The following is a 144,179-nucleotide window of genomic DNA, read 5'->3' as shown; positions in this document are numbered from 1 at the left end:
TCCTCTCTTTCATCCTTTGTAAGTGTTGTTGATAGCATACCTTCCAGCATCCCTTCATCTTGAACACCTTCGTTCTCTTGAGGACCTACCTCCTCAAAGCCTTGACAAGAGGTCTCTTGGTTGCTTGGCTTAAACCTTACCCCCATGACTTCGATGGAAGACTCCTCTTCAATAATCCTGCCGCTACTTTCTTCTTCTGAAGTGCTATCGGTCCAACCTTCTTCCGTCTCGCTTTGAGATGATTCTTCATGGAGCTCCTCTTGGCGTTGCTCCTTCATGTCAAAGACAACCTTCTTATGATTGTCGTTCCTGCAAATTAATTTCCCACTCTCCCAATCCTGCAAAGCTCGCATTTTCATTAGCCATGGTCTTCCTAGGATAAATGGATAACCACTTCCCTTGGTCGACATAACATAAAAATCCACCGCTTTCTTAATGCCAAAGGCCTCTACAAAGACATTTTTACAAATGCCTACACACATAGCCTTGCTATTGTTTGCCATCTTGACTTTGATTTCAGGTGTCTCATGGATGTGCATGCCTAGTCTTTGCATGAGTCCCTCTGTCATGATGCAAATTTGTGCACCCCCATCCACTAGACCTTTCCTAACCAATCTTCCTTTGATGTAACAGTCTAACACCGGTGTAATGTCCTCATTCATTTCAGTTTGTGCAATTTTTACAACAGGCACACTCTCTTTTACCTTTCTCCTAGTGCTAACTGCCCTTGTTAAATCCCTCCTTACTTTTGGACATAATGCAAGAAATTGAGGCCATGAAATATCAGGACCCTTACCTCTCATGTCTTCCAACAAGTTGTACAGAGCCATACCATGTCCAAGAGGGAAGTCTTGGAGGTTGATACGACGTCGAGTCCTCTTGGTTTCCTTGGTCTCCTTTGCCTTTTTGCCTTGTCCATGGTCACTCTGTGATGTGACTGCTTTTTCTCTTTACCTTTCCCTCGGCCACGCTTAATGCCATTGGCTTCCATGTCAACCTCATTTGAATTTGTCACCTCTACCACATGCACATTTGGATCTGGCAAAGGTGGAACTCCTTCTACCCCTTGTGGAGGTGGTCTTGGTCCATTTGGCCTTTGTAGAAGCCTTGGTTGTTGACCAGCTCCTTCTCCTGAATTCATCACTGGGTAATTCAAGTTAGGTCTCCTTGGCTCTCCACGGGGCCAAGGACAATTATACATCCCATGTCCAGACTCTCAGCAATTCCAACATTGCAAGACTCTCCTAGTTCGTGGCTCTCTCTCTTCTGACTTCTTTGCTTGTCCCTTTGGACCTACAGCTTGTGCAAGGTGAATTGACAGGCTGCTTAAAGATTCATTTAACTTCTCAATCACTTCAGCCGTTACCTCAGGAAGCTCCCTAGATGTTGATGCTTGTGACTTACCTTTGGGTCTAAGACCTTCTATTGGAACCTCTCCCCTTAAGCACTTGAGATTCCTATACTTCTCAGCAGCCCTAGTTTCCGCTGCATCAAAAGTAGCAGGTGCACCCGCCTCAACTTTTACCTTAAGGTCAGGAAAGAGTCCGGCTATGAACCTCTCCTTCTTTAGAAATTCTGCACCATCACCAGGGTTAGCAACATTTCGTATCCATAGAGCCCAAAGACGTAGAAACTCTTGCTTGTACAAGTAGTAGTCATCTAAGTCTTTTTGCTTATGAGAAACAATGTCTTGCCATAATTTTTGAGTGTTTTGGGTATCAAAGAAGTATTTCTTGAAACGATTCAAAACTTCCGTGTAACCCTTTAACTTCCTCAGGCAAAGAGTCAAACCAAGTGCTAGCATTTTTACTAAGGACCACCTCAAACATTTCTACACGTTCTTGATCAGTTGTTATCCTCTTGATACGGCAAGACATCTTGAAATTCGCTAAAAATAATTCTGCATCCTCTCCAGGCTCTCCAAAGAAAAGGGGATACCCAGACATTTGGCGTTGGCTTTCCATTGAATTGATTTCAAAGTGACACCCGTTTTTGTTTTTTTTCTTAAAAAGATTTACACAATAATGTTTTCTAGCTTGCAATCTATTCTACAACAAAATAAAGATATTCACATCAAACAACCTATGATAATCAATAAGAGGTAGGATGACAGGGTTTGGTGATGCGAGAATTTCTCCTACTCTTTGGGCACCAAACATGAACACCATACGTTGTTGAAAATGGATTTTCCTACTAATTGCAATGTTTATTCTAATGTGTGGAGTGAAATGGACGGGGAAAACCTCTATTCCTGGGCCATTATCCATGGTCTATGCATGACCTAATGCTTAAAACAAAACAAAAATATAGACGTCCAAACTAAGGTCATACCTAATGAGAGGCAAAATAAAAGGATTTACTGAAGCGTTTATCTCGGCCAACCTAAGAGGACCTAAAATTCTACGAATGACACGTTGAAATTGCAACTTAGTACTAACAATTATGTGTACCTTTTGCCTTGCAATGGGAATGAAGGGATCATACAAATTTTCGTGATTCATGCAAACTACTTGACTATGCTAAAGGTTGATTATACACAAAAATATACAAGCCTTCCTCAGTGGGGGCACCAATTTGAGGCGGTCTGGGGCAGGCAACAAGAAGAGTGGTCTCCAAGCACTCTTCTAGGCTCCCATGCTGCTCAATTGGGTTGGGGTTGGGAAAAAACAACAAACACACACACAAACCCGCAACCTAACCCTACACAAATTTGGGGCACCACCTAGTTTTGGATGCGAACTAGGACGCGTAGAGAGAGAGAGAGAGAGAGAGAGAGAGAGAGAGAGAGAGAGAGAGATAGTGCTCGGGCTGCTTTGAAACGTATCGGCAATGATCAAGCAAACACAACTATATATTTAAGAAAGAGAGAGAAAGGGGGAGGGGGTGCTTGTTGCATTAATACCTTCTTACAAATCTGTCATGACAAATCAAAGTGAGATTAGTATTTGTTCAACATAGCTTGCGTAAATTTCACCACAACACATCACAAGAAAAGCCACCCCAATCACTGTCTTAAGGCCAGGGGAGTCCTCTCCACCCTGTCGCCCTCTTACAGTATGTGGGATTTATGGCTAGATTGATGACAACACCAGAGACAAGCTATCAAGAACTTAACAAAAAACACCAAGACACTTACGCATCATTGTTGTCCATTACTTCACGTTGGAAGGGAGACAAAGTATCCAAGCTTAGTCCAAATCCACCCTCCTTGATTCAGCGAATGTTAGGCTTACACTAGTAGGAGAAATGATAGATTTCCTACTCTCAATTGAATGATCACTCTCTCTCTCTTACAATGGCATAGAGTTCCCTTGCTAATCCCCTATTACAACACATGCACATGCATAAGACAATGAGCTTCCACTCAAGAGCTCCTTCTAGAGAGGTTGAGCTTGGCTTCTCAAGCTATAGCATAGTGCTCTTGCTTATGGCTCCCCCTTGTGCTAGCTACACCCTCCTTTTATAGCAATTTTGAAGGCTAGGTTTACTCCACTAACCATGGTTGGGTTAGATTTTCAGCCATTTATCTAATTTCTTTTGCTTGGAATTATCAAGAAGTTGGTGGGGAAAGAGAGGAGAGAAATGGAGGTGATAGGACTTTTCATAGTGGGTTAGTGTTAGTAGAGTTAGTATTAATTTACAAATGAAATTGGATATTTACAATGGGAGTATCCATGTAGGATACAAATAAGGAAGAAAAACTCTTAAGAGGTAAGAAAAGGTGGATTTCTTACAAGGTTGATGCTCCAAGTGTCTTGAGTAGGGCCAATTTTGACGCTTGTTGATGGTCCACTAGCTTTGACGGTACATTTTTTCTCCACTCTTGACCTTCCTTGAGAGACAAGGTAATTGAAGCTGAGTAATCAACCACCATGATGCTGTCTTTTAAGAGAAGAGGCTGAATTTTGTGGTTTTTTTGATAGATATGGGTAAATTGGAGGAGGAAAAATGAGACTAGGTGGTCAATTTTGGAATGGAATTGTGTGTGGGAGGTATGAGTTCACCATGGTTTCTCTTACTCTTCAAGGTTGAGGAGAAGGTGAGTAGGGTGCAAAGAGGAGTGGTGAGAGAGGTGGGGATGATGAGTGGAGAAGTGTGTGTGAAAGAGAAAAATGATAAAGTGGAAGAGAGAGTGTGGCTGCATAGCATGGGAAAATTGGGGTCCACTAATAAAATCATAGCTCACAGCTCGTAGCTCAAAAAAGTATGAAAAAATTTGAGGCAAAAGTTCAGCCCACAAGCTACAACTTTTGTTTGTATCACCTTTTCAAATTCGGAGAGCAAGTGAACTTTAAAAATTCAGCAAAACCGACCGTTTTTTTCCACTGCACAAGGTCCTTGTGGGGTCCTTCTTTGGATGATTCTTTTGAATACCTCCAAGAGTGAGCCCTCCATAGTGCATGTATGCATGCCACCTACCCTTGACCTTATTTGGTAGGTCTATAATTGAAGATATTGTTGAGATTATGATATAAGTGAATAGTACAACTAAGAAAATCAAATATTGAGGGGTCTAAAAAATATGTACATGTCAAATATAAATAATATAAGTGGAAAAAAATATAAAGGGGTCAAAAGAAATCTCTCTCATTATGAGGCTACCATAAAAAGATAAATATTTTTGGTGTTCTAATTTTTTAGAAAAAAAAACAAAATAGATGCAGGAAGGGAAAAAATCACAATAGTGAAAAAATATACACATAAATAAAACTAGTTTTTTTGGATTTTTGTTGGGGTGGAGTTACACCAAATATAAGAGAAGCTTACATGAAAATATTTCTATATGGAATAAAGAGAATGAAAAATGGTAAGAAAAATTGTGGTAATGGTGAGGCAATGTACAGAGCATAAATAACACACACCTAGGTACAAATATTTAAATAAATACCAAAATAATTATGAAAATATCTTTTATTTAGGCCCTATATACAAAGAAATATTTACATACGCATGGGCCATAATATACTTATATTTTTTATATTTTTTATTTTTTTGGCTCAACTAGCCCAATGACTAGCTAATTGAGGGTTTTTTAAGAAGATATGGGAAAAGTCCTGTGACTCACGCACGCCTATGTACAGTGAAATGGTAGGGATAGCCACAGTGTTTGGGTGATTTTGGTAGGGTGAGGTAACTCACTGTGGCAATTACAAAGAGCCGAAAAACGGCTATCATTAGCCCTCCCCCTGGATGATGGTATATTCATGTACCATCATAGAGCATCTTTTCCAAAGAGAGTGCTTCAGAGTCCTTGAGGAGATCTTTATTGTTTGGCCCCTCAGAATTTTGGCTAGAGTTACACTCATGCTTCATGTAACAATACTTACATGAGACAGTGGCCTTTTGACAGATCTTTAGTAGATCCTTTGGTAGAAGGCGACTCAAATAGGGCTTCAAGCGATACCCGTTTACTTTCCTGGAGTGCTCTTTACCATTCAAGTCCATAAGCTGATAGTAACTTGAATTGAAAGCCTTCTTGACTATGTATGGCCCTTGCCATCTTGTTTCAAATTTGGCATCAAAACGATTATCGAGTCGATTGTCATACCTTAGCACAAGATCTCCTTCATTGATGCCTTTGTCCTTCAGTTTCTTGTCAAGCTTCTCCTTTGTCTGTGTGGCTTTCCTCTTATAGCACTCGTATGCTGCTTCTCTTTTCCACTCAAGCTCAGCTAAGGTAAGAAGTCGATCCATCCATGCTTCTTGATCATCTTGTGTTGATTTGCCATGAAGTCGCATTGTTGGAATGTTTAGCTCAATTGGCTATAAAGCCTCTTGACCATAGACCAAGTGAAATGGTGTGAACTCCGTGGCTTCCCTATATGTGGTTCGATACGCCCACAAGGCACCATCCAAGAAGTCATCCCACAACTTTGTCTTGTTTTTCACCATCTTTCTAATGATGCCTGCAATGACACCATTAGCTTTTTCTACCGAACCATTTGATTGGGGATAGTAGGGTGTACTGTGACGATGTAGAATGTGAAGTTCTTCACAGACTTTTGTGAGCAATCCCTTTCTAAACCCTGGACCATTATCAGAAACAATCTCCAAAGGTGTGCCAAATCTACAACAAATGTGAGTGTAGACGAATTTGCTCACTGTCTTCTCATTTACCTTTGCCACACTTTGTGCTTCCACCCACCTAGTCATATAGTCTACAGCCACTAGAATGTAGAGTTTACCATTTTTTGTCCTAGGCAGAGGACCCATAGCATCAATGCCCCACTTTTCAAAGGGTCCATTTGCAAGCACGATTTGCCTTGGACCATAAACCAATCTTCTATTCCCATTTACCTGACAATTGTGACAACTTTTACACCAATATTGGACATCCACATGCAGACTTGGCCAAACATACCCCGCAAGCAAAATCTTCTTCACAGTTAATTCTTGGGCAAAATGACCACCACATGCTTCTTCATGAAAACCTTTTAGAATGGCTGGAATTTCCTCAATAGTTGGTACTCTTCTGCATACTTGATCCCTCCCTCTTTGATAGAGGGAGCCTTCTAGGAAGAGATATGCGCTTGCCTTCTTCATGAGTCTCCTCTTTTGAGCCTTCGTGAAGTCTTGTGGAAACTCGCCCTCCAAAATGTAGCTAATAATGGGAGTCAATGACTCCAATCCCTAGTATCTCGGTTGCTTGACAGTTGCTGCCACCATGATGACTTGCACTTCTTTCTCAACACATGTAACTACTTGCTGTGCAAGTAAATCGGCATCTTCATTCTGTTTCCTAGGAATATGATATAGTTGCACTTCTTCAAACTGATTAAACATCCTATGAATGGCATGAACTTTTGTCCTTAAGCTTTCATTCTTGCATGCCCAAATGCCAAAAATCTGTTTAACAATGAGAAGTGCATCTCCCTTTACCATGAGACATTTTATCCCTTGGCCAATGCACATCTTCAAACCATGAAGTAGTGTGTCGTATTCTGCTTCATTGTTGCTAGTTGAACATGGTAGATTGACCTTCTCTTTCATGACCACCTCTCCACTTGGGTTGAGCAACACTAGCCCTCCTCCTGCTTTTCCTATGGCTCGACGAAAAGCTCCATCAAAGAACAAGGTAAAAGCATTAGGAATACTTTTTGGTGGTGGCAATGGTAGGGTCTTTACTTCAGGCACCTTAATCTCCTTTTCATGCACCCTATAAGTGAGAATCCCTGCCAATTGTGCACGCACACTATCTTCTACCTTGAAAGAGCATTGAAACTCTTGCAACTCCATAATCCACTTTGAGATCCTAGTACTAAGATTCATTTGAGATGACACCCAAGGGAACAAATTCTCTGCGGTGAGGATTAATTACAAAAGGTTTTGGGAGCAAGTAGGATCTAAACTTCCTTATCGCAAACATGAGAGAAAGCATCATGAGTTCTGCCTCCGTGTAGCCTCTCTCTAAAGCATTCATGACCCTACTAGCAAAGTAGATGGGCCGCATCCTGGTACTATAGGGATCTTGTTGTAACAAAACTGCACCAATTGTTTCCCTTCCAACACTAGAGCTAACAAAGAATGTGTACTCCCAACAAGGAGGCATGAGTGTTGGTAGCTCTGACAAAATGACTTTAATGTTACAAAAATACTCTTCAAGCTCATCAGACCATGCAAATTCTACTTGTTGTGTCAACTTTTGCAAAGGATGAAGAAACTCCGAGGCTAAGTGAATGAAGCGTGACATATACTTCACCTTTTGAATGAAAGAGATGACCTCCTTAAGACTCTTCGGTGATGGGAGCTCAATAAGAGCCTTTGCCTTTGAAGGATCCACCTCAATGCCTTTATAGGAAACCTTGTGACCGAGCAAGATCACTTCATCCTCAGCTATGTGACACTTGTCGGGGTTGAGTTGACCTCCCATGTCATAGAGCTTCTTTAAACCTTCTTCTACCCTTTGTAGATGCAATGATTTTGAGCTATAAATGCAAAAATCATCAATAAAAACCCTAATGGACTTTCCAAAGAATGCTTGAAACACCATGTTCATGAAACGTTGGAATGTTGCAGGAGCATTTGTCAGACCAAATGGCATGACTCTAAAAGCATAACAACCCTAAGGAGTGATAAAGGTTGTTTTCAATTGATCTTCCAATGCGATACCTATTTGAAAGTAGCCTGAGTAGCCATCACACATAGTGTACTTCTCATGACCAGCTACCTCATTTAGTATCTCATCCTGAAATGGGAGGGGAAAGTGATCTCTTTTTGTTGCCTCATTGAGTGGACGGTAATCCACACACACCCTCCACTTTCCATTTTTCTTAGGAGTGACAACAACAGGAGAGACCCACTCTGAATTCTCCACTGGATAAATGAAACCTACTGCTAAAAGCTTCCTTACCTCCTTGAGTAGAGCCTGTTCCTTTATAACTCCTAGCCTTCGTAGCTTCTGAGCTTTAGGTGTGGCCTCAGGCTTTAACTCAATCTTGTGTTGAACAACATCTACCCCACGCACGTCGGTGTAGTCTTTAGCAAAAAGCCTAGGAAACTTCCTTAGCACACATTTGAACTCCTCTCTTTCATCCTTTGTAAGTGTTGTTGATAGCATACCTTCCAGCATCCCTTCATCTTGAACACCTTCGTTCTCTTGAGGACCTACCTCCTCAAAGCCTTGACAAGAGGTCTCTTGGTTGCTTGGCTTAAACCTTACCCCATGACTTCGATGGAAGACTCCTCTTCAATAATCCTGCCGCTACTTTCTTCTTCTGAAGTGCTATCGGTCCAACCTTCTTCCGTCTCGCTTTGAGATGATTCTTCATGGAGCTCCTCTTGGCGTTGCTCCTTCATGTCAAAGACAACCTTCTTATGATTGTCGTTCCTGCAAATTAATTTCCCACTCTCCCAATCCTGCAAAGCTCGCATTTTCATTAGCCATGGTCTTCCTAGGATAAATGGATAACCACTTCCCTTGGTCGACATAACATAAAAATCCACCGCTTTCTTAATGCCAAAGGCCTCTACAAAGACATTTTTACAAATGCCTACACACATAGCCTTGCTATTGTTTGCCATCTTGACTTTGATTTCAGGTGTCTCATGGATGTGCATGCCTAGTCTTTGCATGAGTCCCTCTGTCATGATGCAAATTTGTGCACCCCCATCCACTAGACCTTTCCTAACCAATCTTCCTTTGATGTAACAGTCTAACACCGGTGTAATGTCCTCATTCATTTCAGTTTGTGCAATTTTTACAACAGGCACACTCTCTTTTACCTTTCTCCTAGTGCTAACTGCCCTTGTTAAATCCCTCCTTACTTTTGGACATAATGCAAGAAATTGAGGCCATGAAATATCAGGACCCTTACCTCTCATGTCTTCCAACAAGTTGTACAGAGCCATACCATGTCCAAGAGGGAAGTCTTGGAGGTTGATACGACGTCGAGTCCTCTTGGTTTCCTTGGTCTCCTTTGCCTTTTTGCCTTGTCCATGGTCACTCTGTGATGTGACTGCTTTTTTCTCTTTACCTTTCCCTCGGCCACGCTTAATGCCATTGGCTTCCATGTCAACCTCATTTGAATTTGTCACCTCTACCACATGCACATTTGGATCTGGCAAAGGTGGAACTCCTTCTACCCCTTGTGGAGGTGGTCTTGGTCCATTTGGCCTTTGTAGAAGCCTTGGTTGTTGACCAGCTCCTTCTCCTGAATTCATCACTGGGTAATTCAAGTTAGGTCTCCTTGGCTCTCCACGGGGCCAAGGACAATTATACATCCCATGTCCAGACTCTCAGCAATTCCAACATTGCAAGACTCTCCTAGTTCGTGGCTCTCTCTCTTCTGACTTCTTTGCTTGTCCCTTTGGACCTACAGCTTGTGCAAGGTGAATTGACAGGCTGCTTAAAGATTCATTTAACTTCTCAATCACTTCAGCCGTTACCTCAGGAAGCTCCCTAGATGTTGATGCTTGTGACTTACCTTTGGGTCTAAGACCTTCTATTGGAACCTCTCCCCTTAAGCACTTGAGATTCCTATACTTCTCAGCAGCCCTAGTTTCCGCTGCATCAAAAGTAGCAGGTGCACCCGCCTCAACTTTTACCTTAAGGTCAGGAAAGAGTCCGGCTATGAACCTCTCCTTCTTTAGAAATTCTGCACCATCACCAGGGTTAGCAACATTTCGTATCCATAGAGCCCAAAGACGTAGAAACTCTTGCTTGTACAAGTAGTAGTCATCTAAGTCTTTTTGCTTATGAGAAACAATGTCTTGCCATAATTTTTGAGTGTTTTGGGTATCAAAGAAGTATTTCTTGAAACGATTCAAAACTTCCGTGTAACCCTTTAACTTCCTCAGGCAAAGAGTCAAACCAAGTGCTAGCATTTTTACTAAGGACCACCTCAAACATTTCTACACGTTCTTGATCAGTTGTTATCCTCTTGATACGGCAAGACATCTTGAAATTCGCTAAAAATAATTCTGCATCCTCTCCAGGCTCTCCAAAGAAAAGGGGATACCCAGACATTTGGCGTTGGCTTTCCATTGAATTGATTTCAAAGTGACACCCGTTTTTGTTTTTTTTCTTAAAAAGATTTACACAATAATGTTTTCTAGCTTGCAATCTATTCTACAACAAAATAAAGATATTCACATCAAACAACCTATGATAATCAATAAGAGGTAGGATGACAGGGTTTGGTGATGCGAGAATTTCTCCTACTCTTTGGGCACCAAACATGAACACCATACGTTGTTGAAAATGGATTTTCCTACTAATTGCAATGTTTATTCTAATGTGTGGAGTGAAATGGACGGGGAAAACCTCTATTCCTGGGCCATTATCCATGGTCTATGCATGACCTAATGCTTAAAACAAAACAAAAATATAGACGTCCAAACTAAGGTCATACCTAATGAGAGGCAAAATAAAAGGATTTACTGAAGCGTTTATCTCGGCCAACCTAAGAGGACCTAAAATTCTACGAATGACACGTTGAAATTGCAACTTAGTACTAACAATTATGTGTACCTTTTGCCTTGCAATGGGAATGAAGGGATCATACAAATTTTCGTGATTCATGCAAACTACTTGACTATGCTAAAGGTTGATTATACACAAAAATATACAAGCCTTCCTCAGTGGGGGCACCAATTTGAGGCGGTCTGGGGCAGGCAACAAGAAGAGTGGTCTCCAAGCACTCTTCTAGGCTCCCATGCTGCTCAATTGGGTTGGGGTTGGGAAAAAACAACAAACACACACACAAACCCGCAACCTAACCCTACACAAATTTGGGGCACCACCTAGTTTTGGATGCGAACTAGGACGCGTAGAGAGAGAGAGAGAGAGAGAGAGAGAGAGAGAGAGAGAGAGAGAGAGAGAGATAGTGCTCGGGCTGCTTTGAAACGTATCGGCAATGATCAAGCAAACACAACTATATATTTAAGAAAGAGAGAGAAAGGGGGAGGGGGTGCTTGTTGCATTAATACCTTCTTACAAATCTGTCATGACAAATCAAAGTGAGATTAGTATTTGTTCAACATAGCTTGCGTAAATTTCACCACAACACATCACAAGAAAAGCCACCCCAATCACTGTCTTAAGGCCAGGGGAGTCCTCTCCACCCTGTCGCCCTCTTACAGTATGTGGGATTTATGGCTAGATTGATGACAACACCAGAGACAAGCTATCAAGAACTTAACAAAAAACACCAAGACACTTACGCATCATTGTTGTCCATTACTTCACGTTGGAAGGGAGACAAAGTATCCAAGCTTAGTCCAAATCCACCCTCCTTGATTCAGCGAATGTTAGGCTTACACTAGTAGGAGAAATGATAGATTTCCTACTCTCAATTGAATGATCACTCTCTCTCTCTTACAATGGCATAGAGTTCCCTTGCTAATCCCCTATTACAACACATGCACATGCATAAGACAATGAGCTTCCACTCAAGAGCTCCTTCTAGAGAGGTTGAGCTTGGCTTCTCAAGCTATAGCATAGTGCTCTTGCTTATGGCTCCCCCTTGTGCTAGCTACACCCTCCTTTTATAGCAATTTTGAAGGCTAGGGTTACTCCACTAACCATGGTTGGGTTAGATTTTCAGCCATTTATCTAATTTCTTTTGCTTGGAATTATCAAGAAGTTGGTGGGGAAAGAGAGGAGAGAAATGGAGGTGATAGGACTTTTCATAGTGGGTTAGTGTTAGTAGAGTTAGTATTAATTTACAAATGGAATTGGATATTTACAATGGGAGTATCCATGTAGGATACAAATAAGGAAGAAAAACTCTTAAGAGGTAAGAAAAGGTGGATTTCTTACAAGGTTGATGCTCCAAGTGTCTTGAGTAGGGCCAATTTTGACGCTTGTTGACGGTCCACTAGCTTTGACGGTACATTTTTTCTCCACTCTTGACCTTCCTTGAGAGACAAGGTAATTGAAGCTGAGTAATCAACCACCATGATGCTGTCTTTTAAGAGAAGAGGCTGAATTTTGTGGTTTTTTTGATAGATATGGGTAAATTGGAGGAGGAAAAATGAGACTAGGTGGTCAATTTTGGAATGGAATTGTGTGTGGGAGGTATGAGTTCACCATGGTTTCTCTTATTCTTCAAGGTTGAGGAGAAGGTGAGTAGGGTGCAGAGAGGAGTGGTGAGAGAGGTGGGGATGATGAGTGGAGAAGTGTGTGTGAAAGAGGAAAATGATAAAGTGGAAGAGAGAGTGTGGCTGCATAGCATGGGAAAACTGGGGTCCACTAATAAAATCATAGCTCACAGCTCGTAGCTCAAAAAAATATGAAAAAATTTGAGGCAAAAGTTCAGCCCACAAGCTACAACTTTTGTTTGTATCACCTTTTCAAATTCGGAGAGCAAGTGAACTTTAAAAATTCAGCAAAACCGACCGTTTTTTTCCACTGCACAAGGTCCTTGTGGGGTCCTTCTTTGGATGATTCTTTTGAATACCTCCAAGAGTGAGCCCTCCATAGTGTATGTATGCATGCCACCTACCCTTGACCTTATTTGGTAGGTCTATAATTGAAGATATTGTTGAGATTATGATATAAGTGAATAGTACAACTAAGAAAATCAAATATTGAGGGGTCTAAAAAATATGTACATGTCAAATATAAATAATATAAGTGGAAAAAAATATAAAGGGGTCAAAAGAAATCTCTCTCATTATGAGGCTACCATAAAAAGATAAATATTTTTGGTGTTCTAATTTTTTAGAAAAAAAAACAAAATAGATGTAGGAAGGGAAAAAATCACAATAGTGAAAAAATATACACATAAATAAAACTAGTTTTTTTGGATTTTTGTTGCGGTGGAGTTACACCAAATATAAGAGAAGCTTACATGAAAATATTTTTATATGGAATAAAGAGTATGAAAAATGGTAAGAAAAATTGTGGTAATGGTGAGGCAATGTACAGAGCATAAATAACACACACCTAGGTACAAATATTTAAATAAATATCAAAATAATTATGAAAAAATCTTTTATTTGGGCCCTATATACAAAGAAATATTTACATACGCATGGGCCATAATATACTTTTTTTTTTTTTTTTTAATCTTTTTGGCTCAACTAGCCCAATGACTAGCTAATTGAGGGTTTTTTAAGAAGATATGGGAAAAGTCCCGTGACTCACGCACGCCTATGTACAGTGAAATGGTAGGGATAGCCACAGTGTTTGGGTGATTTTGGTAGGGTGAGGTAACTCACTGTGGCAATTACAAAGAGCCGAAAAACGGCTATCAATAGCAATGTCTCTATGTAACTTTTCTGACACAAGGCAATACCACCATCACACTGCTTAAACTGTATACCCAAGTAATGATGCAACAGCCCCAAATATTTCATCTTGAAAGTAGCATTCAAATCAGCCTTAAATTCAGCAATATGTCTCTCATTTCGTCCAGTGATCAGCAAATCATCGACATAAAAAATCACAATGATAAGTACATCACCCTCACGCTTTACATACAATGTGCTTTCTGTTGGACTATTTACGAAAGCCTCATTTGACCAAATGATTGTCAGCTTTCTCATACCAAGCACAAGGAGATTGCTTCAACCCATAAAAATCCTTCTTACATCTGCACACTTTGTCCTCTTCCCCTTTTACGACAACATTGCAAGGCTGTGTTACATAAACTTCCTCAAATATGTCACCATTCAAGAAAGCAGTAACAATGTCTAATTGATGTACATCCCAACCAAAATGAGCTGCCAATGCACATAGAAAATGCACAGTAGTCATACCACAAGTGGGAGCAAAATTCTCTTCATAATCTATGCCTTTTTGTTGTGCATAACCCTTTGCAACAAGTCGAGCCTCATGGCGATCAATCTCACCATCCGGCTTGCGTATCAACTTGTAAACCCACTTCGTACCAATGGCCTTTTTGCCAGGAGGCAATTCACATAAAGTCCATGTGTCATTTTCTATAAGTGCATCATATTTTGATTGCATGGCAGCCATCCAATTTTTTGAATTCTGTGCTTCATCAAAAGATAGAGGCTCCTCAACATCATGTAAGCTAGACACAGCCAAAGCATAACAATCTGATGCATAAGATGCATGGCGAGAGCCTGAACGAGTACGACTAGACAAAGGTGCATCCAATTTACTATCATGCAAAGTGTGCACCAGCCATTTTGGCATACCTCTAGCCTACTCATTTTCAGACCTTTCCTCATCAAGTACATCATGTACATCTGCATCAGTAATAGGCTGATCCATAACATTTTCAGAAACCCCCATAGGCTGTGCATTTGCCTCATTGGAACTTACATTCGTATTTCCACCACTGAAAAGAGGCAACAAAGTGTCATAAATGTCCTATGAGCTTACATTATGGTCTATAGTACATGACAGCAAGGGCTGAACAGAATCTTCCACAAACACTACATCCCATGAAACTCGAATGCGCTTTGTTTGCGGATGATACAACCTGTAACCTTTGCTTTCAGCACTATAACCAACAAAAATACATTTGACAGCCTTATCATCCAATTTTTTGTGTTGTGTTTGTGGCACCGAAGCATATGCCAAACAATGAAAAACACGCATGTGCTCAATAGAAGGCTTTCTATCATGCCATGCTTCATATGGCGTAATAGACTGCAAAGCCTTTGTAGGACACCTGTTTAGTACATAAGTGGCACACATGATGGCCTCAAGCCAAAACAATGTGGCACAGCTTGACTTTTGACCATACATCGTGCCATTTTTGTAAGTGACCTGTTTTTCCTCTCAGCAACACCATTTTGCTGAGGTGTATAAGGCACTGTACATTGATGTTTTATACCACGACTAGCCAGAAATGCATTGAATACATGAGACATATACTCCCCCCTCGATCGGAACGGAGGGTGCCCATAGTACATTTCGAGACATTTTTAGCCATAGCCAGAAATTGTTTGAAGCACATAAAAACTTCGGACTTCGCTTTAAGCGGAAATACCCATGCATGCCTAGAGTAATCATCATTGAAAGTCACGAAGTACAGGTAATTGCCCAAGGATGGAGTTTGCATGTGGCCCTAACTGAACCATCCTTTGGAAACTTAGAATGTTGCATCTTACCCAAAATACAGCCTTCACAAACATGTTTGGAAGGTGCTTCAAGAGGCGGCAAAGAAGCAACCATATCAGATTTCTGTCAACACAGCAAACTGGTACAATTCAGATGACCACAACGTGCATGCCAGAGTTTTGCATCTGAAATAGCCCTTGAATCTGCAACAGCATTTGCAAAATTTTCTCCACACTTGTCATACAAAGTGAGGTTATACAGCCCACGGCACAAAAGGCTAGATGCAACAACTTCATCACCAAAACTGACATCATGAACTGTACATTTGTCATCCACAAACTTGACTATAAGTCCAAGTCTAGCAAGGGCGGATACAGACAAGAGATTCTTCTTGATCCCAAGTACATAAAGTGCATCAACAAGTGTGAAGGAATTGTCATTTGCACCAGTAAGCACGATCTTTCCAACTCTCTGAACCGGATAAGAGGCATTGTTGGCACAAGTGACCGAATTCCCATGAGGGACAGACTCAAGAGAGGTGAATAATTCATGATGTGAGGTAATGTGCTTTGTAGCACCACCGTTAAAATACCACACATGTTAATCTGCAGCAACTAACAAGCATGCATCATGGACAGCAGGATTGTAAGTGCACTCTGTGCTAAAAGCCCATACTACATCAACATCAGCAACACAATCTCCTTTCACAGAAGACTCAACAATGGCTGCATTTGTAGTGGAACCAGCATTTGAAGTGGAACCACCCTCTTTCTTCTTAGCCTCTTTGGCCTTCAACTTAGGACACGACTTGATCAAATGATCATTAGCTTTACAATAATGGCAACGCATCTTCTTTTTGCCCTTATCACCAAAATTTCCACACGAAGTGCTGCCAGTAGAAGCAGGAACAGAAGTTTTGCCACTCGCACCAGAACCATAAGAAGTGGTTGCATTGCTATTACCACCTTTTCTTTGAGATGCAATAAAAGCCTATTCAACTGCACGCTGTCTAGTCTTGTTTTTTTCTGGAAAGTGACTCTTGCAACAACAATGTGCATAATGCATCAAACTTGACAGCTTCTAGATTTCCTTGGGTCATAAGTCTCCAAGTACTAGCAAAAGTCTGGTAAGAATCTGGTAAGGCATCAAGAACAGTCTACACAAGGGAACTGTCTGAAATGACTTCACCTGTTGAAATAAGTTGCTCATTGATATCCTTGACACTAGCAAGGAAAGTGTCCATATCATCTCCCTCATGCATAATCTTCGACTCCAGCTCTTTACGCAGCAAAGAAATTTTAGCCTCATTGCAACTTGCATAAAGACCAGCCAAAATATCCCAAGCCTGTTTTGCATATTTTTCTGAACGGATGTGAGGAACAATGGTGTGCTTCACAGACAATGCAATCAATGCATGAGCCTGCACATCCTTTACATCCCAACGAGCTTGTTCTACCGTAGGCAAAACAACTCTAATAGCAGCAATCCTTGCAGCAAGACGTGCAACATCCTCAACATCGCCTACATCCTCAGAACAAGGACGTACATCAATGCCCTGCACAATATTCTAGATGCCCTTTGACACAAGAACGTGTTGCATCATATAAGCCCACATAGGGTAATTGTCCCCATCCAACCTATCCTCAACAGCAAACATCTTGAACACATTTGTGTTGTTGTCAGCCATGGTAAATGTTGCACATGATGTGAAAACTACCCGAAAAGAGGGGAAACGAAGCGAGAACAACACATGCTATATAGCACAAATCATAGAGGACTGTAAGGCCCCTATTATGCAGAAAATGACACTGACAGAAACTTTGCAAAAAATGACGAAATTTCCTGTGCGGACCTGCTTGTAGTGGAAACGGTGGCCGAGATGAGCCCGAATCATAAATCTGAGCAGACAAAGCTCTACGAGATCTCCCAAAATATTTGTGGACGTGCAAAAGCTTGCCAAACCTCACTATAATTGGAGAAAGTGAGCAGGCATGTGTTGGAGCAGCTAGCGACTAAGGCCGGGAGGATGTAACCTGCTCTGATACCAATTGTTGGAATTAGGGTTGCAGAGAAATGCACACAGATTGGAGAAGACGAAGGAAGCTCAAGGCACATAGTAGAGAGTGTGTTACTTAGTGTGCAATGGAAAGATAGATAGCCCTAGAGTGATGGGCGTATATACAATGCACAGGGGAAAAAACCTCCTAAAGAGGGAAAAAATGCCTCGACGGTCCTAATGTGTTCACACACATCACTAACACATGTATATGGTAACACATGGTAGCCATCCAATTTTTTGAATTTTGTGCTTCATCAAAAGAGAGAGGTTCCTCAACATCATGTAAGCTAGACACATCCAAAGCATAACAATCCGATGCATAAGATGCATGGAAAGAGCCTGAATGAGTACGACTAGACAAAGGTGCATCCAATTTACTGGCACACAATGTATGCACTAGTCAATTTGGCATACCTCTAGCTTGATCATTTTCAACCCTTTCCTCATTAAGTACATCATGTACATCTGCATCAGTAATATGTTGATCTGTAGAATTTTTGGAAACCCCCATAGGTTGTACATTTACCTCATTGGAATTTACATTCAAACTTCCACCACTGAAAAGAGGCAACAAAGTGTTATAAATGTCCTGTGAGCTTACATTATTGTCTCTAGTACATGACAGCAAGGGCTGAATAGAATCTTGCACAAACACTACATCCCCTGAAACCAAAATACGCTTTGTTTGCGGATGATACAACCTGTAACCTTTGCTTTCAACACTATAATCAATAAAAATACATTTGACAGCCTTATCATCCAATTTTTTGCACTATGTTTGTGGCACCAAAGCATATGCCAAACAGCCAAAAACATGCATGTGCTCAATAGAAGGCTCTCTATCATGCCATGCTTCATATGGATTAATAGACTACAAAGCTTTCGTAGGACACCTGTTTAGTACATAAGTGGCACACATGATGGTCTCAAGCCAAAAAGAATGTGGCAAAGCTTGCCTTTTGACCATACACTCTGCCATTTTTTTAAGTGGCCTCTTTCTTCTCTCAACAACACCATTTTGTGGAGGCGTATAAGGCACTATACATTGGTGTTTTATCCCATGACTAGCCAAAAATGCATTGAATTCATGAGACATATACTCCCTCCCCCCCCCCCGATCAGAAGGGAGGGTATAGTACATTTTGAGACATTTTCAGCCATAGCCAAAAATTGTTTGAAGAACATAAAAACTTCGGACTTTGCTTTAAGTAGAAATATCCATGCATGCCTCGAGTAATCATCAATGAAAGTCATGAAGTAAAGGTAATTGCCCAAGGACGTAGTTTGATGCGCCCACAAACATGATTATGCACAACCTACAACCTGCATGTGGCCCTAACTGAACCATCCTTTGGAAACTTCGAATGCTGCATCTTACCCAAAATACAGCCTTCACAAACATGTTTGACAGGTGCTTCAAGAGGCGGCAAAGAAGCAACCATATCAAATTTTTGCAAACGCAGCAAACTGGCAAAATTCAGATGACAAAAACGTGCATGCCAAAATTTTGCATCTGAAATAGCCTTTGAATCCGGAACTACATTTGCAAAATTCTACCCACACTTGTCATACAAAGTGAGCTTATACAACCCACGGCACAAAAGGCCAGATGCAACAATTTCATCTCCAAAACTGAGATCATGAAATGTACATCTGTCATCCACAAACTTGACTACAAGTCCAAGTTTAGCAAGTGCAAATACAAACAATAGATTTTTCTTGATCCCAGGTACATAAAGTGCATCAACAAGTGTGAAAGAACTGCCATTTGTAGCAGTAATCACAATCTTTCCAACTCCCTGAACCGGATAAGAGGCATTGTTGGCACAAGTGATTGAATTCCCATGAGGGATAGACTCAAGAGAGGTGAATAATTCATGATGTGAGGTAATGTGCTTTGTAGCACCACTGTTGAAATACCACACATGTGAATCTGCAGTAACTAACAAGCATGCACCATGGACAGTAGGATTGTAAGTGCAAAAGCCCATTCTGCATCAACATCAGCAACACAGTCTCCTTTCACAGAAGACTCAACAATGGCTGCATTTGTAGTGGAACCACCATTTGCAGTGGAACCACCCTCTTTCTTCTTAGACTCTTTGGCCTTCAACTTAGGACACGACTTGATCAAATGATCATTAGCTTTACAATAATGGCAACGCATCTTCTTTTTGCCTTTATCACCAGAATTGCCACACGAAGTGCTGCCAGCAGAAGCATTAGGAACAGAAGTTTTGCCACTCGCAACAGAACCATAAGAAGTGGCTACATTGCTGTTACCACCCTTTCTTTGAGAAGCAATAAAAGCCTATTCAATTGCACGCTACCTAGTCCTGTTTTTTCTGGAAAGTGACTCTTGCAATAGCAATGTGCATAATGCATCAAACTTGACCACTTCAAGATTTCCTTCGGTCATAAGTCTCAAAGTACTAGCAAAAGTCTCGTAAGAATCTAGTAAGGCATCAAGAACAGCCTGCACAAGGGAACTGTCTGAAATGACTTCACCTGCAAAAATAAGTTGCTCATTGATATCCTTGATACCAGCAAGGAAAGTGTCCATATCATCTTCCTCATGCATAATCTTTGATTCCAGGTCTTTACGCAGCAAAGCAATTTTTTCCTCATTACGGCTTGCATAAAGACCATCCATAATATCCCAAGCCTGTTTAGCAAATTTTGTTGAACGAATGTGAGGAGTAATGGTGCGCTTCATAGACAACGCAATCAACACATGAGCATGTGCATCCTTTACATCGACAAGCTTTTTCTGCCGTAGGCAAAACAATTCTAATAGCAGTAATCCTTGCAGCAAGACCTGCAACATCCTCAACATTCCTTACATCCTCAGAACCAGGACATACATCAATGCCCTGCACAATATTGTAGACGCCCTTTGACACAAGAACATGTTGCATCATATAAGCCCACATAGGATAATTGTCCCCATCCAACCTGTCCTCAGAAGCAAACGTCTTGAACACATCTGTGTTGTTGTCAGCCATGGCAAATGTTGCACTTGATGTGAAAACTACTCGAAAAGAGAAGAAATTGATCGGGAACAACACGTGCTATATAGCACAAACCGTAGAGGACTGTAACAATGCAAAAAACAACAGTGACAAAAATTCTCCACAAGATGATAAAATTGCATGTGCAAACCTGCCCTGTAGTGGAAACGGAGACCGAAATGAGCCCGAATCAGAAATCTGAGCAGACTCGGCTCTACGAGCGCACCCAAAATATTTCTCAACCTGCAAACGCTCACCAAAGCTCACTGAAATTGGAGAAAGTAAACATGCATGTGCTGGAGCTGCTGGCGACTAAGCCCGAGAGGACACAACTTGCTCTGATACCAATTGGTTGAATTAGGGTTGCAGAGAAATGCATACAGCTTGGAGAAGATAAAGGAAGATCAAGCCACACAATAGAGAGTGTCTTACTTAGTGTGCAATGAAAAGATAGATAGTCCTAGAATGAATGGACGTATATACAGTGCACGGGGGGAAAAACCTCCTAAATAGGGAAAAAATGTCCCGACAGTCCTAGTGTGTTCACACACATCACCACCACATGTATATGGTAATGGCTCTTGCTCTTTTACTTTTTTTGTTTTCTTGAGTATAGGGCTATGTATATACATTCCATAAGATCGGAAGATTGAAAGGCCAGGGAGGAAGGTTAATACGGGAGCAAGTGAATGATGGATGTCAGCAAACACTCCCCTTTTCCTTGGGTTGATCAAAACTTTTGGAATGATGTCGTCACCTTTTAAAACCAATTGTTTCAAGTCGTCATGGGTAAAGACTTTGACCAATAGTTGTTGACCACCCAGGCATTTCATCTAGTTGCAAGGGTGGTAAGTTACTCTCCCTTGATTTTATTTGCAACATTGTTGTAGGTGGTGAACTTACAATGGGAGGTGCAAATTCGTTCTTGTTTGTATTGATATGTACAATGGTAGGTGGAGGTTTTGTTGAAGCTTTTAATTTGTATATGAACTACATGAAGAACAAGAAGCTTCATTTGTTCTTTTTATTTTTGAGCTGAGTGAAACAAGCCTTTCTCACTTGGGTACCCATACTAGATCTGGATCTGGTGTATAGTGTTTTGTGACCTTTCCCTTCTCACGATTTTCAATTGGCTTTATCATTACAGGATTTGACTCACATGGGTCAGGTGACAGGTAAGAACACAATTTACGTTTTAGCACCCGAATTTGATCATTTCCTTGTTTGATAGTAGCCTTGGGCTTCCAATAGTTGTTTAGGAATCCAATGCAATGTTTTCTTACATTTCTGGGAGCGAGTGGGGCATTTCTTACAAGGCTTCTATTTTTTAACATCAAAAAATGTCGCTAAAGAAGCTTTAGGGACCCATTTGTATATTTTCTTTGTTATATTAGGATAGGTCTTGTGTGCCTGGGGCTTTCTTTCAACTATAGAAGTTGAAGCTCTAGAGAGTTGGGATATAGGGACATATGGTTCAACCTCCTGGACATGCACTGTTTTGGGTTTTATATCCTCAGGAGGTAATATCTCAGGGACCATGGCTTGAGTAGCAAGGCTAAGAGTTGGTTTCTATGTTGTGACACTCCTAGTCCCCCAATCAATAGTACATTTGGTCGCTATCATCCACGCGAATCCTAGGTTTATATTACCTTCCATAATTTCAGCAGGCATAACCAAAAAAAACTTGAGCTACAACCACATTGTCATAACTGGCAAAAGTGTGCTAGATTTCAAAAACTGTAGTTTTTTTCTTGTTGACACCCATGACTTGGACAGCACTCTCAGATAGAGATGGCTTTCCTAGCTAATACCACACCCCATATGACAACATATTATATTTAGCACCCGTGTCCAATAAGAATTTATATAGCACTTTCCCATAGGGCCATTTAGCTCAATAGGGTATTGTAGAGGTGTGTCAGAGTCCAGCCAATCATCCTCTGTTTCAACGTGAAATGCGTGTGTAACTCCAAGGTTGGTCTCTCGTTGGCGTCTTATGAGTTGTGGTCGCTCCTTAGCCTTAGCTTGACCTTGTATCTTCTTCAATTCTACTTGTGCCTTGGCTGCCTTTTTTTTATGGATGGCACGTAGCTCCTCTTGGCTTAAAGGATCATAGTATCTTTTAAATTTGCTCCCATTGAGAAATCCAATGGTTTCAACTTTATCAAGAGTTTCCACACGAATGGTACCTTGTGGGGTGATTTCACATACTATATATGGTCCTTTTCCCGCATATTTCAACATTTTCTTTTTGTTACAGACTCCTTACATGAGGACTTTATCACCAACATTGATATTTTTATTCTTTAGATGACGGTCAAACCATTTCCTTCTCTTATCTTTCTCCACAAGTATATTTTGCACAGCCAATTGCCTTTATTTGTCTAACCTCTTAAGGATGTATAAACGCTCAACTAAAGGGTTACCATCCCAACCTTCTTGTGAAGCTACCCATAGACTAGGAATTACAAACTCCCATGGCATAACTGCTTCTTGGCCATATACCATTTTGAATGGTGTACAATTAATAGCCACTTTGTAAGAAGTACGATAATCCCATAGAGCTGATGTCAGCTTCAAATCCCAATCAGTGCAATGAGCTTCCACTATTTTGGTCAAGATAGAAATTAAGGTCTTGTTAGTGCTCTTAGCTTCGCCATTTTCTTGTGAGTAATACAGTGTAGACTTATGGTGAGCTATCATGAAGTATGTTGTGAGTTCCTTTATCACTCCATTTATAATGTGAGTACCATTGTCACTCACAATTTCAAAGGGACAACCAAATCGCGTAATAATGTTCTCAAAGAGATACTTGGCCGTTGACCTTGCATCAGCCTTGCGTGTCACCCTGGCATCCGTCCACTTTGTCACATAGTCAGTGGCAGCAATAATATATCGAGATTGAGTGTTACGATCTGCCGAACTAATTGGGCCTACAAAGTCTAAACGTCATTTTTGAAATGGTTGAGTCACTTTAACACGATGTAAGGGCATCTTATTCTTTCATTGTGTGATCTTGTAAGTTGGCATTCATCACACCCTTTTGGAAAAAGTGATGCATCCTTGAATAAGGTAGGCCACCAATAGCCTGATTGCAACACTTTTCTAGCAGTTATCTCCCCTGGAGAAATTTCCTCCGGCTATACCAATGTGGGCTTCTTGAAATATGTATAAATACTTATCCTCACGATGAGCACAACGTCTAAGAATATCGTCCTTCCCTAGCTTGTAGAGAGTTCGTGCAATTAGAGAATAAGGTTCACATTATTTTAATAGTTATTGAGTTATATCCTTACGAAGCTCTTTGGTTGGAAACCCATTAACTAGAAAGCTCACAATCTTCTCACTCCATTCAGGCATGGTCTCGACTAGGAAAGGGGAAGTATCAAGCAATTCATCATCAATTCCAATAAGGCCTTTACCATTGGGTATGTGAGATAAATGATCCACCATGACATGTCTTTTATTGTGTCTCACCACAACAATAAAATCAAGCTCAAGAATAATTAACAACCATTGTGTAATTCCTCCCGTGGAACAAGGTTTATTTACTAGATACAATAATGTTTAATGATCAACATAGAAAACAAACTTGCTGGCAAGAAGGTAGTAGTGAAACAAACTTGCTGGCAAGAAGGTAGTAGTGAAATTTCTTCACTGTGTAAATCATAGCTAAACCTTCCCGCTTTGTAGTGGTGTAGTTCCTCTTAGCAACATTTAATTGACAACTTGCAAAGCTAATGGGGTAGTCCAATTTATGCTCTATTGGTTGAGCTAGAACACATCCAATAGCAAAGTTAGATGCATCAATATGCACATGAAAAATTACATTTCAATCAGGCACTAGTAGAATGGGAGCACATGTCAAGGTCTTTTTTAATGACTCATAAGCATGGTCACACTTTGCGATCCAGTGGAGCTCAATAAGAAGCTTGTACAAAGGACGAGCTATCTTGGCAAAGTTTAAAATAAACTGTATGTAATAACCAACATGGCCCATGAACCTTTGAGCTCCTTTATAGTTTGTGGGTGGTGGAAAATTGGAAATGGCTTTAATTTTTCTCTCATCTATGGAAATCCCATTTTTGGACACTGTATGCCCTAGAATGACTCCATGTTTAAACCAAAATTGGCATTTGAAAGGGTTTAAGGAGACGTGATACAATTTGCACTTCTCAAACACTTTTTGTAAACATGATAGATGTTCCTTCCAAGAGCAATAAACACAAAGGTCATCTAAGCAGGCTTCACAAAACTCTCTCAAATATTCTCTAAAAGCGATGTTTATCAATCTTTGGAAGGTAGCAGAGGCATTGGTTAAGCCAAAAGCCATAACACAAAATGCGAACACTCCAAATTTGGTTATTAAAGCCATTTTAGCTTGGTCCTCTAGTGCAACTATGATTTGATTGTATCCAGAGTACCCATCTAAAAAGCTATAAGCTTCCTTTCTTGCAACTCTTTCAAGCACATGTTACGAATATGGCAAGGGGTAATGGTCCCTCCTAGTGGCGGCATTGAAATTCTTGAGATTCATGCACACTTTGAGTTTCCCATTATTTTTTGGCACAATAACTATTGGAGACACCCATTCTGAGTGCTCAATAGGGTATATGAATCCACATTTGACAAGATTTTCAATATCTTCTTGGACAATCTTTGCATACTTAGGATTCATTGGGTAGGGTCGTTGCTGGACTGGTTTAGCCATGCTATTCATGGAAATTGTGTGTTGCACCAGGGAAGGTGAAACACCTTTCATATCATGATATGTCCAAGCAAATATATCCTTGAATTCCTTAAGAAGTTCCTTAAGTACATACTCCTCAGTCTCTATCAAATTTTGGGCATTGAAAACAGGTTTGGACTCCTCACCAGGGTCTGCTAACTCTATTTCCTTAACTATCATTTGACCATCATAGAGTTCATTACTTCCATCAATAGGTTTCCTATGTGTCTTTGTATACACAACCTTACATTCCTCTGTGGTGTAGGATTTGAAATGTTCAAGTGTGTAGGGTGTAAGTTTGTGGGGTCTTGTTATTCTGTGGACTGTGATTTCTCATCTGCTTCCTTTTGTCGTTGATCTAACTCTTGATTTTGTCATCTCCTTATAGTACGGCCCAACTTTGGCTTCTCTGTAGCTTCTAGCTGTGCAATTTCAATGGGTTGTGGACTACACCACATGACTCTTTTAAGGTATTCACCCCATTTATCTACCAACTTATGATGAGCATCACATGCCCCAGTATAATTAACCCATTTTGCGATAGATTTCTTTTCATTTATCCTAGCACGCATATTTGCTCGATATCGTCGCCTCTTATATCTCTTACTCTTCTTGTCTAATCTTTTATTATGGCCGATCTCTAATGAAGAGTCACTAGATGAATCGTTACTTGTGTATTTTGATCTCCTAGATAGATTGTCATCTAGGGTACCACTGGGCCCTGAATGGTATGTCCCCACATTTGCACCAAGATGTAACTCGGATTCTTTGTCTTCAGAGTCAATTTCATTTGATGATTCTGACTCCAAATTGTGTGGTCTGTAGTCTTGTGAGATGCTATTAGTTCCAATGCCAGTCAAGCCTTCATCTTGTAGGTCATCAGAAGCTATATGCATTGCTCTTATCATATTTAAGGGTACGAGTTGTGGCATTTCATCCCCCTCAGGTGTTACCAAGGTCGTTTCCCTATTTCCCCAAGTGTCTATGGTTACTTCTAAGTGGACCCAATCCATATTGTCAGATGCAGTCATCCCAGGTAGAACATCCATATAAGGAGAAACTTCCCCAACAATAGTGTCCATTTTACACGTGTAACAATACTACCCTTCCTCTCGTTGGGCTTTCTGGAGTTAAGATACTACACCCCAAAGTTCTCCCTCTCGTATGTACTCTTTGAAGAAGAATCTCCTAAGAGTAGGGTTAATCTTTTTACTTCCACCCTTAGGGTTCTATACCAATCCCTAGCCTTTCTACTTAAGGTCAGGCTTAAAGCATTACTCTTATGCAGGTCATTATGTTCTCCTAGGGAATCGCATATTTGTTCAAACACTTTGATATGCTTTCTCACATCCCCGTCTCCACTAAATTTTTGTGTGAGCTTGGCTATTTGCACTGCCTCACTTCTAGGATCTCTATCCGGTCTGTTACGCATATTTTCAGCAATGGATCGACCAATAGCTTGAGCAAAGGTTGCAAAGTCACCTAAGTGAGCAGGTATAGTGGGAGACAGATGCTCTCAAGACTGCATGTGGAATGGGGGTTGGCATTGGACTTGGTGTAAAGGAATCCCTTGGGTTCCAAGTTTGGTATGCCATGTGGTGGCCCTAGGCATAGCAAACATTGGATGTGACATGCTAATGCTAGCCGGTATGGTCCCATTGAAATAAGAGCTTGGGTGTTGTGTTTGTGGAGCATAAGCTATTGAAACAATGGGAGGGATAGGAGTTACATGAGCATGAGGACCATAGGTGCATATGATTGATACACGCTTGTAGATATTGTTGCAGGCATTGAGCTACCATGTAGCGATGCTTTACTAATGAGGTCCATGGCATGTTTTTTGTCATGCCCATCATTGGGGTAGTCATGGTAGCCGTGGTGTCATCAAGAGAGAGATTAGCTAGACTTGGAAAGGTAAAGCTATCACTTGTGGGCTCAGATTGTATTGACACCCCTGGCGAAACAACATATGGAGGATCCATCGGACTTATCAAGGAAGTCTCCATTTGTGATAAAGTTGGTTGCTTAGCCTTCCCTATATCCAAGAATATCATGAGACCCCTTGAAGGCATGTGGATCCCTTTGTTCTGCCTCTCTAGCTCAATAACCCTATGGATAACATCACAAACTCTTTGTTGTTGATCCTCTACGCTAGTAGCACCCGTTGTGGATTGTAGGACATCTAACCAACCTGCGTGATAGAAGTGACCTATGTATAGGTCTGTGAGAGTTTCCATTTCTAGTTCATACTTCCAGTTCTCATTTAAAAATGCTCCATATAGGATTGAGGTCCTAGGGGTGTCCTTTGAACGAGATGCAATGTGGCTCTCTATGGGTTGACCCTTAGTAGTTGCCAATCCAGGAGTACTCGATTTCTCGACTATCATGGATGTTGGCATAGGGGCCTTTGCCTTAAGATCTCTCCATTGCTCCGCATTACGTAGGCTCTTGATTTCCTTTTCCCTAGCCGCAATGATACATCACTCAACCTCTTGCACTTCGGCAAGGCTTCTACCATCAGGTAATATAACTTCGGAGGGGAATAGTCTGAAGAGTCAAGGGGTGCAATGAATGGAGTATTCACGTGCACACTCTCCAAGAGCATGGGGTATATGTTGGTCATCCTCTAGCACACAACCAGAGCGTAGGTGCATGGGACCTCAACACTCTAGAAGTGTTGGTGAGTGCTCGTGAAGGCCACTCACCCAATTTTTTAGGTGTTTACAACCCAAATTTATCCTTAATGTTTTTTTTTTAATGGTCCTTTTTTCTAACCAAGCCATGGAATATGGCATGTGAAAGCTCAAAACAAGCATCTTGCCTAGAGGGACGTGCCATGCTTTACAGGCCCCGATTCGGTTACGTAAAGCTCTCAAAATCCTAAAAGTAGTCTTTTCCTAGTCGAGGAGAAACCTATAATTAGTAAGTCCAAAGGGTGAGTTTGAAGGGGATGGTGGAGTACTTGAGGAACTTGTCCTACATGCCCTCCCTTCACTTGAGGTCCTAGTCTTTATATATAAGGTAGTGTGTATAGTGGAAACTGAGGCATGGGCCTAGGCTCGCGCTCAGGTTCATGGGGCTTGGGGCTTGGGAGACCGATCCCGAGCCGTCCTTTTAAGATAAGATTTTTTTAATTGTCTTTTCTTTTGAGTTTTTTTTTAGTCCCAGATATCCCGAGCGTTTTTTTCCTTCTTCTTTTTCTTTTCTTTTTTTTTATAACTTTTTTCAAAAAATCTTTTTTCTGAGGATAATGTTGCGCGTGGACGACGAGCTCACATGCATATAGGGAGCCACCACCGATGTCGCGCTCAACCGCCTCGCCGCGGCCATAATGCTCTCTCTCTCTCTCTCTCTCTCTCTCTCTCTCTCTCTCTCTCTCTCTCTCTCTCTCTCTCTCTCTCTCTCTCTCTCTCTCTAATACACACACACATACATACACACATGAGCAAACGAAGGAGAAGAAGACAGAGATGGAGCAAGAGCACTTCTTAGCTTGCACCTCCAAGAATGAGGATTTTTAGGTCAAAGGTCTTGGGCGCTAGACATTACACATTTTAAAAGCCAACTTTGTAAAGATTTTATTAAGTTTTTGGATAAGAAATACACAGCATGAGCTAACGACACTCACTCCTCTCCTTCTCGCGCTTCCTACTCCCGCTCCGATTGTCACATTGCGAATGTGTTTGTCGCATTGCAACCGCAGGTAAGAGCTCTACACATTGACATAAGCCATTCACAATATTTTGTAGCTTTTGGCGTCGCTGACCTGTGGCCTAATTTCATCATAACTAGGAATTTACACTTTCAAATCAAAAACTAAGCATAGGGGGGGTATTGGGGCATCATTGCTAAGCATTTAGATGCATTCTCGGTCGAAAACGACTAGGTCAAAAATCCACTGCTGTTAATAATCGCGATTTTGAAACTTGACCTAAAGTGGGGTTTGAGACCATAAGCATGTGTGCTTAGGTCTTATAAACATGTCCTAGAAGTTTCGTTACGTTTGGATGTCATTTGATGTTGTAACGGATGTGATTTGTTTGCCGATGAGAGCGATTGGCTTTTGGTGATTTCAGTCACTTGAGTATAGCCTGAGTTAGATGCGAGTTGTTAGTGGTTTCCAAGAGATTGACAACCTCTTGTAGCCTCTATGCACTAGTCGAGTCAGCTTCATCCCATGGTTTGACAAATTAATCGTGGTTCTCACTAATACTGCAATAAGTTAGGATGGTGAGGTTAGACATGCGTCCCACATTTGGCGCCGCTGCAGGGGATGAATAGACCTAAACTAGGGAAAACATGAGCGTTTTGTGTAATTTTCCATTAACTTCCTCTAGGTTCACCTAGAGTAAAACTTTCTTTTTAGAAACCGCATAGCTTAAGATTGTCGTCTTTTGCTGTGTAGAGGTAGCTTGAAAGTAATCATACTTGCTGAGTGCCTTTAGGATTGTAGGATTGTAGATTTAGATTAGGATTTGGAGAATGATTGAAAGGTGAAACAAGTCTTAAGATCAAGCCTCTGAAAAACATTAAAAACACAAGAAAACGAGTGTTTGTGGGACACTTTCCACAACCCCAGTGCATGAGAACCTAGGAGTAGGGTAAGTAGGATCCGAGGTGGATTTCAGAACATTGCTCACTCCAAATAAATCATCTATGAGTTGTTTATGTAAAGTTGCAGAGTTTCAGATCTACGGCTAGAAATAGCACAAAAAGACTCGAAACCACTCAATCCAACTGGAGAGTAAGCCTAAAAGTTGTATGAACAAGTGGGTAAGCTCAAGGACACTTTGAGGTAAAATTTTCAAAAGTTTGCCAAAACTCAGATTAATTACTTTTTCTTGATATTTTAGGCCAAATTAAGTTTTGACTTGATTTATAGGCTCACAATAGATCCTGAAAAGACTGTCCAGTAGAAAAGTTCAAAAAAGTGTCAGTTTTGGGCCTAAAGTTAATAATCACGATTATTAACTTTCAACTCAGATTTGACCAAGGTTCATACCATTGACTCATTACATGTGTACAAACAACTTTTGTAAAGGCACAAAGATTTGGATCATCAAACTGGCTAAAAACTAAAGTTTGTACTGACTTTTTGAAACTTGAGTGTAAATTGGAAAAAAAATTGTCCAAACTTGATGAAACTAGATTCATAGGCTTATATTGATGTGATAAACATGTGTATATGCTCAGTTGATCAAAAAGATGAAAATTTTGTCAGTTGTAAATAATCATGATTATTTACATCTGCTCCATTTTTCAACTTTTTTGACCAACTAAGCATACCACTAGTTTAACCATGTTGTAATAAGCCCACAAACCAAATTTGGTAAGATTTGGATCATTGGATTGAAAATTGTGACCAATTTTGCAAAGTCAATTTGCGGACAGAAAACTGATGACCATTTGACCAAAAATTGTCCAAACTTGATGAAACTTGGCTAGAGACCTTAACTTGAGGTGCTTAACAAATCTGTGTCAAGATTGGAACAAAAACTTATAAAAATTTAGCAGAAGAAAATAATCGCGATTATTTGCATTTGCTCCAAAAATTGACAATCTTGCATATTTGGGCATACCACAAGGTCAAGCATAGCAAGTAGACCCCACAAATCAATTTTGGTGAAATTTGGATCACAAAAATGAGACTTAAGCCAGATTCTTGGAATTAGAGTCTGCGGACACGAAACAGTTGATAAACTTGATGAATCTTGTCCAAATTAAGTTATAACTTGACTCGCAGACTCAAAAGAGATCATAAAAAGACTGTTTAGAGAAAAAATTGAAAAAAGTTGTCATTTTAGGTCAAAAGTTAATAATCGCAATTATTAACTTTTGGCTCAAAATTGATCAAGGTTGATACCATAGACTCTATGCATGATTACAAACATCTTTTGCGAAGGCTCATAGAGTTTGGATCACAAAACAAGCCAAAAACTTGCTAAAAACTGAATTTTTACTGATTGTCGAGAACTTGAGTCTGACTTGGTGAATCTTGTTCAAATTAAGTTTTAACTTGATTCATAGGCTCAAAAGAGATCATAAAAAGAATGTTTAGAAAAAAAGTTTTAAAAAGTTGTCATTTTAGGTCAAAAGTTAATAATCACGATTATTAACTTTTGGCTCAAAACTGATCAAGATTGATACCATAGACTCTAAGCATGATTGCAAACATCTTTTGTGAAGGCTCATTGAGTTTGGATCTGTACTCATTGTCGAGAAATTGAGTCTGACTTGATGAATCTTGTTCAAATTAAGTTTTAACTTGATTCATAGGCTCAAAATAGATCATAAAAAGATTGTTTAGGGAAAAACCTGAAAAGTTATCATTTTAGGTCAAGAAATTATAATCTGAAATCTGTACTCATTGTCGAGAAATTGAGTTTGACTTGATGAATCTTGTTCAAATTAAGTTTTAACTTGATTCATAGGCTCAAAATAGATCATAAAAAGACTGTTTAGGGAAAAAGTTGAAAAAAGTTATCATTTTAGGTCAAAAGTTAATAATCGTGATTATTACCTTTTCGCTCAAAACTAACCAAAGTTGATACCATAGATGCTAATCATGATTGCAAACATCTTTTGTGAAGGCTCATGAAGTTTGGATCACAAAACAGATCAAAACCTTGATAAAAACTGAAATCTGTACTGAATGTTGAGAACTTGAGTGTGACTTGGTAAATCTTGCTCAAATTCAGTGAAACTTGACTCATAGGCTTATCTTGATGTGTTAAACAAGTGTACATGCTCAGATGACCAAAAATGACCAAAAGTAAATAATCGCGATTATTTACTTTTGAGGGAAAAAAAAAGTTCTCCAAAAAAAAAACTAGAGTAAATAATCGCGATTATTTACTTTTGCTCCAAAATTGAGAAATTTTGCACAACTGAGTATACCACAGGGTCAAGCACATCAAGTAGACTCCACAAATCAAATTTGGTGAAATTTTGATCACAAAATTAAGACGTAAGCCAGATTCTTGGAATCAGAGTCTGCGGACACTAAACAGTTGATAACTTGGACAAATCTTGATCAAACTCGACCAAACTTGTCCAGAGACCACAACAAGGTAAGTACTAGCAAAACAAAAAGTGTAAAAACTGAGAAAAGTAAATAATCGGGATTATTTACTTTTGAGCCCCAGAAACAAGATTTTGGACTTTCGAGCTTGTACAATGCTAGAACAACATAATACAAGACTACTGGTCAATTTTGGGTTCCATCGGATCCAAATTGGCACCTCTTAACTCAGTTTCAAGTTGCAGATTAGTCCTTTAGCTCCTTGTAAGGATAAAATTTGGAAATCTCAATTGTTGACTTACTTAGCTCAGATTGAAGAACTAGGCAAGCAAAGAATTGGGAGCTTGACAAGAGCTGAATTCAAGTGAATTCAAGTCAATTGGAAAAAATGGATAACAATTTAATCTGCAGGTTAGGTTATTCAAGGCCTAGATTTTCATCATTTCAAAGGCTACAATCAATTCTGACAGTTTCGAGCTAGAGTTAATCAACTCTTGTGAGTCTAAGAGAAATCAACTGCCAAAAGTACTTTGGCAAAAGCAGTCTTGTCAAACTTGAGCAGAAATTTTTTTTGCTAATCATTACTAAAGTCTGCTAGGAGACAGTTTTTACAAAACCAGTCGACATGGATTCATCTCGAGTTGAGTGTTCAAGTACAACAAAGCAAGCTAGTAGCAATGGCAACATCGATACAAGTGCAAACAAGTGAATTTTACAGCTTTATGGCTACAATGGAGATAAAGTCTTGTATACATATTCAAAAGGCCATAGATACTTGATGAATAGCAAAATTAGCACAGGAGCCAAAATCCTATTGATCCGAGTGAAGCCAGATTCAGAGAACTCCCAGATGTTCACAGACTTCAGTGGAGCCAGGTATTGTAAGCTGAAAAATGAAGTGCAGATAGAAGTGCAAAAAATTAACCCAAGTGTTTATCCAAAAATCTGCACAAGTCCGCAAAGCATCCATTTAGTGCATATGCAATCAGGGTCATTGTACATGGATTACAGTGGTTAGATCTATAGTCGAGAACCAGAATTGCAAGATCCAACAGATCAACCAATAGAAACCAATCTAATTGGAGAACCAAGCCAGAGACGGTACAAAGGTCAAGATGGAGCGGTCTACAGCTTGATGCTCATTCTTTTAAAAGAAGATGCCGACAACTTGGTCAGCATAGAAGCAGAAACTTCTCAGCAAGAGCTCGACATAACAGAACCAAATGAAATACCACCAATCATGCGCTATTGCTCAGATTGTGGAAGAAAAGGTGGACATTTTGCTGAAGATTGTCCAAGAAATCCAGACAACAAGGATACATCTGCCAACAAGCAAGGTACAGAGAAAATTGGAAATGAGAATCTTGATGTAAGTGCATTTAACTCGTCACTTTTAATGCAATTAGATGAATCTGCATTAACCAGCGAAAGCATTGTAAGTTCAAAATCAACATAAAGATGCACAGGCATTAGAAGCACCAGTGAAAGCATTGCAAGTTCAAAATCAACATAAAGATGCATAGGCACATGAAAAGCTTAAATTGATTCTTTGATTAACAAATTCTTGCATGAATTTAGTCAAGGTGTCGAGATATCACCAAAGGTTGAAAGGACTGTTAGGTTTGCTAGTGATTTTTCATCCACTGACACAAGTGTGCAATCATTCACGGGTCTAAGGGACACATCAAACAGAATGATGTTAGCTTTGTATGGTACACATAATTCATATGTACACTATGTAGACCAAAAAGGATCAACAAGTGTTTGAACGGCCCACATACCAGCTCATAGAAGTGCATCCAGTGATAGATCAGAAAGGATGGTTGATTTCAGAGGAAATAATCTATTATAGCCCATCCTCTCTAGAGCTTAAGGATATTACCCGAGTGAACCCGGAAATCTGTTCAAAGCCAAATTCTCCTCCATTAGAAATCAAACTTCGATGTTGTGACCAAACGAGCATATACTTTGACCAAAATAGTCGTCGATATAGACGAGAGTCTAGCATTTATGATGCCTTGGGTCGTGAAACCACAGAAGCTCATATCATAGGAGACCCATGGGATAGACAATATCAGGGCAAAGATAATGCTATCTACAGCTTAACTTGGGGAATAACTTGTCATGTTTCAAGGAGATACATAGGAAACTATGCAAATGGTTTACAGATGCCAAACATCAACAGTGCTACACAAAGTGTACCTTCACAATCCCAAAAGGTGAGACTCAACGAGAGCCAAACAGTTTTGAGCTCTCACAATGAAGCAGGCTATAGTGATCACCCTAAGAAGGGGGGAGCTGCAAATTTATCAAGCTCAACTCTAGAACAAGAAAATGCTACACTAGTTAGAAGCCCAAGAACTTCTAGCCAGCAGACCCCTTCAAAGCAAAAACCATTGGAAGATCATATGGTTGTTGGAAGTTTCCAATTGACCCAGGTTCCATCAAAATCTGCAAAAAAATTCTTCTATCAAGATCATTAGGGACAAAAGTTTCAGTTGATCTCCACAAGTCAGAGTCAAAAACCAACAAATCCCATAGTGTTCCAGCAATTGCATGAGACCAAGCTCCCATATGCATATCGAGATGCAAATGGCAATGATTCTCAGCAGATTCATGACCTTGTACAAGCCCATACGGATGCTAAACCTGAAGTCAAGGACTATCTGAAGATGATGCAAAGCCTCAAGCTACCAGAACAGGTGATAAAAAAGACAAAATCCATGAAAGCTAAAGTCCAAAAGGCCACACAAAGGTCACCATCAAAATCTCCTTCGAAGAGACAGATTCTGCCAGAAAGCACAGTGGATCTTCTAAGATCAAAAGTTACTCAAATGCAGGAACACAATGCTCAACAGTTGCAAGAAAAAGGTGCAGTACTATAACAAAACGAGCCAACATCCACGGAAGCAGGTGGTCAAAGCAAAGAAAATGCAGATAAAGTTCAACCAAGTTCAATCAAGTGCAACATTTTTGGTGAAAATGAAGAAAAGTTGTCAAGTGAAGTAAAGCTAGATTTCCAGTTAGACAAAAACCTATGTCTTTTTGCACTTGGAAAAAATGTGGTCAACCACAACTAGAAGATGCTCCTGAATTTGTGAGCATATCAGGAGACAAACGAGCAGAATGCTAGGGAATCAGCTCCAACACCATTGAAGTAAGTTCACAGATCATCAAAGCTCAATTCCACGTGATCGTAGCAAAGGATATTCCAGGCGACATCATAATGGGAATGCCAATGGCCCAGAAGATGTCAGAGATACAGAATGTAAACGTGATGGAGTCATCACAGACAATAAAGAAGGAAGACCGAGACTGGTCACCCGCGGACGACAGCACAGAGTCCTCAAGCACAGTTCAAATGGAGACAGATATCAAATCATATCTTATTGAAATTGATTCATCTCCATCATTTAGAACTTCAAAAGAGCTTAAAGCAAATCAGGCAATAGCAAGTGCGAATCAAACAAAACAAAGAACAACCACAGAAGCTATTGAGCAAAGAATGCCACCGAGACTAGAGGTAAATAACACAAATCTTGCAGACAAAGGTAAAGCTAAAGTGAAATCTCCACCGATTAACACGAAAGGTAAGACAACATATGCCTCTACATCAAAGAAACCTCATGGTTCAGCTTCTTCAAGCAAGTCAAGCTTTCAAAACTTTAAGTCAATTGCTGACCCAAGTGAACCCTCTAAGGAGACACCCAGAAAAGCAAAGATATATCAGCCAAAGTACTCAAGAAAGTAGAGGAAAGTCAAGCAAGTGTTTGTTCCAAGAAATTTAGTGAAATTCAATGATCCGGTTTGGATTAAAGACAGGAAATCAACACAGAAAGACAAACACATGGGATGGATGTTTTAGGGCAAAACTACTCCCCTATTCACGCTCACAAGCACGGCACAGACAACATACTTATCATCCAATGACACGAATAACCCGTAGGTGCACGTAGGCAATCTCGTTAGCTTGTCAGGCTGAGACCAATCTACATATACGCACTTTTATGATGCATCAATCACTAACCCTGGTAGAATGCAATCCACTCTATCCCTAAACGCTCACAACACCGTTTACATCTCAAATGAACTTGGAATCGCATCAAACTTACTAGGCACCATCCTCTCAATAGGATATGCTTACCTATAAGTCTAATCTCACCAGATTTGAACCCTAGTTATCTCGATTACAGTCGCGATAGACTCACAGGTCATAATCCAAAAGTGGGCGAAACTTAAGTTTATGAATATCTATGTGTAGCTAATCTCTTTCTCATTCCATAGAGCACTTGATTGTTGAAAATAGACACTGTTTGTGTTACTTATAAGAAAAACAAGCTCGAGGAAGGATCGATCGCGAGCAGCTCGAAAATAGGAATGCGTGGCGTGGGCGCGTAGCTCTCGGAGAGGCTACCACGATGGTGTGGTCACGTAGTGAATCCGATGAGGGAGAAGCGCATAGCAAAGAGGATAAGACTCTCTCTCTCTCTCTCTCTCTCTCTCTCTCTCTCTCTCTCTCTCTCTCTCTCTCTCTCTCTCTCTCTCTCTCTCTCTCTCTCTCAGACTCGTACGGCACAGGATTAATATTCAAAAATATTATCCAAAAAATGGTTCTAAGGTGACTTTTATACTTTAGTCACCTTAGCTCAAAAATGTACATGGGGTTCTCTTCCTCATAATTACAAAGTGGGAACAATTCTGGGTCCTGACTGGCTGATTAATCTTTACATAACCCAGACAAGTGGATCAAAATGATAAGACGTCTTCGACATAAAAATGGGAATTTGATAGGCTTTACAAGGTGGGCTCATTACAATAGTTGGACAAGTTGGGCTCCAACATCCCCCCCTCCTAATTCATGTCTACCACTACATGATCGTCTTTGTCTTCAGTGTCGATGTCTTCCTTCTTGGTTGATTTGATGTAGAAACATATCGCATAGACTCGCTTGCCATTAATGGGCCAAAAATTTTGGATTTGTACATGAAGAAGCCTGTGTAAAATGCTTCTTCAAATATTTGGAGATGGTAGCTTGGCAGAAACATTAGCTGTCTGAAGTAGGCATACAACACTGGCTCTGTAGGCAGCCCACTTAGATCATATGACAGCTCTGAGATGCTTCTTTCTGTATTCATGTACTCTGAAGTCCAGCTTTCTGAGAACACTGTGAGACAGGCCAAAAAGGTTCGAGCTATTTTACATAGCATCTTGCAGGATAGGTCGGGAGAGCCTCCAAATTCTGCGATGGCACCCTGAAGGGTTTTCACCATGTAAGAACCGGATATTCTCTCTCCCTCTGCATGCTCTGGCAATACTGGATAATTCAGCCATGTAGGATTTCTGCTTTGTAGTGCTTTATGTTGGATGTAAGTGTATGTTCGGGGCGTTGGGCAAAAAGTCCTATCATTCCTCAGCTCAAGCGGTGCGTTGACTAAGTGGATCAGGTTATTAGGGTGATCCAAAAGCCGTTGACGCCTTCACTTTGGCTGGCTGTCTACTATCTTATTTTGTTTTTCCCGATCCTGTAGTTCTCCTTCAAACACTGGCACTTGTTCTTCTTTTGCGAGCTGCCGTTGATGTGTCAGAGTTTCGTATTTCAGTAGAGCATAGGGTAACATAGGGGCATTCCATTCTTCCCGTAGCTCTGCTGTTGTCTTGCCTGATCTGGAGAGCCCTTGTAGTATCTCCTTCTCTAGTTGCATGGCCTTGTACCACATCATCTGTGATTGCTTTTCCATTTGTTCGGCCAGCTTCTGCTCTTCAAATCTCGTGACTGAATCTTTGTCTATTTCTTGGTCTTTGGAGCCAGGTTGATCAGTCTATGTATTTGGGGCCTCATGATCATCTAATTCTTCCTCGTAGTCGTCTTCACCCCCATATATTTCTGCGAGTCCAGCCAAATCCGTGGCTGCTTGCTCCAGGTGCACTCGTACCTGTCCTTGGTGTTGCCTTGTAGTTTGAAGACTTGCAATTTGCACAGCCATTGTTCTATTATTGATTTGGAGAGCTTGAAATTCCATCTCTTTTTGAGCTGCAGACTCCTCTAGCTCTTTTACCCTGATGTGCAAATTTTCATTTTCCTCCCTAAGGGATTTGGAAACAATGCTTTCTATTTCATTGTCATGAGCTGGTCCTTGTTGCTGTTCACTTCGTAAGTCCGAAATTTGCCTTTATAATTGATCCTCTGCTCTAAGCGCACTTTCAGCTATCATTAAGCGTTGTTTTCTTTCCAACTCCAGCTCTCTCTTCAGTGCAGCCACTTCTTCTTGCGGGTGGACCACCCGTGTTGTTGGTAGCGACGTTTTTTGTTTCTTTGCTCGTTCTATTTCCCTTGCTTCTATATCTATTACTGGTCTCAAATCTTTGACTTCAATTTGTAAGTCATCGATGACGACTTGCAAACTTTTGACTGCCCCCAGGGCATCTTGCTTTTCTTTTTCCAACCTTTGGATGTGTTCATCTCTGTCACTAACATCTTCAAGAAATACATTGATTGTATCTTCACAAATGGCATTGAAATTTTCAGACTCCTGTAAATTTTCCTTGAGGAGATTTACTCTGCTTTTGATCCCCAAGATCTCAGCATCTCTGATGCTGATCAGTTTTAGAGTGTCATCTCTTTGCTCCTGCAGTTTCAGAACTTCTTGATGGGTTTTTTCTAACTTCGTTTTGTTGGACCTGTTCTGATCAGCTAACCCATTGATTGTGCAGTCTTGTTCGGTTTAGTAGGGTCTCCATTGACTGTCAATCCACATCTATAGTAGCTTCCAGCTGAATTTCTTGAGAGGAGGAAGCTTTTTCTTTTGTCTGATCCACCTCTTTTTTCTTGCCTTTATCAATTTGTGATATGGTTCCAGTGTTTGGGTGACCATCTGTTCTTTCTTCTTCTTCTTCATTGGGTGGTGTATGAACTCTCTCATCACGATGTGAGCTCTCTGAATGCGAAGGAGATTCAGCAGGTGGGGTTGATTGCCTCTCACTTGTCTCTGGCCTTGGAGATGGAGGTGGTGTTTCCTGATCTCGTGAAGTTGGCCTTAACTAATCTCTCAAGGTTTGGAGATCCTCCTCTTCTAGTAGCAATTCTGGTTCGTCCATAACATTTCTTTCTTGGATGTACCTCTCGAACCATCCAACTCAAAAGGTGGGTTGTGTTTATTCTTTGTTCTCAATGTGTAAGTGCTACTAGAAGGTTTCCAAGTGGCGCCTACATCGCCTCGTAGAGATCTCTCGAGAACAAATCCTTCTAGCATTCTTTCCATTTTTGCTACCTTCTACAATCTGGTGTTGTTTTCCATTTCTGCTTTCCGCTTCTTTACTCGGACATCTTCTTCTTCAGTTTTTCTTTCTTCTTCCATATTTTCTTGTGTTCTTCTGGTTACTCTTTCCAGCCTGCATCCTCCAATGGTGTTAATAGAGGCTGGTACTCGCCTTTGTGATCTGTCTTCGATATTCTCTCTTAATACCAGCCAGTCGTTCTGATGAGGAGCAGGTGGCAGTTGATCTACCGCGCCTATGGCCTGGTATATTATTTTGGTGAGGACTTCTCCTCCTGCAATGTAATTTGGTTTGTCCTGCCGTAGCTTTGTCACTTCTTCAAACAGATATGATGCGTGATCTATATAGCACTCATGTGTCATCCCATAGCCCAGGTCAGTGTTGTTGAGATGCTCCCGTGTGGTGTAGTGTATCTAGGCGGTCTTTTGCTGTAGCTCAACAAACACTGACTGTATATCTGTGTCAGTTCTCTTACTTCCGGGTTTGCTATGAGTTCGAAAGAAGGCAGTTTGGACCTTTGCAGGTAGACTGTGAGGTTCTTCCTTCTTTCTCTCATGTTGGCTCCCTAATCAGACAATTTCAATGCCTCTTTGATGATCTCCTTGGTGATCTAAATCTCCATCACTTCATTATCCATGCTTGCCACTCTGCAAGTTCCATCTTCTTGGATAGTCTCAATTAGGTGTTGTACCCTCTTGAAATCTATCCCCATTGGTTGTAGTGAGACAAAGTTCCACAAGCCAACTTTTTTCAGCCACGACCTTTGCAGTGATCTTTTTCGGTAATTTTCTGCCTCCTTGGGGATCATCACTGTATCCACTAAATTTCCTTTGTCATCCACATATGAACCTTGATAGATTTGAAAGGCTGCTGCCTATTGCACGTCTGCAGGTATCCACGGGGCCGCTGACTTTAGTGAATTGGGTAGAAGTGCATAGGGTATTGCACCTTCCGTTGCCAGGTTCTTGCCTTTTCTTTTTCCCGGAGAAGCATCCATGGATCCTGGATTCACAAATAAGAGTTAATGTACAAACATAATACTTCTCTTCTAAATTGATTATCACTTAATCATGCATCTAGATGAGCCTTCTTAATCCCAAGATGAGTTAAGGTAAAATGTTAGCAGATAGACAAGCTCTTCCATTGTCTGACTCTGACGGCTTCAAATCAATGTTGTTGGTGAAGGAGAACAATTCCAAATGCCTTGAAATTTTGTGTGGTGTATGTGCACAGGGCATGTAAGGTCACCCTATAGTCACAAACTGAAAATCAGTTCATTTGCAATTTCTGCCCAGTCTATCGCGATAGACTGGCTATCTTTTGATAAGGGACATATTTTGCACTTGTGACTCCACCAGTTGGTTTCTCATGTCTTGCACATGATCTGATCCCATTTCCACCTCAAATGAATGTCAAGTGACCCCTTTTTGGATCAACTTCCATTTTTCCAGATTGTTGGTCTATCTCCTTCATTTTGTGTTGTTTTGAGCTCAAGCTTAGTGGGTAGTCCTCTTGCATCATGCTGAAGCCAACTGTTGATTCCAATTTTTCATAAGATGGCCTAGTATCACTCTGCTTAGTCTATCGCGATAGACTGGGACTTGGTGTCATTTTGTTATATTTTGGCTCTGTGATCATCTGTCTACCTTCTCCTAGTTGATGTAAGGTTGCTTGACCTCTCACCTGTGAATTTTAAATGTCTACCCTTGAGATGCCCTGTTCTGACTCTGAGTTGTTGTCAAGTCTATCTCGGCTTGCCATATGAGTCCATCTTATCTCCAAATTTGGTGTACTGCCTCCATATGCTTCCCCAAGTCTATCTTATGAAAATTTTGAAAAGCCTTCTCCCCAAAGATAAAAATAGCAATTCTATCGCGATAGACTCGGTTACTTGGCCAAGAGAGATCAATTTTGCACTTTGATTTGATATTTGTGGTCTTTATTCCTTGTTAGTACCCCTCATGAAGTCAAAATCAAAATTTTACTTGTCTAAGTGTAATAGAAAGTCTATCGCGATAGACTCAGTATCTGGTCTTTTTTACAAGTTTTTTGATGCTAGTTGACCACAATGGTGTTAGTAGGCTCTCCTAGACACACACATTAAGTTTTAATCAATTTAGAAGAGTGTACTCCCTGTTTGTAGCACTCCCTGTTTGCAGCACTTAGCTCATTCTGGAGTCGGAGTAGACCACGTAGGTGATGGTCGTTGTTCCCTTTGGTCATTGTATGACTCCAGCTGTCTTTCATTCCCTTTTGACCTTCCGTCAAAGCAGTCGGTTGTTGTTTTGGTGTTTGCATCACCAAGAACGACCATTTGGACATCTTTCTGGCCTGTTGCTGGCATTTACCCTAGTGGAAGAGCTTTTTCTTGAGTGGACACATTCCAACTCGTAGTTGACCTCTTTTGGATGTACCCTGTCAAATTTGGTGTCATTTGGTCACTTGGTCGGCCCGTTAGAGTATCGTGAAGCTTTGCGCAGTTTCCATCAGATAGGGACTTTAGGCTCCGTTTTGACGAAATTTTTCATGGTCTAACCATTCAATTGGTTTGTCGAGGTTATTGGCTTGCTGCCTATGAGTTTTGGCTCATTTCCGATCACTTTGGTTCAACTACCCTTCTGCAGGTCCTGTGAAATTAGGGTTTTCTGGGCGGCTTCCTTCCCGCTTTCCGAGGTCATAGGCTTGATCCCTAAGCTATAGGCATTGTGCCTTTCAATTTTGGTTCCATTTGGTGGCCTCTAGGTCTTCCTAACAACCGGTCTACAGTATGTGTGCACAGGTTGTGATGGTGGTGCTGGCGAGGTTTTGCGACTAACTGAAATAAACAACACTTAGAGTCAGTGTTGACGAGCATACCTCTCATATCTGATGTCGATCTGGTGACCGTGCGCGATGGATGAGCTCCTGGAAGTCTCAACTGCTGTAGGGAGCTCTCTCTCTCTCACAATGGAAAATGACTCAAATGAGAGATTTCTAGCCTAGCCTCTCTATATGTAATCGAGACTCCGACACAAAATTTTCCCATCTTTTACCAGTGGCCAAAACTTTTTGCGAGATGCGGTTTAGGCTCGCAAATTTCCTAATTTGGACCTCGGTTGCTCCAGTTCTACAATTTTTGTAGATTTCTCCTTTTGGAGGTCCCGTCATGACGGTGGTCATTTTTGCCATGTCACCTTTGCAGTTCCTATTTTTTTTGTGTCTTATTTACCTTGCTATGATCAAGCGTCTCTTCAGTTGTGTTTCCATCTGGATTATGGATTTTTTTCTATATTTTTTGCTAGAAAATGGCTAAAATAAAGCAAATAAATCCCAAAATAACCCAAAAATAGCAATTCTAACCTATAAAAATACCAATGAAAAGCAAAACACTTTGTAGCTCACTTTTCTCTCGTCTATGTACATTCTCACTCTTAATCGTCAACCTTGGCCTATTTTTTGCTGTTTTTCGACGTTTTTTGGCCAGATTTGACTCTCTTTATAGTATATACACATCCCTAGGGGCTCATATATGATCATTTGGTCCCCAATTCTGATTAATTACGAGGGAATATTCTTTTTCCCAAAATCACACAATAAAACGCAAAAATGGTTGAAAAATTAATCACAAACATTGCCCTCTAATATATCACGTGAGTCCGCATTTGGAATGCCTCCCCCCCTCCTAGTTGGAGTCCTCCCGGACGACAGGGTATCTTCAAGGGTATATGTTGTGCATGGGCATGAACTCGTGCTAATTCAGGCCTTGTAATGTAGCCCTATATGAATGTACAATCAATGCATGTAGAAAGAATTTATGCGGTGTAAGAGGAAGGTATAAGCAATTCGCTTATTGGCATTTGTTATTGAGGTTTCCTGTGGTAGCCTGAGTTGGCTGGGAGATTTTCTTTGCAAGAAGAAGTTGTAAATCTGCCACTCTTCGTTTGATTGTTTTCCACTGTTTTTGAATTGGCGTATGTGGATCCTTTGAAGTCAATATTGTTGTATATTTTGTTGCATTTTCTGGTGGAACATTCTTTCTTTTCCATTGGATGACTTGGGTCTTACAGATCCTTGTAGTTATTGTTGTGGATTCTGCTTGTTTCCTCGTGTTGGTTGTATGATTTGGCTTGACATTGACAGTTGTAGATAACTGTTCGGTGGTCATCTTTGGCATCCATACTTGTGTTGTTGGCACGTTCTGAATTGGTAATTTTGGCCTCCATACCAATATAGTCCGTTGCGTATTAAACTAGTTGACTATTGTTCTTTGAAGCTTTGCTGGCTTTTGGTGTTTTGTCTATTCTTCTGTCCACTTTTTTACATGAATTAGGCTGTCTTGCCTTATCCAAACTTTATATTTCCGCCTTTGATGTAATTGTGCCTCGGCTAGATCTGTACGCCGTACCCAAACTTGCCTAGTTCCCTGCATGATTGTTGATTTTTGATAATACGTTTCTGGACATGTAAACTTTGTTTATTGTTGGTCAATGTCTTGCCGATGTATTGACTCCTGTCTCCTCCTTGACATGTATTGGTCATATGATAAGAAGGGTTCTGAAAAGTTTTCATTTCGGAACAGTGCTTCATTAGTATCCAAATCAATGAATACCATGTTAGCTTTCATCCATGACACTGCTAAGATACACGGCGTTGCTGATCTACTTGGTGGCAGTACATGGAGCTTGGTAGTGTACAGGTGTGCCTGCACTATGATTGGTAATATAATAGACCACAACGTGGACACCTCATCACCCGATGCTACTTTCAACCGGTGTGTCTCTGGGATCGTCCTCATTGGTCCAAGTTTTTGAAAGAGCTCAAAGCTGATGACACTCATTTTTGCTCCAGTGTCAAGCAATGCATAGATTTCAACTTGTTCTGTGCCTGCATAAGCTTTTATGTAAGGACTACACCACGTATCTTCCAAGTTGTCAATGATACTTTCTTCCTAAGCCCTAAAGTTTGTTATTGTCTTTGCTAATTCTTCACTTTGTATATCCGCTTCGATTGTTCGGAATGTCGAAAGAGGATATTCGTCAGTCATCATTGGTGTGACCATGTTTATTGTCCTGAGAAACTGCTTTCGCTTAGCAATGCGTTCCTTGGCTTCTTGTTGTGCCTGGTTCTAAATTCTTTGTTGTTCCTGTCTATAGGCTTTTCCATAATGCAATTGAAACAACATTTCCGGTGTTAAAGGTAGATGATATTTTTTCAAACGACACCCACTAATCCAGTTCGGCATTTCTTTTCCATCTAGAGTCGACAGTTTTACTGCTCCGCTGGACGATATTTCTTGGACCAAATAAGACCCCATTTCCCTTTTCTTTAGCTTTTGGGCATGTTGTTTAAGGGTGTATACTAAGACATAGTCGCCCGTTTTAAAGTCCTTGTTCTTGACATGTTTGTCAAAAAACTCTTTTTGTTGTCTTTTTTTTTGCATATATGGCTGCTACAGCATTGAGCCATAACTCATCTAATTTTTCAAGGTCCGCTAATCGTTTTGAAAGCTCATGCCCCGTCCAGTCCAATTGTGTGGCTACCCTTAGTGTGGGGATCAAAAATTCAATAGGCAATATTGCATTTAACCCATATACCATATTAAATGGTGTAGCATTGAGTGTTGTTTTATATGCAATTGGATAAGCCCACAATGCCGAATATAGCATTTGATCCCAGTCCGTTCTTGTTTCACTAACCAGTTTTGTAAGAATGTGCACAATATTTTGTTTGTCGTTTCTGCTTGACCATTGGCTTGTGGATGGTAGGGTGCAGATTGCGATGAATTACCATAAACTCATTTAAGAGATGTTGGATAACTTCATTTACAAAGTGTGTCCCTCTATCACTCACCAGCTCGATGGGAAGGCCATAATGTGTAAACACATATTCATATAAGAATTGTGATGTGGTTCTAGCGTCTACTTTCGTTGTGGCTTTCGCTTCCACTCATTTGGTCATGTAATCCGTGGCCACTATGATATATTATGCTTGTGAATGATACGTTGGTGGAGTAATAGGACCAACAAAGTCCAATCCCCATTTAGTGAATGCTCGAGCATTCATCATTGATCTTAAAGGCATTTCGTCTCTTTTAACTGGTACCTTAGTGCATTGACCTTTTCACGAATTCTGCTACATCTTGAATCATGGTCGGCCACCATATACCTGCAACCATAATGATTTTTACGGTTCTCTCTGCTGAAAAATGACCTCCTGCTATGCCTGCATGAGCTTGTTTCAATAATGGAAAGTAGTCATTTTCATGACGAACTAACTCAGTTGGTCATCGGTTCCTCTTTTATACAATTGGTCACTAATGAGGGTATACCTATTCGCTTCGGTTTGTAAAGCCTTTTGCCTGGCTTTAGACCAATCTCCTGGAAACTCCTTATTAGTCAAATATTCCACAATGGCATGAATCCATGCTGGTGCTACTGTCACTTGGTATAATGTGGCATAATCCACAGTGGTATTGGATGTGCAAAAGTTGCATTTCTTGATGTAATTAGCTACATCGCCTACCATTCCTGGCCAATACACTCCAAGTCTTCTTAATTGTTCATAGGTCATTTGATTTCCTCGATGGAATCCCCCTGTTTGTGTATGGGCTTCCTCTAGATACGCTTCGTACTCCTCTGGGCCTATACACAACCTTAGAATCCCATCGTGTCCATGATGGTACATTCTTCCCGCAAGCATTGTGTAATTTCGTGCTTGTCTAACGTCTTCCACCGTGTGTTTGTCGTCAAGATTCATTCCATATGTCAGCAACGGAATAAATTGCTTTGACCATTTCGGTACCATCTCTATATTAAACAGGTATGCGTCTGGGAGATCATCATCTACCCCAGTAGCTTTTTCGCCATGTAGTAATCGAGAAAGGTGGTCTACTCTTTGATGAGTTTTTCCTTTCTTAACTACTACCGTAAAATCAAACTCCAGCAACACAATGAACCATCTTACAATTCGTCCCATGTTACAAGGTTTGTTTACTAAGTACAAGAGCGCCTGATGATCCACAAAAAATGTGAATTTGTTCGCAAGTAATGCCGAAATTTCTTTACCACATATATCATACCCAATCCTTCTCTTTCAGTGGTGGTATAATTCTTTTCTGCACTGTTGAGTTGTCTACTAGCATAACTGATTGGAAAATCTGTATTACCCTCCCCTGGTTGTGCTAATATACAACCTATTGCAAATGCCGAAGCATCTACATGTACATGGAAGATCTTTGACCAATCTGGTGCTTTTAGAATTGGTGCAGATACCAGTGCATCTTTTAGTTTCTGGAATGACTCCTCACATTGATTGGTCCATATGAAGAGCGTGATTAGACTATACAAGGGTTTTGCTATTACAGCGTACATGTAGATAAAACGTTGGTAGTATCCACAATGTCCCATAAATGATTGTACCTCTCGTACAGTGTTTGGTCTTGGCAATTCTATGATCACCTTTACCTTATCTTCATCAGTGGTAATTCCATTAGCCGATACTATGTGGCCTAAGATTTTACCTTGTCGGACCATGAATACACATTTTTCTGGGTTGAGGCAAATCCTATACGTTCTACATTTTTCGAATACCTTTCTAAGATGATCTATATGGTCTTCTCTCAATAGAGAATAGACACACAAGTCATCCATGTAAATATCCAAGAATATTCGCAAGTATTCTTTAAAAGCATGTGTCATTAATCTCTGAAATGTGGCTGGAGCATTGGTCAAGCCAAATGGCATTACCCTAAACGCATATATGCCCCATTCTGTTGCAAACGCTGTTTTGTATTGATCTTCTAGTTTGACCCCCAATTGGTTATAACCGAAGAATCCGTCTATAAAGCTATAGGCTTGCTTGCCTGCTACTCGTTCCAGGACGTGTTCAGTGGTGATAGGAAGAGGATAGTTGTCCCTTATTGTTGCTGCGTTTACCTTCTTGAGATTCACACACACTCATAATTTCCCGTTTTTCTTGGGTACCACCACTATCGGTGACACCCAGTCCGTGTGCTCTATCTCAAAAATAAATTCAGCCTCCATATGTTTGTCTATCTCTTCCTTTATCTTTTTGGCGAATGTCTCATTGTACGTATATGGACGCTGTTTGCTTGGCTTTGCATTAGACTTCAGAGGGATTGAATGTTCACAAATGTTAGGATCCACCCCCTTCAAATCTTTGTACGACCAGGCAAATACATCACGAAATTCCTTAAGTGTTTTGATCAGTAAGTCCTCTTCTTCTCGGCTTAGATCTGTGGCAATGTAAGCAGGTTGAGGACTTTCTCCTGGATCTGCTAAGTCTATTTTCTTGGCGTTCTCTAGCCCATCGTAGGACTTGTTTGATTTAGGCTCTCTCATTGGTTGATGAACCACCAATCTTCTTTCCTGAATGGTGTACTTACAATAGTGAGGAGGTACATCTATCTTTTTACTCCCATCACTAACGTTCATTCCATCGCTACTTTCCATTTCAATTGTCCATACATTTTTCAGTTTTTGTTTCAAATCATTGTATCTCGTTTTCCGTTCAACTTTCGTTATAATTGGATCACCAGAGACATCCAGTTGTTCTGTTGCAACTCTGTTTTTTGCTTTGCTGGTTTTCTTAGGTTTCAACAGTCTGGACTTAAATCCTGAGTCTTCAACAACCTTAATAAATCTTCCTGACACTTTGTCCTTAGCACAATCAACAGCATGAATGTGTCTTACCCCTGAACTCCGGCATAGGTCTCAGCCTAGTTGGTAGACTGTTATGGTGTCGCCTACTCTTGTATCTTTTTTGGCGTCTCTCACTTTGGTTTGGGAAATTGTAGAAGACGTCATTGTCTTGATCTTGATGGTCGTCTCCCTCCATATTTTCCGACTTCTCGTCATCCGCATTATCCTTGTTTTCACATTGATCAGAAGAATCATAAAATTCTTCTCCCTCCTGCTCGATTTCTTTAGTGGGGATGTCCACATATCCCCCTATCTTAATCTCAAGTTTCGTTTCCGTTTTATTGATCCTCATATTCTCAGTATCTCCATCGTTCTCGTCTTCCTCCACAATTTTGCTCAACATGTAGTATGGTATGATATCATAGCCATTCTCGTCACAAAATTTGGTGGGAGTGACTTCATTGACGCATACATCCAATGTAGCCAAAATTTGAGACCATTCTAGGGGTTCGAGCTTCTCTTCAGGAAAGGGTTCTCTTATATAGGCATCGTCTTCCAAGACCCTCTCTAGTGTCCTTTCATTGTGGTCAAATTCACTACATTGAGATGCTCCGCACATCCATATCTCCTTTTTCTTACAGAGCCACGCTGGGCCCTCTGATCCACTAATGGTGGGGGCTGTTTCCACAGGTGTTATCGTGACATCATGGTAGCTATGATTTTTCATGTTTACACGTGTAGTGGTTTCAGCATGTCTTAGATACAAATAATCATACCCCCAGTCCTGCACCATCTTGAGTTGCCTCATGAACAGCCTACCAAGGATAATTTCATAATTGTTCTTCATGCCGAAATCTACTATGGCAAATGTATGTTCGTACTCTATGCCACATGAAGATACCACAATTGCCTCAAGCAATCCTATAGGCCTTTCTATGTGCCCATCCGCCAGTTGCAACTTCATTCTAGTTGTTCGTATTGCTGGTTTTCCCCATTTTTCCCATAGCATTTTGGTCGCAATGGCAATGCCAGCTCCGTTATCAAGTATGGCCTTAGTCTCTATGCCGTTATACTCAACTGGTAGAGTTGTATTGCCATCTTCACCCTCACAATACTCTCCGACCTTGTTGAGTGGCACTGGTCTAGTGTTGACTTTCTTCGGTTTTGTGTCATTAAGCTCGGTTTCGAAGAACTTAAGAGGCGTCCTTATACCAAATTTTTCAAGACATTTGCCCACTTCCGTCCACATGCTTGGCCTAATTTTTAACAATTCTGCCAATGTGATTGTACACTTGACCGGAGTGGTCAACAAGTCTGTCAAGATTTTAGTGTCCAGTTGATTTGACCCTCCTATTCTTTGAGAAGGTACTTGTGCACTCCTTGACGCACTGTCGAAGCAAAGGACTTGCCGATACACCGTGTGCGAGCCAAAAATGGCTCCAAGCACACAACAAGCCTAAACTAGCAAGCTCAAGAGAGCAAAGGGTGTGTCACTCACCGCTCTACGCTCACCTTCGTGGTGGATTCCTCGCCGCGATGAAGAAGAAGCTGCAGTCGTGCCGTGCTCAACCGCTTCGCCACCGTCGTGCCTTTGTAATGCTCGATCGCACACACACTCTCCCTCTCTCTCTCTCTCTCTCTCTCTCTCTCACATACACACACACACAAGGAGGTGAAGAAGAAGAAGATGGAGATGGAGATGGAGCAAGAGCACTCTTCTATTGCACAAATGAGAGAATGAGTGAATTTTAGGTTTAGTTGGCTTTTTTATGAGCTCACCCCATTCACACTTGGGCGCCCATGATTAGCCAACTAATCCCTTGAATGTCCCGGTTAGAGTGCACCTCTCATCGGTGATCACTCTTACCCTTTTCCTATTGGTCCGACAAGCCCGGTACCTGACTCTACCAAATACATAATACACATCCGTCGTAGGTGATGGGGTGTCCGTGAGCCGTGAGGGTTAACATGCCCCCCTTCCTTATGTAGATTCCGTCCTCGGAAGCTATTGAGTTGAAGCTCGTTCGTCGAGGTGGAAGAGCATTTGAGATGAATGTCCTTAGCCTTCTTCAGTCACTGCAAAATTAACAACATTGGCACAGTAATTGCATTCTTATAAGTGAGTAAAAAGCATATGCAGTTTTAGGTAGACAAATTGATTGGTAAAAGAATTTCAAACAATTTGTCAGCAATGAACATTAAATTGCAATGTAATCAAATGCATAAACAGATGTGAAGGTAAAAAATTAAACAAGTCTGGGGTCGCTAATTTGACGGTCGAAAGGCACTAGAGATCGAATATTAATACCATGGGTAAGATTCTTAATTTTTTGTGGTCAATTAAGTTGTTTAATCGCGAGAGCCAAGTATTCATGTTCGAGGGCTGACTAGAGGCTATATCTAGAAGACCTTGTAGTTAAGATACCATAAAAGGAATTTCTCATGAAATCATCGCCTGACTGATTACTTTTTCTTTGACCCCCCAAAGTCTTTTCACAGTGATTCAATTTGATGTGTGTGCTTATTTTGTATGCCTTGGGTTTTTTGCTTTTCAAGGAAAAGCGCCCACACTGGGAACCTCTAGGGCTCTAGTACCATAGGCAATACATGTGAGTGAAGTACCAAATCAAGCTGAGATTTCTCTTCCAGCTTAAGATTTTACAGTGTGGCACTTTGATTTTTTTTTGTTCATTTTCAGCATTTTACTTTTGTAACTTTGGGGGGTCATATAACACTGATACACCTCCCCAGGCTCCTCACACTAGTAAACTCCCTTTATAATACTTAAGCTAAAGGTCAATAGGGTCAAGCCCACTAGAAAGCCCTAGTACATTTCACACAATGCTGCCTAAATCGGATTAAGAACCTAAGTAACCATTGATTATTAGGAAGGCATTCCCCATGGTATTAAGAGAAGATCTCTAACACCTAACTTGGTCAAACTAGCTTAGTTGGACTGCTTGATTTTTAAACCTAGACAAGTGATTATGACAAAAAATTACATTGAATGAAATGTTTGTTACTAAGCAAATGTGCTGGATATTATCCTACCAATCACAATTAAAGCAGACAATCATAGATGCAAAAAAGATAAGGGGCAATGCTAATGGACAAGAAACACCTGTTTGTGTCGATGGTCGCGCTTGATTTGAAGAGTGAGTCGAGATAAAGATTCCATGAAGGCCCAAATCCTATCAATCGCAACACGCTCCTGTACACACTAGGAAACAAAAGGAATACCTCCAGGAGGCACATTAGTGGGAAAAGGTACCAACACTTATTGAACACAACAAAAAACGTAAGGAACCCTAACCTAATTATTTGCACTCCCCTAGAGAGTCAAGGGAATAGGATATTGTAGAGGTTAGGGGGAAACCCTAAGGCTAAACCCCTACCCTCGTCGTCGAGATAAACAAAGTCATCATCCATGAGACCATATGTGCCATCCGTGTAGTCCTGTAAATTTTCTTCTTCATCATAGGTGCCCATGTTTACTAAGAAGGTCACTAGACGCCTATAGTCATCTTGGTCAAAAGGGTAGGCTTGTGCAATGGGAGAAACGCTCTCTACTAAGTATGGATCAGACGTGGTCAAGAGACGTATCAGCCATTCTAACTCCTCAAAATTCCTCTCACATGCTAGCGTACCTATCAAATCCCATTCACATGCAAGCACTGGAAAGACCATGTGAAATATTTGTGAAAAGTAACGAGGGTACCTCTCACCCAAGGCAGGAGTGGATGACTCTAGCGTACTAGCCATATCTGTACACGCAAATAGATAATGGTTAGAGTGCAAATATTACAAGGGTCGTGTTCTTGTGCATGATTTGTTTTTATGATTTGTGTTATGGCTCTTGCTCTTTTACTTTTTTATCTTGTTTTTGTGAGTATAAGGCTTTATATATACATTCCCTAAGATTGGAGATTAAGAGGTCAGGGAGAAAGGTTGAGAGGGAAGCAAGTGAATGATGGATGTCCACAAACACTCCCCCCTTCCTTGGGTAGATCATACCGTTTGAAATGATGTCGTCACCCTTTGAAACCAATTGTTCCAGTTGGTAACAGGTGAGGATTTTTGCCAGTAGTTTTCTATTACCCTAGGTGCCTCGTCAAGTTGCAAGGGTGGTAAGGTACTCTCCCAGGATCGAACTTGAAGTGGTTCATCAGGTGATTCTTGAACACTGGGAGGTGTGGATTCTTTTGTAGCTTCATGGAGGTCCACTACTATAGATGGAGGCTGTGAAGAAGCTTTTACCTGTATGGATGTATTACATGAGGAGCTAGAAGCTTCATGGAACTCCCCCCTTCCTGAGCTAGGTGGAATAAATTGGTTTTTCCTTGGAGCCCAAACTAGCTCTAGACTAGGTGTGTAGCATTCTGTGATCTTTCGCTTCCCACGGTCTGCCATTGGCTTTAGCGTTACACTGTTTGACTCATATGGATTTGTTGTCGATAGGGAAGGACACATTTTACGTTTAGGTACCCATATTTGCTCATTTCCATCATAGTAGCCTTGGGCTTCTAATAGTTGTTTTGGAATCCATCTTGATTTGGTCTTGACTCTCCTAGGGCGCGCTCTTGGTTTTTCGGGGAAATTTTTTCTTGGAATGGATGGCCTGGTTGAGGTAGTTGGAAGTAAGGCCTTGGGGACCCATTGATATGTACTCTTAGGTCGTGCAGGTTCAGTACTTGCAATATTACTGCTTGCTGCAACTACAAGTGTTAAAGTGCTAGGTTCATGGGTAGCTGGCAAAGACGAGTTAATCACCTTGGCTTGTGAATGTTGGCTATCCTTCAACTTTGCTAGAGTTTGCAATGTAGGTGAATTTGCTTGAATGATAGGGGTAAGAGTCGGTGGTCGCGTTGTGACACTACCAGTATCCCAATCAATAGTGCATTTGGTTGCCAACATCCACGTGCGTCCCAGGTTTACGTTGCCTTCCATAGCTCCGGCGGGCATGTCATAGACAACAGGGGTCTGAAGGACTCCAAGAATAGCAGTTTTCTTTTTATTAATTCCCTTGACTTGCATCGTACTCGGGGATAGGGTCGGTTTTCCTAATTGACACCAAACTCCATAGGATAACAAATTGTGTTTAGCTCCCGTATCTAATAAGGCATTGTATAGTACTTTCCCATAGGGGCTATTTAGCTCAATTGGATATCGTAGGGGTGGCTCAGATTCTAATGAGTTGTCATCTGTGTCCTTGAAAAATGCTTGCGTGATTCCCAGATTAGCCTCTCGTTGGCGTCTAAGATGTTGTTGTCGTTCTCAAGCCTCAACTCTTGCTTGGATTTTTTAAAGCTCTGCTTGTTCCTTGGCAGCCTTCTTTTGATGGATGGCTTGCAACTCTTCCTGGCTTAGAGGATCGTAATATCTTTTGAATTTACTCCCATTAAGGAATCCAATGGTTTCAACTCCATCTAGAGTCTCCACACGAATGGTCCCTTACGGGGTAATTTCACACACTCGATATGGTCCCTTACCAGCGTATTTCAATTTCTTCTTTTCATTACGTACCCCGTACATAAGAACTTTATCACCAACCTTGATGTCTTTATCCTTTAAATGGCTATTAAACCACTTATTTCTCCTATCCTTCTCCACTAGAGCATTTCGCACAGCTAATTGCCTTTCTTCATCTAGCCTTTCCAGGATATATAATCGCTCCACTAAGGGGTTACCATCCCAACCTTCTTGAGAAGCTACTCGAAGACTAGGAATGACAAACTCCCATGGCATAACTGCTTCTTGGCCATACACCATCTTAAACGGTGTGCAATTAATAGCAACTTTATACGTAGTACGATAAGCCCATAAAGCTGATGTAAGCTTTAGGTCCCAATCAGTGCGATGAGCCTCAAGTGTCTTTGTCAAAATGGAGATGAGAGTTTTGTTGGTACTCTCAGCTTGGCCATTTGCTTGGGGATGATAGGGTGTAGACTTGTGGTGAGATATCATGAAGTTTGATGTGAGTTCTTTTATTACTTCATTTATAAAATGAGTTCCATTGTCACTCACAAGTTCAAAGGGGCATCCAAAACGTGTGATAATGTTCTCAAAGAGGAACTTAGCTGTTGTTTTTGCATCCGCCTTTCGTGTTGCTTTTGCTTCAACCCATTTGGTTACATAGTCGGTAGCCACAATGATATATCGTGATTGCGTGTTACGTGCAGCCGGACTAATCGGTCCTACAAAGTCTAAGCCCCACTTTTCAAATGGTTGGGTTACCTTGATGGGATGTAGAGGCATACTATCACTTCTTTGTGGCTTCTTGAAGCGTTGGCATTCATCACATCCCTTTACAAAAAGTGATGCATCCTTAAATAGAGTGTGCCACCAATAGCCTGACTGTAAGATCTTTCGGGCAGTCAACTTTCCTGAAAAGTGACCACCAGCTACGCCCATGTGTGCCTCTTGTAGAATATATAAATACTCATCCTCGCGGGCACAGTGTCTAAGAACATCATCTTTTCCTCTCTTATAGAGAGTTCCAGCCAATAAGCAATAGGGTTCGCATTCGTTGATTAATTTTCGAGCTATATCTATTCGCAGCTCTTTGGGTGGAAAACCATTAACTAAGAAGTTAACAATCTTTTCACTCCATTCAGGCATTGTCTCAACAATGAACAAAGGAGTATCAGGCAATTCATCATCAACCCCCGTAGGAGCTTCGCCATTAGGGATACGAGATAAATGATCCGCCATGACATGTTTCCTCCCAGGCCTCACAACAACGGTGAAGTCAAACTCAAGAAGAATTAACAACCATCGTGTAATTCGACCTGTGGAACACGGCTTGTTTACCAAATATAGCAATGCTTGATGATCAACATAAAACACAAACTTGGTAGCAAGAAGGTAATAGCGAAATTTCTTTACTGCGTAAATCATAGCTAGACCTTCGCGCTCTGTAGTAGTGTAGTTCATCTCGGCATCATTTAATTGGTGACTTGCAAAGCTAATAGGGTAGTCCAATTTATGTTCTCTTGGTTGAGTTAGAACACACCCAATAGCAAAATTTGATGCATCAATATGCACATGAAAAGGTACATTCCAATCGGGTGTTCGCAGGATTGGAGCACTTGTTAGGGCCTTCTTTAATAACTCATAAGATTGATGACATTCTTCCGTCCAGTGAAACTCGATAAGAAGCTTGTACAATGGACACGCTATCTCGGCAAAGTTTGAAATAAACCTTCGATAATAACCAACATGGCCCATAAGTCTTTGAACCCCTTTATAGTTAGTAGGTGGTGGCAAATCGGCAATGGCTTTAATCTTACTCTCATCTGTGGATATCCCGTTCTTGGACACTATATGCCCTAGAATGACTCCATGCTTAACCCAAAATTGGCATTTGAAAGGGTTCAATGAGATGCGATAAAATCTGCACCTTTCAAATATTTTGCGTAGATATAACAAATGCTTCTCCCAAGAAGAATAAACACAAAGGTCGTCTAGGAAAGCTTCACAAAACTCCCTTAGAAATTCTTTAAACGCAGTGTTTATTAATCGTTGGAATGTAGCAGGGGCATTTGTTGAGCCAAAAGCCATAACACGAAATGCAAACACTCCAAACTCTGTGATAAAAGCAGTTTTAGCTTGGTCCTCTAATGCAATTGTGATTTGATTGTAACCAGAGTACCCATCTAAAAAGCTATAAGCTTCTTTGCCCGCAACTCTTTCAAGCACATGTTCTGAATATGGCAAGGGATAATGATCTCTCCTAGTGGCTGCATTAACTTTCTTGAGGTCCACGCACACTCTTAGTTTCCCATTCTTTTTTGGCACAATGACTATTGGAGAAACCCATTCTGAGTGCTCAATAGGGTATATGAATCCGCATTGGATAAGTTTTTCAATCTCCTCTTGTACAATTTTGGCGTACTTAGGATTCATTGGATAGGGTCGTTGCTGGACGGGTTTAGCAATGTTGATCATGGGAATTGTATGTTGCACCACAGAAGGTGGAACGCCCTTCATGTCATGATATGTCCAAGCAAAGATATCCTTGTATTCCTTGAGGAGCTCCTTAAGTACAGCCTCTTCAGTTTCGGTAAGGTCTTGAGCAATAAAGACTGGTTTAGACTCCTCACCTAGTTCTGCTAATTCTATCTCTTTAACTACCGCTGGACCATCATAGACTCCACTGCTTCCATTGGTAGGTATTCGTTGGGCTTTGGCATACACAACCTTTCGCTCCCCGGTGGTATAAGATTTAAAATGTTCAGGAGCCGTATGTAAGTCAGCAGGCTCTTGTCTTGACAGAGACCTTTCTTTTAGTTCTGCCTCCTTTTGTTGTTGAGCTAACTCTCGGTTTTGACATCTTTTTATAGTTCGACTCAATTTCGGGTCTGTAACCTCCAATTGAGCGAGGTCAATGGGTCGCGGGCTGCACCACATGACACTCTGGAGATGTTCACCCCAATTGTCTACTAGCTTTCGATGAGCATCACATGCCCCTAGATAGCTAAGCCATTCTGTAGTAGATCTTTCCTTGTTTATCCTAGCTCTCACATTTGCTCAATATCGTCGTCTCTTATATGACCTTTGTTTCTTGTTAAGGTTTTGATTTTGGTAAATGTTTGAACTCGACTCGCCTGATAGGTCTTCACTTGTATTTTCTTCACTCTCATATGAATTACCATAGATGGTCGTACTAGGCCTTGAGTGTTCAGTTTCTATACTTGGTTCACTCGATGTTTCCTCAGGTTCTGAATCCATTTCTTTCTGAGATTCCGTTTCTGATATGTATTGGCCTGAAGCCTTTGAGGAATCATCGGTTTCACTCTCAGGTAGGTGTGCCTCTTTCTTATCATCGGATGTTACATGCGCTACACCTAACATGTTTACTGGTGCAATGTATGGTATCTCTTCCCCATCTGGTGTTACCCAGGTTGTTCCTCTAGCTCCTTATGTATCTATAGTTGTCGCTAGGTGTACCCAATCGACATTGTCTGACTCAGCCATTCCGGGTAGGATATCTATATAAGGAGAGTTCTCCCCAATGTCTTCGTTACATGTGTAACAATACTGTAATGGAGCTGAGTGAATTGTTGTGTCTGATCGATTATCAATGATGAATTTATTTCCTAGAGGATGCGTTCGACCACTTAAAAGATCAACTCGAATGACAGAGTCTTGGAACTGTAAGTAGACGTGGTTTTTGGACCAGTCATGCACCATTTTTGCTTCCTCATGAATGGACGCCCTAAGATCATCTCAAATGACATAGGATGCTTGGAAAAATCCATAACAATGAAAGTCTGCCTTACCTTGTGTCCCAAGACCTTGATTCTGAGATCCTTTAGCATTCCAATAGGCGTAACAATAGATAAATTAGCCAATTTTACCACTACGCTTGTGGCTTCAAGGTGAGGTCGCCCCATAGACTCCCAACAACTCTTTGTCACCATGCTGACTCCTGCACCACCGTCAAGGACCCCCTTTACAGTTAATCCTTTAGTAGTGATTGGTAGAGTAGCATTAGATTCATCACCTTCAAAGTATTGCCCCAACTTGTTAACGGGTACTTCAGTTACAGATTCATGTCCCGCTAGGTCAGATGGTGGTGCTAAATGTTCCTCATCATTCATTACCGAGTCAGGTTTGTTCATATGTACAAACTATGGTAATCCGGCCTGTAATTCTCCATTGAGGAAGGCTCGAAGAGCTGAGACTAGCTCGGGGTCTTTATATAGTTTGGACATGATGGTGGTTCTAACTTCTGAAGACATGAAATCCATCAATTTGGCAACATTTAATGGCATCTTGTGGGACGTAGGACCCTGACAAGAGAATGGTGAAGATGGAATCTCCACTTCCTCAAGGGGGTCGGGCATACCCTCACCAAACATTCTCTCTAGTAGGAAAGGTGTGTGTCCACTTTCAGATGTCCTACCCTCACTCTCTTCCCGAATGATACTGGGTATAGCTAACGGCCTGTAGTTCTTGTGAGGTTGAACTTGTGTGGGAAACATTGTGTCCGACATCTGGATATGTTTGGGTTCAGGTTCTAATGTTCGTTGAGTTTCTTCCACCAAACCCCTCAGTTGTTGGACTCGTTCAATTTCCACTGTTGGGTTTGGATAGGTTCCAATCTTTCTCTTGCAATCCTCATTTTTTGTCTCTCGTGGCTTATCTTGGGGGTTCGCAACTGGGTGGTTTAACTTTGAATACTCTTTTGGTGTTCGTCGTAATTCCCTCTCGTGATCCTCCTCACTGGCTTTTTCCTTTGTAGTAATAGTTTTGGTCTCCGTGGTCTCTATCGAATCTGAGTCATCCTCAGGGTCATTCATATACACGGGATCCTCTCCTGTCCCTATATTAGTCTTTGAACTAGGTTTTGAGCTAGAAGCATTAAGGGATTTCTTTATTCGTGTTTTCTTCTTTCTCGCTCGGCCAATGGATGCAGCATCTCTCTCTTCAAGGATGTAATTTTACTTTTGGAGCATCGACCGTGTGAGTGCATTCATTGGTGCTATGTTTATAGTTGGTGGTGTCCCATCAACAATCTCTATTATGTTCAATGGTGTGATTTTCGGTGCGTTTGGATTGTTAGGACACTGTGCGATCAAATGATCTATGCCACAACGATTACAAGTGAGTATTGGCATTGCCAATGCATTCCCTTGACTTGTTTGCATTAGTGCAGCATTCTTTTGCATTCTAATGGGGCACTCAGCTACTCGATGTGGTCCACCACATTCGTAGCACTGAAGAGGTGGTCTCCTGGCAAAACTATTAATGTTTTGGCCTCTTGCTGCTAGCGCAGTAGCTTGATATACCGGTTTGATTTGTCCCCAATGGTCTTCCATATAGTACATGGGACACTCCTCAAGCATGTCGACTCCATAGGTGATACTAGAGTCTATGTCCTCTTCGCAATCTACATAAGTACTAGATGAATCGCAACCTATTTGGTTCATAGGTGTAACTCTTGGATGAGGGGGTTGCGGTCCTAGCACTGGAGGTGGCAATGGTGTGGTTTGGACCACATTTTGGGTTCTAGGGACCATGTGCTATAATGGAAACTGTTGCTCCATGGGTGGGGTAGGCATCAATGCAGGAACTCGAGGTGAGTCTGCCCAAGCTATAGGTGGTCTATTTTCCATGATGCGTTTAAGCATTAGGCAATCCTTCGCTTGATGGCCATACCTACCACACGCGTTACAAGTCCCGTTAAACTTTACTATGAAAGTAGGGCATTCACTCGTAGTATGTGGGCCCAAGCAAATTGAGCACCATTGTTGCTCCCTTCTTGGATACATATGAGTGTTTTGTGGAGCACGATTACCCCTAAGGCTTTCTTGGATGGCCTTGGTGAGATCTGCCAAAGTCATCTCAGATATAATTTGCTCTTTCACGATTGGCTTTATCTTCATTGGCTCATGCCCTGACGCTTGCGAGCTACTAGACTTCGGCTCGGCGGACACTCTTTCTCCTGCAATCATTAAATTATCCTCCAATTGGATTGCATTCATGGTGACTGCTTCCCAAGTAGTGATACCTCTAATGACTAGGCCATTATAGATACTTTCATGTCGTAGTCCCCTAATGAATCTATCGAGCAATTGGTTGTTGTTGAATTGCTCGTTTGGATTGCATCGAGAATTTAAATTCTTTAGGCGACTAATGAAGTCTCTCACAAATTCACCTTCTTCTCGTTGGGCTTTCTGGAGCTGAGAGGCTACACCCCAAAGTACTCCCTCTCGTATGTATTCTTTTAAGAACAGCCTCCTAAGAGTAGAGTAGATCGTTTTCTCTTCTACTCTTAAGGTTCTATACCAATCTCCAGCCTTTCCGCTTAGGGTCAAACTCAAAGCCTTACACTTATGTAGCTCATTGTGCTCTTCCAAGGAATCACACACATGTTCAAAGACTTCCATATGCTTTCTAGCATCTCCGTCTCCATTGAATTTCTGTGTGAGCTTAGCTACTTGAATTGCCTTGCTCCTAGGCTCTCTATCAGGTGCACTACGCATGTTTTCTGCAATAGAGCGACCGATAGTTTGAGCAAATGCTGCCACATCTCCTATTTGAGCAGGTATAATGGGTGTATGTGCTCCTGGAACCACATGTGAGATGGGAGTTGGCCTTGGCCTTGGCCTTGGCATACGCGCGGCTCTTGGGTCCCATATTTCGTATGGTGGTGTACCAGACGGTGGTCCAAAGTTTACAGGCGTGGCCCTAGGCAAAGGGGGTGCCTGATATGGCATGTTATTATTAAATGGCATGGCTCCACTTGTATAAGAGCTTGGATAATTCCATTGTGGATTGTAAGCTCTTGGAATAATCGGAGGTGTAGGAGCTACATGAGGCTGAGGTACGACAGGTGCACATGATTGATACATACATGTAGGTATAGTTGGGGGCACTGTGCTACTAGGCATCGGCGCAGTATTAACAAATGAACTCCATGGTGTACTTCTTGTCATGCTCACCACTGGGATATGCATGGTAGCCGTAGTGTCATTAAGAGAAAGATGAGCTAGATCTGGGAAGGTAAAGCTGCCACTTGTGGGCTCAGATTGTACTGAGGCTCCTGGCGAAACAACATATGGAGGATCAATGGGGCTCACTGAGGGAGTCTCCATTTGTGATAGGGTTGGTTGGTTGGCCTTTCCCGTATCCAAGAATCTCATTAGGCTTGTTGAAGGCATGCTGATCCCTGTGTTCTGTCTTTCTAACTCGACAATCCTATGGAGGACATCACAAACTTTCTGTTGTTGCTCATCTATGCTAGTAGCACCCGATGTGGATTGTAGAACATCTAACCAACCCACATGATAGGTGTGTCCTGTGTACCGATCAGTTAAAGCTTCTGCTTGTAGTTCATACTCCCAATTTTCGTTTAGGAATATCCCATCTAGGCCTGGCGTGCTGGAGGTTTCCCTTGAAGTGGAAGCATTATTGCTCCCCATAGCTTGCCCCTCCGTGACTGCTACCTTGGGAGCACTCGGTTGCTCGGCTGGCATGATTGTTGTCATAGGAGCCTTTGCTTTCAGGGCTCGACTTTGTTCTAGCCCTCGTAGGTTCTCAATTTCCCTCTCTCTTGTTGCTTGCATATAGCGTTTGATCTCTTGCACTTCGGCAAGACTCCTACCATCGGGTAGTAAAAACTCAGAGGGAGATAGTCCTAAAGGATCAGGAGGTGCAGTGGATGGAACATTCACATGCACACTCTCAAGAAGCATAGAGTCTATTTTAGGCATGAATGACGAATTTACTTCCCCACTCCCTTCATTTATTTCATTAACCGCATGTTCGGAGCGAGTAGCTCTACTAAGGGTCTCTTTTAAGCGGCTAAACACGTTGGACCCGGGCCGTGGGCCCATGGCATGCATGTCTTGACTTGAACTATCAGGGTTTGGTGTAGGATACCCCTCCATGACTTCGTAGTCAGAGGAAGAATCACTAGACGCGATATGAGGATCTTGGGTCGCGCTACCTTGAGTCCCGGCCGAAGGTCCAGAACCTAGGGTGGAGGAATAATGGGTGCCCACGTAAATGGAGGCACTACCAATATGCTCGTGCTCTAACACTCGTCCAGAGCGTAGATTCATATGACTTCCACACTCTAAGCGCGTTGGTGAGTGCCCGTGAAGGCCGCTCACTTAGTTTTTTTTTTTTTAATGTGTTTATAACCCAAGTTTTTCGTTATTCTTGGTTATTTTTTGTAACCAAGCCACAAAATATGGCGTGTAATAGCTCAAGACGAGCGTTTTGGTTAAAGAAACGTGCCGTGCTTTACAGCTCCCTATTCGGCTACGTGAAGCCCTCGAAATCCTAAAAATAGTCTTTATAGTCCTCGAAATCCTAAAAATAGTTTTTAAATATAAAAAGGTGTATAAACTATATTTTAAAACTGAGGACTGAGGTCTGGGTTTGGGCTTGATCTTGGGGAATGATCCCCAGCCCGATCCTTCTTTTTAAAATAAATTTTTTATTTTTTTATTTTTTTAAAGTCGTCGCGGCCGCGCCGCGCGCGCGCATACACACACTTAACCTACACCTAACTTATCTACCTACAGCTAATAGAGATACTGCCACACACACTCTAACATTGTTTACACAATACTACAGTAGCTAACAGATCTACAAAACTAACCTTACAGAACTAACATTCCATAGCTAATACCTTAATTCTAACAGTACATTGCAAAAAAATTGTAACTCCTTCTTTACAGAAAACAAAAAAGACAGTATAGTGTAACAAAAATCTTCTCCACACAACCACACACCTTCCTTCTTCACAAATCCTTCAATTGAAATTGCATCACAAGAAAGCGTAAAGTGCTTAACCGAGCTTAGTGTAGGGCATTTCCCCAGCAGCGGCGCCAAAAATGTACACTCCTTGCCGCACTGTCGAAGCAAAGGACTTGCCGATACACCGTGTGCGAGCCACAAATGGCTCCAAGCACACAACAAGCCTAAACTAGCAAGCTCAAGAGAGCAAAGGGTGTGTCACTCACCGCTCTACGCTCGCCTTCGTGGTGGATTCCTCGCCGCGATGAAGAAGAAGCTGCAGTCGTGCCGCGCTCAACCGCTTCGCCGCCGTCGTGCCTTCGTAATGCTCGATCGCACACACACTCTCCCTCTCTCTCTCTCTCTCACATACACACACACACAAGGAGGTGAAGAAGAAGAAGATGGAGATGGAGATGAAGCAAGAGCACTCTTCTATTGCTTAAATGAGAGAATGAGTGAATTTTAGGCTTAGTTGGCTTTTATATGAACTCACCCCATTCACACTTGGGCGCCCATGCTTAGCCAACTAATCCCTTGAATGTCCCGGTTAGAGTGCACCTCTCATCGGCAATCACTCTTACCCTTTTCCTATTGGTCCGACAAGCCCGGTACCTGACTCTACCAAATACATAATACACATCTGTCGTAGGTGATGGGGTGTCCGTGAGCCGTGAGGGTTAACAGTACTCTTCAAATTTCTGACCTTGCCTCGTAGTCTCCCATGTATGGTGGCAAAGTTCTGAGTGATGCTGGTCTGCTATCTTCGGATGCAACTGAACCATTATCCCCTTGAAATGATTTAGCGTCTAAATCCATTGGAGGCTTATTCAAGTTCAACTCCGAGAAAGGCGCTGACTCGACTTTTTTTGTCTCATATTTTTCTTGAGCTTTTCTCACCGTTTCCCATAGCTCTTCATGCCAATTTTCTTCCACAATAGGTGTATATGGTGGAAAATCTTTCAGTGATTCATCAGTGCTATTAGGCACGATTCTTGCATCCTCTACATCAGGCAAGGATTTAACTTTTTCTATCTTGTCAGGTACCCTTTGTTCGGTTATTGGTGTTTCATTGTTTGGAGGTTTGATTATTCTATCTCCCACTTCCATAGGTGGAGGCTCTAGTAAAGCTTGTGCAGTTTCAATCAACTGCTTGCACATCTCTAGTCTTTGTTTTTCTATCTCTAGATATGGATATGTCATCCACCTTTGCTCTAGAGTCTATCTGTTCTTCAATCTTGCTTCATATGCTTGCAAGATTGCATCTAAGGGTTCGTTGACCTTATCTACCAATAAAGACCCTCCTGAGCTTGTGCTTCTTGGTCCCTCCGTTGATTTTAGAGAGTCGGACTCTCTTTGTTGTTTAAGTTGCTCTCGAGCTATTGTTAGCTCAGCTTCTACATCTTTCTGTTTTCGCTCACGTCTAGCTTTCATTTTCGCTCTTCGTTCTTTCCAAGGATTATCACGACTGACGCTAGACTTGTCAGTCTTGATTTCTTCTTGATTTTCATTGTTACTCCTGGGCTGATTGTCATTTTTCCTTGTTTGGGCTCTCGTCAAGACCTTAACAGGAATTGGAGTTTCGTTTTCTGAACCTCCACTGGAAGGCAGTGCTCCCAGCATATTCAAAGTAGTTTTTGCTCCTTTGCTCAGGTTTTTAGGGCAATCAGGGATCAAGTGAGTAATTCCACACTCAGTGCAATATGCGTTGACCCTAATGATTTCATCATGAGGACAGTCCCTCAGCCAATGGTCTCCACCACACTTGTAGCATGGTCCCTTAGGCTGTTGAGGTGCTCCTTGAGCTCCTCTTTGTTGGTGTGCAAACCTCTACCCGCTCATGCCTCCGTTGGCTATGAACAACAGTGTTCTTTCATCCAAGCTATATCTTCCTTCCCCCGCTGTCTGTGCAGCAGTTGGTGGTCCTGTATTTCCTATCATGCTCCATGGTTCTGGTGTGGAGGGTTCTTTAGGTGGATAATAGACAGAGTTTGCCATATATTGATTGGGCTCGTCGTAGTATGCATGCATAGGCACCAAAGCCTTCTCATCCGATTCAATTACTGTTGGTGTGTATCTTATGCCGACTGGTTGTAATCCTGGTAGGGGTGGTTGTTGTCCCAACATTGGTTGGGACAACAACCACCCCTACCAATGTTGTCCCAACATTGGTTGTGGTCTTTCTACACCTACAGGCCCTGGTAGGTTGCCTGTTTGATATCTAGGCATCGGTGGGACTTGAGGGGATGTTGCTTGAGCTTGCGGAGCATATGGTCATTCTCTCCTTGTTATAATATACCACAACCACCATATCCGAGAATACTTCTATGAATCAAGTGGGTTGTGAGTCATCTATTGCTTGTTTGGAAGGCTGTGAGGAAGATATAGACCCTAACATTGCCTATGGGATTGATGGGCTTGAAGAAAGTCCACAATACTACATGGAGGACTATTGGGGACAAGTCAAATGTGTCTATCAAGTAGCTACTCTTGCTGCAAGAGGCCAAAATATCAATTACACTATCAAGAGACCACCTCTTGAATGCTATGAGTGTGGAGGTCCACATCGTGTGGCCGAGTGTCCTATTAGGCTACAAAAGAATGCCACACTAATGAAAACCAATCAAGCGAGCACGTCTACAATGCCGATACTCATGTGTAATCAATGTGGCATAGTAGATCATTTGATTTTCCTAAGTCCAAATAATCCAAATGCGTCGAAGATCACGCCATTAAACTTGATTGAAGTTACCAAGGAGCCATCACAAAGTACACATGTGGTACCAATAAACGTACTCACATAATCGATGCTCCCAAAACAAAATTATATTCTTGAAGAAAGAGACACGACATCAATTGCCCAATCTTAGAAGAAGAAGAAAACACGAAGGAAGAGATCACAAAAAGCAGCGAAGTCATACCCCAGTTCAAAGACCGACGCAGGGACTGGTGACGACCTCGTATATATGAATGACATTGAAGAGGTTGATTCGGGTGAAACCATGGAGACCAAAATGACCATTAAGAAAGAAACCAACAAGGAAGATCTTCATGAGCCACAATGGCCAAGATCCAAGAAGAAGATAGGAACTTATCCAAACCCTACAGAGGAGATCAAGCGAGTAAGCAATTAAGGCTTTTGGTAGAAGATACCTAAAGGTATCCAGAACCAGCACCTAGGCAGATCCAAATTACAGACACATTGTTCCTTACGCAACAACAACCTCACAAAGTCCATAGACCCCTAGCCATACTTAGTGTCATCCAAGAAGAAAGTCACTTAAAGTCATGGGAAAGTGGGTGTACTCACTTCTTTTTGGAGAGAATGGTTACAGAGGGACTACCTGACCCTATCAAAAAAATGGAGATCCCATATTCCCCACATCAAGGGACTGAAGCCCAAAAGGTGCCATTAAATATTGCCAAATTGATGGATTTCATGGCTTCAAGAGTTAGAACCACCATCATGTCCAAACTATATGGAGACCCTAAGCTATTCTTAGCTCTTTGAGCTTTCCTCAATGGAGAACTGAAGGTCGGGCTACCACAATTTGCACAGATGGATGGAGCTAGAGAGATGCCAATAGAGGAGGAACACTTAGATCCACAACCCAACCTAGATGAGAACCCTGTTGTAGAAATACATGCTAACAAGTTGGGACAATACTTTGAGGGTGATGAATCCAATGCAACCATACCAATCACTACCAAGGGATTAACTATGAAGAGAATCCTTTATGGTGGCGTTGGGGTTAGCATTGTGACTAAAAATTGTTGGGAAACTATGTGAAGACCTCACCTTGGGACCACAACCATAATAGTAAATTTGGCCAATGGGTCTATTGTTAAACTTATTGGGATGCTAGAAGATCTCAAGATCAAGGTCTTTGGACATAAAATAAGAAATATTTTCATTGTTATGGATTTCTCCAAGCACACTATGGCATCTGAGATGATCTTAGGACGTCCTGTCATGAGGAAAGCAAAAATGGTGCATGACTGGTCTAAAAACCATGTCTACTTGCAGCTCCAAGGTTCTACTTGCAGGTTAATAATTGATCATACATCTGACACCACAGCTCACTCGGCCCCATTGCAGTATTGTTACACATGTAAAGTGGACACAGATGTTGAGGAAGATTCTCCTTAGATGGACTACCTGGGATTACTAAGTCGGACAATGTGGATTGGATCCACTTAGCAGCAACCATAGACACTTGGGGAGACAGGGGGACGACCTAGGTAACACCTGAGGGGGATTAAATGCCACCACTCGTACCCTTAAACATGCTAGAAGCAATCCATATAGCTTCTGATGACCTACACGATGATGGTTTGACTGGCATTGGAATTAGTAGTGTCTCACAAGACTATACCCCACACGATTTGGGGTCAGAATCATCAATTGAAATTGACTTTGAGGACAGAGAATCTGAGTTAAATCTTAGTGCAAATGTGGGGACAAACCATTCAGGGCCCAATGACAATCTATCCAAGGGAGCAGAAGACACAAGTAGCAATTCATTTAGTGACTCTTCACTAGAGATCAACCGTAATAAAAAATTAGACAAGAAGAGTAAGAGATATAAGAGGCGACGATATCGAGAAAATGTGCGTGCTAGAATAAATGAAAAGAAATCTACCGTAGAATGGCTTAATTATATAGGGGCATGTGATGCTCATCGGATGTTGGTAGATAACTGAGGTGAATACCTTCAAAGCGTTGTGTGGTGTAGTCCACAACCCATTGACATCGCCAAAGAACTGGCAGAGCTTAAAAAGATCCAAGCAAGAGTTGAGGCTCGAGAAAGACAACAACATCTTAGACGCCAACGAGAGGCTAATCTTGGAATCACGGAAGCATTTTTTGAAGACACTTGTTTGATTCATTGGAATCTGAGCCACCTCTACGATATCCAATTGAACTAAATAGCCTCTATGGGAGAGTACTATACAACACATTATTGGATACAAGAGCTCAACATAATTTATTATCCTATGGAGTTTGGTGTTAGCTAGGAAAACCACCCCTATCCACAAGCACCATCCAAGTCAAGGGTGTCAAAAAGAAGAAGATCGCTGCTTTTTGAATCCTACACACTCCTGTTATTTATGACAATGGAACCGTGGTTCAAAGCTTTTTGGTCATGCTTGTTGGTACTATGGAGGGTAATATAAACCTAGGGCGCAAATGGATGTCTACATTCAAATGTAATATCAATTGGGAGACCGGGAGTATCATGATGCAAAAACCAACTCATGTCCCTACGGCTCAAGGAATAACACCTGAAATCTCACCTCTTCATAACACAAAAAACAACAAAATATTGCCAATCCAAAAAGTCACAACATCCTTGCCAGTAGCACAACCCTCTAAAGCTTCAACTTCCATGGCTACGACAGACAGTGCTACATCAAAGGCTCCACGTGATGTGACCAAGGGTACATATCAATGGGTCCCCAAGGTATCGTTATCGGACCACCCTATGGTTCAAGTTAATTCACAAAGGAAATCTCAAAGGAAGGCATCCACTCAGGTTAAGAAGGTGAAAACCAAATCATATTGGATTCCCAAACAACTATTAGAAGCCCAAGGCTACTGTGATGGAAATGGTCGAATTTGGGTACCTAAACGTAAATCGTGTCCTTCTCTATCCACTACGAAACCATGTGAGTCAAACCTTGTGATTCCAAAGTTGATGGAAGACCGTGGGAAGGGAAAGATCACATAATGCTACACACCTATTCCAAAGCTAGTTTGGGTTCCAAGGCAAAACCAATCTATTCGTCTTAGCTCAGAAAAGGGAGAGTTCCATGAAGCTTCTAGCTCCTCATTTAATATATCCATAGAGGTAAAAGCTTCTACACAACCTCCACCTACCATAAGCAGCCTCCACGAAGCTACAAAAGATTCGACACCTCCCATTGTTCAATTATTACCTGATGCACTACTTCAAGTTCGTTCATGGGAGAGTACCTTATCACCCTTGCAACTCAATGAGGCACCCAAGGTAATAGAGAACTATTGGGCTAAAATCCTCACCTATTACCAATTGAATAACTGGTTCCAAAAGGTGATGACATCCTTTTAAAGTATGATCTACCCAAGGAAGGGGGAGTCTTCATTCACGTCAGCCTATTGAATTATTTCCCTCTTACCCTTCTTTCCTTGACCCTTGAGCTTTCTGATTGTAGGGATTGTATATATATATATAGATATATAGTAACTAACCACCCTAGTTTAAAAATAAAAAAAGAAGAAGTAAAAAGCAAGAGCAATTAGCAAACGAGTGTGCACAATACTAGTCAAAATGATTGACCCAAATCTACATATGTCACATCAGGTACACCGAAACAAAAACCTATGTCATCAAATACCTAACCATCCTCTATTTGTGATTCACAGATATGGCTAATTCTTATGAATATTCTTTTTACCTATCCCAAGTAATGCATTTATGTTATCCTCATATTTCCTCTGAATGGGATTCGGTTGAAACACTCGCTTGTGAGAAAAATGTTGAGGAGTTAGAGTGGCTAGTCCGCCTCTTGAGACCACGATGGATCTCTATTCTATCGAGGAAGTTTGTCCAATTGCCCAAGTTTACCCTTTTGCCCAGGCTGAGAATGCACGCCTCGTGACATTCCTAATACTATTCTGCACGGAAGAGGACGAGGACAATAATGGTGATTGGACAGATGAGATACGCGGCCTTACCAAAGAGGATTACGCCTACCTTGATGATGAGGATGGCGGTTTAGCCTTAGAGCTACCGACCGAGCTCTCCAACCTCCACTTACTTTGATCCTTATCACTCAAGTGATGGAGGGTAGGTAGGATTAGTACGATAGGAGTGTTTCTGTTTTAGAGTTTAGTGATTAGCAAAGTTCTTTTTCCCCACTGATGTGCCTCTGGAAGGTGATGTTTGGTGTTGACTATTGTGCAGTTTGTGACTACATAAGGATGCCTTCGAAGGACAATGACAATGGATGTTTACATGTTACAATGGATGTTCTCCATTATATCTTGTGTACTATTTCCTTTATCTATGCTTTCCACAGTTATATGTTTGCATCTTGTCATTTGAGTTTCTAACAATGGATAAATTTTATGAAGTTGTGACATTGCCCATTTAGATGCTATAATCTTTTCAAACTTCTAGTACCTTCTTCTTCTCTTTGAGTTTGGTCTATTAGTTGGACCTTAGGCTAAACTAGGCCACTTAATTGTTGACTTTAATTAGCTTATTCCACCTAAGTGTGACTTGTGTTGTGGAAGTCTATGTGTTAAGCCGGCATTTGAGACCTCGAGTCTCCCCGCTAGTTTATGCTCAAGCTGGTATTTGAGACCTCGAGTCCCCCAGCTACTTGTAGCTGCTTGTATTTCAGTCCTCGAGTTCCCCAGCTACTTTATAGCAACTATGACAAGGAAAAAAAAAAAGAGAGAACTGAGAAAGCAAATAGCACAAACTTCCTTATATTTTATGTTGATCACACTTAAGTGGTATAAGTGACAAGATCACTAGTCTTTAGACCCCAACGAGCATCCCTAGGATTAACTACTCTTTAGTCGAGCTTTTTTAATTAATGTTGGTCAATCTAGTACTTACTTTAGCTCTAGCTCTTATGTACTTCTCTTAGAGTCAACCTAATAGACCTTAACTCAATTGCAATTTATTTTTAGGTACTATGCTTGTTCTAGTAGGCAATGTTACCATTCATTGATTTTTTTCTTTTGCATTTCCTAGAATATCATGTATGCATCTCACTTATTGCACGCCTACACATGCTGCCTTTGAGCTTTCACAATGTTGTTTTTCTTCTGCTCTACAAGTACTCCTATCGTGGATCCCAATGCTGCACTGTTATATCCCGAGGTCAGAATCTACACCAAAGGGCATGTTAACCACCGACGTCCACTTCTAGTAGTCATTGGTCAGGCTTGTTGGTCCAATAGAAAAAGGGTAAGAGTGATCGCCGATGAGAGGTGCACTGTAACTAGAACATTCAAGGGTTAGTTGGCTAAGAATGGGTGCCCAAGTGTAAATGGACGAGCTCATATAAAAGCCACCTAAACCTAAAATCACTCATTCTCTCATTTGTGCAATTGAAGAGTGCTCTTGCTCCATCTCCGTCTTCTTCTTCATCTCCTTGTGTGTGTGTGTGTGTGTGTGTGTGTGTGTGTATGCGTGAGAGAGAGAGAGAGATTGAGAGAGAGAGAGAGGAGAGAGCATTGCGATGGCACGGTAGTGGCAAGGCGGTTGAGCGCGGCACAACTGTAGCTCCCTCTTCTTCGCGGTGAGGAATCCTCCACGAAGGCGAGCATAGGGCGGTGAGTTACACACCCTTGCTCTTTTGAGCTTGCTAGATTAATCTGGTTATGTGCTTGTAGCCATTTGTGGCTCGCACACAGTGTACGGCAAGTCCCTTGTTTTGACACGTGCGACAGACATGCACAAGAATCCTATGTGTGGTATATGTGATGAGACTTGTTTTAACCATGAAACAAATAGACTCCAGGTTTCCTTCAACAAAAAAGGATGATATGGAGCTTATGGCTTCTATGGATGATGCTTTACAGGGATTTCAAGTCTCTATATACTAAAAAATTCAACAATATGCAATAAGAGATAATGAGGATGATGACATGTGAGACCATGGGGAGATTGAATACCGGATCCTCCTCCCAGCCCACATAATATAGGAGAGCCCATGGCCCTTTTCCCTAAACGGATCCCCTGTCCACACCTTCAGTCCGCGACCCTTGGCCTAAGTCCTTGACTCCCCTAGGTCGGGCCCTGCCCTTTAGCCCTTGGCCTGACATTACTCCCCCCTTGGAGAAGCGTTTTCGTCCTTGAAAACACAAGTGGTAGTATCTTCGTAAGAACACTGATGTTTTCCTTGTTGGCATCCCATACGCATGCCAATTGTCCATATGACTGATACTTGGTGCAGTGAGGAGGTTCAATGAAACCAAGAGAAACATCTTGATATTCAACATTGTTGTCCTTTTGCAACCACTTGTATCTAAATGGTAACTCAATTTATAACTCATTTGAGTACTTTAAAGGAGTAACCACAACTAAGAGGTGTCTAAAGGCATAACGAGTTTCCAGACTTTCTGAAGGTACTAGAATAATGCAAGAAAACCTTGGCGCAACTTTCCATGAAGTTGTGAGCCAGATTTCCAACTCGCATGAGTATCTTGAAAATCTCATAGCTACTAAGGGACATAATAGAGAGTGTCCTCATGTCAGACTTTTGAACATTTTGGAACACACAGAACGACCTGTTCATCCCTAATGTAGGTTACATGCCAACATACTTTGTCAGCACACCTACTAAGTCCTTGACTTATGAAACTATTGAAACGGTATCCAACCCCACCACAACAGGTGTTCAAGTTGAAAACCTAATCTAAGAAAATTCTAGAATAGGGAGAGAATTGCCCATGCAAAATGCGTTGTGCCAACGTATGCGCTTAGCAGATCCTTTAGCAAAGAATATGTGTAAACTGCCCATCCAATGCGCGATGAATAACAGCAGTAATGGTGATGTATTTCCTCAAACCACTCAACCATTGAGTATCCAACCATGTACTTGATATGGAATGGAGACAACCAACTAGGTTGAAAGCGGATTGGAGTTTAGACCAGCCAATCACAAACACCCATACTGAGCCATGACCTTGTATGGTAGGATGTAAAGTGCTGAAAATTGCAGAAACAATAATGTCCATGAATTTGCATGTCGCTCCGAATAAATTTATGTTAAACACTAGGGCCCATAACACCTAGTGTGCATGTATTTAACACAAACTTATCCGAACCGCAATTCCATGACGAAACTTTCCACGAGACGTACGTGAAAGTCTTGCAACAAAAGTTGGACCATAACAGAATGTGACAACCTAGTCACACCTAGGTACCAACCATGAGACATTCTCATGAATGTAGCATACTTGGCTATATGTAGAAACGACCCTCCGTTAAGGTGGTTTCACAGCACTTGTATTCACAACAAGTCTGTATTTAGTACCTGACAATTTATGGCCATTGAAATCGTGCCTGATACTGTGTGCTTCAAATGGTCTAACGAACGGATGCAACCAGCACCTAGGGACTTCATCGCAACGCATCATTAGGATTTGGGCATCAGTGGTAGTCCCAGAGACTCATATTCTCCACATGTGGAATATGTCTCAAATAAGGATGTCAGGAAAAGGGACATCCATCAAGTACGAGCTGTACTTGTGTGTGGAGGTAACTACAAACACTCTACGATGTGAGTGAGAGGGACCCTCATTATCATGCTCCACACTGGCTAAATTGAACTCCTTGAGTTCCTAGACCATGTTGTATCCCATGTGACAACATGTGCCAAATCGAACCCGACAAGTGGGTTCATAACAGCATAATGTATATTGGACACTACGGCCCAAAATACTTTGTTCTGATATGCCCTTGGCATGGCCCTAGGGATTGAATTGAAAGTTCAGTTACCCGTATTCAAATACAGAGGAGCACGTCTCCCACCTGTGAAAAAACCAAGCAACATTGCATTGGAAACCTTGGGTATTGCCTTCGTAATCCAAACCCGTTGGTAGAATCTACGTAGGCAAACCCTTGGTAAGACCCTTTGTAGAAATTGCTCAACTAGCAGGTAATGGTAACCAACATAGTTAACCATGTACAAAATGATGGGAATCAACTTGAAAAGTTGAATTTGTCGGCTACCGCGTGGTAGATTGCGGAATTCTTAAATTGAAAGTATAACGGGAATATATCAAACTGTGATCCTCAATGCCTATGGGGTGATTTAGTTAGCACCCACTGGGTCTTACCCCAAAACAATGCATCCATAGACACTTGCAGTGCTATAAAGAGAGCAAGAGATCCACACAAGTAAAATGCCTAGCTCATATGGACAACCATGCTGTCGTAACGGTTTGTTGCATCTAGACTCCGTGGTAGAGATCAGCTGATGTGAGTTTATGGTTATCAAAAACTCAACTGGGGCGTCGCACTAAAAACATGTAGTGAAAAAATGACACCCTAAACATCCGTAATGACAAGACTCTTGCTTGTCCATTAACGTCGATGTGTACTCCACTGGGTAGATATGTTCAATCGTAAGAACAATCACCCAAGGAATGCCAACAGTTGGGTCGTAAATCTGACAATGACTCTTAGCCAGCGTGTGTGGCTCATAGCCGTTATGGCAATTAGTGTTCAATCGACAAAACAATGAAGACTAATGTAGAGGGCGTCTTGCCCCATTTCGAGTTGAGAGTTAGAGCACCTTGGCTCAGGCTGACTCCCAAACAAAACATGTATCAAAAGATTCTTAAAAAGTTTTCATTATTCTTCAAGAGAAATAAGAAAGAGAGAGAGAAAATGATGGGCTGAGGAACTTTCCTTAAGTTACTACCTTGTATATATTGCACCTATGCTCGTGTGCATCTTATGCGTAGCGTGAAGCTTATCCTAAAAGCATGCAACAATCTGGCTGTATAACACTCTTATCGAGAGAGGTAACAGAAAGCACAAGTCACATCTTGCCCCACCTATCGTGTTGGGGATCGTGACTATACAAAAATGACTTAAATATGGCACTTTGCTGGTGAATCAAGTCTAGGTTCCTTTTAGTGTTGTTGTGCGTTGATAGCAACCAAAAAATCATGTTAAACAATCATGAACTTATCTTCTCCGTGACAAAGCGTCTGGTGTTATAGCGGAAGCATATTACATGAGGCGGTAGAATTGAATCTACCTAGCTAGCATGCCGTGCATGCAGAATTTTAAGCCCTTGGAAAAAGTGATGGCCTCAAACGTGAGAGCCAAAACCATAAGTGCCTTGCACAGATGTATTGGTAGGGATTCTATGAGTGATATTCCCTAGTTTGCCAGTTCCCCAAACTTGTCTACCACCACTGCCCTTGATGCCAAGTCATTGGGCAGTACCTTGGCACAAGGGAGAAGCCTTGCTTCATGTAAAATTATCAAAGCACTTTGCTTTACACAAAAGTAGTAGTTTCCAATGTAAACGTATAAACAATATTGAACATGGTCTAACCTGGTCATCCTATTGTAACCAGTTGTCTGGAGATGTCGAAGGAAAAGCTCGCTCAAATGTAGATCATAACCATCTTTGTTGCGCCACAGAAAGTTGGCATATGTATCATATACACGCCCTGAAATATCCTACAAGGATATGGAGAAATTTCCCAAGGGCGTGTGCTCATAGCATACCCCAAACGGGAAAAATCTCAATGGAAGATTCCTAAATTGAAGCCTTGCTTCACATAAATATGGGTTGAGAGCCAACGGATGTGGCTACAGATATCATGACAAAAAGAATCGACCATGTCGAACAATTTCAATTGAAATAAACCAGTACTGTGTGGTAAGCATCCTCTGTCACCTTGTAGAAACAGTGACAAGGAGTCGGCCATGCCGAGCAACTTGCTGCCTTCAACAAGTCCAGTAATAGGCCATGCCTGTCTCCTTGTCTTTGAAGCAAAATGTGACCTTTGACGACCCGTGCTTGATTCAGGTTTGCAACTAATCACTGGCCCTTCCCATCAATGTATGCAACAAAATTTGAGTGCTTATGATAACTGTCACAAGCCGTGATTGTGCTTGGAGTGCTTAAAGTGCTCTCACCTTTGTTGCTTGATAGAAATATACAACATGGTTTGAAACATGTTGCCAAACAAACTGAAAAAAAACTGCGATGGCGGTACACACACCTAGTGTATGTTATAGAGAACAAGCACATGCTTAATAAGAAAATAATTGCATACCTTATCAAATACTGTTGTAGAGTGGCCTTGCCATCATACTAATCGAATGAAGAAGAAAAATCAAGAAATTTGTGTCAAAATGCCTTGCCTTGCATGACCGGTGCATGTGGGCTTGGTGGTCTTTATCACCCTTGCATGGCCTTACTGTAGGAGGTCTTCCTTTGTGCTATTATTTGCGGTTTTCGAGGACCAATCATCTGTTTCTCATAGCCTGTATCAATCCGAGTTCCAATTGATAGCTGCTCATAGCCTACATTGATTTGCATGTGAATTCCCTGCCTCACAAGGTGCCTTGCACGATGTGGAGGGTTGGAGCGAGGGTTGCTGTCCGTGGGCACTTTCCCTTCCCCCTTATTGTTGTTAAAAAACAAGCCCTAACTTGGGCGCTCAATGGGAACAGTGCTTTGCTTCTCCACAACGACGACGAGGCCGACGAGGGTGAAGTAGGGCACTCGCCACAGACCCCAAACCGCCGCATTCAAGGATCGCAAGCTGCTCGTCTCTGTGGTGCACTCTCAACAAGCCCGAGCATGACCCATATCGCGGTGATCGACAAATGCCGCTTCTCGACACAAGGGATCTTGCCCATGGTTCTCGACTACGACATTCCCGCCTATCAAGGGCTATTGCCAACGGTTCTCAACCACGACCTTCCCGCTTTTTGCATGGCTTTGCATGCCTTCGTGCAAGATAAGATACCACGCCCCTTTGCTTCCATGGAACCTTGACAATCAAGCCCAAGCAAGAACAACAAAGGAAAATAGAGAGAGAGAGAGAGAGAGAGAGAGAGAGAGAGAGAGAGAGAGAGAGAGAGAGAGAGAGAGAGAGAGAGAGAGAGAGAGAGAGAGAGAGAGAGAGAGAGAGAGAGAGAGAGACCATGCTTCTTCCCCTCCTCCCTGACTCCTTTCTCCCCTGAGCTCTAATAACAATGTGAGACCATGGGGAGATTGAATACCGGATCCTCCTCCCAGCCCACCTAATATAGGAGAGCCAATGGCCCTTTGCCCTAAACGGATCCCCCTGTCCACACCTTCAGTCCACGGCCCTTGGCCTAAGTCCTTGACTCCCCTAGGTCGGCCCCTGCCCTCTAGCCCTTGGCCTGACATGACGAGCTAATGCAGTGACTTGATGCGGTTGTAGAGGATTTTAAGTCTATCACACACACAATGCCTACAGCTTTTGAGGTACCAAATAGGGTAATTTCTATTGTGGATGCTAATGGTCTACTGATGCATCCTGAGGATGTTGTTAAAAGAGGGGATGATTTGATTTGAGGATGCTTTTGTGTTTTATGGTTCAAAAATATTTTGTGACCTATGGCAATTTCCATGTAAACCTTATGATCTAAGGGAACTTGTGATGTATTCCTCCTATGGCAATGGTCAAATCTGCCGTTTGATCTATGAGGAGGATGTTATATGTGGACTAAGCTTTCCATATGACCCTAGTGGTAACTATGATGACATGTTACATGTCACATAAATGCAGATCTTGGTTCATACTGGAGGATGTGCAGGTTTAAAGGGGGTGGATGTCGTGCCACTTTGCGAACATGGGTGGAAAATCAAAATTAGAGAGCTGTTGCACATTTTGACTGATTTCGTGTAGATTGCCATCCGATCCTTTTGCCAGACAGGGGCTAATCGAGGTAGATGATGTGCTTAGCCATGCTTTGACTTGTAGGCGTACTAGATGTTGTGCTTGGTACTATCGTGGTTGATATGTCAGCAAAAATGTTATGCTTAGTGGTGTCTGGGAGAGAGCTTATGCCTCTTAAATCTGAGAGCGAGATAGAGAAAGCTCAGACCTATGCAAAGCTTAGGTATATGGAGAGAGAAAGAGAGAGCACATGCCCTCTTCCTTTGCTTTTATGTCTTCCTTCTTCTTCTCCTATTTCTTCCTGCAGCCCTACAAAAAACAACAGAGTACAAAAACTTGAATATCTCCTAATCGACACAGAATTGGCCTATGTGCATGAGACATAGAAGTGCTCAAAACAATGTTTTCATTATCCCTACGGCTTGTTTTCATAGAAAACGACTTTGGTAAAAATTTTACAAAATATGACTTTTCGGCCCTCCTCATGCAATATACTTAGTCACTCACCCATTTTCCTTTATATCACTGACCATATGGCCTTCAACTACCTAACTTGCCTTGCATGTTTTAAGAGGGATTTTCCATACCGATATTTTCTTTTTAGCATCAAATCCCTACGTTGCACAATTAACATGTACACTTCATCTTTTAACCCTGTTGTTGCCACTTGTGGAAGCGGAGTGATACGACAGCGTACCGCCCCCGTTGAGGTTGTTGTCAAGGAGGTCTTGTGATAGGAGGGACAATTTTAATTCCATTGAAATTGATGCCTCTTAGTTTGACGAAGTATAGATGCCCTGACTAGCGGGCCTGCTTGGTGATGAGCAAAGTGTAGGCTTGGGCACAATAAGGGTGTCAAACATGACTGGGGAGCTCTCTATGAGTACATGATTGGAAGATAGTAGCATACAATGTTTGGATGATTGTCCTGACATAGATAGGATGACTAGGAGATTGAGTTTTTTGGCCACCCACCTACATTGAATAACCTCCATGCGAATGGTTCATTGGCTATAAACTAGCCGTGCTTTTCCAACTGTCATGTGCAATAATTAATTATTAATGCATCATAGAAATTCTTGGATGAAGGTGGACATAATTGACTGCATGGAAGCTATGAGGTGAGTGGTTTAAGGCTATATGTACGGTGGTTGGTAGTTGAAAGTGGTTGCAAGGTTGTGGGCCTCTTGTGGCAGTAGCTTGCTGAGTTCGTTTTGCATGCAAGATTATTGAGTGGCTCAAGGGCGGCTTTGGTTGCATGGCAATGAGCACTGTTGATAGAACTGCTGGTGTTGGTGTTGTTGCTGAGACTTTCTTGATCTTTGGTTTAATATGGACGATTGTTGCCTACAAAGGACGATCGATCGATGACTATTGTTGTCCCCCGCCGGTTGGTTAGTCATACTATGGTTGATCGAAAGTGGTTATCGTCATTCTCGATTGTATTAGTCAAACTTGCCAACATAATAACAACATTAATATCGGGCTAGTTTCCCACGATGTGCACGATGTGGTTATTCGGCTCAAGGTGCCCACACAAAGTCAAAGTTGAGCATGTTTGGTGATAGACTTTTCTTGTGAAGCGATGGCTTAACCATGCTGGGGTGATGCATGGCTATAATTTACAAAGTTTCACCTAAAGGCCATGCTCTACCCGACATTTCTTCAAGGCTTAATTATCGGAATAATTCTGATCAAGGTAATGTAAGATACTTTGGGACATAAAAAGGAAAAAAACGAGATTTTCTCTTCTTCTACTTCTTTAGAGCTGCTCTACTACAATAGGCAAACAGGGTGTCCATGGGGCTCGTACATACTCCCCTTCTTCAGTCAAAGTTTTCTTTCTAATCAAATTATACTAGATTTTCTCCGATTGCTCTTTTCTTCAACAAGCCTCCTTCTACAGTTTGTGCTAATCTACCTTGACTAAACTCTAATCAAATTAAGTCTCGTTCTCTTAATATTATGCAGCCTTCTCACTATTCTAATCTATGAAAAGATAAGACAAGTACACCTCCTTGAGCGGAGTGCTACATAGGCACGAAGAGGGAAGAGGTGAGAGAACACAAGGACACAGACACTGGGGGCAATCTCCTCCCATGCAAGAGTGAGCATTTTTCCCTTGCGCATATTTATTTATAGATTGTTCACTGCTAAAAAATGATTACAAACTGTCTGCTTGGACATAAATTGACCATTTCTCATAAAGATCAATTTAATAATAAAATATCCATAAATGCTATCATATTTATCATCTATAACCTAGTCGTGCTTTTCCACCTATCATCTGCATCAATTAATGTTAATGCATCATAAATAAATCCCATTATAGAAATGGCATGTAAGGGGGGGAATGTTCTCAACAAGCTAACAAATACAACCTAGCAGACTATCAAGAGGCACCCTTGTAATCACCCATGTAATTTTCATATTATTTTATGAGGATGACCATTGGTTGTTTGTCCACCCAACTTATGTACTTGCCCTTAATGCATATGTTATTACATCTAGCCTTTGGTGATTTGGGAATCACTTGAGTAGGAGAATGGATGATTGTTTGCATTGACATATTTTTCCACGGATTTGACACATTCCTATTGCTTTCATGCCCTAGCAAGGTCAATTATGTCCCTCATATTGACATTAATGTGAGGTTCTCGCTATATTCGCAAAAAGATTAGAGCAAAGTGAGAGTGTGGAAGACGGTTTACCATTCCACTATGAATGAGTACAGACTATCTTGAGTTTGCAATTTAGTAGCCAGCATGCCTACTCCATATTAGTAACAATAAGGGAACAAGGTCCTTAATTCTAGCAATACTTATAATGCAACATATTCACCTTGTATTACCTTTTCTTTAGGATGTCTAAGAATTCAGTTTCCATATGGATCGTTTCTAACAAGGCTCCATTCTCTTGAAGTGATAGTGCGACACCTGACATCTTCACTCACTAAAGTCATTAATCAAAGGAACACTTGACTCACTCAAAGGGTGCACACATGAAGCCAGCGTGCAATAAATTTTCAAGGGGCCTTAAGTTCCTAAGATTGCTCCACACCTCTTGCATGCACGTGCAAACAATTTTTTCATAGCAGGTGCCTCACATAAATGCCCTAGAGGAGAAAAAAAAACGTTGACACAATGGCAAACTATGTTGTGAGTCTAACTCTCACAGAACAACAGTCGTAGTGGATGGAATATTTGAACCACGCCATTGATTTTCGATGCTTGTGCTGAGCACATAAGCACAGTCGGTGGCTACGCAATCACCCACACACCCTCTACAAGGGCGTCGGTTGATGTGGCCACTCCTTTTTGGGTGATGGCTACTGCTCCAATGACCAAAAAAATCAAGCCTGTGATTTTGCAGCCACCAACCAGCAGGGTTTCATCCTCTTGGGTGGTCGGAGGCAAATGTGTGAGCGACTATGATTATGTGCTCAAGCTTGCACGTTGAACACCCGCTACGCCAAATTTCTTGAGCGGCCTTATGTGCTCAAGCTGGCTGCAGCCGATTCTTAAATGCATGTGTGGAGCCTTTGATCTTAGGGAGAAAAACCTGTGATTTTGCTAAAGGGGAGGACAGGAGCAGTGGAGCACATTGCACAACGTCCAACCTTGTGAATTTGAAAAGTTCCCGCTCGAGGGAAAGGTTGAATAATTTGGGAAATGGTGACGGGGGCCACCGGAGGGAACGGGCTAAGCCGGTGCAAGTGTGAAAGGCTTTTCCCCCCTTTAAGCCCCTTTCCTTTCTTTTCTATCTCTCGGCGCCGCAATCGATAGGGAAGAGGAGGAGAAGAAGAAACTCTGCGGGTTCTTTTCGCGAGCTTGTTGGGTAGCTATTTCAAACGCAGACGAAGCTGCTGCTGTGTGTAGGTCGTCCTCTGGATTTCCTTCATGTTTTCTGTCACTTTTGTTGTTTTGATTGCTCAATTTCTGGTTTTCCGTGTGCGTTTGTATGCTTTTAATACCTGCATGCATGGTTCTTCCACTTGTCTAGCTCTTGATTGCCTTAGCCATTTTCGTGTCAATTGGACGTTTCCTTCTTCCAATTTCCTTCTAATTCTCTGTATTTTTTCCTCTTTGCAGGAAACCCAGACGTAAATGAAGGGAGGCAGCACCAAGGGCGCTTTATCCAAGAAGGGCGAGGAAACGTAAGTTCGAATTTCTAGCATCCTTTGTTTGCTGATTGTCGCCACATTTTTGAACTTGCATGTAATCACGGAGAGGATCTGAAGAGTGAGAATTTTTCTTATTGCAAACCTAACCTTCAAGTTTGGCTTTCCCTCTCTGTGGCTCTCTAACTGCTAGTCCATCTTAATTGTACCTTTGTCCCGTAGTGAGGATGTAATTGCTACTGATGGATATTTTCTTTCGTGTGCAGGAATCTAAAGAAAAAGAAATCGGCGCCGCCGAAGGATGATAAGGGAAAGAAAAGGCAGGTGAAGAAAGACCGCAAGGCAAAAAAAGACCCCAACAAGCCAAAAAGAGCCCCCAGCGCCTTCTTTGTGTTCCTGTAAGTGCATTATAATACCTTCTTGTATTGTAACACTCTCAAAACTTATTTTTTCTTGTCGAGTTGGCATTCCCTTAGCTTCATCTGGTTTGCAATATACAGTGAAGAATTCAGGAAGACATTCCGTGCTAGTAACCCTAACAACAAGTCTGTGTCTGCGGTAATGACCTGATCTTTTGTCTGGATGTACCTTAGTTCTGATGTTCTCGTGGTGCATGCTCTTTATTCAAATGCATGTCCTCTTTTCGGCAATGCATGTACTTGTGATTGCTGTTGAACTGTTTGCCATGAAATGCCTGTAATTTGTGATTGCAAGTACTCTGAGTTATCTTAAAACACAAATGTTGTTTGCATGCATATGCTGGTGTGCTGTAAGGCTTTCTTTGTTTATAAGGTGCAGTTGTATGCTTTTATGCCTGTTTGCTATTGTACACTTGTGAAGGAATCTTCAATTCCAAGATGAAATAGGGTGATGACTGTTTGCTGAAAACTGAAATGCTCAAAATATTGTCATGATATGACATCTTTGAATTTGCGTTGATTGCTAGTGATGTAGCAGTTGTGGTAAGTGAAACTTTTGTTGGTTCTTTCTGATTGACCCACATGGATTTCTTCATTCTGCAGGTTGGAAAGGCAGGAGGTGACAAGTGGAAGAGCATGTCTAGTGCAGTATGTAGCTCATTCGTTGACAGGTTTTCAATGTGGGATCTTTTATTGGTAAATGATGGCATGACACTGGGCCCTGCAGGAGAAAGCCCCTTACATTGCCAAGGCTGAGAAAAGGAAAGCCGAGTATGAGAAGGCTATGAAGGCATATAACGCTAAGCAGGTAGTTATTTCAATTTCTATATTAAATCTTTTGCACAAAATTACACAATTGTTTTAAGCTGTATTTTGCAAAGTTACACTCCTGTTTATATGTTATGAGTTGTTTGGTTGCTTGTAGGGACAGCCTGAGGAAGCTGGTGGCGAAGAAGATTCTGATAAGTCAAAGTCAGAAGTGAATGATGAGGATGATGAGGTCTGAGTCACTTTTGATTTGTATCATTCTTTACAAGAAGTCCCCCCTCACTCTGGCTCTTGACAGGAAGAAGAGGACGACGAAGAGGAAGAGTAAGTCTTGCCTCGGTGTTCTGCAGATTTTAGGTATATGTTTTAAGCATAGAATTTGTGCTTTCTCATAGACTGCTCAATGCTTGACTTTCTGTTTGTTTTTTGTATATTTCTGTTTGCAGGTGAGAATGATTAACTCCCTCTTTTGCTGTGGGCAACTGGGAGTTGGGCTGTTTGCTCTCAAGAATGCAAAATAGGGCTTTAAGCCTTTTTCTAGGTCATTTAGGAAATGTCTACAAGATAGTAACACTGTTTGTAAAATAGGAGCAAGGCCCTTGCCTACCTCTCAACTGCCTTTGTTGTTGCTTTAAGCAAAATCTTACCTTGTTGAAGCAATGTCTAACTAGATCAGTTTTGTTTTTTGGGCTTAACCTTCTTGTTTATCTGTCTTATAAAAGTCATAAAGACATGGTTCTTTTCTTTGGGTTTGTGGAGGGGCTTTAATTTTACCATGTTAACTAGCTTCTGATGTAGCTCTAAGTGTCTCCTAGTATGAAAAGACCATTGAAGTTGTCCCAATAAGTGTTCCATCTTGGATTGCAAATTGGCTTGTGGATTAGTTGGTTATGCTACATTGTATTTTTGGATGTCTCAATGGAGATTGCCTGTTTTTGCTTGTATTATTTTATGTTAATCAATATTGTTCTAATCTGCGTTTGATCTAAAGGTTGTCTCTTTAGTTTGTCTTAGTGCATTATTTATGAGAGGTTACTATTGACTACACTTTTCGATTTTGCTCAGTTGCTTAACACTGCCTCTTGGATCTTTGATAGGGTGGAAACTTGTGCAATAAAGATAGAAGCTCGAATCTGTTATCATGAATTCCCCTTCATGATTTTCCCAAAGGCAAAGTGGAAATTTGGGTTGAATTTCACCTAGATTTTGCACAAATCTAGGTGGACCTTTTGTCCTTTCCTCTTGCTCTCAAGTGGCATTTCTTATTTAATCAGCATGATTGTTGAGACTCTTCTTGAACATTGATGGGAACTTATTGGTGTCTATAAGACCCTTTTCTCAGCGTAATCCAATAGTCGTAGCCCAAGTGGAAGGTCCTCCATGGTTTGTGGTTGCCGTGTTGGATTCAAATATTTTGATTGTACTTAATAGTTTCACATTAGCTATTTTTTGATATAATTTTAATATAAGATCATGGAATACCATAGGATATTGAATTAAGAAGATATTAATATCCTCTAATTGAGCATCCCTTTCCTCTTTACATTATGGCATAGTCACTCGAGGCTTAGTTTGTCATAATAATCAATATCTAATTCTCCTAAATGATTCTCATGTTAAATTAATCGTTTAATATGGGGAAGTACTAGGGGAGAAAAAGTTGGAATATTGGTTAAGCTAGTAGATCGGCTGCAGTAGGGATCCAAAGGATGGAAAATAGGGATCCAAAGGGGGGTCCATCTGCAAAAGAGCCTGCAAAAGAGCCATGTGCAACAATGGACTAAAGAAAACCTTAAGGTTCAACCTATTAAAACTTCCAAAATGCTAAGGTTTCAAAATTCAAAGGTTGTGTCTAAAGGTAAATTTAAGGGAATTGGATGCTTTGTGTACCAAAAAAGTCTTTGCAATCTCTACTTGGGAGGGGGTGAGCCTTGTATGTAGGGGATGAGAGAGAAAGCCACACACACAAGCTTCTTTTACACAAAGGGAATGAGGGACACAAGTCAGCTCCTTAGGTCAGATGTTCACAAGGTGTACTCAATTCTTATTGGATGGCCTTGGAGGTTGACCAATGAGAATTAAACTAGAGTAAATTTAGTTTAATTAATTTAAAAACACTTAAAAAAAGAATCAATGAAAATTAAGTTTCTAAGATGATTATTGGACAGTTCCCCAAGGGGTCCAATGAGCAAGCAATCCAATGGCTTGTTTGATTCTTATTGGCTAGGAGGCAAAGAGGTTCAATGAGAGTTTAGTTGAATTATTAAATTACTTAAAGCTCTGACAAAAGGAAAAAGGGGGAAACATGTCAAAAGGTTATCACTTATGTTGCTTAATATGTATTGGCTTGATTTGGGGAGGTCTAATGAGGGTAGAGTAAGAGCAAACAGCAAGAGGGCTCGCCCAAGAGAGAGGGGGTTGATTTTTTCAAGGCATTATCACTCACACTCACACTTTATGTGAGAAGTAAAGAAGACTATCTCTTCCCAAGCTTTAATGGAGAACTCATCATCTACTTCAAGCTTGTGAGATAAAAGCTTACATCGACACTCTTGGCATGTGGATGCAAATCCAACCAAGAGCCAAGCTTCAATGCATGCTTATCTTTTTAACCATGTTAATTACTAAGCTAAGCTATGCTAATATGAGTGATTATGTGAAGAGATGTACATCTTTCTTGTAAGATACTTTTTCTTCCTCTCAATCTACTCTCATATCCTGCTAGCTCTCACCATCTTCGAAGGTGTGTGAGGTCTTGGATTTGAGACCGAGGATAATTAATGTTGTGTTTGTTAAGTGTTTTGCTTAGTGTATGAAGCTTTCATCTTCATTGCACTAGTTAGTTTTGAAAGAACACAAAGAATTGTATTGTACAATGTCTCTCTTTGTGGGAGAAATTGTAGTACAAAGCTTTTTGAAGGGGCGCTCCATGCAAATCCGGTCCTCAACTGTTGTCAATAGCTTAATTTCTCTCTTTTGAAAGTATTGTTCATGCTATCTAACTAGGTGTTATGCTTTTTGTTGCTCTCTCCACCCAAACACTCTTGTAATTCTCATTAGGAATCTATTTTAATGAAATGTTCATTATGTTCATGCTAATTTTTGCTACACAAGTTTTTAGGCCATTAAATGTTACATTGGTATCAGAGCACAAGGTTTCTCTTTTCTTGCTCAAGAAGGGAGGTCCTTAAGCTAGCTATAAATGGTTGGTATTATTAATTGCTTGTGAGTAAGTAGAATAGGGATTTTTCAACCTTGCAGTGCGTCTGTCTTCGTGCAATTAACGGGGCATCATCGTCGAGAGCTATGGTCTTAATAGTGGAGTCCTACGGGGCTTGTCTACGGCTTAATCACTATTGAGCTATTAGAAGCTTGACAGGAGCCGGTGTTGTTTTGGTGTTGAAAGACCCTCTTTTTTATTCCTTGCAATGAATGGTATTCGAGCCACGTGTACAGTAGCTTGAGTGCTTTTTCTAAAGAGGTAAAGAGGAGTAGCAACTAGGGCTTGAAGTGTCAAAGTACACCTAAAAAGTTAACACTTAAAAGTTGTTAGAATGGTTGACAATAGTAAAGAGAGTGAAATTAATGTTGATAACTTTGATTTTGCTAATGAGCAAGCTACTAATGATGCTCCGATGCTTGTTAACTATTTTGTTTCTAAGTTTCAATAAGCCATTGACAATCCATCTCTCCAAAGTGAAGTGCAACGGTAGCTCCGTGCTCACGGGATTCTCCAAGCTCATCACCATGACGAGAGAACACCTAGGAAGCCTCGTGAGACTCCCAAAAGAGGTCTCTCTCCGATTCAAGAAGAAGAGAATCCATATGAAGGGCTCAAAAATTTACTTCTTGATGATGCATCTCCTTCCCAAAAGAGAACTCAAGAGCCTCCATCGAAGGAACGAGAAAGAAGTGAGTCTCCCGTCACCTCGGCAGAGATGGCTTCATGAAAAAGGCGGGCTAAACGCTCTTCACCACCACCAAAGCGGAGAAGACCATCGCACTCTTCTCCACATCATAATTCAAAGAGGGATGATAAAAAGCAAGAGAAGAAAAAGACGAGAAAGCGGACACCCTCTTCTCCATCTTCTTCATCCTTTTCCTCTTATGAAAGTGATGGTGAAGACGACGAAGATCAAGACAAGAAAAAGGCGAGAAAGAGGTCACCCTCTTCTCCACCTTCTGAAGAAAGTGATGGTGCAACTTTTGAACCATAAAAAAGAAGAGGCCATAGGAAATCCTATGTTGCATGGAAGAGGTCGTCCAAGTTGAAGAAATTCAAAGAGGGAGGGAAGAGCATCTCTTTCCTTACCTATGATGATACCTTTGGTGCTACGAACAAAGTCTTGGCCTTTATCCAACAATTTGATGCGGCGTTTGGAGATGAGGGCTTCACAGAGTCCTCTAAGCTACGCCATGTAGCTATGCACTTTCAAAAGTCCGCCAGGCAATGGTGATCTAGCCTACGAGCCAACGGTGAAGCTCCACGAACATGGAAAGCTTTAAGAGCTTCCATTATGAAGCAGTTTTTGGCCATTGATGCCAAAGACAGTACTCACCGAATGGTGAAGCTTAAAGCTCTCTCCCTATGAATCCATCCACAAATATGTAGACAAGTTTTGGGACCTACAACACAAAGCCACTGTCTTCAAAAAGTTGGATTTTGGAGAGCAATAGCAACAATTTTGTGTGGGCTCAATCGAAGAAATGGCGGAGTATGTCAACTCCCAAAGGCCTCGTACCATATCGACGGTAATACATTATACTATGGTGGCCTCTAGAATCAATTTTCAAACGGGGGCTAAAAGAAATAATAAGCCAACGGAAAACAAGGGTTCCAACGAGCCTAAGGGGAAGGACAATGTCCAAAATCTCCTAAGGGCAACTCCAACAAAGCTAAAGAGAAGGGAGTTTACAAAGGTAAGAACAAACTCTCTCCTGAAGAGCTTGAACGTTATCGCAAAGATAACCGGTGTTTCAAGTGTGGCGAACAAGGGCATGCGTACCACGCTTGTCCCCAAAAGAACAACCGCCAAGATCCTCCTATAGCTTCCTTGGTTGAAATCCAAGAGGAGGAGACTCACCAAACTCACCACAAAGGATCTTCTCTATGCCATGCTTGGGGAAAGGTAAGAGAACATGATGCTTTTATTCTCTTTGACCCTGGTTCTACTCACAATTTTATATCTATAGAGTTGGCCACCGAGCTAGGCATACAAGCTTACGAGATGGGAGATGTCCTACCCGTAGACAGTGCTTTCAAGGAGCAAGAAGCTTTAGTCACTCCCTTAATCGAGAAATTGAGGCTTCATGTTCAAAGCTATGTGGACAAAGAGGACTTCTTTATCTCCTCTCAAGCATGATGATGTAATCCTAGGGGCACCATGGTTTGACCGCTTGGTTGCCAATGTTAAATTCCCTGAAAGGAGAATCTCCTTTAAGTTTAGGGAAAAAGACATGTATATAGATGCTAAGGAAATGGGTAACACTATCCCCATTGTACATACACCAGCTTTCAACAAGTCAATAAAGAGCTCTATTTCCGTGTACATGATCTTTGTTAAAGATTCTCAAAATGAACCTAATGCTTTAGCAAAAGAAAATAAAAGCAACCAAAAGGAATTAGAGTTATCCAATTTTCTTAAGGGATTTCAAGATGTTTTTATTGACGACATCCCTTGTGAGCTACCTCCTAAACGAGGTAATGATGACCATGCAATTGAACTTCTTCCAGGAAGTTCACCGCCTAACAAACCTCCTTATAGAGTTTCTCAAGCTCAACAAGAGGAGATTATGCGGCAAGTGCATGAGTTAGTTGAGAAGGGCATGGTTAGGCCTAGCTCATCTCCATTTTGCTCACATGTGCTATTAGTGCAAAAGAAAGACGGCACATATCGTATGTGTGTCGACTATAGAGCACTAAATAGGATCACTATCAAGAATAGGTTTCCCGTTCCACGGGTAGAAGACCTATTTGATAAGCTACAAGGATCGACCTACTTCAGTAGGATTGACCTAAAAAGTGGCTATCATCAAATAAGGATAGTTGATCAAGACATTGTAAAGACCGCATTTCGCACCACATTTGGTCTTTATGAATACATTGTCATGCCTTTTGGCTTGACCAATGCACCAGCCACATTCAACCGCTTGATGGAGAAGCTGTTCAGGCCTCATCGAACCTTCACTGGAGTGTTCTTTGATGATATTATCATCTACTCTAATTCTTTAGACGAACACAAGTAACACCTCCAAGTGATATTTCAAGTTTTAAGAGAGAATAAACTTTATGTTAATTGAAAGAAAAGTGAAATTTTCTTGCAAGAGATTCAGTATTTAAGTCACATTATCTCTCAAGATGGCATCCAAATGGATCCATCCAAGTTAGAGGTAATAAAAGGATGGCCTAAACCAAGGAATCTTCATGAACTAAGAAGCTTTATAGGTATGTGTGCATACTATAGACGCTTCATAGAAAAGTTCTCACAAATTGCGGGACCATTACATGAGCTAACAAAGAAAAGCGTTAGGTATATATGGTCTGCTAAGGAGAACAATTCTTTCGAAAAGCTTAAAGAAAAGCTTATCTCTCAACCTGTGCTTACACTACCGGATCTCTCAAAACCATTTGAGGTCCAATGTGATGCTTGTGGTGATTGCCTTGGAGCTGTTTTGCTCCAAGAAGGGCACGCCATAGGCTATGAGAGTCGAAGGCTCGACCCTGTTGAGCAAGCTCTAGGCATATATGAAAAGGAACTCCTTGGAGTTCTACATGCCTTAGACTCATGGAAGCACTATTTATTGGGGACTCCTTTCATTCTGCGAACGGATCACCAAAGTCTTAAGTACTTCATGACGCAGACCAAGCTCTCCGACAAACAAATGAGGTGGGCAAATTTCCTTTCGCAATTTCATTTTCATATTGCTCACATTGCTGGCAAGCATAATCAAGTAGCTAATGCACTCTCAAGATGGCCGAGAGTGAATGCGGTTTCCATAGCAACTCACAATGATCTACCTTCAATGATAGATGAGTATGCTATTGATCCCGATTTTAGAGATGTGATTTCAACCCTTGCATTAGGGAAGAAAGAAGAACCATTTACTTTACAAGATGATTATCTTCTCTACGGCAATAGACTATGTGTTACTAACTCACTACGTGAGAAAGTAATGTATGAATCTCATGCTCCACCTTATGTGGGGCATAGAGGGATTCATTCTACCTTAAAGGGAATTGAAACATATTTCTATTGGCCTACCATGAAAGTGAACATACAAGAGTATGTTTCTAAATGTGTGGTATGCCAAAAGATAAAATTCGATAGAGGGAAGCAACTTGGATTGCTTCAACCCTTGCCAATCCCTAATTCACCATGGGAGAGCATATCCATGGATTTTATCTTTGGATTACCTAAGTCTATCCATGGGAATACGGGAATATGGGCGATAGTAGACAGGTTCAGTAAACAAGCTCATTTTATACCTGTCAAAAAGACTATAAAAGCCCATCAAATGGCAACCTCTTCATTTCACAAATTTTCAAGTACCATGGCTTGCCAATGTCCATAGTGTCGGATAGAGATCCTAGAATGACCAGTAATTTCTGGAAGGGTCTCTTTGAGAATTTAGGGACAAGGCTAAACTTCTCTTCGGCCTATCATCCACAAACGGATGGCCAAAGTGAAATAGCTAACCTAACCATTCTTGATCTACTAAAAGCCTATGTAACGAAAGTAGATCAAAGATCTCAATGGGAGAAGTACTTACCCTTATTGGAGTATGCTTACAATAACACTGTACATACTTCCACGGGAAAAACACCTTTTGAGGTAATTGAGGGGAGATCAAAAAGTCCCTTACTACTTAAGGTACATGGGAAGATCTTCGTTGCAGATGAGTATAGCTGAGACCTACAAGAATATTTTCAAAAGATTAAGGATGCTATCTCTATCTCACAGCAAAGGCAAAAGGCTGCTATTGACAAGCGCAGAAGAGCCCAAGCCTTTAAAGAAAATGATTGGGTCTTATTAAAGTTTCCCAAGGCTCGATTAAGGCACACGACGGGCAAGAATCCTACGGGACACCAAAAGTACTATGCTAAACTAGCAAAAAGGTACTATGGTCCCTTCCAGATTCTTAGGCCAATCAATGAGATGGCCTATCAACTCAAGTTGCCCAATCATTGGCTCATACACAATGCTTTCCATGTGATCCTATTAAAGCCTTACAAAGGAGAGCCACCTCAAGAACCAACTATTGAAGACCTACCGGAGATCGAGGACCAAGAGGAGGTGCTGCAGCCCGAGTCCATTCTCCGACATGAAGACAAGGTACTAAGAGGCGGTAAGACTATCCGCCGACGATATCTTATTAAGTTTAAGAATTATCCTTTTGAAGATGCTAGATGATATCTTATTAAGTTTAAGAATTATCCTTTTGAAGATGCTAGATGGATGTAAGGCATACAATTAAAGGATAACCTAAACCTTGTCAATGCTTACAATGCTTCCTAAGAGTAAGCAAATGTACAAAATGTTAAAAATGAACAAAGTTTTTTTGTCTTATAAGACTCTCTTTTTCTTTATTGTGCACAAAAATGAAGTAGTATGCATGCTTAGATCAAGTTTGCGGAGACAACGTCTCCCAAACACCAAGTAGAGCTTGTCACTCTACTATGGAAGACTGATAGGACTAATGTGCAGACATGCTTGCGGCAGCCTCAGGCTCTCAAGCGCCAAATGGACTAGTCATCCATTGTGGAATGATGTCGTAGGGTAACATAGGGATCCTCTACCCGCTAAGAAAAGGACTCATGAACATGCTTTATCTTCTCTACACCATAGTCGAGGACGACTATGATTTCAAGAGAGAGGTAATGTCATAATAATCAATATCTAATTCTCCTAAATGATTTTCTCATGTTAAACTGATCATTTAATATGGAGGAGTACCAGGGGAGAAAAAGCTAGAATATTGGTTAAGCTAGCAGACCGGCCACAATAGGGATCCAAAGGGGGGGCCATATGCAAAAGAGCCATGTGCAACAATGGGCTAAAAAGACCCTAAGGTTCAACCCATTAAGACTTCCAAAATGCTAAGGTTCCAAAATTCAAAGGTTGTGTCTAAAGGTCAACCTTAAGGGAATTGGATGCTTTGTGTGTGTACCAAAAAAGTCTTTGCAATCCCTACTTGGGAGGGGGCGAGCCTTGCATGTAGGGGATGAGAGAGAAAGCCACACACACACACACACAAGCTCCCTTTACACAAAGGGAATGAGGGACACATGTCAGCTCCCTAGGCCAGATGCCCACAAGGTGTACCCAATTCCTATTGGATGGCCTTGGAGGTGGACCAATGAGAATTAGGCTAGAGTAAATCTAGTTTAATTAATTTAAAAACACTTAATAAAAGAACCAATGAGAATTAAGTCTCCTAGATGACTATTGGACAGTCTCCCAAGGGGTCCAATGAGCATTCAACAGCCCAATGGCTTGCCTGATTCCTATTGGCCAGGAGACAAAGGGGTCCAATGAGAGTTTAGTTGAATTATTAAATTACCTGAAGCTCTCACAAAAGGGGAAAGGGGGACACATGTCAGAAGGCTATCACTTATGCTGCTTAATAGTTATTGGCTTGACTTGGGGAGGTCCAATGAGAGTAGAGCAAGAGCAAATAGCAAGAGGGCTCGCCCAAGAGAGAGAGGGGGCTGATTTTTGCAAGGCATTATCACACACACACACACACACACACACACACACACTCTCACACAGTTTATGTGAGAAGTAAAGAAGACTATCACTTCCCAAGCTTTAATGGAGAGCTCATCACCTACTCCAAGCTTGTGAGATAGAAGCTTACATCGACACACTCTTGGCATGTGGATGCAAATCCAACCAAGAGCCAAGCTTCAATGCATGCTCATCTCCTTTACCATGCTAATTACTAAGCTAAGCTATGCTAATATGAGTGATTATGTGAGAAGATGTACATCTTTCTCGTAAGATACTCCTTCTTCCTCTCAATCTACTGAAGCGGTCCGGGGCGGGCAACAAGAAGAGCAACCTCTAGACACCCTTCAAGGCTCCCGTGCTGCTCAATGGGGCTGGGGCACAACACAACACAAACCAAAACAACAAACCCCCAGCCAAATCCCAACTACACAAGGGGCACCACTTAGTTTAAGAGCGAACTAGGACGCAAAAGAGGAGAATCGTTAGAGAAACCCACAAACAAGCAAGGAATTTACACTAACCCTAACACCAATGGAACACTCTCACACACTAAAACACGAGAGAGAGAGAGAGAGAGAGAGAGAGAGAGAGAGAGAGAGAGAGAGAGAGAGAGAGAGAGAGAGAGAGAGAGAGAGGGAGAGGGAGAGATGGTGCTCGGGCTGCTTTGAAGTGTATCGTTAATGATCAAGCAAACATAAATATATATATGTAAGAAAGAGAGAGAAGGGGGAAGGGGGTGCTTGTTGCACTAATGCCTTCTTACAAATCTGTCATGACCAATCAAAGTGAGATTAGTATTTGTTCAACATAGCCTGAGTAAATTACACCACAACACATCACAAGAAAAAAGCCACCCCAATCACTGTCTTAAGGCCAGGGGAGTCCTCTCCACCCTGTCGCCCTCTTACAGCATGTGGGATTTATGGCTAAATTGATACAATACCCGAAGACAAGCTATCAAGAACTTAAATAAAACACCAAGACACTTACACATCATTATTGTCCATGACTTCACGTTGGAAGGGAGACAAGGTATCCATGCTTAGTCCAAATTCACCCTCCTTGATTCAACAAATGTTGGGCTTACTTTAGTAGGAGAAATGATAGATTTCCTACTCTCAATTTAATGATCACTCTCTCTTACAATGGCATAGCGTTCCCTTGCTAATCACCCCTAATACAACACATACATATGCCTAATGCCAATGAGATTCCACTCAAGAGCTCCTTCTCAAGAGGTTGAGCTTGGCTTCTCAAGCTATAGCATAGTGCTCTTTCTTCTCCCCCCTTTTTGTGCTAGCTACACCCTCCTTTTATAGCCATTTTGAAGGCTAGGGTTACTCCTCTAACCATGGTTGGGTTAGATTTTCAGCAATTTATCTAATTTTTTTTGCTTGGAATTATCAAGAAGTTGGTGGGGAAAGAGAGAGGAGAGAAATGGAGGTGATAGGACTTTTCATAGTGGGTTAGTGTTAGTAGAGTTAGTATTAATTTACAAATGGAATTGGATATTTACAATGGGAGTATCCATGTAAGATACAAATAAGGAAGAAAAACTCTTAAGAGGTAAGAAAAGGTGGATTTCTTACAAGGTTGATGCTCCAAGTGTCTTGAGTAGGGCCAATTTTGATGCTTGTTGACGGTCCACTAGCTTTGACGGTACATTTTTTCTCCACTCTTGACCTTCCTTGAGAGACAAGGTAATTGAAGCTGAGTAATCAACCACCATGATGCTGTCTTTTAAGAGAAGAGGCTGAATTTTGTGGTTTTTTTGATAGATATGGGTAATTTGGAGGAGGAAAAATGAGACTAGGTGGTCAATTTTGGAATGGAATTGTGTGTGGGAGGTATGAGTTCACCATGGTTTCTCTTATTCTTCAAGGTTGAGGAGAAGGTGAGTAGGGTGCAGAGAGGAGTGGTGAGAGAGGTGGGGATGATGAGTGGAGAAGTGTGTGTGAAAGAGGAAAATGATAAAGTGGAAGAGAGAGTGTGGCTGCATAGCATGGGAAAACTGGGGTCCACTAATAAAATCATAGTTCACAGCTCGTAGCTCAAAAAAATATGAAAAAATTTGAGGCAAAAGTTCAGCCCATGAGCTACAACTTTTGTTTGTATCACCTTTTCAAATTCGGAGAGAAAGTAAACTTTAAAAATTAAGCAAAATCGACCGTTTTTTTCCACTGCACAAGGTCGTTGTGGGTCCTTCTTTGGATGATTCTTTTGAATACCTCCAAGAGTGAGCCCTCCATAGTGCATGTATGCATGCCACCTACCCTTGACCTTATTTGGTAGGTATATAATTGAAGATATTGTTGAGATCATGATATAAGTGAATAGTACAACTAAGAAAATCAAATATTGAGGGGTCTAAAAAATATGTACATATCAAATATAAATAATATAAGTGGAAAAAATATAAAGGGGTCAAAAGAAATCTCTCTCATTATGAGGCTACCATAAAAAGATAAATATTTTTGGTGTTCTAATTTTTTAGAAAAAAAACAAAATAGATGTAGGAAGGGAAAAATCACTATAGTGAAAAAATATACACATAAATAAAACTAGTTTTTTTTGGATTTTTGTTTGGGTGGAGTTACACCAAATATAAGAGAAGCTTACATGAAAATATTTCTATATGGAATAAAGAGGATGAAAAATGGTAAGAAAAATTGTGGTAATGGTGAGGCAATGTACAGAGCATAAATAACACACACCTAGGTAGAAATATTTAAATAAATACCAAAATAATTATGAAAAAATCTTTTATTTAGGCCCTATATACAAAGAAATATTTACATACGCATGGGCCATAATATACTTATATTTTTTATATTTTTTATTTTTTTGGCTCAACTAGCCCAATGACTAGCTAATTGAGGGTTTTTTATTTCAGTAAGGAGATATGGAAAAAGTCCCCTAACTCACACGCACCTATATACAGTGAAAGGGTGAGGGTAACCATAGTGTTTGAGTGATTTGATAGGGTGAGATAACTCACTATGGCAATTATAGAGAGCCGAAAAAACGGCTATCATTAGCCCTCCCCTAGAATGATGGTATATTCATGTACTATCATAAAGAATCTTTTCCAAAGAGAGTGCTTCAAAGTCCTTGACAAGATCTTCATTGTTTGGCCCCTTGGAATTTTGGTTTGTGTTACACTCATGCTTCATGGAACAATACTTACATGGGATAGTTGCCTTTTGCTCTGGTAGATCCTTTGGTAGAAGGCGACTCAAGTAAGGCTTCAAGCGATAGCCGTTTACCTTCCTGGAGTGCTCTTTCCCATTCAAGTCCATAAGTTGATAGTAACTTGAATTGAAAGCCTTCTTGACTATGTATGGCCCCTGCCATCTTGTTTCAAATTTGGCATCAAAACGATTATCGAGTCGATTGTCATACCTTAGCACAAGATCTCCTTCATTGATGCCTTTGTCCTTCAGTTTCTTGTCAAGCTTCTCCTTTGTCTGTGTGGATTTCCTCTTATAGCACTCGTATGCTGCTTCTCTTTTCCACTCAAGCTCAGCTAAGGTAAGAAGTCTATCCATCCATGCTTCTTGATCATCTCGTGCTGATTTTCCATGAAGTCGCATTGTTGGAATGTTTAGTTCAATTGGCTGTAAAGCCTCTTGACCATAGACCAAGTGAAATGGTGTGAACTCCGTGGCTTCCCTATATGTGGTTTGATACGCCCACAAGGAACCATCCAAGAAGTCATCCCACAACTTTGTCTTGTTTTTCACCATCTTTCTAACGATGCCTGCAATGACACCATTAGCTTTTTCTACCAAACCATTTGATTGGGGATAGTAGGGTGTACTGTGACGATGTAGAATGCAAAGTTCTTCACAGACTTCTGTGAGCAATCCCTTTTGAAACCTTGGACCATTATCAGAAACAATCTCCAAAGGTGTGCCAAATCTACAACAAATGTGAGTGTAGACGAATTTGCTCACTGTCCTCTCATTTACCTTTGCCACACTTTGTGCTTCCACCCACCTAGTCATATAGTCTACAGCCACTAGAATGTAGAGTTTACCATTTTTTGTCCTAGGCAGAGGACCCATAGCATCAATGCCCCACTTTTCAAAGGGTCCATTTGCAAGCACGATTTGCCTTGGACCATAAACCAATCTTCTATTCCCATTTACCTGACAATTGTGACAACTTTTACACCAATGTTGGACATCCACATGCAGACTTGGCCAAACATACCCCGCAAGCAAAATCTTCTTCACAGTTAATTCTTGGGAAAAATGACCACCACATGCCTCTTCATGCAAACCTTTTAGAATGGCTGGAATTTCCGCGATAGTTGGTACTCTTCTGCACACTTTATCCTTCCCTCTTTGATAGAGGGAGCCTTCTAGGAAGAGATACATGCTTGCCTTCTTCATGAGTCTCCTCTTCTGAGCTTTTGTGAAGTCTGGTGGAAACTCACCCTCCAAAATGTAGCCAATGATGGGAGCCAATGACTCCAATCCCTGGTACCTCGGTTGCTTCACAGCAGCCACCACCATGATGACCGGCACTTCTTTCTTTACACATGCAACGGCTTGTTGTGCAAGTAAATCAGCATCTTCATTTTGTTTCCTAGGAATATGATATAATTGCACCTCCTCAAATTGATTAAATAGCCTACGGATGGTATGAACTTTGGCCCTTAGTCTTTCATTTTTGCATGCCCAAATGCCTAAAATCTGCTTCACAATGAGAAGTGCATCCCCTTTTACCATGAGACGTTGTATACCATGGCCAATGCATATTTTTAAACCATGAGGTAGTGTGTCATATTCTGCTTCATTGTTGCTAGCTGAACTTGGTAGATTGAACTTCTCTTTCATGACCACCTCTCGACTTGGGTTGAGCAACACTAGCCCTCCCCCTGCTTTTCCTATGGCTCGACGAAAAGCTCCATCAAAAAACAAGGTAAAAGCATTAAGAATACTTTTTGGTGGTGGCAATGGTAGGGTCTTTACTTCAGGCAGCTTAATCTCCTTTTCATGCACCCTATAAGTGAGAATCCCTGCCAATTGTGCACGCACACTATCTTCTACCTTGAAAGAGTATTGAAACTCTTGCAACTCCATAATCCACTTTGAGATCCTAGTACTAAGATTCATTTGAGATGACACCCAAGGGAACAAATTCTCTGCGGTGAGGATTACAAAAGGTTTTGGGAGCAAGTAGGATCTAAACTTCCTTATCGCAAACATGAGAGAAAGCATCATGAGTTCTGCCTCCGTGTAGCCTCTCTCTAAAGCATTCATGACCCTACTAGCAAAGTAGATGGGCCACATCCTGGTACTATAGGGATCTTGTTGTAGCAAAACTGCACCAATTGTTTCTTTCCCAGCACTAGAGCTAACAAAGAATGTGTACTCCCAACAAGGAGGCATGAGTGTTGGTAGCTCTGACAAAATGGCTTTAATGTTAAAAAAGTACTCTTCAAGCTCATCAGACCATGCAAATTCTACTTGTTGTGTCAACTTTTGCAAAGGGTGAAGTAACTCCGAGGCTAAGTGAATGAAGCGTGACATATACTTCACCTTTTGAATGAATGAGATGACCTCCTTAAGACTCTTGGGTGATGGTAGCTCAATAAGAGCCTTTGCCTTTGAAGGATCCACTTCAATGCCTTTGTAAGAAACTTTATGACCAAGCAAGATTACTTCATCCTCACCTATATGGCACTTGTCGGGGTTGAGTTGACCTCCCATGTCGTAGAGCTTCTTTAAACCTTCTTCTACCCTTTGTAGATGTAATGATTTTGAGCTATAAATACAAAAATCATCAATGAACACCCTAATTGACTTTCCAAAGCATAACAACCCCAAGGAGTGATAAAGGTTGTTTTCAATTGATCCTCCAATGCAATCCCTATTTGAAAGTAACCTGAGTAACCATCGCACACCGTGTACTTCTCATGACCAGCTACCTCATTTAGTATCTCATCCTGGAATGGGAGGGGAAAGTGATCTCTTTTTGTTGCCTCATTGAGGGGACGGTAATCCACACACACCCACTTGCCATTTTTCTTAGGAGTGACAAAAACAGGAGAGACCCACTCTGAATTCTCCACTGGATAAATGAAACCTGCTGCTAGAAGCTTTCTTACCTCCTTGAGTAGAGCCTGTTCCTTTATAACTCCTAGCCTTCGTAGCTTCTGAGCTTTAGGTGTGGCCTCAGGCTTTAACTCAATCTTGTGTTGAACAACATCTACCCCATGCACGTCGGTGTAGTCTTCAGCAAAAAGCTTAGGAAACTTCCTTAGCACACATTTGAACTCCTCTCTTTCATCCTTTGTAAGTGTTGTTGATAGCATACCTTCCAGCATCCCTTCATCTTGAACACCTTCGTTCTCTTGAGGACCTACCTCCTCCAAGCCTTGACAAGAGGTCTCTTGGTTGCTTGGCTTAAACCTTACCCCCATGACTTCGATGGAAGACTCCTCTTCAGTAATGCTGCCGCTACTTTCTTCTTCTGAAGTGCTATCGGTCCAACCTTCTTCCGTCTCACTTTGAGATGATTCTTCATGGAGCTCCTCTTGGCGTTGCTCCTTCATGTCAAAGACAACCTTCTTATGATTGTCATTCCTGCAAATTAATTTCCCACTCTCCCAATCCTGCAAAGCTCGCATTTTCATTAGCCATGGTCTTCCTAGGATAAATGGATAACCACTTCCCTTGGTCGACATAACATAAAAATCCACCGCTTTCTTAATGCCAAAGGCCTCTACAAAGACATTTTTACAAATGCCTACACACCTAGCCTTGCTATTGTTTGCCATCTTGACTTTGATTTCAGGTGTCTCATGGATGTGCATGCCTAGTCTTTGCATGAGTCCCTCTGTCATGATGCAAATTTGTGCACCCCCATCCACTAGACCTTTCCTAACCAATCTTCCTTTGATGTAACAGTCTAGCACTGGTGTAATGTCCTCATTCATTTCAGCTTGTGCAATTTTTACAACAGGCACACTCTCTTTTACCTTTCTCCTAGTGCTAACTGCCCTTGTTAAATCCCTCCTAACTTGTGGACATAATGCAAGAAATTGAGGCCATGAAATATCAGGACCCTTACCTCTCATGTCTTCCAACAAGTTGTACGGAGCCATACCATGTCCAAGAGGGAAGTCTTGGAGGTTGATACGACGTCGAGTCCTCTTGGTTTCCTTGGTTTCCTTTGCCTTCTTGCCTTGTCCATGGTCACTCTGTGATGTGACTCCTTCTTTCTCTTTACCTTTTCCTCGGCCACGCTTAATGCCATTGGCTTCCATGTCAACCTCATTTGAATTTGTCACCTCTACCACATGCACATTTGGATCTGGCAAAGGTGGAACTCCTTCTACCCCTTGTGGAGGTGGTCTTGGTCCATTTGGCCTTTGTAGAAGCCTTGGTTGTTGACCAACTCCTTCTCCTGCATTCATCACTGGGTAATTCAAGTTAGGTCTCCCTGGCTCTCCACGGGGCCAAGGACAATTATACATCCCATGTCCAGACTCTCCGCAATTCCAACATTGCAAGACTCTCCTAGTTCGTGGCTCTCTCTCTTCTGACTTCTTTGCTTGTCCCTTTGGACCTACAGCTTGTGCAAGGTGAATTGACAGGCTGCTTAAAGATTCATTTAACTTCTCAATCACTTCAACCGTTACCTCAGGAAGCTCCCTAGATGTTAATGCTAGTGACTTACCTTTGGGTCTAAGACCTTCTATTGGAACCTCTCCCCTTAAGCACTTGAGTTTCCTATACGTCTCAGCAGCCCTAGTTTCCGCTGCATCAAAAGTAGCAGGTGCACCCGCCTCAACTTTTACCTTAAGGTCAAGAAAGAGTCCGGCTATGAACCTCTCCTTCTTTAAAAATTCTGCACCATCACCAGGGTTAGCAACATTTCGTATCCATAGAGCCCAAAGACGTAGAAACTCTTGCTTGTACAAGTAGTAGTCATCTAAGTCTTTTTGCTTATGAGAAACAATGTCTTGCCATAATTTCTGAGTGTTTTGGGGATCAAAGAAGTATTTCTTGAAACGATTCAAAACTTCCGTGTAACCCTTTAACTTCCTCAGGCAAAGAGTCAAACCAAGTGTTAGCATCTTTCCTAAGGACCACCTCAAACATTTCTACACGTTCTTGATCGCTTACTATCCTCTTGATACGGCAAGACATCTTGAAATTTGCTAAAAATAATTCTGCATCCTCTCCAGGCTCTCCAAAGAAAAGAGGATATCCAGACATTTGGCGTTGGCTCTCCATTATTATGAAAGATTACAACACGAGTTACAATAAGGGATACAATAGAGATTTAGAACCACTCACTTGCAAATGAAGAAGTAAGAAAATACCACTCTAGGTTTTCTTCTTCAGCTATCCAAGCTTCAATGAGGTCTCGATTTGTTTGATCAAAACAAAAAGGTAGACTATTGATGAGCTCTAAGAAGGGTTGAAATTCTTCAAAGCTAAGGCGATAAACAGAAATCTCTAGAACTTCATTTTTTGGATCCAAAAGAGCAACCATGTCCCAAGTGATAAATTGCACTTGCTCTACAATTCCAAACGCACAAGCGGTTTGTATAAAAACTAGATCTTCATGCTCGTCGAAGGCCGTGAGAAAGTAGCAATTGACTAGGAGCTCCTTTCCTTCGAGTTCCACACAGTCGGAGTGAGGTAACCTTCTCACAATTTCATAAAGAACATCCTCATCAAGTCCAATCAAGTTTGCAAGATTTAAAAACTCCACTTGTGCTACAAAATTCCTGGACAAAAACTCCTTAGGATTATGATTAAATCATTCAAAAGCATAAAGATATTTACAATGTCTCTATGAAAAAAGTGTCATAGAAAGTAGAGAAGGATGAGAATTTATACAAATTTGCAATCTTCTCTATGCTCTCTTTATTAAGACAAGCTCTGAATAGCTCCCTATCTCCTTTGTTGAAAGCGAAAGGAAGACTATTAATAAGACGCAAATGAGGGAAAAATTCACCAAATGTGAGTCTATGAAGCATGAACTCTGGCCGCAAGTTTCCTGAAGAGTGTTCCTCAATGGTGAAATGCACTCGCCAAACGCCAAATTTCACTCTATTCACCAATCTTAGGGCACACACTAGTTGGATGAATGCGCGGTCTTCCTTAGTGCCCAACAACAAGAGGAAAATGGAATCCACGCATAGGACCTTTCGTCTTAACTTAACCACCCTCTTGTTATGAGGGAGACGCCTTACTACTTGCTCCTGCAACTCAATTGGTAATAGAGCTAGATCTCTAAGGATTGAACTTTCACTGCACACACATTCCCTGTTAGAAAAAATGATCTTTTTTTGTTTCTTTTAACAACTTGGACAAAGAAAAAACAAACATACACACTATTTTGCCGGGCTGCACTTCATTTTAAAATAAAATGAACACATGTACATCAAAAGAAGTGTGGTAGTTGATGAGAGGTAGAATGACAGGGTTTGGTGATGCAAGAATTTCTCCTACTCTTTGGGCACCAAACATGAACACCATTCGTTGTTGAAAATGGATCTTTCTACTAATTGCAACGTTTATCCTAATGTGTGGAGTAAAATGAAAGGGAAAAACCTCTATTCCTGGGCCATTATCCATGGCCTATGCATATCCTAATGCTTAAAATAACACAAAAATATAGACGTCCAAGCTAATATCGTACCTAATGAGAGGCAAAATAAAAGGATTTACCGAAGTGTTTATCTCGGCTAACCTAAGAGGACCTAAAATCCTACGAATTACCCGTTGAAATTGCAACTTAGTACTAACAATTATGTGTATCTTTTGCCTTGCAATGGGAATGAAAGGATCATACAAACTCTCGTGATTCATGCAAACTACTTGACTATGCTAAAAGTTGATCCTACACAAAAACATACACGAGTTGTTTTCCTCAGTGGGGGCACCAATTTGAAGCGGTCCGGGGCGGGCAACAAAAAGAGCAACCTCTAGACACCCTTCAAGGCTCCCGTGCTGCTCAATGGGACTGGGGCACAACACAACACAAACCAAAACAACAAACCCCCAGCCAAATCCCAACTACACAAGGGGCACCACCTAGTTTAAGAGTGAACTAGGCCGCAAAAGAGGAGAATCGTTAGAGCAACCCACAAACAAGCAAGGAATTTACACTAACCCTAACACCAATGGAACACTCTCACACACTAAAACACGAGAGAGAGAGAGAGAGAGAGAGAGAGAGAGAGAGAGAGAGAGAGAGAGAGAGAGAGAGGGGAGAGATGGTGCTCGGGCTGCTTTGAAGTGTATCGTTAATGATCAAGCAAACATAAATATATATATGTAAGAAAGAGAGAGAAGGGGGAAGGGGGTGCTTGTTGCACTAATGCCTTCTTACAAATCTGTCATGACCAATCAAAGTGAGATTAGTATTTGTTCAACATAGCCTGAGTAAATTACACCACAACACATCACAAGAAAAAATCCACCCCAATCACTGTCTTAAGGCCAGGGGAGTCCTCTCCATCCTGTCGCCCTCTTACAGCATGTGGGATTTATGGCTAAATTGATACAATACCCGGAGACAAGCTATCAAGAACTTAAATAAAACACCAAGACACTTACACATCATTATTGTCCATGACTTCACGTTGGAAGGGAGACAAGGTATCCATGCTTAGTCCAAATTCACCCTCCTTGATTTAGCAAATGTTGGGCTTACTCTAGTAGGAGAAATGATAGATTTCCTACTCTCAATTTAATGATCACTCTCTCTTACAATGGCATAGCGTTCCCTTGCTAATCACCCCTAATACAACACATACATATGCCTAATGCCAATGAGATTCCACTCAAGAGCTCCTTCTCAAGAGGTTGAGCTTGGCTTCTCAAGCTATAGCATAGTGCTCTTTCTTCTCCCCCCTTTTTGTGCTAGCTACACCCTCCTTTTATAGCCATTTTGAAGGCTAGGGTTACTCCTCTAACCATGGTTGGGTTAGATTTTCAGCAATTTATCTATTTTTTTTTGCTTGGAATTATCAAGAAGTTGGTGGGGAAAGAGAGAGGAGAGAAATGGAGGTGATAGGACTTTTCATAGTGGGTTAGTGTTAGTAGAGTTAGTATTAATTTACAAATGGAATTGGATATTTACAATGGGAGTATCCATGTAGGATACAAATAATGAAAAAAAACTCTTAAGAGGTAAGAAAAGGTGGATTTCTTACAAGGTTGATGCTCCAAGTGTCTTGAGTAGGGCCAATTTTGACGCTTGTTGACGGTCCACTAGCTTTGACGGTACATTTTTTCTCCACTCTTGACCTTCCTTGAGAGACAAGGTAATTGAAGCTGAGTAATCAACCACCATGATGCTGTCTTTTAAGAGAAGAGGCTGAATTTTGTGGTTTTTTTGATAGATATGGGTAATTTGGAGGAGGAAAAATGAGACTAGGTGGTCAATTTTGGAATGGAATTGTGTGTGGGAGGTATGAGTTCACCATGGTTTCTCTTATTCTTCAAGGTTGAGGAGAAGGTGAGTAGGGTGCAGAGAGGAGTGGTGAGAGAGGTGGGGATGATGAGTGGAGAAGTGTGTGTGAAAGAGGAAAATGATAAAGTGGAAGAGAGAGTGTGGCTGCATAGCATGGGAAAACTGGGGTCCACTAATAAAATCATAGTTCACAGCTCGTAGCTCAAAAAAATATGAAAAAATTTGAGGCAAAAGTTCAGCCCATGAGCTACAACTTTTGTTTGTATCACCTTTTCAAATTCGGAGAGAAAGTAAACTTTAAAAATTAAGCAAAATCGACCGTTTTTTTCCACTGCACAAGGTCGTTGTGGGTCCTTCTTTGGATGATTCTTTTGAATACCTCCAAGAGTGAGCCCTCCATAGTGCATGTATGCATGCCACCTACCCTTGACCTTATTTGGTAGGTATATAATTGAAGATATTGTTGAGATCATGATATAAGTGAATAGTACAACTAAGAAAATCAAATATTGAGGGGTCTAAAAAATATGTACATATCAAATATAAATAATATAAGTGGAAAAAATATAAAGGGGTCAAAAGAAATCTCTCTTATTATGAGGCTACCATAAAAAGATAAATATTTTTGGTGTTCTAATTTTTTAGAAAAAAAACAAAATAGATGTAGGAAGGGAAAAATCACAATAGTGAAAAAATATACACATAAATAAAACTAGTTTTTTTTGGATTTTTGTTGGGGTGGAGTTACACCAAATATAAGAGAAGCTTACATGAAAATATTTCTATATGGAATAAAGAGTATGAAAAATGGTAAGAAAAATTGTGGTAATGGTGAGGCAATGTACAGAGCATAAATAACACACACCTAAGTAGAAATATTTAAATAAATACCAAAATAATTATGATAAAATCTTTTATTTAGGTCCTATATACAAAGAAATATTTACATACGCATGGGCCATAATATACTTATATTTTTTATATTTTTTATTTTTTTGGCTCAACTAGCCCAATGACTAGCTAATTGAGGGTTTTTTATTTCAGTAAGGAGATATGGGAAAAGTCCCCTAACTCACACGCACCTATATACAGTGAAAGGGTGATGGTAACCACAGTGTTTGAGTGATTTTATAGGGTGAGATAACTCACTATGGCAATTACAGAGAGCCGAAAAAACGGTTATCACTACTCTCATACCCTTCCAGCTCTCACCATCTTCGAAGGTGTGTGAGGTCTTGGGTCTGAGACCGGGGATAATTATTGTTGTGTTTGCTAAGTGTTTTGCTTAGTGCATGAAGATTTCATCTTCATTGCACTAGCTAGTCTTGAAGGAACACAAAGAATTGTATTGTACAATGTCTCTCTTTATGGGAGAAACCATAATACAAAGCCTTTTGGAGGGGGGACCGGCTCCATGCAAATCTGGTCCTCAAATGTTGTCAATAGCTTAATTTCTCTCTCTTTTGAAAGTATTGTTCATGCTATCTAACTAGGTGTTATGCTTTTTGTTGCTCTCTCCACTCAAGCACTCTTGTAATTCTCATTAGGAATCTATTCTAATGAAACGCCCACTATGTTCATGCTAATTTCCGCTACACACAAGTTTTTAGGCCATTAAATGTTACATAGTTATTAGCTAGATAACTATGCCAACTATTACTACGCCTTTTGCATGGTCACATGAGACTTGGTTATTCATTCATCCTCCCAACTATGCCTTGAACTTCAGCAACTGCTTATTTCTCACAGATGACCAGCTTTCTCCATTTCCTCCACTGCCCAAGATGCTACTCGGCTCTAAGGACTCTCGATTGTTTGGTATTTTGTAGGCTCATCCTCATCTCGCCGCATGCTTGTATAGCTTTGGGATTTGAAAGATCGGTCCTTGTGATTTATTCAGCAGTCGAGTGATAGACATCTAGAGACTTTTCGCACGAGCATGGGTTACCCCTTGCTTCGAGAGCTCAACAAATGTTGTCAATGGGGTCGTATCTTTGCTGATTTTGGCAAAGTTTCAAACTGCTCTCTTTACCCTCGCCACTCTTCCATGTGAATGAACTTGCGAAGTCACTGTTGTCGTCAGCTCAACATTGCCAATAGATGTGCGAAAGGTTGTAAAAGCATAAGAAGATTTCGAAATTCTCATGTAGGAAAAGGAAGCCTTTTTCAACGTTTTTCATGTAGTACATAACATCATGAGCTTTTGTTCTAGAGGCACCGCATACCTAGCTAAGTACGATTGGGACAAGAGACCACCGGCCCCCCCACCGGTGGGGGGGGGGGGGGGGCAAGAGTCTCTTGCCCCCAATTAGGTATGCCACGCCTCCCTTACAAAAGCTCATGATGTTGAGGTAAGTCATAATGTGGGAATTATTGTCCAAAACGTCTTGTGAAGGTTTTGCATGGATTCTTTGGTCTCTTAAATGTGACTTCGGTCTGAAAAATTAGTGTGGAAGGTCTGAAAAACTGGTGTGAAATGCCCTGATCAAAGGGTTCGCACATGAGGCAACCCTGACTCCAGTGGCAGATTAAAGGCCCTACTATGATGGATAGGCTCTAGCACACAGATAGGTTTTGCTTGCAGCAACAATCCTATTCGGAGGTAAACTCCGCCTTTGTCTTAGCCGTGGGGGTGGTATCTTTGAAGCTCATGAATTGTTAGTGTCTCAAATCTCAGCCACGTGCAAAACTCTGAGCTGACGTATCCGCAAAGTTCAACCCCCCACGCCCCAACATGCATGGGACAATTGGTTTTGGGGGCAGTCGAGGTACGTGCACACATGTCATTAGGAAGTGGATGATGTGCCCACACGTGCCATGGCCTCTTGGCAATTGCAAATATTTCCAAATTTATCTCAATGGCCCTTGCAATTTTGCAAATAAAGTGGCATCCACAAAGATTCCATTGGAGGCATTGAGATATAGGAACTCCATGATTGCCAAGGAGATTGATGCAACGAGCCTTGGCACTAAGTAACACCCATATTAAATGCGGGGTGGAGTAATGGGATCGACGGTCCGGGTTGAGGGTGGGATCTCGAGGCATGTTAAACATGGCCGCACAAAAAACGAGGCGCAATAAACTCGACCAACAAGAAAAACGAGGCGCGTTGTCGAGGTTTGAACGTGTGGCCTTGCCACCAAGGTTGAGGGTCGCATAGGCTAACCACCTCACCCACGCGCACATCATGTATGCCTAGGCGTTTTTATGGCCTTAGATTGTGAGGTGACATGTTCGTCCAAGTTTAGTGTCCGTCCATGTTTAGTTTTTGATTTGACTATTGCGGCTGTGATTTCCTCGGCTTTCGCACGTGAGATTCTTTGACTTTGATCCCATTGCCTCACTCTTAAATATGGGTGTTACCTAGTGCTGAGGCAACGAGCCCATGGAAAAACAAGCTAAAACACGTCCCATTAATTTCTTTGGCCGTAATGCACAAGTGATTATTGTGCATGGAAAGATGAATCTTCCTCAACTCTATGTGATCTATTGTAAGATGTTACTCAAGGGCAAAAAAAAGCTCGAGCTTTACCAATGTGGTTATCAATATTGGCCATCAAGATTGCTCTAGAAAAGGCAATATGTGAGTAGGATAAAGTAACTTCTCCTTCCTATGGGTGTCATTAGCTTACTTTATAGATAATGCCATTGGTGATGTCATCACCTGCGGCATTGGACATGATCAAGGACTTCATGGATTGGCCTTGTGGGTGAAATGGTCACAGCGATTACCCCTTCGCTAGTTGCCGTCTCAATGAAGGCTTCAATGTTTGATGTCACTTTATAAGCATTACTTGAGATCTTTGTGAGTGATCATAGTTAAGGATCTTGAAAGCTTGTGACTACTTGCGTGCTAGGAGTCACAAGCTTTCAAGATCTATTTCACTCCGATAATTTTTGCCTAGTGATAAATGTTGTGGGTGATCCATCTCTTAGGCGTATTTCATTGCAAAACCTTTTTTGAAGTGAGTTGAAGCCAGAGCGACACGTAAGGCTGATGCAAGGTCAACTGTCAAGTTTCTCATTGAGAACATTATTACAAGATTTGGTTGTCTCTTTGAGATTGTGAGTGACAATGACACTCATTTTATAAATGGAGTGATAAAAGAACTCATTTATTATCAACTTCATGATAGCTCACCATAAGTCCATACCTTATTATCCACAAGAAAATGGCCAAGCTAAGAGTACCAACAAGACCTTAATCTCTATCTTGACCAAAACGGTGGAAGCTCATCGCATAGATTGGGATTTGAAGCTGACTTCAGTCCTATGGGCTTATCGTACTTCTTACAAAGTGGCTATTAATTGTACACCATTCAAAATTGTATATGGCCAAAAAGCAGTTATACCATGGGAGTTTGTAATTCCTAATCTGCGCGTAGCTTCATAAGAAGGTTAGGATGATAATCTTTTAGTTGAGCGCTTATATATCTTTGAGAGGTTAGATGAAGAAATGCAACTGGCTGTGCAAAACGCACTTGTGGAGAAAGATAGAAGGAAGAAATGGTTTGATCCTCATCTAAACAACAAAGATATCAATGTTGATGATAAAGTCCTTATGTATGGAGTGCGTAACGAAAATAAAAAGTTGAAATACGCGGGAAAAGGATCATATAGAGTATGTGAAATCAGCCCATAAGGAACCATTCGTGTGGAGACTCTTGATGGAGTTGAAACCATCGGATTCCTCAATGGTAGTAAATTTAAAAGATATTATGATCCTTTAAGCCAAGAGGAACTACGTGCCATCCATAAAAAAAAAGCAGCCAAGGCACAAATAGAATTGAAGAAGATACAAGCTCAAGCTGAGGCTAAAGAGCGACAACAACGCATAAGACGCCAACGAGAGACCAACCTTGGAGTTACACATGTATTCCACGTTGAAATAGAGGATGATTGGTTGGACTTTGACACACCTCTACGATACCCTATTGAGCTAAATAGCACCTATGGAAAAGTGCTATATAACGTCTTATTGAACAGTATAATCTGCTATCATATGGGGTGTGGTGTCAGTTAGGGAAGCCACCTCTATTTGAGAGTATTATCCAAGTGAAGGGTATCAACAATAAAGAAATTGCGGTTTTTGGAATCTGGCACACTTTTGTCAGTTATGACAATGGGGTTTTAGCTCAAGACTTTTTGGTCATGCCTGTCGGAACTATGGAGGGTAATATAAACCTAGGACGCACGAGGATGATAGCCACCAAATGCACTATTGATTGGGGGACTGGGGTTGTCACAACACAGAACCAACTCTTAGCCTTGCCACTCAAGCCATAGTCCTTGAGATATTGCCTCTTAAGGAAATAAAACCCAAAACATTGCATGCCCAACAGGTTGAACCATATGTCCCCATAGCCCAACTCTCTAAAGCTTCAAGTGCTGTAGTTGAAATAAATCTTGAGACACACAAGACCCATCCTAATATAACAAAGAAAACATACAAGTGGGTCCCTAAAGCTTCTTTAGCGACCATAGCTAGTGCTAAAAGACAGGAGACTGGTAAGAGACGTCCTACTCGTCCCAAGAAATGTAAAGAAACGTTGCGTTGGATTCCTAAAAAACTATTGGAAGCCCATGGCTACTATGAAGGAAATGATCAAAGCTGGGTGCCAAAACGTATATTGTGCTCTTACCTATCACCTAACCCATGTGAGCCCAATCCTGTAGCTCCAAAACAAAATTGAAGATCGTGGAAAGGAAAAAATAATGGAATGTTACACACCCGCTCCAGAGCTAGTTTGGGTATCGAAGAAAGAGCGATTTCTACCACCTAGCTCAGGAACAAAAAAGTCAAATAAAGCTTCTTGCTCTTTATGTAGTTCCTATACGAAAATAGAAGCTTCGACACAACCTCCACCTACCATTATACATATCCATACAAACAAGAAACAATTTGTACCTCCCATTGTAAGTTCACCACCTACAACAATGTTGCAAATAAAATCATGGGAGAGTACCTTACCACCCTTGCAACTAGATGAAATGCCTAAGGCGATCGAAAACTATTGGTCAAAGTCTTCACCCATAATGACTTGGAACAATTGGTTTCAAAAGGTGATGACATCATTCCAAAATGTACGATCTACCTAAAGAAGGGGGGAGTGTTTGCTGACATCCATCATTCACTTGCTTCCCTCTCAAACTTCCTCCCTGACCTCTCAATCTCCCAATCTTAGGGAATGTATATATAAAGCTTTATACTCACAAAAACAAGATAAAAAAGTAAAAGAGAAAAAGCCACCAAACAATAATCTAGAGACTTACAAGTTCTATACGTAACACAAAATCATAAAAACACATTATGCACAAGGAAACGACCTTTTGACACAACCCTTGTAATATTTGCACTCTAACCATCATCTATCTGTGTGTACAGATATTGCTAGTTTGCTAGAGTCATCCACTCGTGCCTTGGGTGAGAGGTACCCTCGTTACTTTTCACAAGTGTTTCACATTGTCGTTCCGGTGCTTGTGAATGGGATTTGGTAGGTACGCTAGCATGCGAGAGAAATTTTGACGAGTTAGAATTGCTGATACGTCTCTTGACCATGACTAATCCAAACCTAGTAGAGAGCGTTTCTCCCATTGCAAAAGCGTACCCTTTTGACCAAGATGACTATAGACGTCTAGTGAAATTCTTAGTAAACATTGGTGTCCTTAATGATGAAGACAATTTACATGATTACACGGATGATGACTTTATTTTCTCGATGACGAGGATAGGGGTTTAGCCTTAGGGTTTTCCCCCAATCTCTACAATATCCTATTCCCTTGACTCTCTAGGGGGAGTGCAAATAATTAGGTTAGGGTTCCTTATGTTTTTTAATTGTGTTCAATAAGGGTTGATACCTTTTCCCACTGATGTACCTTTGGAAGGTGAATATTTGGTGGTGACTATTGTGCAGTTTGTGACTGCATAAGGATGCCTTCAAAAGGAGAACGACAATGGATGTTTATATGTTACAACGGATGTTCTCCATTATATCAGGTATACTCCTTCCTTTTATCTATGTTTTCCAAAGTTACATGTTTGCACCTTGTCATATGAGTTCTAACAATGCATAAAATTTATGAAGGAGTGATATTGCCAATTTAAATGCTATAATTTTTTCAAACTTCTAGTACTTTGTTCTTCTCTTTGAGTTTAGTCTATTAGTTGGCTTTAAATAGGTATCAGAACTTTAAGTTAAACTAAGCCACTTAATTGCTGACTTTAATTCCTAAATAGTCTATTAATTGTAGTAATTTTAGTAATGTTTTAGGCTATGAGGATATAGTTCTCTCTATCTTATTCCACCTAAGTGCGACTTGTGTTGTGGAAGTCCATGTGTTAAATTGGTATTTGAGACCTCGAGTCTCCCGGCTAGTTTATGCTCAAGCTGATATTTAAGACCTCGAGTCTCTCAGCTGCTGCTAGTATTTGAGACCTCGAGTCCCCCAGCTACTTGTAGCAACTATGACAACAAAAAAAGAGAAAACGAAAAGAAAAAGCAAATAACACAAACTTCCTTATATTTTATGTTGATCACACTTAAGTAGTATAAGTGACAAGATCACTAGTCTTTAACCCTAACGAGCATTCCTAGGGTTAACTATTCTTTAGACGACATTTTTTAATTAACGTTGGTCAATCTAGTACTTACTTTAGCCCTAGCTCTTGTGTATTTCTCTTAGAGTCAACTTAATAGACCTTAACTCAATTGCATTTTATTCAGGTACTATGCTTGTTCGAGTTGGCAATGTTACAATTCATGAATTTGTTTTTGCATTTCCTAAAATATCATGTATGCATCTCACTTATTGCACGCCTGCACATGCTGCCTTTGAGCTTTCACAATGTTGTGCTCCTATCGTGGATCCCGATGCTGCATTGTTATATTCAGAGGGCAAAATCTACATCAGAAAGGAGGGCATGTTAACCATCGGCGTCTACTTCTAGTAGTTATGGGCCAGGCTTGTCGGTCCAATAAGAAAAGGGTAAGAGTGATCGCCGATGAGAGACACACTCTAATTGGAACATTCAAGGGTTAGTTGGCTAAGCACGGCCACCCAAGTGTGAATGGGCGAGCTCATATAAAAGTCATCTAAACCTAAAAATCACTCATTCTCTCATTTGTGCAATTGAAGAGTGCTCTTGTTCCATCTCCATCTTCTTCTTCATCTCCATCTTCTTCTTCATCTCCTTGTGTGTGTGTATGCGAGAGAGAGAGAGAGAGAGAGAGAGAGAGAGAGAGAGAGAGAGAGAGAGAGAGAGAGAGAGAGAGAGAGAGAGAGAGAGAGAGAGAGAGAGAGTTATAGAGCATTGCGATGGCACGACGGTGACGAGGCGGTTGAGCGCGGCATGGCGGTAGCTCCCTCTTCTTCGCGACGAGGAATCCTTCACGAAGGCAAGCGTAGGGCAGTGAGTGACACACCCTTGCTCCCTTGATCTTGCTAGATTAGTTTGGTTGTGTGCTTGCAGCCATTTGTGTCTTGCACACAGTGTACGGCAAGTCCCTTGCTTTGACACGTGTGACAGACACGCACATCAATGATCTCACAGCCCGCCATAGACAGAGCTCCACGAGCTCCCTCATTGCTCGATGCCTTGGAATGGCGCCACCCTCTATATATATACCATGATTCTCTGGCCCTGCCACACGCATGTGGGACTATAAGAGATGCCATGTTGTGGGTCCTTGTCCCTCCTGCCCTCCAAGGCCCCAAAACTTCAAAAAGTTTTTTCAAAAAGCTCCACAAAACCCCTCAACTTTTTGGCCCTCTTTCCATTGACTACCATCTGCTGCACAGTGCTTCAATCGCCAAGCCATCAAACCCAAACAAAACTCCTAGTCCCCAGCTTCAAGCTACATAATTCCCGCTTTACCTAGACTCTGGGATGACCTCAAACCGAGCGCTCCGAAATTGCAAAAAATCATCTGCTACCACACTGCTGACACTGTTACCCTCTTTAAGCTTCAGTATCTTGCCAATCCTTGACAAGCCAGAAAATCCCATGGCCTGCACTTGCCACATAGAACGCACAAATCCCGAAGAAGCTCCAAAAACTCCAAATGGCACACCGACCAAGGCGACCAAATTGGCACAGAACTAGCCCCGATGAAACTTTAAAGCCCCGTAACTCAGTAGTCGGAACTCCGATTGATGACCTAAAAAGACCTAGAGACTCCATAATTCAATCACTACACATCTATAACTCCAAACTAGCTCTGACCACCTGGCATCATCTACCCTGTCTGTCTCAAATTTGCAATGCACTCCAGCTTCAAACTTCTATACCTTGCACACCGTGGCTCCGTTTGACGAGCCGTTTGGACCAACCAGTTCAACACTTCAAGCTCTTCCTTTCCAGGCCAAAAAGTTACACCTGTAATTCTCCTTTACCTGCCATGCCATCATGTTATTCATGGTGCTTTGCTAGCATAAATAACCACATTAGAGATACATATCTACTACCTGTCTGCCCATGCTCTTCCCATCTACTCTAGCCCTCTACCATGCACCTGATAGCTTACACATCCCTACCTGTACCATCTTTTATGGTCGACCAACTTTGGCTGCACCAACGTCCGAGGATGAGGCAAGCTCCCTAGAGGTGATGGGTGTTGTTGCAAGATCTAGATCACCAAGACGTTGAGCGTGAGGTAGATGAGATAGGGTTAGAGTCCATGTTAGCTAAGGATTTTCCTAGAGAGGGAAGGAGTCATACATATAAGTTCTAAGGAAACATGCTAGCCTCTTCATTATTGATTACAAGAATATCAAAGGAGTCGTTGTGTGACACAACACCGCATTCATCTGAAAGAAGATAGAAAACCAGTGGTGCCAAAGCTAAGAAGGCTTGGTGTAGTTCAACAGGATGCATTGTTGAAAGAGGTAAAAAGATTGCTAAAATCTGGGTTCATTTATCTAGCGGAGGATTCAAAATGGGTGTCCTCGGTAGTGGTGACCCCTAAGAAACATGGTAAGTGGAAGGTATGTGTGGATTATAAGCCAATAAATGCTGCTACAAAGAGGGATCATTTTCCCCTTCTAGTCCAAGATGAGATCTTGAATGAGGTTTCGGGTCATGAAAGATATACTGTATGTGACATGTACTCATGTTATTTCCAAATACGGATTGCAAATGAACATTAAAATTTAACAATTTTCATCACACCATGGGGGTGTTTTGCATATAGGTTTATGCCATTTTTCCTAACTAATGCGCCAACTACCGTTCAATGGTTCATGAACTTGGTTTTCTAGCCATATTTTGTTAAGTCTATAAGAGCTTTCATCGATGCTTTTTGTATCTATAGCTCTAAAGCATTACACTTGAGCAAAAAGATGAGGGGTTTACATGACTAGCTCAGCCGGGAGGTCTGCTCAATAAGGACAAGTGCCATATTTGAGAATCTAAGGTGACACTTTTGCAACATGTAGGGTCTGAGAAATGGATAAAAGCTGACCCAAATAAAGTGAAATCACTTCTTGATCTACCTTCACCTTCAAACATGAAGCAATTATCATCATTTATACAAAAGATACACTATTTGAGCCGCATTATTCAACTTCTCTCATAAGCAACCTATCCATTACAACAACTCACTAGACAAGCAACCCTGACATGGGATGAGAATAGCAAGAAATGTTTTGAGGAGGTTAAGGTAATTTTGTACTCTTTACCTATTGTCTTACAACCCTACTAGGAGGAGGTTTTCTACATAAATCCTAGTCTTGGATGTGAAGCACTAGGAGCAATCTTGATGCAAAAAGATCCAAGGACACACTTGATGGGACCAATGTACTTTGCAAATAGGGTTATGACTACTACCAAGAGGGGTTTGCCTCTACAAAATTATTCTTGGACTTTAAATTTTTTGTGGAAATGTTCAGGGCCTATTTTTTGCCTAAAAGGTTTTGTGCTTATGATAGAGGATGTTTTCCCATATGCTTTGCATCACATGGACCTATCCTTAAGGATAGCAAAGTGGGTTGCACAATAATTTGACTATGCACTACAAGTTAAAAGGTCCACATGAGCATGCTTAGCAAATGTGCTAACACAATGATGCTATCAGAGGTCGGAGAAAGTGCAACCTAACAAGGATCTAGCTCCACCTAAACCTAAGGTTCTATTAGAGGCTCACAATCTGTACTTCGATAGTGCCTACAAGAGGGTGAAAGACAAAGCATACTAGAAATTGTTGTGACAGATCCTTTGGGTGAAAAGATTTTTTGCAAAGGGTTTCAATTGGAGGAGGTTGTTGTATGACAAGCATTTAATTCGCTCGCATTGAATTGTGAGGACTTTATTATAGAGCTTATGAGACACTATCTTAGTAATCTAGAAGTCACATTTTCTTCAATGCAATTTGAAACTATCATGCTGACAAATGGACTCATGCATGTAGTGATCAAGTAGCTTTTAGGGAAGATATTTATGACATTTGAGAGCCTCCAACATCCTAACATCAAAACTGCTCCACGGATTCTAGATTGGATGCAATTTATTTCACAACTACATTCAGAGCTCAAGGGAAAAAATAGACAAGAAGAATCCTCCAAACATCCAAGGATTGAAGAGGAAGGACTAGTTTCTCATGAAGCAATTGTTCAATCTATAGCCCAAATTCCAGTAGCAGTCACATCATCTACATATTACTCTATCACCACAAAGATAACTACTTTGGATGAAAGCCTAACCCCCCTAGTTCTTCACTTGCTTGGTGAAATTTTAGTTTTTCACCTACATGATTCCCAACTCCATGAAGTTCACTTTGCTATTGTGAAGCAAGTCAGAGTACAAAGCAAGTCAAAGTGATGCATCCAGAATTCAAGGATGTGATGTATGTAGCCAAGGTCTACAAGCTCATGCCACACAACAAATCCCCTATACAGATGGCACTAGAAGAGGGTACTACCATGACTATTCAGCACCATGGCATGATCTTTGCCAAAGACCTTGTATGTCATAGCATTTAACCCAATGCTTATCTTCTAATGTGAAAATGTGGCCACCCAGAGTAGTGGATACACGCTTGCCACCATGATGGGAGCAAATTGCTATAAGAGAGTTTTGATACACCTCTAGAATCTTGGAGCAGCTTATTGAGAACATCTTGCCAATCACAAATGACCTCTTATAGATGCTGATGTTTTTGCACAACCATGACTTCCTACACAATGATATACAAGTTTGCAACATATTGATACTCTTTGGTATCAAAGGTGTATATGTTGACATCACTTATTGGGGATCAAGCACTGTTACAAACACCAAGGAGACATTTCCTCGCTTGTCACAACTATCCCCAAAAGCAAGAGCACAACAAGAGAGAGATTATCCATGGACAGATCCTAAAAATATTAGCACAAATACCCCTTCTTCTTTTCAAGAGAATTACCCACCAGGAAGCTTCAAAATAAAAAACCCTTGAGAAATCTTCTCAAGGCTCTCCTCTTGCATAGAATAGTGTTTTGAAATGCATTGACCTCACAAGCATGGTAGAGCCAACCAAGGCTTTGCATAGACACAACTGATTAACCTAGGCACCACACTACCTGGGCTACACACTGACATATTAAGAGGGGGAAGGCATTTTGAATGTGAACCCAAACATATGAAATTGGCTAGAAAAAGGGCAATGTTTGAAATGTTTGTACGATTTTTTGACAAAATTTGAATTTGGTTTAAGAATATACACATGTCAATTATTTCATAGTGGCACAATTATCTCGCCTACAAAGTTTGATAAATTACTAAAAATTGTAACTAGCATACCTGATCGTCAAAGATGCATCAAGAAATTGCTAAATTACTAAAAATTGTAACTAGCATACCCGATCGTCAAAGATGCATCAAGAAACCATAACAAGTGGAAACATGATGTTTAGAAAAAAATCTGAGCTCAAGGAAAATTTTCCATTAAAATATGGATTTTTCCTATGTCGTTTGCCTTCTTATGCTCAAAGAGTGTCATTTTTGGGCCAAAAATAGAATAAAAATGGTCAAAATTAGCTTGCTTTGAGGAAAAATGCACAAAAATTGACACATCACAAATTTGTGCCATGTGAAAAACCAAGGGGGGGGTTTCTTGATTATGGCTAAAAACCTTTAGTTTCCCCCTTCTAGGTTACTTTATGAAGGTATAATGCAGTCCCACCTCTCTTCCTTGAGTTTCCCCCTTCTGTGTTACTTTATGAAGGTATAATGCAGTCCCACCTTTCTTCCTTCTTGTATCTGAGCTTGTGAAGTTGTGAATCAGGGGTTTTCTTCTTCAAAATGGTGTGTATTTCAATATGAGAGCTCTCAAATCTCTTCAAAATCAAAATGAGGATGTATTGAAGGAGGAAGCTCAAGTTTTCCTATCAATAGCTTGACGTTATAACTGTGCCATTAGAGACGAGGCTACAAGATTCCAAGAATGAGGTTGGACTTTTGAGTGGGTATTGTGCTTGTGTATGGGTTGAGATTTCATGGCTAATTTTTTTTTCTTTTTTTAAGTAAATTTTGTTGTGATTTTGTGATCGTTTCATCACAAACTCACTCACAATTACAAGAAGATTCTAAGCAGACTTGGGAAGTGCCAGACCTAAGGTAAGACTAGGCAAGCCAAGGACTAGGACACACATGCAGTAAAGGGGGTCCTATAAATAGCATGGCCAAGGGCCTATATAGGGCATGGTTGGGTGGGGATTTGGGTGTGCCAGTCCCCTCCGTCTCATATTGTTATTAGAGCTCAGGGGAGAAGGGCAACTATGGAGGAGGGGGAAAAGCAGGCGTGGAGCTTGGAGGGTGGACTCTCTATCTATCTCGGCTATCTCTCATCCTGTCTCTTGTACTCATGCTACCATGCCTGCGAGAAAGCACACTTAAGAGGGCTTAACGGTGAAGCAGAGGAGACATGAACCGTTTCTTGAAGGGAGGGGCCACCATGATCAACTTGTACCAAATCGCATGCAAGCAGGGTCATTATTGTTAGAAGCATGCTCTACCCTAAGCGTCATTAGTGAGCTTGGCTATCGTGGATGAAGCCTTAATCTCACCATGGTGCTAGGGTTAGGGTTAGAGCAATGTAAATTAGGGTTAGGCTATAGCTTAGGGAAAGAGCATAAAGGTAGAGTATAGACACAATGATGGCAACTCAAAGTGCAAAGTTTCATTAGAGAATAGCCTCTCAAATATAGTTAGTGCTTTACAATCATTGGCCAGAGAGGTCGCACCCTCTTGTTATTGGACCATCTCATTATTTGTCTTTCCTAGGTGGCTAGGGAGCTTTCCCACAAGTTGGGCTTACCCCAACAATTGCACCCTTAAGCCAAACCTGGGATTTTTGTCATGTGTTTTTCTCATGTCATGGTGCACTCCTAGGCTAACATGATTCATCTACATGATACATCATGGTAGTTCTCACTGTATTTAACACTTTACGGTTCTCAATTGGATACATCGTGGTGATTCTCAATGGATTCAATGAACATGGTTCAATATTCCATGATACATCATAGCGATTATCGGATTCATCACTATGGCTCACAAGTGAGACTTAGTAGGTTCACTAATAGTCCTAGGTAGTACAAATTCATTCATTCATTTATTCATTTTGTTGAAGAGGTCTTCATGTGTGTCCTCTTCAAAATTGTCTTCATGCCTTTGTCATTGTCGTTTGTTGTTGCCGTTGTCGTCTCCTTTATCTTAATTTCATCGGCTTCATGTGTTGTCTCCTTCATGTTGTCGTGATCCTTTTTATCTTCATTGGTCCAATGTGGTGAGGGTACGACCTTCTTGGCTAAGGGTGTAAAATACACATACATATCGTTTTGTGTGCTTGTGCTTGTGCTCAAGATGATGGGCGGTCTTACCATGAAGGACTCCTTCAGGTAGTGTTTAGAACTAATGTGTGATGCGTGTATTGTGCTATGGCAGACTTTGAGCCAATGCCACCCCCATTCTCACAAAACCTTCAAGGTTTCAAAAGAAAAACCTCCTTTTTGTCCCCACTTCCATGCTCTGCAGTTTGATCCCTGGTTTTCAAATTTACAGTCTATGAAGCCACACCAAAGCCCCAACTTATCGGATTTGACTCGTAATAACTCCACCTCACTTGGACTTTGTGGGGCCCAAACCAAGGCCACAAAAATTGGAAAATTTCACCTGGTATCGTACTGTCGCCAAAAATGTTACCAACTTAAACTTTAATATTTTGCTGTTCCGAGCTCCAATTGTTTGACGAGCCATAAAATCCTATGGCCTTCACACATCGCATACTGCACTTAAAATCCTTGGAAAGACTGCAAAATCTTCAAATGGCACACAGACCGAGGTGACCTACTTGGATCAAAACTGGCCCCCGATAAAACTTCAACCGGAAATATCTTGGCAATTAGAACTCCAATTATTGTTCTCAAAAGACCGACTTGCTTTAGATGATGAACACTTTAGGCCCATGCACTCACTTTAGCCCTGATTCTTCACCAGTAGATGCCCAATCCGGTACATATCTACGATCTATCCTAACTTCAAGCTGCTATGTCTTCCTCACCGTAGCTCCAATCGATGAGCCGTAAAGACAAGCATGTGGAGCACTTCAAGTACTACAATTCTAATCCATAAACTCCCATTTATGATCACTTCAAACATACTCTCTTTTAGCATTAAAAAGATAGTTCTTGGCCCTTTAAAGCTGCATCTGGCATACATTTAGCATTAGGCTAGCTTGTACCCGATCACTGATCAATAAACACATAGCCTTCAAAGAAGCTTAATCTGCTTCCATTTTCTCATTTTCCCTTCATGGAAGCGGAGCTGCACGACACTGTGTTCCCACAAACACAAATCAAGACTTTGGCACTTCACCTCATCTCTATGAGTCCATCTCCTTCATAACTTTTTCTTGTGCCACTAAAGATTGGCTGACACAAATCACAAACACACTTCAATGGCAATACAAGCCATAAAAGAAATGTATGTAATATTCATGTCCATAGTGTAAGCATCAAGTGAGCTTGAGGAGCTCGTGGAGTCTTCCTGCAAAAAGAGATGCTTAAACTTGGTAAACAAAGCAGAATACCTATCTGGAGCCTCGATAATCAAAGGGAAAATTTTTCTTGAGCAAGAAGAGCAGGAAGGGGAGTTCTTGAGGGCAATTATAATAGCGGAGAGAAGGAAACTTCCTTACCATTGTGAGCGGGATGGAAACACACACAACGCCTCTATAATCACCCGACACATACACTCTTGGGATGATACACACACACACACACACGCACACACACACACGCACACGCACACGCACACGCGCACACACACACACACACACACACAAACACAAACACACACACACACACACACACACACACACACACACACACACACACACACACACACACACACACACACACACACACACACACACACACACACACACTATGGGGCACTACTCGGCTTCCACAAGCCACCTGGCCAAGAGAGGGAACACACCGATGGAGTGAGAGGAGAGAGACTATCCATTTGTCCACTCAACACACACACGCACACACACACATACACACACACATACACAAAAAACTCAGCTCAAAAGAGGAATATTTTTTATGTTTAGATACAATTGAGCTTGGGCCAACACCAATGGGACAAATAGCTCACACAATATGGATGAAATATGCCAGATACAATTACAAATTTGAGCAGAGGCTTCGTTCACCACAGGAGAAACTTACACAACCAAAAAAACAAAAAAAAAGTGAGGAATTTGGTAAAATGGACAATGCCACTGCGTCCGGACAGCCGAATACCCTAGTCTACAATATCAACGTGCTCAATTCCGACCTCGGATGAGCAGTTTATGGCTAAAACAGGCTCCTAAAACAACAAAAATTGAGTTGCGGCTGTTCCTCCTCTTCTCTCCATGTTTTTTTTGGTTTTTTCTTAGGTTTTTCAGTGTCCACACTTCATTTTACCCTTGGGCACCTTTGGCCTTTTGATTGACCTCAAACAGACCCCGAACATGCCAAAAAATGGCCACGCAGTGCGTTTTTGTTACCCTTCTACATCCATCCGCACACTTGGCACTCAACTTTTCTCAATAATGCATCCCGCAATCACATGAAGTGGCCCCCAAATATAGTTCTCATGATGACCTTTTTGCATAATTTATCACAAGAAAATACTTCCGTTGTGTCCTCAGTTATCCACGTGCAAGTCTTGATCCCATTCGTCCTCCTTACGCCATTGGCTTCCAGTGGACGCTGTTGGGGGATTTGTATTGGAAAGGTGAGCCGGGCAAAGGGCAGCAGACACAATTAATGGGAACAGAGCTTAGAACAGACAGTTTACCTTAAACCAAATAATCAACAGTATCCCTGTTTTAATCAAATATTAATGGAGGAGTTTATGCTTCTTACAAGGATTGTCTTGGTTTAAATTGAACTGCCTTGTACTGCCTTTAGCTTCTTCCCGCCATGGCTTAGGAGCTTCAACTTCCAAAGGCCTTGGGTGGTCCAATTCGGTTTAAGGTTACCGGCTTAATTCTGGGTTTGAACAGGCTTGAAGATTATGACTTAGAGAGCTTAAGATTATGGTTATCAAGGCTAATTTTGGCTTAATGAGATTTGGGCTTTGGCTTAGGACTTGTACGAAAGCTTAGCTTAGAGTTTATGATAATCTGAGCTTAAGCTTGGCTAATGAGATTATGGACTCTTAGCTTAGAGCTTGACTCTTAGCTTAGAGCTTAAGATGAGATGGCTTCGATTGCTAAAGCTTCCGATGAGAGAGCTTATGATTAAGATGGATTATGATTAAGAGCTTAGGAAAATCGGCTTAAGCGAGATTAGGATTATGCTTAAGATATTAGAGAGCTTAGGAAAATCGGCTTAAGCAAGATTAGTATTAGGCTTAAGATATTAGAAAGCTTAGGAAAATCGGCTTAAAGCTTTGATAATTTGGGCTTAGGCTTGGATTAAGAGTATAGAGATTGGGAAAGCTTGACTAATGAGAGCTTAATGAAATCGAGCTTAGGCTTGCTCCTAGAGAGAGCGCTCAAATGAAAGAGAACACAAAAATAAAATAAAATGAGAGAGCCAAGAGAGCTGCCCCTTTTCCTTTATAGGTTGCATGGGAAAATCTTCTTACTAAGAATAGCCAACCCATTAGCAATGTCGCTAATGGGAATGGTTCCTTGATGACGTGGCAGCTGAAATTTTGACTTGCACAAAATCTGCCGCGAATGGCACCGGAAGGGGTCGCTTTGCCTTGTTGAGTGTTTTTCACTTCTGGGCCGTCTTCATTGGAGCATCGTAGCACGCACTACGAGCTCCTCTTCTTTCTTCTGCGCCACTCGCTGGTTGTCTTCGCCCATGCTTTTCCTTGGCTTCACACCCTTAGCAATTAGGGTGGCCATTGATTGAATGGGTGGCCATTTTTAATGGCCCTTGGGTGGCCTTAATTGTGGCCCTTGGCCAATGTTTGATGGGCATCACTTTGGCTCACATTTCGCCCATGGCCCTTGGCTGGCCACAGTTTAGTGGGGGCCCTTGGCTTCTTTAAGGGCACCACACTTGGCATACATATCGACCAAAGCAAATCCTCGCACGACTTCATTTTACAACTTTCTCGACTAGAAATAGCACCTTGAATTCTGTTGCCCGTTCTAGTGCTTTGAATGTCACCACAGCTTTCAAGAAAATTGACCTACCTGCAAACGCCTCAACAAATTCATCCACAATTGGGCCAGTACCCACATTGCGGATTGTTACTTTATTAACCAGTTTCATATCTTGAATGAACCTTAATGTACCGTTTTTCTTTGGAACAGTAAACCATCGATTAGAATATGGTGCACTTGATGGCTCCAAAATTCCCATTTGAATCTTTTCATTAAGAAAATTGATAAGCTTCAACATGTGAGCTTTAGGAACTGGAATAGGACGTAAGCTCCATGGCATATGAGGAACAATGAAAATAACCATTGGTGAAACAACACTAGGAACCACACATCCAATCTCACTTGGCTCAAAAGCGAAAGCTTTAACATGTTTTTCGAGCATACCTTGAAAACACTTGATCTCCTCTTCATTGAGGAAACCATCTTCTCCAACCTTCAGCTGCTGCAATGTCTCCTTAGTAAATTTATGCCCTATGTTCTTTGGATTCCTGTGTATAGGCTGTCGAGAGGCCTCCTTGATCATCCCATCACCTCCTTCTAGTAGTGGTGTAGCCACTGGCCTCACTTTCTTTGCAACAGTCTTGTATTTTGTCTCTACCTTTGCTTCAACTGCTTTACCTGAATCATCCTCAATATGCATAAGTGCTTCATATATACCTAACTCATTATACATGTCCATTGAGTGGACCTTAACCACTTCAATTTCGCTTTGTAACCTGTGTTGCATGATCTCCTCAAGCTCTGACATAGTATCTACATAAGATACCTCTTCAAAGATTCCTAAAATCACATCATTCGATTCAAGCACATCACATCCCTGCAATTCACTTTGAATACCTAAAACATACTGTTTTTCCCACTTTGGAAAATCATTAAATTTTCTGAAAGATACTGAACCTTTAGATGTTAACCCCAAAAACCCTGAAGAGAAAGCTTCTCTTTGCGCGAACTTCTCCTCACTTGTACCAGCATAGTCCCGCTTTATAATGGCACTCCGAGAAAATCTTGTGCAAATCTATGTTCTCTAAACTCCTTGCATATCTTTGGCATCGGATGGTCACGTAGACTATCCTTGTTCCTGGCATGGTCAACACATACAGTCACGAATTGTACTGCTTTCTAACCATCTCAACTTCAAACTCTGGCATAGGCCGAGCCATCATCCAGCACCTTGGTTTCCATTCACACAGCCATAATGTAGGGTTGCCCCAAAATTAATAGATAAGAGGAATGCTCTTGTATAAAGAAATTTTGCTCATCACAGACATCCCCTACAGTTACCTTAACATTGGCACATGCACCATAGAGGTCGCCTGGAAGCATATTGGCAGCTCGAATCCACCAACCATGGTCCACATCAATAGGCCATTTCCCCTTTTTGTGCAAGCTTTCAGTCATCAAATTGATCTCCGATCCATGATCTATTAGTGCTAAGACCGGTTCTTCAATGTCGCCAAGCTTCACAATAGTTTCGGTTGTTGCCCTTGCCCAATAAGTCCTTGAAAAGTGACTCCTTGGTATAATTTCAATTATCTTCATCTTCATTGAAATGAACATGTCTTACCTCTGGTACAGTTGGATTTGATACCACCACATACCTCGACTCTTCTTCTTCTTCAAGATCTGCCAAATACTCTTCATAATCATTCAAAATTGCTTCAATGTGGCGAACCGCCTGGCTCTTAACTAACTCCGGCTCCTCTTCACTTGGTATCTACCGCTTTCTTTTGATAATATCTATAATCTTCTCGTGAACTCGCATTTGGAAATTCCCAAAATATCACCCAATGTGAGCTCCACTTTGCTATTCAGAATGCGTTCTTCAAAAACTTTTTTTAAATCTGTAGCTAATTCAATGTCAGATTTAAGCTTATATGAGGGTCCCCTGGGTTTACCTTGCTTCTTATCCTTGGTTACTTCCTCCATCACCACTTCAGGAGAGGCTTAGGAGTAGGAACTTCTTCTTTTTTGCTGTTGAATCTCATTATCCTTTTCGATGTCCCAGGAACTTCTTCATCTATTTTCCACTTTTCCTCCACCATAGCCTCATTAGCTTGAGACTTCGCAATGAATGCATAAACTGAGAGGGAATCCACTGGATCAGTCCACCTTGTGGTTTCTCGAATTGAATTCCCTACCTGTCATAGCTTCTCATAAGTTACCTTCCCTATTTTTGCTGTCTTCAAAGCATAAGACCACAATTGACCCTTTGTACCTACACCATCATCATCACCCTTCCCGCAAACTTGCAGCCCATATGTAGCTGCTTCCACAAGAGCAACATTATGCTGGATTTCTTCAACTATCTTTTTCATGCCACCCCTACCGAAGTTCAGGCGGAGCATCTCACCTGTTGCCCTCAGGTGAATCTTCTTATCCTTCCAGAACACCACGTTCCTTTTATAAGCTTCGTCAAATTCATCACATTCTTTAACATACTTGTGGTCTTCACTATCACACCACATGCATTGGTCCCAGCCTTTGCATGGAGGCTGCTGTCTAGGCTCAGAAGTCGACCCCTTTGCAACTAGCCCTTCAAATTTTACAACTTTAAAATTCAAATTTAATTCTTGAATACCTTTCATCAATTCGTCAAGAACTGGCTCCTCCACTCTGGTATAGTCGAGGATGTTTTCTCCTTAGGTTCCTCTTCCACAACATCCATGATGTCAGCCACGATCAGCTTATCGACTCTCATCTGTCATTTCACGATCATGTTTATTGCTTCAGTGACTATCTTCCAGTCGGATGTTACGCCCAGATCACCTGTTGAATCCTCCAGTAACTGCACTAGACTTCTCTAAAGTCGTGGATCAGCAGCCTGAATGAACAGTTCAACCTTCTGATCCTTCATTGAACGTTGGTCTGTCGATGACAGTTGCTTGAATGTCTTTTCAAATTCCCGTAATAATTCTCGTGTAGATAGATTTTTGTTCTTCTTCTGCACCCACTTCATAAAGCTTTGTCTGGTTACCCTTTGCGAATCCTCAAGGAAGTATTCCTCCTGAAGTGCCTTCTTGAAGTCCTGCCAATTCGGGCCTTGAACCGCCTGAATTTCTTTTATTCGACTTCTAAGTTCCGGCTCCGCATTAAATGGAATCATTCCACTGCATTCTGATCATCGATTCCATTATCTTCCGTTGCCTGCTCGTAGATATTGCAAAACTTGCTAATATCCCGGCCTTTAAATCGATGTAATTTCTCGGTAACTGTGTGTCGAGATTTACGGATCCTCTCTTGCAAATTATGCTACTGTTGGGTAGCCTGTTGTTGTTGCATGTAAGCAGTAAACTGCTGCATCATTTGCTGCATGACTGCCTCTTGCGGTGTTGACATCTTTCTCCACAACACCGCTCACCCCGGTTGTTTCACGTCGGGTTCACCAAGAATGTCAGGGGATTTTTATTTGAAGGTGAGGTGGGCGGGCCCCTGGCTGTGAGAGGTGCGAGGAAAAGAGTTGCAGCAAACACCATTAATGGGAACAGAGCTTAGAACAAACAGTTTACCTTAAACTAAATAATCAACAGTATCTCTGTTTTAATCAAACATTAATGGAGGAGTTTATGCTTCTTACAAGGATTGTCCTGGTTTAATCCAGGTGCTAATCAAGAAAATAAAAAATTGAATTGCCTTGTACTGCCTTCAGCTTCTTCCCGCTATGGCTTAAGAGCTTCAACTTCCAAAGGCCTTGGGTGGTCCGATTCGGTTTAAGGTTACCGGCTTAATTCCAGGTTTGAACGGGCTTGGAGATTATGGATTAGAGAGATTAAGATTATGGTTATCAAGGCTAATTTTGGCTTAATGGGATTTGGGCTTTGGCTTAGGGCTCGTACGAAAGCTTAGCTTAGAGTTTATGATAATCCGAGCTTAAGCTTGGCTAATGAGATTATGGACTCTTAGCTTAGAGCTTAAGATAAGATGGCTTCGATTGCTGAAGCTTAGAGCTTAAGATAAGATGGCTTCGATTGCTGAAGCTTCGAATGAGAGAGCTTCGATTGCTGAAGCTTCCGATGAGAGAGCTGATGATTAAGATGGCTTATGATTAAGAGCTTAGGAAAATCGACTTAAGCGAGATTAGGATTAGGCTTAAGATATTAGAGAGCTTAGGAAAATTGGCTTAAGCGAGATTAGGATTAGGCTTGAGATATTAGAGAGCTTAGGAAAATCCGCTTAAAGCTTTGATAATCCGGTCTTAGGCTTGGATTAAGAGATTAGAGATTAGGAAAGCTTGACTAATGAGAGCTTAATGAAATCGAGCTTAGGCTTGCTCCTAGAGAGAGCGCTCAAATGAAAGAGAAGACAAAAAAAAAACAGGAGAGCCAAGAGAGTTGCCCCTTTTCCTTTATAGGTTGCATGGGAAAATCTTCTTACTAAGAATAGCCAACCCATTAGCGATGTCGCTAATGGGAATGACTCCTTGATGACGTGGCAGCTGAAATTTTGACTTGCACGAAATCCGCCACGAATGGCACAGGATGGGGTTGCTTTGCCTTGCTGAGCGTTTTTCACTTCTGGGCCGGCTTCATTGGAGCACCGTAGCACATGCTACGAGCTCCTCTTCTTTCTTCTGCGCCACTCGCTGGCTGTCTTCGCCATGCTTTTCCTTGGCTTCACACCCTTAGCAATTAGGGTGGCCATTGATTGAATGGGCGGCCATTTTTAATGGCCCTTGGGGGGCCTTAGTTGTGGCCCTTGGCCAATGTTTGATGGGCATCACATTTGGCTCACATTTCGCCCATGGCCCTTGGCTGACCATAGTTTAGTGGGGGCCCTTGGCTTCTTTAAGGGAACCACACTTGGCATACATATCGACCAAAGCATACATATCGACCAAAGCAAAGCCTCACACGACTTCATTTTTTGACTTTCTGGACTAGCAATAGCACCTTGAATTCTGTTACCCGTTCTAGTGCTTTGAATGTTACCATAGCTTTCAAGATGCAAGTATTAGTGTCCGTCAAGGCAAAATGGTTTCGTATCGGCCACATTTGGCGTACATATCAGCACTGCACTGCATTAAGCCTGTATACTAGCCAACTCAAAAATACACTGCTAGTGGAGATGAGCCTTCGGTTGCCACCAATTTTGCTTTGACGGCTCCATTTCCCAGAATCTGTCTGAAACTCAAAAATTACGTGATGAACTTGACTGATCGAGGTGACCAGGGTGGTTCGGAACCGGCCCCTGGTGATACATAAACTGGCCATATCTTGCCAACCGAAACCCCGATTGACAAACTGGAAAGATCGACATGCTTCTAGAAGTGAGCACTTCTGACCCATGCATTCTTATCATCTTTGACCTTTAATCAATAGGTGCCCAATCCGGTACAGGATCTGCTATTGACTCAACTTAAAACTGTCATAACTTCTTATATGTAGCTCCGATTGACAAGCCGTAAAGACAGGCCTATAGAGCACTTAAAGTACTTCAACTTTGATTAATAAAATCCTAGCTATGACCACTTCAAGCATACTCGCTGTTTAGCATTACCAAGACATCTTTGGCCCTTAGAGCCACATCTGGCACACTTTTAGCTTAAAAATTGGCTTGTTAGCAAGCCCTTATAACTGTTGAATAATCATGTAGGGTTCAAATAAACCTGATTGGCATCCCTTTGCTCATTTTCTTGTCATGTGAGCGGAGCGGCACGACAACGCACCTGCTTACCTCATGGTGTCGGCCCACTGATAGCTTCCTTGAGAAGTTTTATGCTCCACCAACTGCTCATTATTGTAGAAAAACACACTGACAGTGGTGATAATGAAAATCGATGTACTATGTACACGCTGTCCTACCTGTACACATGTGGGCCCCATGTAACCACCTGGCTCTCGAAAACGGGCAATTCTTTATTCGATGCACCATGCATGTGTATGTACATATGCTCAATCACTTCTTCCAAGAAACACCTAAAATAATTTGCCCATCCCCTAGCCTGCTAGATCATTCATGATCAGCAACATCAAAAAGAGATATGAGACTCGCCGCGTCACAGGTCTCCTCATCGCTCAAAGAAATTACTTGTTCTGCAGACAACTCATCTTGCTCCACCATCATTAATCTAGCATGATATAATTTTAGACGCAATCCATTTACCCTTGACTTATGTAGAATCCCATCTAGGTTAGCCAGCTGATATGTACCATTCGGAAAACACTCAACTACCTTGAAAGGGCCTTCCCACTTAACTTGAAACTTCTTTTGGAATGTCTTGTCCAGCTTACTGTTGTAGCGCAAAACCAAGTCATGTTTCTTGATACCCTTACTTTTGACCTTTTCATTTATGTTTGCTAAAGCCTTATCTTGCATCTGTCCATAATGTTCCAATGCGCTCATTCTATCCAGCTGAACCTCCTGTAATTGTAAGAGCCTCTCTTTGAATGCATCATTGGACTGCCCAAGTAACTTTTCTAACATCTTGACCACATGCAACTCTACTTCCACAGGCAATAGTGCTTCCTTTCCATATACCAAATGAAATGGAGTAAACCCTGTACCTGTCTTCATTGAAGTACGGTAAGCCCATGCACTAGGCAATTCCAAGTCCCAATTCTTTCCTTGGTGCTTTGTCACTTCCGAGAGAATTTGTACCAAGTCACCATTGAATCTTTCATTTAAGCCATTACATTGTGGATAATAAGGAGTGGTATACTGGTGCCTAATCTTCATCTTCGTGCATAAAAAGTCTAATAGTTTAGCTCTAAATCCTGGTCCCTTATCCGAAAGTAGCTCTAGTGGCACCCAAACTTGCAACATATTTCATCGTACACAAATTTTGCCACATTGATTTGTTTTATTGATGTAGCCTCTACCCATCTAGAGAGATAGTCCACTGCAGTCAAAATATAGCTTTTGCCCCTACTTGTGATAGGTAACGGGCCTATTGCATCAACCCCCCACTTTTCAAACACATCAAATGCCATAATGGTTTTTTGTAGCTCTAGCTTCAACACTCTCTTCCCAAATGGTTGACACCTAAAGCAAGACCTACACCAATGGTGAACATCCTTGTGCAAACTAGGCCATACATACCCATCTTGCAAGATCTTATGCAAGGTGATCTTTAGAGAAAAATGTGCGCCACATGCGCCTTCATGATTCTCTTCCAACACTCTATAAAGCTCCTCCTGCCAAGGTACACGTCTCAACACAAGATCAACCCCTTTCATGTACAAGACATCACCAATCAATTTGTACTTGGATGCTCTATGCACAAAACCATACTTCTGAGACTTTTGAATGTCCTTCAGAATGATTATTGTTAGCAAAAACTCATCTTCTTGCACCAAACTTTCTCGGTCATGATAAAGAGGTAAATTGGTCCTCAACACAAATAGCTCCCCAACCATGCTTTGAGCTGCTTCATGTGCCTCTCCATTTAGAGCATGTTCAATGTGTCTGATGCTCCATGCTTTAATTTTTTTAATAGGCCTTTAATTCTGAAACACATTTCCTTCAATGAGGTGTTCTTGCTCTTCCACACACCCAACACTTACTTCACAACTAACAAGGCATCACCTTTTATGCTCAGCCTTCTAATCCCATGCTTCAAACAAATGTGTAATCTGGCTTCCAAAGTAGAATATTTATCCTCATTGTTACTATGAGCATCCAATTTGAACCCTCTCTTGCATACTAACTTCCCCTTTGGATCGTAAAGTGCTATACCTCCTGAAGCCGCATCATGGCTCTTTCTGTATGAGCCATCAAAAAACAACACATGTGCATTGCTGATCTGTGGCACTTCTTCAACTACCCTACTCTTCCCTAACAAGAAGGGGATTCTCCTTGTAAGTCAACAAATCAGCTAGGGTAGCTCTTGTACTGTCTTCCACTCAAAAAGAGAATTCAAACTCTTGCAGCTCAATTAACCATTTCTTGACCACATTTGACATGTTAGTGCCATTAATTAAATTTGGAAAAAAGACATAACTCGTTAAGAAAACAAAAGGTCGTGGTAGCAGGTAATGATGAAATTGTCGACAAGCAAATATTACACTGGCCATCACTAGCTCTACTTCCAACAATTTTCTTTCTGCGACCAACTTCACTCGGCTTGCACAACACATTGGCCTCATATAACGGATGCCCTTCCCCTTTGTGATAGCATGGCTCCAATGGCATCATCCCCTACTGATGGATTTACATAAAACGCTTGCTCCCAATCAGAAGCCTGCATGGCTGACAACCCCCCTAACACCTCTTTCACCTCTTGAAACACTTCTTCGCACTTGTCATCCCATGCAATGGATAAAGGAGCTGTGAAGAAAAAGGAATAAATCGTGCCATGTACTTCACTTTGTGTATAAAGGTTGCCAATTGCTTTGTACTCTTAGGTGATGGAAGAAGAATAATAGACTTAATCTTGGGTGGATCAGCCTCAATGCCATTTTCAGACACCATATGGCTTAATAACTTCACCCTTGGCTGTGCTAGATGACATTTCTTTGGATTTAGTTGTCCTCCACATTCATCATATCGAGCCAATACCATCTGCAGCTTCTCATGGTGTTTAGCCCTACTGCTGTAAACACAAAAGTCGTCCATAAAATCTTTAACACAACTACCATTGAATGGTGCCAATACCCAATTTGCTCTCTCTTAATAGAAGGACGGTCCATTTGTTAACCCAAATGGAAATATTGTGTAGCTATAACAACCCCATGGCATAATGAAAGTTGTCTTTGTTTGCTCTTTAAGAGCAATCTTCAATTGAAAATAGCTTGAAAAACCATCACACACACTGTACCTCTCATAACCTGCCACTAAATCCAAGATCTAATCGATGAATGGAAGAGGATATGGGTTCTTCTTAGTGACTGCATTTAAGGGTTTAAAATCTAAACAAATCCTCCACTTTCCATCCTTCTTTGGGCTGACTACTTCCGGACTCACTCATTTTGTGGTCTCCACTGGGACTATGAACCTTGCCTTCAATAACTTGTCCACCTCTTCCCGCAAGGCTTCCATCTGTTCTTGACCGATCCTTCTTAGCCTTTGCTGCACTGGCTTAGCACCTTCCTTCAGCTCTATATGCATCTCTTCTCCTTTGAACCTTTTAATCTCTTCATATGAAGTAATGAACAAATCAGGAAAACTAGCTAGCATGTGCAAATATGTCTCCTTCCCCATAGCTGAGAGGTCTCCACTGATCATTTGTGTCATTAATACCTACTTCTTTGACAATTCAACCTTGGTTTGCATCAGCCCTTCAATCACTTCATAAGGCCCTTCACTTTCATCTTCAATCTCATTTGCAAATGCAACTAAACCAGACCCATGGATTTCTTTGTCCACCATCAGAAGAAATGCAACATCAAAATTCTCATCACTACTGGTAGTACTATCACTGTACTCGTCAGACACTGTGGAATAGTCTTCATCACTAGACTCATCCTCATCTTCATAAAGTTCCTCCAATTGTTTCCTAGAGTCCATATTATACAGCTTCTTGGCACCTGTGTTTCCATAGAGGCTTATCATACCATGTTTCCAATCTTGAACAGATCCCACTGCACGTAACCATGGTCTACCCATTATATAGGATATGCTCCCAGCCCCGCTGGCATCACATGAATATCAACCACCACCTTTGCATCATATGCTTCCACTTCTAAGCTCTTTACAACACCCAAAATTTTTACTTTCTGATGGTTTGCCAATTTGATCCGAAAGCCTGACACCCCAGTCACTGTAAGACCCATCTTCTCAATGCATGAGTGTATTATGATACATATTTGGGCTCCACCATCAACATAACCTTGTCCCAGATTTTTTCTTTCATGCCACACATCTACTATTGGGCAAATGTCTGGTAGTCATCCATCACCAACACTTTCACTGAACCTCTCTCTGGTTCTTTCTCCATTGGGTTAACCATCCTCTTCCACTGTCGCTTTAGCTTAGACACCACCTCTATAAGCTGCCCAAAAGTAACATCTGCTTTCTTGCTTGTCAAATCCTCCTTCAAGTCATAGCTTAATTGCCCATCCCCTAGTGGAAAATCTAAAACATGAAACTTGCAACGAGCCCTTTCTTTTCCTCTTGGCCTTGACATCCTCGCCTTCATGGCTCTTTCCCTTATTCTTACTAGGACTTGCACCACTTCTTCCTTCCTTATCCTGTGTCGTCCTCTTCCCAATAGGCATTACTAATGTATCCTCAAATTTTGCTGCCTTCTCCAAGGTGACCACACTTATCACTTTTGTCTTTCCCTTTTCCTCTTGGATTAATCCATTGGTTCCTTCTTCTCCCTTAATTTCAATGCCATAATCATTTGACCTAGTTAGCACCTGTCTTGGCAATGGTGGATACATATCTCCCCCCATCCTTGCTGGCTTATCACATTGTGGGCTCATGTGTCCCAACTCTCCGCAATTATAGCACGTGGGCGTCTGCCTCCAGACTCTACCATTGCTTTGTCCAACCCCATTCCTGGATCTTTCTTCACCTCCTGACTGATTTGCAAACCTCCCCTGATCTCGTTTATTTCCCACATTACCTAGCATGTTTAGGTTGAGATTCTTCATTAAATCTACCACTTGCCTCATGTCTTGCCTTAGCCCATCATCTTGCACTACTGTAGTGACCACTGCTGGCATAACCTGAGGAGTAACAATGATAGCCATTTTTTCGGCTCTCATAAAATATTTGAAGAAGCCACTTCACCCCACAAAAACACCCTAGCACAATGACTAGGCTCGCTTTTTCATTTTGTAAATAGTATGCGTGCGTTTAGGGTTTTTATCACATTTTTTAATCAAATCATTGAGCGAGTCATTGGGCGAGGAGACAAAAAAAATAGATTTATAATATTACGGTCCTCTTTACATGTAAATATTCTCTATCAAATAAAGGACCTAATTATTGTTGGAATTAGGGTTGCAGAGAAACACACACAGCTTGGAGAAGACGAAGGAAGCTCGAGGCACACAATAGAGAGTGTGTTACTTAGTGTGCAATGGAAAGATAGATAGCCCTAGAGTGATGGGCGTATATACAATGCACGGGGGAAAAAACCTCCTAAAGAGGGAAAAAATGCCCCGGCGGTCCTAGTGTGTTCACACACATCACTACCACATGTATATGGTAACAAATCCCCCCTGGAGTGATGCGGTGAATAAGAGCTGGCACATGAGTAAAGGGAAGTGCCATGCCCTGAGGACAGGATCAGTCCACAAAGGGGAGTAAGCCCAAAGCTTTGCGGAAAGCTTCAAGCTTCTCACGAGACAATGCCTTTGTGAAAAGATCTGCAAGGTTGCCCTGTGTTGGCACATAAGCCAAGCTGATCTCTCCTGCTGAGAGCCTCTCCCTGACATAGTGGTAATGCACCTCAATGTGCTTTGTGCGAGCATGAAAAACTGGGTTCCTCGCAACTGCCAATGCGCTCTGACTGTCAGTGTAGATAGTGTTGGCAGTGTCCTGTCAAACACCCAAATCAGCCATAAGGCATCTGAGCCATACACACTCAACCGTAGCTGTGAAGACTGCCCTGTACTCAGCCTCACAACTCAAAGTGGCCACAGTAGGTTGTTGATTCTTGCTCAACCATGATATACATGAACTACCAAGCATGAAACAAAAACCACTTGTGGACACTCGCGTGTCAAAACAACCAGCCCAATCTGAGTCCGAAAAAGCATGTAAGTCTGGCGGCAATGATCCCCCCTTGGGATAAAACAAGCCAAGATGTAAAGTGCCACTAAGGTAGCGGAAAATCCTCTTGACAGCCTGCCAATGCTTAGACCTGTGAGACTGCAAACTGAATATCTGGCCTCGTGTTGCATACATAAATGAGGCAGCCAACAGCAATTTTGTAAAGAGTGACATCAGCAGGATCGCCAGCATCATGTAGACTCACTTTCATCTTGAAAGTAGCATTCAAATCAGCCTTAAATTCAGCAATATGTCTCTCATTTGGTCCAGTGATCAGCAAATCATCAACATAAAGAACCACAATGAGAAGTACATCACCCTCATGCTTTACATACAATGTGCTTTCTGTTGGACTGTTACGAAAACCTTGTTTGACCAAATGAGTGTCTGCTTTCTCATACCAAGCACGAGGAGATTGCTTCAACCCATACAAAGCCTTTTTACATTTGCACACTTTGTCCTCTTGTCCTTTTATGACAAAACCGCGAGGCTGCGTTACATAAACTTCCTCAAATATGTCACCATTCAGGAAAGCAGTAACAATGTCTGATTGATGTACATCCCAACCAAAATGAGCTGCCAATGCACATAGAAAACACACAGTAGTCATACGACAAGTGGGAGCAAAAGTCTCTTCATAATCTATGCCTTTTTGCTGTGCATAACCCTTTGCAACAAGTTGAGCCTTATGGTGATCAATCTCACCATCCGGCTTGCGTTTCAACTTGTAAACCCACTTCGTACCAATGGCCTTTTTGCCAGGAGGCAAATCACATAAAGTCCATGTGTCATTTTCTATAAGTGCATCATATTCTGATTGCATGGCAGCCATCCAATTTTCTGAATTTTGTGCTTCATCAAAAGTCAGAGGCTCCTCAACATCATGTAAGCTAGACACAGCCAAAGCATAACAATCTGATGCATAAGATGTATGGCGAGAGCCTGAACGAGTACGACTAGACAAAGGTGCATCCAATTTACTATCATGCAAAGTGTGCACCAGCCATTTTGGCATACCTCTAGCCTGCACATTTTCATCCCTTTCCTCATCAAGTACATCATGTACATCTGCATCAGTAATAGGCTGATCTAGAACATTTTCAAAATCCCCCATAGGCTGTACATTTGTCTCATTGGAACTTACATTCGTATTTCCACCACTGAAAAGAGGCAACAAAGTGTCATACATGTCCTGTGAGCTTACATTACTGTCTCTAGTACATGACAGCAAGGGCTAAACAGAATCTTCCACAAACACTACATCCCGTGAAACCAGAATACGTTTTGTTTGCAGATGATACAACCTGTAACCTTTGCTTTCAACACTATAACCAACAAAAACACATTTGACAGCCTTATCATCCAATTTTCTGCACTGCACTTGTGGCACCAAAGCATATGCCAAACAACCAAAAACACGCATGTGCTCAATAGAAGGCTTTCTATCATGCCATGCTTCATATGGAGTAATAGACTGTAAAGCTTTCGTAGGACACCTGTTAAGTACATAAGTGGCACACATACTGGCCTCAAGCCAAAAAGAATGCGAGAAAGCTTGACTTTTGACCATACATCGTGCCATTTCCGTCAGTGACCTGTTTTTCCTCTCAGCAACACCATTTTGCTGAGGTGTATAAGGCACTATACATTGGTGTTTTATCCCATGACTAGCCAAAAATGCATTAAATTCATGAGACATATACTCCCCCCCTCGATGAGAACGCAGGGTTGCCCATAGTACATTTCGAGACATTTTCAGCCATAGCCAGAAATTGTTTGAAGCACATAAAAACTTCGGACTTCGCTTTAAGCGGAAATACCCATGCATGCCTGGAGTAATCATCAATGAAAGTCACAAAGTATAGGTAATTGCCCAAGGACGGAGTTTGCATGGGCCCACAAACATCACTATGCACAAGTTGCAACTTGCATGTGGCCCGAACTGAACCATCCTTTGGAAACTTAGAACGTTGCATCTTACCCAAAATACAGCCTTCACAAACATGTTTGACAGGTGCTTCAAGAGGTGGCAAAGAAGCAACCATATCAGATTTCTGCAAACGCAGCAAACTGGCAAAATTCAGATGACCAAAACGTGCATGCCAAAGTTTTGCATCTGAAATAGCCCTTGAATCTGAAACAACATTTGCAAAATTTTGTCCACACTTGTCATACAAAGTGAGCTTATACAACCCACGGCACAAAAGCCCAGTGCAACAATTTCATCACCAAAAATGAGATCATGAACTGTACATATGTCATCCACAAATTTGACTACAAGTCCAAGTCTAGCAAGTGCGGATACAGACAAGAGATTCTTCTTGATCCCAGGTACATAAAGTGCATCAACAAGTGTGAAGGAACTGCCATTAGCAGCAATGAGCACAATCTTTCCAACTCCCTGAACTGGATAAGAGGAGGCGTTGTTGGCACAAGTGACTGAATTCCCATGAGGGACAGACTCAAGAGAGGTAAACAATTCACGATGTGAGGTAATGTGCTTTGTAGCACCACTGTCAAAATACCACACATGTGAATCTGCATGGACAGCCGGATTGTAAGTGCACTCTGCGCTAAAAGCCCATTCTGCATCAACATCAGCAACACAGTCTCCTTTCACAGAAGACTCAACAATGGCTGCATTTGTAGTGGAACCAGCATTTGCAGTGGAACCACCCTCTTTCTTCTTAGCCTCTTTGGCCTTCAACTTAGGACACGACTTGATCAAGTGATCATTGGCTTTACAATAATGGCAACGCATCTTCTTTTTGCCCTTATCACCAGAATTGCCAGACGAAGTACTGACAGCAGAAGCATTAGGAACATAATTTTTGCCACTCGCAGCAGAACCATAAGAAGTGGCTTCATTACTGTTACCACCCTTTCTTTGAGAAGCAATAAAATCCTGTTCAACTGCACGCTGCCTAGTCATGTTTTTTCTAGAAAGTGACTCTTGCAACAGCAATGTGCATAATGCATCAAACTTGACAACTTCAGGATTTCCTTGGGTCATCAGTTTCCAAGTACTAGCAAAAGTCTGGTAGGAATCTGGTAAGGCATCAAGAACAGTCTGCACAAGGGAACTGTCTGAAATGACTTCACCTGCAGAAATAAGCTGCTCATTGATATCCTTGACACTAGCAAGGAAAGTGTCCATATCATCTTCCTCATGCATAATCTTCGACTCCGGCTCTTTACGCAGCAAAGCAATTTTAGCCTCATTTCCGCTTGCATAAAGACCTGCTAAAATATCCCAAGCCTGTTTTGCAGATTTTGCTGAATGGATGTGAGGAACAATGGTGCACTTCATAGACAACGCAATCAATGCATGAGCCCGCGCATCCTTAACATCCCAACGAGCTTGTTCTGCTGTAGGCAAAACAACTCTAACAACTGCAATCCTTGCAGCAAGACCTGCAACTTCCTCAACATCGCCTACATCATCAGAACCAGGACGTACATCAATGCCCTGCACAATGTTCCAGACACCCTTTGATACAATAACATGTTGCATCATATAAACCCACAAAGGGTAGTTGTCCCCATCCAACCTGTCCTCAGTAGCAAACATCTTGAACACATCTGTGTTGTTGTTATCAGCCATGGTAAATGCTGCACCTGATGTGAAAACTGCCCGAAAATAGGAGAAACGGAGCGGGAACAACTTGTTCTATATAGCACAAACCGTAGAAGACTATAAGGCACCTGTAATGCAGGAAACAGCACTGACAGAAATTATGCACAAAATGACAAAATAGCCTGTGCAGTACTGCCTGTAGTGGAAACGGTGGCCGAAATGAGCCCAAATCAAAATTCTGAGCAGACCAAGCTCTTCGAGTCCTCCCAAAATTTTTGTCGACCTGCGAACTCTTGCCAAAGCTCACTGAAATCGGAGAAAGTGAGCAGGCGTGTGCTGGAGCAGCTGGCGACTAAGCCCGGGAGGACGTGACCTGCTCTGATACCAATTGTTGGAATTAGGGTTGCAGAGAAACACACACAGCTTGGAGAAGACGAAGGAAGCTCGAGGCACACAATAGAGAGTGTGTTACTTAGTGTGCAATGGAAAGATAGATAGCCCTAGAGTGATGGGCGTATATACAATGCACGGGGGAAAAAACCTCCTAAAGAGGGAAAAAATGCCCCGGCGGTCCTAGTGTGTTCACACACATCACTACCACATGTATATGGTAACAAGTATAAAGGGTTTTTTTTCAATTTTTTTGTATTTATATAAATATATATTCCTAAGTGTGCATTTTTTATAAATCTCTTTGCATCCTTTCATGGCATGAAATATTTCTATGTTAGTGTATACATACCCCATAATATTTATTTGTACAAAATAAACCTATGCATTTCATCCCGCACCTTCGTGGAAGTCGAAATTTGTTTCTACACTGTCACTCACTTTCACTAGATATTTTCTCGCCTGCATATTTTCCTCTCTCACCCCAAAAAAAAAAAACTCCTATCATGATATTTCTTCATGGGTCATGCACATTTTTTTCCATACACCATGTGCTCATAAAGACAAGGGCTAGGAAAAATCCAAGCACTAGGTCTATCATGTACAATTGTTTTTTATTCTTCAAAAATCATCATCCATGCATGTGGCTAGGGCCACTTGGATTCCTTAGGTCATGGCATGGCTCATGGGGGGCTCACCTTTGGATGTATAAGGAGAATTCAACCAAAAAGGGTCCCACATAAGCACCTTTGCAGTCCCACAATACACAGCTTTTTGGGTGAATTTGGCACCCTTCTATCATCCGAATCAGCAAAAGTCGTTAACATACAAAATGTAGCTCGTGAGCTAAATTATTTTACATAAATATTTCAGCATTTTTGGAGAAAATCATGAATTCTGGTGAATTGTTTGGTGCGACCCAGTCTGCCCATTCTATGCACACAAGGATCCTCTCACTCTTCTCTCACATTTTCACACTCCCACCCACATACACACTCATCCCTCTCCATCATCCTTTCAAATGTACAGATTTCCATGCCCCTCTCACCTTCTTCACCATCTCTCCTTCCCCTCTTACCACCATAGCCTTCTACATACACATATGCTCTCATACCGCTCTCTACTACCCCCAAATTACAATTTCATGTTAACTCCTCTAAAAGGCATGAATTTTTAGCACTTAATCCTTGCATAACCTCTGCAAATCAAAAGTTTTTCATCAATAATCCTCATCTTCATCGTGGAAATCAACCGTGAAGGCGACGCAAGAAGCAGAAGTAGAAGAAGAAGAACAACCGGTGGTCATTTTCATAAGGGTGAGTCCATAATTCTTGGAGGTTTCACCAATCTCAAGAGCTCATCCACCTCATTCACCCTTGGTTCCTCAACAATCAAGTCATCATCACTTTTTTAAATATGCCACTAACATTTTCTAGTGATCACTAACAACTAAACCTTCTTGTAAATTGCACCCTCTACTATCTACTAGAGTAGGCACCTCCAAGTTACTCACCTCTCTCTCCTTTCACTCTCAATAATTCTTCCCCTTGAGCCCACATCCATGTCTCTTAAGGGATAAGGAAGGCCCACTCCCATTTAAAAAATCAAAATATTTCCTAATCTCTTGTTTTGTTGATAAAATTGATTAGAATTAATCCTAACCAAAGCTTCGAAAAACCTATAAATAGGACCCATCTCTCCTTGTAAAAGGCATCTCTACACCATTGCACACTAGATTGAGCGTAGCACACGCCAAGTCTATCTTGGTTGTAAGGAGAGAGAAAGCTTTCTATACACCATCACTTTGGTGCATAGAAAAGATTGAGCTAGTTGAGTGAGTGCGAGTAGAAGATATCTTTCTACCATTGTTGTATCTACCCCAACATCAACGAATTGGTAGTTTTGGGTGCAATTTCATGTCCAAAGGCTCACGCTTCTCCTCCAATTTGGCTTGGAAAACTCATTCAGCTTCATAAGGTGACTTGTTTCATTGAAGCTTGTTGTTTTGTTGCTTGTCCTTGTGATTCATTGGCTATTGTTTGTTGGCTACCATTGTAAAAGGGTGGATGGTGAGTGGGCTCCCATAACCCTAAGACAATGTGCTAGTGATGCTATAACCAAATCTTGTCACTTAAATCCGCAAGCTCTAGGTGCCTTCTTGTGCAAATCATCAGGTTGAAGCTAAGTTGTACACCATCTCTCTCTCTCTCTCTCTCTCTCTCTCTCTCTCTCTCTCTCTCTCTCTCTCTCTCTCTCTCTCTCTCTCTCGTGTTTTAGTGCGTGAGAGTGTTCCGTTGGTGTTAGGGTTAGTGTAATGTCCTTACTTGATTTTGGGTTGCTCTAACGATTCTCCTTTTTTTTTTTGTGTCCTAGTTCGCTTTTAAACTAGGTGGTGCCCCTTGTGTAGTTGGGTTTAGCTGTGGGTTGGTTGTTTTTGTTGTGCTTGTGGTTGTCCCAGCCCCAATTGAGCAGCACGGGAGCCTTGAGGGGTGTTTCGAGGTCGCCTCTCTTGTTGCCCGCCCCGGACCGCCTCAACAGAAACCATTGGTTCATGATGAACCCCTGGCATGCGACCTTGCAAAGAATCCATAGGCTGAAACTCAGACCTCCTAGGCAAAGACTCTACTCCTAGATGACTCATTCTTCTTAGCTTTCACTCTTTGTTCCTCGCTATATCTAGTGCATCTTCATATGTACTAGGCTTCTTTAGATCGATTCTCCCAAAGACTAGCCAAGAACCTGTCCTTCTTCATCATGTCAGGTGGATGTACCTGTGGTGCTAAGGCCTTGCACATCTGCTCCCATGCCATTGAAAACTTACGTATGTACGCATCTACTGACTCACCTTCCCTTTGCACCAAACCCTATACTTCTTGCCACACTTTGTCAGGATCTTCTGTCTTCACAAAATCCACTTCCAATCCATGCCTTAGATTGTCCCAACTTAATCTCACAGGTGGATCAACTGCACGCAACTCCTCTTCAAATGCTTTCCACCAAACTTGTGCATCACTCTTCAAACAAACCTAGAGAAGATGTAACATTTATGCAGGATCATGAATCTGGTTGCTAATGCAGGCAACCTCCATCTTTTCCAAAAATTCTTCCACATCTTCATCACTTCTTCCATGAAATTCTGGATAAGAGAAAGACATGGCTATCCAAGTTTTGATGCTTTGAGAACCCCTTCTAACACAGGTGCAAGAACCCAAAACTTTTTACTGACTCAATCTTCAGAAACTTCAATGGAGCTCAAGCTTTAGAAAAGGATGAACACATGCACATCAAATGAGTTTTCATAGTTAATCATTGGAATTACAACAGGCAAAGGGGATTCCAGTATCTCTCTTAATCTTCTTGGCCCAAACATAAAGACTATGCGCTGTTGGTAAAAAATCTTCCTGTCCACATGAACATTTATCTGGATTCTTTGTGCAAAATGAAAAGGAGTGAACTGAGGTGCGTCATGATTTTCCATTAAAGGCCAACCATGCCGTCCCAAGAAAGCACACTTGATTAATTACCCTATGAGTTGGCAAAATTTCAACAGTATAACAACATAAATGGCTCAAAAGACCAAAAAACCAGCCATCACAACTTGGAAAAATTTTGGTAGAGTTTTCCCAAAAGTAGAGCAGTAAGAATCCAAAATATAGACTGTATATGTATGCATAACCTGCCAACAATGGAACCCAAACATCAAGTAGGAATCACTAGTACATAGCCTATGATGAGGTCATGAAAAGGGTGCTCCAGCCACTTGTATCACCAAAAGGATCTCACATTTGAGAATTGCCCAGCTCAATAAGACCTGACCACAACCCTCTCACAAAGGTTTATGCAAATATTGTATAGTCAAGTCTCATAAATGACTATCTTCCAGATCAAGTGTCACAAATGGCTGGGACTACCAAATAAAACCAAGTATGGTTCCACAAAGGCGTACAATGGCAATACCCACAAGTAACATACAATACCAGACAATGCACTCAAACAGACACCAATTGATGTATACCCACGACAAGTGCAAGTGACTTCTCCTTGCCAGTATATAACTCTAGTCCAGCTACCTGTACCTATCTCAATCACTTGTGACTTGTAACTTGTAATCTCGAAGCTGAAGGTACTTGAAGAAGATCCAGCACCAATGGGCAAATAGCTCACACAATATGGATGAAATATGCTAGATATACAATTACAAATTTGAGCAGAGGCTTCGCTCACAGGAGAAACTTGTACAGTCAAAAAAATAGAAAAATAATGAGAAATTTGGCAAAATGGACAGTGTCATTGCGTTCGGAACGGCCAAAAACCCCAGTCTACAATATCAAAGTGCTCAAATCCAACTTCGGATGAGTAGTTTATGGCCAAAATAAGCTCCAAAAACAGCAAAAATTGAGTTGCGGTTGTTCCTCCTCTTCTCTCCACATTTTTTCTGGTTTTTTCTCAGGTTTTTCAATGTCCACACTTCACTTTATCCCTTGAGCACCTTTGGCCTTTTTATTGACCTCAAACGGACCTCGAACAGGCCAAAAAATGTCCACGTAGTGCGTTTTTGTTACCCTTCTACATCCATCCGCACACTTGGCACTCAAATTTTCTCAATAATGCATCCCGTAATCACATGAAGTGGGCCCCAAATATAGTTCTCATGATGACCTTTTTGCATTATTCATCACAAGAAAACACTCCCGTTCTGTCCTCAGTTATCCACATGCAAGTCTTGATCCCATTCATCCTCCTTACACCATTGGATGCCACTTGATGCACCTGCTTACCTCATGGCGTCGGTTTGCTGATAGCTTCCTCCAACTCCTCATTATTGTAGAAAAACACACTGACACTGGTGATAATGAAAATCGATGTACTATATACACGCTGTCCTACCTGTACACATTTGGGCCCCACGTAACCACCTGGCTCTGGAAAATGGGCAATTCTTTATTCAATGCACCATGCATGTGTATGTAAATAAGTGCAATCACTTCTTCCAAAAAACTCTTAACACGGCCATCGAGATCACCGTGAGCTCTCCCTCTTCTTCTACTTCTTCTACATAGTTTCTTAGGCTTTTTCTCTATTACCAGTATTAAGTCGGGTTAACCCTTTGTAAGGGAGCTTAAAATCCTTAATATACAACTAATTTTACATTATGATGCCGTTAACAATGCTACTTGGGAAAAAGAGCGTCATCTCTTGTTCGTGTATGCAATCTATTTATTTTCATACTATATTTTATTTCAAAGAAGTTATTGGTCTATTGTACGGTGTGGTGCTTCTTCTTCTCCTTTCTTTTCCCATAGCTAGCAGACCGACATTGACCTGGCTTTCCCTCGAACCCTTAATCCCTTGACAACTTGGTGAACCCGATGTGAAATCGAGCTGGGGTCGGAAATTTTTGTGGAGAAAGATGTCTACACCACAAGAGGCAACCATGCAACAAATGATGCAGTAGTTTGCAGCTTACATGCAAAAACAATAGGCTGTTCTCGACAATAGTACAATCTACGAGAGTGGATTTGTAACGCTTGACAAACGGTTACAGATAAACTGTAACAGTTTGAAGGTTGTGACATTAACAAATTTTGCAACACCTATTAGCAAGCTATGCAAGATAATGGAATCGATGGCCAAAATGCAATAGAAGGGTTTCATTTAATTGCAATGCCTGAACTTAGGGCCCAAATTAAGGAAATTCAGGTGGCTCATGTACCGGATTGGCAAGAGTACAAGAAGGCACGACGAGAAGAATATTTCCTTAAAGATTCTCAGAGGGTAACCAGACAAAGATTCATGAAGTGGGTGCAAAAGAAGAATGAAAACTTGTCTGCACGAGAGCTGTTACGAGAATTTGAGAAGAAATTTGACTTGTTATTTTTGGTAGAGCAGCGTTTGATGAAGGATCATAAGGTTAAATTATTTATTTAGGTTGCTGATCCACGGCTTCAGAAGAGTTTGGTGCAATTGCTAGAGGATTCAAGAGGTGAATTGGGATTAACATTTGATTGGAAGATAATCATTGAAGTGGTGAATATGATTGTGAAACGACAGATGAGGGTTGAAAAGCTGATTGTGGCCGATGTTATGGATGTTGTTGAAGAGGATGCTAAGGATACTTCATTCTCAACACTACCCAAAGTGGAGGATACGTTTGTTGACAAACTGGTGAAAGGTATTCAAGAGTTAAATTTGAATTTGAAAGCTGTATAAGTTGAAGGACTAGCTGCAAAGGGATCTACTTTCTAGCCTAAGAAGCAACCTCCATGAAGAGGATGCGATAAATGATTCATGTGGTGTGATAGTGAAGATCATAGATATGTTAAGGAGTGTGATGACTTTGATGAAGCCTATAAAAGAAATGTGGTTTTTTGGAAAGATAAGAAGATTCACCTCAAGGCAACATGTGAGATGCTCCACTTGAACTTTGGTAGGGGGCGAAATGAAAAAGATAGTGGAAGAAATGCAACATAATGTTGCTCTTATGAGAGAAGCCACATATGGATTGCAGGTCTACAGAAAGGGAGATGATGAAGGTGCAG

The 144,179-nt window shown here is 41.4% G+C and overlaps 1 protein-coding gene across 4 annotated transcripts; it reads left to right on the top strand.

Moving 5' to 3' along the window:
* Nucleotides 1-80,591: 80,591 nt before the first annotated feature.
* Nucleotides 80,592-83,679, top strand: LOC147419618 (HMG1/2-like protein). Of its 4 annotated transcripts, none has more exons than XM_086505724.1 (9): nucleotides 80,592-80,747; nucleotides 80,961-81,025; nucleotides 81,256-81,387; nucleotides 81,490-81,547; nucleotides 82,012-82,056; nucleotides 82,136-82,216; nucleotides 82,334-82,408; nucleotides 82,475-82,533; nucleotides 83,274-83,679. In XM_086505724.1, the coding sequence occupies exons 2-8, from the start codon at nucleotides 80,976-80,978 to the stop codon at nucleotides 82,502-82,504; spliced, it is 471 nt and encodes a 156-aa protein (XP_086361850.1). In that variant the 5' UTR covers nucleotides 80,592-80,747; nucleotides 80,961-80,975; the 3' UTR covers nucleotides 82,505-82,533; nucleotides 83,274-83,679. The 4 variants fall into 4 exon arrangements, with proteins under 4 accessions (XP_086361850.1, XP_086361852.1, XP_086361849.1 ...); XM_086505726.1 differs by lacking the exon at nucleotides 83,274-83,679 and adding an exon at nucleotides 82,623-82,871 and having other exon boundaries at nucleotides 82,340-82,408; XM_086505723.1 differs by lacking the exon at nucleotides 83,274-83,679 and adding an exon at nucleotides 82,623-82,871 and having other exon boundaries at nucleotides 80,593-80,747.
* The last annotated feature ends 60,500 nt before the right edge of the window (nucleotides 83,680-144,179 follow it).

Source organism: Adiantum capillus-veneris, chromosome 29 (assembly GCF_014529385.1).
Source record: "Adiantum capillus-veneris isolate H3 chromosome 29, ASM1452938v2, whole genome shotgun sequence".
Lineage (NCBI taxonomy): Eukaryota > Viridiplantae > Streptophyta > Polypodiopsida > Polypodiales > Pteridaceae > Adiantum > Adiantum capillus-veneris.
Note: the sequence above shows the minus strand (reverse complement) of the source record. Positions and strands in the feature narration are given on the sequence as shown.

Coding starts and splice junctions, on each gene's coding strand:
- LOC147419618 (XM_086505724.1), top strand. CDS start 80,976: ATGAAGGGAGGCAGCACCAAGGGCGCTTTATCCAAGAAGGGCGAGGAA. Junction 81,388..81,489: donor AGCGCCTTCTTTGTGTTCCT/GTAAGTGCATTA, acceptor TGCAATATACAG/TGAAGAATTCAGGAAGACAT. Junction 82,057..82,135: donor GGAAGAGCATGTCTAGTGCA/GTATGTAGCTCA, acceptor TGGGCCCTGCAG/GAGAAAGCCCCTTACATTGC.